Genomic DNA, 130,823 nt, shown 5'->3' with positions numbered 1-130,823 from the left:
TCAAGCATGGTGGTGGTAGTGTGATGGTTTGGGGATGCTTTGCTGCTTCAGGGCCAGAGAAACCTGGATTCAGGACCAGAAAAATCCTAAAGGAGAACACCCGGTCATCAGTCCATGAGTTAAAGCTCAAGCGCAACTGGATTATGCAGCAAGACAATGATCCAAAGCATAGAAGCAATTCCACCTCTGAATGGCTAAAAGCTAAATTAAAGTTTTGGAGTGGCCTAGTCAAAGTCCTAACATGATCCCGATTGAGATGCAGTGGAAGGACCTTAAACGGGCAGTACATGCTCGAAAACCCTCCAGTGTGGCTGAGCTAAAGCAGTTCTGCAAAGAGAGGGCCAAAATTCCACCAAAGCGTTGTGAAAAACTGATCTCCAATTATTGGAAGCATTTGGTTGCAGTTATTGCTGCTAAAGGTGGCATAACAAGCTATTAAGTATAAAGGGGCAATCAGTTTTTCCACACAGACCCAGTTGGTGTTGGATAACGTTTTTGCTTCAATAAATAACATTATCATTTAAAAACTGTATTATGTGTTTACTCAGATTGCCTTTGTTTTATGTTAGATTTTTTTTTAAAATGTGTAAACACACACACACACACACATACATTATATAAATAATCTGCAGATTACCAGCAATCCTTATCTCCATTAAGATTTTTTTTACCTCACACAAAATAAGAAAAAAACCCAAAAAACTTAAGGTTGAAAATAGAGAATATAATTTAATTACAAAAAGAGCCCAAAATTATGTCCAGTCAAATGCAATTACAAAAAGGGGACAAATATCAATAGAAAGGCACACTTTAGGAATCATTCAAATTATGTACATTAAATACTGTATTAATACAGTGACTCTTCATGCATAACAAACTGACAGTAATCAATATTTCAATAAATGCATAAACTCTCCACATCTTATCTAAAGGTCTAAGAAACCCATATGATCAATGTGCTTCATTAAACAATAACACCACTTACATTAAGCTGGAAAGTGAGAATGCTGTGGTTGATCCATTTACTCTCAGATGGCTTGCTGCTTTGACAGCACATTCAAAAGCTAGCCACTTTTAAACAATGCAAGAAAAGATTCATTCAAAGATCACATTATGTGTTATAAAGCTTTTCTTCCAACACTAGCTCAAAAATCACACCCATGTAGAAAACAAAGGCTTGAAAAAGAGCAGTCTTTTAGTTCATCCTCACTTGCTTCATTTCTGTGAGTCCCATACAGGTAATACACAACCTGTCTCATATGTGATGAGTCTAATGAAAACTAAGTTAACAAGCCAAATTACTTTTGAATACAGAGATGAGCATGGATGACTATGCTTGGAACCTAAATAAACAGGCTAGGAATGTTTAGTATCTAAAAATATAACTCCTCTATTATTTGTCAAACAAACTTCAAAATGGAAGGATAGAGTTTGTGTGAGGAGTGTCAGTATGACTGTCAAAACACGACAGGCTGATGCAATTTAGCTTCAGCAAAACCCTGGATTTAAGTGACTTAACCATAAAAAATAAAAGTGCATCTATTATAGAAGCTGGTATTTGGCAAATATTTTATACACATTTAATTATATTTCCAGAATCCATATCTGAACATAAGACAATGAACAGAATTCATATATTAAATCAATACCCAGTACAGGTTATGCAGTAGCATAAGAAAGAAAGATAGATTTAAAGGGATGTTTCACCCAAAAAAAAAATCATCATTTACACACCCTCATGCCATCCCAGATGCATATTGCTTTTTTTCTGCAGAACAAAAACAACGATTATTAGAAGAATATCTCAGCTCTGTAGGTACATAAATTGCAAGTGAATGGTGACCAGACTTCATTAGTGCCAAAAATTACACAAAAGCAGCATAAAAGTAATCCATAAGACTCTATTGGTTAACTCAAAGTCTTCAGACGCGATATGATCAGTGTGGGTGAGAAACATATCAATATTTTGATTGGATCACTTTAGAAGACACTATTTTAACCACTGAAGTCTTATGGATTATTTTGATGCTGCCTTTATGTACTTTTTGGAGCTTCAAAGGTCTGGTCACCATTCACTTGCATTGTATGGATCAACAGAGCTGAGATATTCTTCTAAAAATCTTAATTTGTGTTCAGTAGAAGAAAGTCATACAAATCTGGGATGGCATGAGGATGGGAGGAGTTTCATTTTTGGGTGAACTATCCCTTTAACAGAATATATAAATGTATCTGAAACAAAACATTAAAAAAAAAAAAAAAAAAAAAAATCACATCAAACATAATTTGATGGTACATCTAAAAATAGTCAAAGTCCAAATTATATTAAAGTCTCATAAATTCATAAAAACAACTTTCAGCCCTTCAGTGTTTGTATTGGAAATGATGGGCAGTTGTTTACAATATTAATTATTACCATCAATTTACTTTGGCACAAAACACAGTTTTGATCCTTCAATAATTTCCCTCCGACACCAAAACATTTTTGGTCATACTAGTCCAAAAAATACTGGTCTAGTATAAACCTACACATTCTGCTTTATTCTTGGGAAAAAAGCATCCTAGGTCCTCCCACAGTTGTTGAAAATGACAACAAAATTATTTGACAACTGTTTTAGTGGAAATCATGGGATTGTCTTCATAACATTCTTTCTTTCTGGAAGTGTCAAACACCACCAGAGGTTCATCTGTAGAAACAAGCAAACAAGACAGCATATCAGACAAGACACTATTGTTGGTATTTCCAAAATGCAGCATCAGAACAATCTCAGTCCATGGTCTAAAGTTTATAAGAGACTACTTTGAATACTGAGAATTATTTAGGTATATGTTTGATGGTGACACCACAGAGGGATCTGATGGAACAATCTGTTGTTTGACTACCTTTTCAAGGATTTGGCCTCATAAACTGTGGTGTCTTCCTCATCGCTTTCCAGGTGTGCCATCTCCATTGTGTCATCATAGTTTGAAAGGAGCCCATATTTCTTCCTTTGAACACTTGTTTTCTTCAGACTTAAGTGAGGGAATATTTGAGGCAGGTTAAACAATCAACTGAACAACATCTCTACAGTTCAGTACCTCTGTAGTTAAAAATTACAAGTTTTTACAATTAAAACAATTTTAAATACAATTTTTATAGACAATTTACAATTATATGTAATCTAACTACACGATGATGACTAAGACTTTATAAATATTATGGTTTCATTTTCTGTTAATGCACGGAATCCTGTAAAGCTGCTTTGAAACAATGCGTTGTGAAAGCACTATTCAAATAAAAATTACTTGATTTTACAGATCAAATTATACATGAGTTTTTAAAAAAGTGCTTTAATAAAATTCTAAGCTTCACATTTCTACTTTTAATCCCTCCAAAAATTGGCCCCATTAACTTCCACTGTAAGTGCCTTACTGTAACCTCAGTTTCTGCTCTTTTTTGTTTATAAGGACGGACGAGTAGAAATTATTATTATTATTTATTTTTAATTATTATTAATTTACAACATTATGCCACAAAGGTAATGCCAAATTACAGAAAGGCTGCATCAAAACCTAGTGAGCTGCCGCCCAAAACATACTTTTTAGGAATATGGCTCTTTTCGAGCATTCGAATCATTGGAGAACCCAACAGTGCGCATGCGCACACCATGCCTAAATTTATGTTTAGGTATCTTCGACACACTAAAATCTAAACGACATAAAGGCTGTCTCAAAACATAGTGAGCAACAAACCTAGACTGCATATTTTGGAATAATAGGCACATTCCGAACGTAAGAATCGAATGGTTCGTTTAGAGTGTTCGAATCATTGACACGTTCCGAATGTTCGCGTGAATCCAACGTTCAAAAGCGCATGTGATGCCCAAAATGATGTCTAGGTAGATCACTCACTATGTTTTGGAGTTTTTAATACATTTCGCATCATATGAGATGTTTAGACTCACCGGACAGCTCTCACTAAGAAATAAAGGACTCCGATGGCCGTGATTCCGATCAGAACATACAGAGCTCTGTTAATCATCGCGCCGTCCAAACTGAACCTCTCGTCGGGGGATTTCCTTTTAGTGCTGCTGGTATTATTATTAGCCTCGTCAGGACTGATGCTGGAAATGTTCTTGGTTGTGAGTGATTTAGTGGTCTCGAGCTGGGGCTGATCGTTCGTGTCGTCGGCGAACGAGCTGGCCCACAAAGCCAGAAGCAGAAGGAACACTTTTAAATGTGTCATAGTTGCTTCAGTCCGCGATTTTAAAAGACGTGAAAACAAACTCAGACACTATATGAAGTATGATTTAGTGCCTGTGTACAGTTCCTGTTCCAGAGTGATGACGACAGCAGCACATGTGGTGTTACGACCAATTGTGTCCTGAAGGAAATCAACAACGAGATTATTTTTCCCACTGAGACCATGTCAACCCTACTAATTTAATGTCTTTAATTGGCGTAACATGGCGTAATTGTCAAGATCATAAGGCCAAATATAATTTTTTTTTACACTTATTCCCCATATTGAAAATATATTGAAATAAATAAACTGACAAACATTCATCATAAGATTGAAGTGGAACCTTATACTTGGTACACTACCTTCATTACTAAGAAATAAAATAAAGCAATACACTTTCAGAGTAATTCGAATTAAAGCCTTAAAGCAAATTACAAACACAAATCAGAGTCCCCACTTAATGCAAGGATGGATTGGAGAGAAATAATATCAAGGAGGAAAATAAGGATGGAGTGAAAGGGAATATAGGCCTATTAGATGGAGCGATCAATAACATATCACCAAGGTTAAAAACCTAAATTTAAGGGGACTGGGTAGCTCAGTGAGTATTGATGCGGACTACCACCCCTGGAGGTTCGAATCCAGGTTGTGCTGAGCCAGGACTCCTAAGCAACCAAATTGGCCTGGTTGCTAGGGAGGGTAGAGTCACATGGGGTAACCTTCTCGTGGTCACTATAATGTGGTTCTTGCTTATATTGGGACGTGTGGTGAGTTGTGCACGATGCTGCAGAGAATAGCATGAAGCCTCCACACGCACTATGTCTCCGCGGGAGCACGAGCCACGTAATAAGATGCGCAGATTGACGTGGAGGCAACTGAGATTCATCTTGCATTATGCATACCAAATTGAGGAGAAAAGGGGGAGAAAATAAAAAAAAAATAAAAACCTACATTTGGTACAGATGGGTACTGCTCAGAGAAGTAATCATATAATATTAAATGATGATAATTATTTCTGTTTGACAGAAATGTAGTTAATGATACTGCCCTACAAAGGCAAAACTCAAAATTAAGTTATGACTGAAGCAGGGCTCTTATGATCTGTCCAGTGACAGAGGAGTATGCTGAAATTCAAAGAAACTGTTGTGTGAAAATGCATTTAATACAAAATCCACATCAATATAATTCAAGCCATTTTTCTCAGTTTTAATGTTAGTTAATGAGTAGGCCTTCCCAACAAACATGCCCCTTTGGGACCCATGTGGCCCCACTGTGGGCAGAAAATGCCAGTACCGGCGTGAAATGTGGGGCACGTGTGGGCCCCACACTATGGGCCAAGGTGAGTCCCCAGTGGGCCAGCCTTAAAGTGTGGGATCAGTGTGGGCTGCCCACTCTAAGCAAAGTGGGCCCCCAGTGGGGGGAGAGCCCAGACCCAGCCCAAAGTGTGGGCATGTTGCGGGCTTACAATGGGCCCTACTAGGGGCCTACTCTGATTAACCCTAGGTTGTTTGGGCATACTGTGGGCACGGTATCTGGGCCACAGTACTCCCTGTGGGTCCTTAACAAATAATACAATTAGTTTGGTCTTACTTTGTACCTGCAGAATACCACAACATTACTATTAATGCATATGCAGAATAATTGCACTTGTTGAAAGTAGCAGTTATAAACTAACAGTCATATGTATGGGGCCTACTCCGCTTAACCCTAGGTTGTATGGGCATACTGTGGGCACAGTATCTGGGCCTCAGTACGCCCTGTGAGTGTGCTCAGTGGGTCCTTAACAAATAATAAAATAAGTTTGGTCTTAGTCTTACTTTGTACCTGCAGAATACCACAGCATATGCAGAATAATTGCACTTGTTGAAAGTAGCAGTTATAGACTAACAGTCATATGTTTCAAATATTGCATTTATTCACAGCCAGGAAAAAATGAAGAAAATATATATTTAAAATTGAGTACAAAACTGATCATGGATTAAATACTAAGTAAAATACATTTTAACAGAACAATAACCACTTAGAACCACATTAGAATACATTAAGTAGAAATCAATCCCCTCGGGGGCACCAGTGGATCTCTGCCATTTATCTTCTGGTCCTTCTGCTCCTTCCCCCATCCCTGTCTCTAGCATTGTGGAGCCACATTTTAATCCCAGCTTCCACTTCGGATCCTGTGGCCCGGTTACTTTTTGTCACAGCATCTAAGTGAGAAAGAAAACAATAATTGAAAAGTATATGTAAAAAATAAAAATAAAAAAATGGGGTAAATATGATCTATAATCAGTTTGATACCACTTACTGTGATATACTGATTTTATAAATACATATACGAGCCACAGCATTAGTTTACTGAATAAAAAAGGCTTGTATATGTATTTATAAAATCAGTATATCAAAGTTTTATTTTATTTTTTTGCCTTTATTGGACAGTTACAGTGAAGAGCAGTGTCAGAAATGAACTTGTCCATTAAGGGGCAATTATTTACCGCCTTAAATTGATTTCTAGGGGCATTTTTAATCTTTATCTGTTAACTGCGAACGATGACACATGATGTAGCATCTGGTGTTTTTGATTTGAAAATGTTTGAGAGGTAAGAATTTATTTGATTATTACGGTTTAGTGTTTATTGTATTATTTATATTATGGGTGATGTCTAGTTATGTAACCCTTCTACTGCGACTTTTGGGTGTGTTGAGGTTCTCCCAACTAAACATGATAAACAGTGTATAAATCGCGACACTTTTCGCGTTACAAATCTTAAGATGAAACCTAGTGAAGGTCAGTTTAATTTCAACAAACATTTAGAGTTTATAGTATGACTTGTAAAAACATTAGACATACGCACCTTCAATTTTTCCACAGGTAATGGTCAATGACCGATGGTCAGTTATAGTTTCCTAATATACAAAACTAATACAAATACAACCCTAACACTTAATAACTATTACTAACACTAACACATTAATGTTAATTAAAAAATATAGAGAGATGGATTACATCAGTCAGAAGAGAGAAAGATGTCAAATTTACAATCACTACCTCTGCAGCTGTATTAGAAACCTCTTTGCAGCAGTATTGATATATATATATATATATATATATAGATATATATATATATATATATATATATATATATATATATATATATATATAAATGTGTTAACTAGAATAGTAATATAACTTTACATTAATTAAAACATAAGTAAATCAAGTATAAAATCAAATGAAAAACATTTAAAAACATAAATTAAGTATAAAAAAAACATTTGTTAATTGTTTACAATCTCTGGACTGCCTGATTATGGTAATATTGTTTCAGGCTTGTGGAACTAACTGATCACAATTTGAATCATTAAATTGTGTATTGTGTGTTCCACTATAATTGTAAAATTAATACATTTTAAAATGTTATTAAAAATTATATGTTTGCAAATATTCTGCAAAATCACAGAATAAATGGCAGAGAAACATAAAAGCAGTAATTCTTTTTTTTCTTCTTTTTTTTTCTTACATTTAAGAGGGGGGTCTTCAAGGAAATAAAAGTTGGGAACCACTGCCCTAGAGCATCAGTAATCTTAAAACAAAGTTTTAACTGTCTTGTGTTTTTGACACAGGGGCTTACCCACAGAAAGCCCACATAGGGTCCCCAAAGGGCAAAACTGCTGTGGGCCCACGTGGGATTAGTGTGGGATTGCCCTGCCAACACTGTCCCGCAGTAAACCCACACTTGTCCATGGTGGGCCCACATGGGCATGTTTGCTGGGTATGGCGTTTGTACAGTATTAAAGAGTATTAATATTTATTTTAACATTGAAAATATATGTGTACATTTATATGGATGGAAATTAGGCTAATGCTATGTAAGCACCAAAGGTTATTTTCAATGCAAAAATAGAGTAGTTTAAAAAGCAGTGACAAACAGTACACAACAAACTATCACAGCACTATAAAAATATGTATATAAAAGAGACGTCATCAAGACCAAATTAACAACAGGGGAAACACAAGCATGTGTCCCGCAAATCAGTGTATCCAGCCATGATCACGTACAGTACTATCAGCCAATATTGGATGCGGGACCCTGCGCATTAGAGTGGGGAGCAAGACAAGATTTGATTGCTGAGTGCAGGTACTGGTGGGAGGATGTGTGCACGGGTGCAGGAGAAAGAACTCCCGCAAAATCTAAATATCTAAAAAATGAAATATACGTTCCTCAAAATGATTTAATGTATTTAAGGCACAGAGTGTTATTCGTCTATTGCGCAAGATCAACAATTTTTTATTTTTTTTATTAGTTATTAAAGAAAGGCCAACCAAAGGTCAGTCAGATATTTGGCAATGTTTGTGTTCACAAAACATGTTTTTTTTCTCACTCTCTCTCTTTAATTATTTTTATTGTTTTTTGGGTGGAAATTGTAAAAAAATAGTCTATGATTCCAGAGTGGGACAGAATCTTACAGGAGTGGGACTGAACATTTTAGCAGGTGGGACAAAATATGACTTAATTTTCTGCGGGACGGTATCCTGCGGGAGCGGGTCTGAAAAATCCATCACACAACCTCTACTTTATAATTATTGCATTTAAAACATGCAATGCACCAAAATAACTCTCTTGAGTCACTGCTTTCGGCCAATGACAAAAATAGAAAAACACTTCACATTTCTGGTGCAGTTTTGTGATTAGTTGGGGAGTACACAGCCCACTCCCACACTGCTTTTAATCAATGCACAAATTGGAGAAAAAAAATAAACATTTTTATTTAAAACCGTGTTTCCCAAATGTTTGATTTTTGGGCAGGACTCAAGTTTGGGTGGGCTCAACCCACCCCTGCCCATGCCTACATCCAGCCCCACTCTACTATGATGAACATGTTTTACATTTCTGAGTTTAAAGTCATTAAAAAATCTTTTCTAAAGGTTAAAGTAAAAAAATATCTAAGTGGTGTGACCATCTGGAGACAGTAAATTAATAATAATATAATTGTTTATATAATATAATAATCACATTTTGTTCGGCTCAAATGGAGTAAAACTGAGAAAACATATTGATATTTAAAAACATTTATAGTATTTTCCACAAAACAACAAATCAAAAAAATCAAGGTTAATATATATATATATATATATAGATAGATATACTCTGCAGGCCGAAAGTCTGATTTTGCTCTTATGAGAAGGAATTGGTACTTTTATTTATCAAAGTGTCATTTAACTGATCTCAAATTATAATCAGGACATTAATAACGTGAAAAATTACTATTACAATTTGGAAAAAAAAAAAATTCAGAACTTCTTAAACTACTTCAAAGAGTTCTCATCAAAAAATCCTCCACGTGCAGCAATGACAGCTTTGCAGATTCTTGGCATTCTAGCTGCCAGTTTGTCCAGATTCTCAGGTGACATTTCACCCCACACTTCCTGTAGCACTTGCCATTGATGTGGCTGTCTTGTCGAACACTTCTCACGCACCTTACAGTTTAGCTGATCCCACAAAAGCTCAATGGGGTTTAGATCCATAACACTCTTTTCCAATTATCTGTTGTCCAATGTCTGTTTTTATGTTTCAAAAGTGTATTTTTCTTTGCAATTCTTCCCATAAGGCCTGCACCCCAAGTCTTCTCTTAACTGTTGTACATGAAACTGGTGTTGAGTGGGTAGAATTCAATGAATCTGTCAGCTGAGGACATTTCTCAAACTAGAAACTCTGATGTACTTATTGTTTAGTTGTACATCAGGCCTTCCACATCTCTTTCTGTCCTTGTTAGAGCCAGTTGTCCTTTGTCTTTGAAGACTGAAGTGTACACCCTTGTATGAAATCTTCAGATTCTTTGGCAATCTTCATTCCTCAAAACAATGATTGACTGATGAGTTTCTAGAGAAAGGTGTTTCTTTTTTGCCATTTTGACCTAATATTGACCTTAAGACATGCCAGTGCAAGCATTTTTCTGTTGTAATCTTGGTGATTACGTCTTACAGCTCATGGAAATCAAAAATCCATTATCTATAATACAGAAATGTTGACCTTTTTTTGACCAATTTATGCTCTCAATACTGCTCCTTTTGCATGAATTACTGCATCAATGCAGCGTGGCATAGAGGCAATCAGCCTGTGGCACTGCTGAGATGTTATGGAAGCCCAGGTTGCTTTGATTACGGCCTTCAGCTCGTCTGTATTGTTGAGTCTGGTGTCTCTAATTTTCCTCTTAACAATACCCCAGAGATTATCTATGTGGTTCAGGTCAGACGAGTTGGCTGGCCAGTGAAGCACAGTAATACCATGGTCAACAAACAAGTTACTAGTAGTTTGGCACTGTGGGCAGGTGCCCAGTCCAGCTGGAAAAGGAAATCAGCATCTCCATAAAACTTGTCAGAAGACGGAAGCATGAAGTGCTCTAAAGTCTCCTGGTAAACAGCTGCATTGACTCTCGACTTGAGAAAACACAGTGGACCAAAACCATCAGATGACATGGCACCCCAAATCATCACTGACTGTGGAAACTTCACACTGGACTTCAGCAACATGGATTCTGCACTTCTCCAGTCTTCCGCAAGACTCTGGGATATTGATTTCCAGATTAAATGCAAAATGTACTTTCATCTAAAAAGAGGACTTTGGACCACTGGCCAATAATTATTTGCAGTAATTCGTTCAAAAGGAGCCAAGTATTGAGAGCATAAATGAACATTCTTTTCAGAAGGTTGAAATTTCTGTATTGTAAATTCTTTATTCTAATATTTTGAGATAATTTTTTATTTCCATGAGCTGTATATTAACCTGGATTAATTTTTTTGGGAAAATGCCATATTTTTCAAAAATCTTTGAAACCAACGTGGACACAAATATTACATTTCCACAAACTTCATACATTAGTTTGAAACTAGATTTTTAAAAGATTTATCACTTTCATCATCTCAGACTACCTTATACAGTGTCAACTATGTTTGTAGTCTACAGGTCATCATGTGACTTTAGCATAGTCACATGCTAAGCAGTAGTAACAACAGGTCCTTGTTTTCTGACACATGAACACCATGCAGTGACTTGAGTAAACAAATATTTATTGAAGGCAAAATACATAGTACAAAGTACAACTAGGAATGTCATGAAGTACGAAATAAAGAAGCTCAAAGCAGTGTAATCCATATTTTAACCACTTTCTTCTTGAACTATTTTCATGCATGCTGATGGTCTGTAGCCGTAATCAAAATATACATGTTCCCACGGATATAAAAACCAATAACTTTTAACATTGTGATACAAAAATAGTATTTACACCTCATGTTCACTATAAGAAAAACACTTCATAATCTAAGGCGGATGTTGTAAATTGAGGGTTTTTTTAAATGTTGTGCAGGAATGCATGAGGCTTTATCCAGCCACTGTAAAGAATGAAATTATTTCAAAAGATGGTCAGCTTTTTTTTCTTTAGTCACTTTTCCATTTTTAAAGTGACAAACATATTTGGATTTTATAGCACCTCCTATGTTTTTTAGGTTTCTCAACCTGGTTTTTAAAATTGGTCCCCTACATATAAGAAAATTATGTGAACAGAGGGGGAGGGGACAAACACAACCTTGTGAGACATTAAAAATTAAGGAAAAATAACTTGATCCTATCAATTATGGACACATTGCCAGGAATATGATATAAACACATTTATCATAGGCATGTTTTTTGTATATACTCTGGTCCAAATCAGTGCCATATTTGGACTGTAAGTTCCTGCGTGCCCCTAACAGGCCTTTCATAAAACACATTTTAAAAGCTGCAGCAGAATGTCTCTAAGATGGACTGCAAAGTGTCTGCCAGGACATTGTTTATTTAAAAAGGCACTTTTTTAGATTTCAAAAACAAATTCTCTATTGGGACAATAAAGGCCAAAACGTATTATTTACAAAAGGTCACAGAAGGCAATTACGTTTGATTTAAGACTTATGAGCATTTATCCTAATGTGATGTGCACAATCACACAGAGAGTTCTCTGCCAAGGGACCGACATTGCCCCTCCGAGTGTCAATGCCACTCTTTACCACCACGAAAAAAAAAAATGTACATGCCTTTTGTCATTTGAGACTAAAAGGTGACAGGATTACCCTTTTGAAGTTTAACAGAGGAAAGGCTTTGGTTTCAAGCTGTAGTGTACACACAGGAACATGAAAACAAAAAATACATGGGGCTTTAAGTAGAATAGCTTAAATAATCTGCTATATCACAAATAATAACAAGAAGCCCAACACTAAACATCTACACAAAGAACAGGACAAACAGTAAACAGACAGTGGTTAATGATCCACTGACAAAAACCAACATGCAATGTCCCAAAGTCTAAAAACAATGCAAATCCAGGCATTACTTCACTACTGGGTTTATACACATACGATTGCATACATTTGAAGTAATGCTTGTAAACATTCTCTGTCTAAAGATACAGTAAAAATGCTAAAGCTGGAGAATATGAAAGGTACACCCAACTGGGAGATACATTATGCAGATGTGCAGAGTTTAAGGCCTGTACCATAAGCCTGATGCAATTATCCAAGTCTCCTGGGAGCAAGAATGTTTGCCTGAGGGCACGAAATTGATTGTAAACTACAGATTTGCCAACATTAGTGGCAGATGTTTGATTGAGGTTCTGGAAATTTGGAGCAGTAAGGCACAAATGGTACATTATGGAATCAAAGGCCTATAGTGTTTTCCCTCTGCATCTACATAAAATCAGTTTAAGGCTTTCAGAAAACTGAAAACAAAAAAAGATGGATTGACACCTACAGTTATGAAAACAAATGAACTTGTGAACTAGACTAATAATACAACTGTTCTAAAACCTCAAGTAAAATATTAAAACATGTAAATATTAAAACAAAAACTAAAGACTAAAATACCTTTTAAATAAAAAGTTTGCAATGATGGAAGTGAGCTTTGTGGATAAGACACATTAAGGTGTATAAGTGACTGGCCACTCCAGCCCCAGTTTTCTCAAATGGTGGATTTGGAAAAGGAAACCCTGAGATGGTGGTTCTCTCCGAGGTCATGGTTGTGGAACTGAATAAGAGACTCGATTGCTTCCTCCACTGAACCCATCTGAATCAGGGCCATCTTGCGATCCTTCCTGGAAGTTGATCGATTAGGATTTAGCATGTTAGTTAGCATCTTAGTATTTCTGCAAAAATGTTTACCTAAAGTACTAAAGAAAGTCTATAAACAGTATGATAACGGTGAAGGAAAACACACTTACTGAAAGAACTTGAAGTTCTTGACCAGAGCACCATTGCTAGCAAAGAGAATCTTGAGCTCATCCTCAACAATGGAAGGTCTTAAACGGAGGTATAAGTTAGAGGTGAGATATGATAATTATTTTTTAAATAATAAAAAGCTTATGAAACAAGGAGCTGGGGTTTGTAAAAACTCACGGTATGTTAGACAAATGAAGTGTGGAGGAGGGAGGAAAGATGTTAGAATAGTTTTTGGAGCCTGGCTTCTTGAAGCGATGGAGAGGAGAGTTGCTGTAGTCTTTGGTGAGACCCTGGTCCTCATGCCCTTCCCGTGGCATCTGGACAGCTGTGTGTTTGGACAGGGTAACACGCAGGGGCCTGCCATATAACTTCTGCCCATTCAGATGGCTCATCGCTGAAATACAAAGCATATAAAAAATATACACACTGAAAACCTCTTTATTGAAGATATAAAGGACATCTCATTTCACTCATTAGTTCCAAATCAAATGAATCTGCACATTATGGTAAATGCCCTAGGCAGTATACTTAAAGAGCAACATGCAGGTTGAATTTATAACTGAATTAATACTTTATATTGTCTGCAGAGGTCTTTTAAAAACACATATGTAGAAATTACTAATGAAATCTCATTTGATGTAGAGATTTTGATGAAAATGTGCTAGGCTCTGGAATACGCCTTTCCCGCTATCAACGCGTCATATGACGTAGGGCTGAGGCAAACAAAAGAGCTCATGGTCAGCTCTCATTGTGGGTGTTGATGTAGTTAGAGCAGTACAGAAAGTTTTAGAGAAGCCATAATGGTAAATTATTGTGTTTGTGCTGGTTGCACGAATTCCAGCCTGTCAGGACATCGTGTCCATCATTTTCCTTCTAGAAAAAACAAGGCTTTTCGGTCTTGAGTGCGTTTTGTGCAGGTGAAGAGAGCAGACTTCACTGCCGCGTCTGTTACCACACACTCGGTCGTTTGTGGCGCACATTTCACTCCGGAGAATTATCGACCTGGAGATTTGTTGGAGTCTCGGATGGGATTTCGGAGTAAGGACCACGTGAGGCTGATTACTGATGCTGTCAAGTCCATTGAAATGGAATCAAGTCCACCGTCAAAGTGTACACCGGATTTTGGCGCGGGCTGGACTGGAGGACAAAGTGCTAACGTTAGCAGACATTTTGTGCAACGAAAACGAGGACTTAGCAGAGTAAGTCTTACTTTTAATTATTTTAACTCTTAATTTGCTCATAATTATAGGCCTGTGGGCCATCATAGGCATGTTCGCCCACACCGAGAACTCGGTTTCTTCATTCAGCATCCATTGTAACCTGAGCTTGAACTTGACCAGACTCCTCAGCCCATCGTCACTTCCGGTTAGTGCTTTATAGACGCTGAAGTTATTTTATCACAATTTATCTCAAAATATCGTTAATGGCTAAATATATATTACTCCAGTTCAGAAAATCTAGTTGTTTTATCATCAACATACACTATGCTATATAGGGGTGTCCAACCTGCATGTTGCTCTTTAACACTGAAATAGGGAGCGGTTTTAGAAAGGCCCAGAGTAAATTTGAAGTATGCTAAAGCTGAAGTATGTATCTTTTTCTGTTAAAATACTTTCTTCAATCCCAGCTTAATATGCAGAGTCAACTCATAAGTAACCATTCATAGGTGCATTTTCTCGAAAACTGTAAACACCCAGCCCAACATCAATTTACAAAAGTGGAAAGAATTAAATATTTCTAGAGGGGAGAGTAGTGGGGAAATCCCATGCACAATAAACTATACCATGTATACACAAATGTAAAATAATCCCTCACGTTCGTATATATGCTCTCGTACATTGGGGGAAATCCCAGAGTGAAGAGTAAGAGGGAAACCACACAATTGCAGTGCAATTCCACAGCAAGTCACGATGCAAAGTTAAGAAAACATACACAACAACTCATCGTGAATATCTGGAAATTAAGCGAAGCCATGGGGAATAAAAAAAAAAAACTCCTCGGATTTCATGTTTATTTACAAAATAATTGTTACATGCTTACTGACCGAGCCGCATGTATTTGGAGTAAAGAGTATGCTGCTTATACAGTGTTTGTCAACCAGAACGCTGTTTTCTCTTAATAAACCGCTTTCTCATGTACATTTAAATGTAGTCATCGTGTCACGCTATAAAAATTTCTGTTTGCTTTGAGGAACTCGCTTAGATCTGCCCCAACAATGTTCCTCAACCAATGGCATGAGTTGAGGGCGGGACTATCTGACTAATGGAGCAACTGCAGGTGAGAAGCCTATTCAAAGACATTATAATTATAGTTTATTTTTGCAATATCATTCAGTGGCACAGATACTACATGCTTGCCTGCTCCTTGAGTATGGGTGCTTTCACAGTTGGTTTGATTGCTTGGACTGTTTGTTTCCTTCCCCTCCCCCCACTGGTCTCTGTTCACATCATTTTTGGGTCTGAACCGCAGTCGATAACGTTAACAACGTGAGTACAAACGGCAGTGGTTTACTACTGTGACTAGGCAACAACTCAAGAAGACTTCAGCTTCACTGTGTTTTTGAAGTATTCATTTCTTGGATTTACCACCAAAACTTTACATGCACAAAATGACAATAATGTTTGTCAGCCAGGGATGCATCGAATATGCAATGTGATTAATATTAGCGTTTGTCTGCCGCAAGATGTGAAGACTGTGAGCTGCTCTCTGAAGGTGATTTATTTGGACACAAGCTGGTATGAGAAATGCATTAAAATTGCAATCGGGAGCTTGGTTCACATGAATCACCTGTTCAAGTGGACTCGGGTGTGGTTTGAAAGTGCGCACCAGAGTTTGAAAAACAGCGTTCATACCACCCAAACTTTGTAATCATTCGAACTCTGGTGTGCACGAAAAGTGCTAGTGTGAAAGCACCCCATGATTCTAAGCATTTAATTGTCATTTTAAGGCTGTTTACCAAGCTGGGCCTGCGTCCCATCAGACATCTGTATGAGAGCGTTCTCCTTCTTGTTGAACATGATTTTCACTCTCATTACGTCCCCATATACACCTAAAAACAGGAAAGGTCATGTCAGCTACACAAGAAGCATGTTACAATCAAATCACACTCTTATCAAAACTAGCCAGAGCGCTATAAAAACTTATGTTCACAATCAAGATACTCTTTTATAAATCACACCATCACATGCTTTTCAGAGTACACTACAAAAAGTGCCACTATAAAATCCTAATTTCAACTAATGTCTGTTTGGGGGTGGGGACTGTTGCACTAACTGTTTTTTGTTAAAACATTTATTTTTTAAAGAAAAGACTGCACTGCACAGAAAATATATTCTTAGTGAAGAGTAGAGTTAAAGGGGAGTTTCAGAAGGAGTTTGAATATTTATTTTTTATTAGATCTTTTGAGTATGGAAACAGAATATCTGAGGCAGCCTGATTGAGATCATAAAAAGAACTGAAAGAAAGTTTTAGAGGGGGATGAAAATGTTGCTTATCCAAAAAACAAAAGGATGAGCTTCTAAAATAGCAGGAGTCTTGACTATTAACCAAGTATTTTAAACAGCATTTCTCCAAATGACATGCAATAAAAGGTAAAGAGGAACAGTTTTCAAAAGCATGCAGCATTTTACAAGGTGACAATTTGTTTTGTAAGGTCATATAAAACTGCAGCCTTGCATCTATTTTTCAAGGATATGTTGTTTTTTAAAGTGAAGGCTGCAGTTTTCCATGACATGTTTTCATCTCAACACACCAAATACTGCAGAAAACAAGCAAGGCACTCAAAAGAATTGGGCCTCACCAATGCCGTGAGGAAATCAAAACAAATTAAACAGAGAACAAATGAGTGACAAATAAAGATGCTAAAGGATGACATACCGAAGAGAATAAAGAGGCAGTGGGGCGTAACTCTCTTTAAAGGACAGCAGAGGGGGGCAGCGGAGGAGGAAGAGACAGGTAAAGATCGGAGGCAGAGTGGAGGTTCAACATATCCGAGGCAGCGAGGCAGTTCCACGGGAAATGGCAAAAAACGATGGTTGGATCATGAAGATGGTTAATGGTTTGAGCATAGAGAGAGGGTAGGGAGAGGGGTGGGGGGGAGAGGAAGAGATGTTTGTATGTTTGATTTAATGTTTGTGTGCGATTGTGGGATAATGTTGGATTGTGTAATTGTTTGACCAGATCAGTAGGGAGATACATATGGTGCGTGCAGCCAGTTGGCAAAGGAGAACAAGGTTTCAAAAACAAAAAAAGAGGAATGGGGAATGGGGGAGGGAAAGAAATTGGAGAAAAAAAGGGAGGTAAAAAACAAGGTCAGTATACATAAAGAAATACAAAGTAAATATAGTGCTGAAGTTAACAAAGAAACTTCACCAGCAACATAATATTCTAGCAATTAGTTACTGTAGTAAACAAATAATGTATTAATTTTCAACATGAATAAGTCTGTTCAATACTAAACATGTGTAAATGCATTTTCCATTGGTCTGTTAAAAAAAGGAAAAAAATAAATAAATGAACGAAAAATTACACTACTAGACCCCCTCCCCATTTTTTTAAGGTTAACACTTTTAAAGGTTCATTGTATTGAAAAGAGCAGCCAGGGCATTCTGCTACACATATTTTGTGTTCCAAGGACGAGATAACGACTTAATGGTGTGTAAATTATAGAATTATAACCATTCCTTTATAATTGGCAGTTTTAAAAATCATGAAATTTACAAATAAATCAACATAAAAAAAATATTATTTTTACCGTCAGTGCAACAGACCTTCAGAAAATACAATTTCACAATTTTACTCTTGTATAATTTTTGAAAGGATGAGTGAAACATGAAGTAAAGCAGCAAAATATTCAAATGGAAGCAACACAAAAAAACAGAATAAAGCTCAACTGAATGGCATCTGTTTATGTGAAACTGGGGGATGTTAGAGAAAGAAATAATAAAACTGAGTACTGGAAGAAGGGCGAGGACACTTGCGCTAAATGATGAACAGCCCCTGTTAATGGAAACACTAAGTAACAGCCTTTTGTCCCCTGCACACTTCATTTACTGAATGACAATCACAAACTCAAAGATACAAACTAGATGTATGAATTTTAAGCACTTTTGGATAATTATAAACAGCAGCGTTTTCCCTATATGTATTCAGCAGTGGTGCACCATGTGTCCACACTGTGAGCAGTAGTTATGTTTTGTTTGTGAACAAATCAGTCTTTTTGAACAAATCTTAAAAGTGAATGAATCGTTCTTGTTCACATCCATACACTGACTCCCATTTCTTTTCCTTTCGAAGCTAATTAGCTCTAGTTTGAAGCACGAGACTGCTCTGATGGCTTTTCGTGCCTCTAAAGACTGACTACAGCGTGAGTGAAAAGCATTCGTGCGGGCTGTGAAGGAGCATAACATTAACTTTACCCACTAATCGAATATGCCCCCTTCACTGAAAGAGCAAGGATCAGGATCTGTTGACCAACTGAAGGAGAGGTGGTGGTATGCCGTTAGTTTACATCTCATTCAACAAGGAAAGAAAATAGCTGGATGAATTAGGAATAAGATGACATTACAATAGTCATTGAATTTCTTATTTTAAGGCTAATATTGTTGTCTTCGTATATTCATCCACAACAGTTCACAAAATGTTAGCTATGCTTTGTTGTCATTTGTGGGGAAAACGCTTATGGTGTTTAAACACTCTGCTGAAAGACACAGAGAAACTTCATCTAGAGTTAATTAACTCCTTAATGCTAGCTGAAATGATGTAAATGATGAAGTAAAAAATACATATAAACACCAACTATGCAACAGAGTGGAAACCATTAAATTTGTACATCTTATAGTGTCATTGGGGGCTGAGAACCCCCAAAGATTGTAATCACCAGTGGTTTATATTATATATTTGCATTTACTACAAATATTACACATCATTTTCAGCATTGAGGCATTTTGTTATTTGACAGTTTTTACAACAGCTATTCCAGAGCCCTTCAAGTGTCAAAAGCTCCCAGTAAATAAACACACACATGACAAGGTGAACATGAATAACCCATATAATGATTCTAGGGTTGTTTTAAGCTATTCCTGCCCCTAAACGCTTCAATACGGGTCTGGTATTGTGGGCTCGTGGACATGCGTACATTAGCACTGCTGCTGAAAACAATTCTAGGGAAAACACTGGAAATATGCAAGAACACAATACATTTAAAACTAACATTTTAAATCCTTGGCACAGGAAGGGTAGGTGTAAATCAAGGATAAAATGTTTTCCTGTTATCATAGCGTAACACCTGGGATGTCTTTAACAGTACATGTCCTTTGAAGGACCTAAAGGCACAATATTGACTTCTGCCATAAATGTTGTATTTTCTTTTTTCTTTTTTTTTTAACATCAGCTAACTCCAAAACCCCCTTTATCCAAGATGTTTAGGTAGACACCGACAACTTATTGCATCAGAGATGAATAAGATGTGAGAAGTGCTAACCTCAGGGTTCAGGTTGCTGACCAGCATGACGCAATGGCTGCCAGGGAAGGCAGGGAAGCCCATTCTGCTGGCAGCTGCAGCAGCCGCTGCTGCTCCAGGGATGGCTAATGAGGCCAGGGCTCCTGGAACCCCAGACAGGGTGTACCCTAAAAGAAAGAGTAATTCTTCTGTTGCACATTAAAGTACATAAGAATTCAAAAATATATGCAAAAGACAAGATGTCGTTTACAGATGTGAGCAGCATAATGCTGTACCTGCAGCCTGCTGGATAGCAAAAGCCGGTGGAAAGGCGTGAGCTCCCGGATATGGTGCAGCAGAGATGATCCCGGGAGTAGCTGCAAATTATTAGGTGAGGAAAGTTAATTCATACACTTTGAGGTGTAGTTACAGCTAAAATAGGCAGACTGTGTCTGTACTTACCAAAGGCAGCCATGGGGTGATGCTCAACAGAGGGCTGGCTGTCCCCCGTGGGCAGGTCTGGCCGTGTGTAGTCGCGACTCTTGTCGTTATTGTACTTTACATTTAAGCTGGTTAGTTTGGAGAAACTGATACGCAGAGTGCAGCAGCCATTGTAGATGTTTTGTCCATCCAGGGCCTAAGGAAGAAAAAAAAGAGCTCCATGAAATCACTTTGACAGCGTGAATCAAAGAAAACAAATAGGTAGGAAGGAGTCTAGTTTGTGTAAGCCAGCATAAAATTACTATTAACAGATGGTGCCACTCACCAGCTTGGCATGCTGTGCAGTGAGACCATCCGCAAACTGCAGGAGAGTTTGAAACTGATTGTTTTTGGTGAAGGTGATCAACTTCAACACTGTGCCAAACTTGGAGAAGATCTGTTGAGGAACAATTCCACATATTTTAATATGAAACAACCATAATCCTTAATGCACCGCCAAGAGTTAAATGTATCAAGAGCAGGAGTACTAGAGGAACTTTATACCTGGTGAAGAACATCGAGGGTCACTGGGTAGAAGAGGTTTTCAACAATGACTCTCAGGACAGGGCTGGGACCGCTCATACCGGATGGGTCAACACCAGCTATGGACATCCCACCTGACTGGACAGCATTCACTGCCTGCAGTGCTGCCTGTGCCCTCTGTAGTCACAGAAATAGACAGGAGATTATAAGAAGGGTGCCACTTTCCTGCTTGTTTCAAGAAGGAAAAATTGTAAATGATAGATTACATTCCTATAAAGGACTGTTTGAACAAGTGATATGTGATTTGTCAGCGGAATATTCCAAACAAAACATCACGTAATTGTCATTAGCTACATTTCTGTGTTTACTCAAAACAGAACGACAGAGCAAAGCAAATTAAAACAATCCTCCAAATGAGCACTGATGGGCTGCAGCTGTGGAATTTGCTGCTAAAGGACTTTAGCAGCATATAAACTATGTTTAGAGAGTTGTGAAAGAAAATGTGTGGTGTGGAAAATGCAGCCACAAAGAAAATAAGATGCACAGCAAAGAGCAAACCAGACTCTCCATTCGTACAATCAAAAAGTGAGCAGCTGCTCCAAATAAATCATCATTATGAAATTCTGCAGTCTTTATTTACGTAAAAACTATTTACAAATGATTCACTCTTTCAGTAATGAAAAGGCACACACAGCAGTGTACATGACATATGTGCTGGAGAGAAAGCGGCTCTTTTTTATTTTAAGCACATACCACTTGGTTTGGGGAGTTGTCTGTTTTCAGCTCTTTGTGGTTAGAGTACTGCATGTAGATGGGATGATTTCTGATGACTGGCGTTACGGAGGAGTAGTAAGTAACCATTGTCTGTGCTGCCTCTTCTGTGTTCATTTCCAAGAAAGCCTAAGCAAAAAAGAAAATTTGCAATTTGCCTTTAGTTGAGGAAAAATATTTGCTACAACCGGACTGCTACAAACCAAAGCCTAATAAGCTGCCTCACTGTTTACTCTCTACATTGGCAGCTACCTTCTAAGGCATCTTAACAGAAATGTAACTTTCTAAATGATTGAATTGAAACACTCTTCATGGCAAGCAACTTTGTTAATGGTCACTCATGCATGCCACACAAATAGTGTTCCTTGGTACTCTAATAAGCACAAAATAATACATAAAGTACAGAAATGTTGTGTGAAGTAGTGCATTTTTCTTAGATTAAACCATTTTAATACTATGGCCAAAACAAGGTAGCAAGATCATCATGAGCACACTTATGATGTTGCCTATGTAGGCACCTTACTCTGTATTTCAAAACAGCTAATGTTTTTTTAAGTTCAGGCAGAGCTTTAAAGATTTCATAAATGCAAACTCCTAGTGTTTAGCAGATGAATATGTTATTTCCAATCATTTTACGATTACAAGCCAATGCTGAGTTTTATGAAAAGAGAGGGAATAGTACCTGGTTCTTTCCCTTCAGCATGAGCAGATTGGTGACTTTGCCAAACGGAAGGCCCAGGGAGATGACCTCAGCTTCGTTGATGTCATTGGGGAGCTTACGGACATGTATAACTCGGGACGGAATGCTGGGACTTCTAATGTCCCCTTTGAACTTCTTGCTGTCGTTGCCAATGGCTGTGAGGAGAGCAGATGATCAGGCCACATTGCTGGGACAAAACTCTAAACATCTAATAAGGAAAACAAAGTGTAAAGAGCGTATACCTGCTGAGCTCATGATATAAGGGCCGCTGGAAACACAGGAGAACAGCTCGTCAGATCCTCTCTGGAAAAAAATAAAAGCTCTAGATCAAAATGTGTCTAATACCATTTTATTTTTTACTTTGCAAACCTAAAAACCGACAGTATAAACAAAGTTATTTGAAACTGGGTGGCAGATGGATAGTGAACAAAGTTTTAATACTCAGATATGAACACAAACAGATTTAAATACTATCCTACTTTTATCGTGATTGCTAACAAGAGGCACATAAATATAGCATGATGTCCAAATAAGGACAAGTTTAAAACAGCAAAAACTGAATGCAGGAAATGGACAATGTGACAACTTCCAGCCTTCTTGTGCAAACAGTACAGCCTTAGGGGCGGGTGGGGTCAGAGATCAGCCACTAAAGACACCCTCCACCCTCACCAGAATCCCGTAATGAAACAAGAGATCTCAGTAGACTGTGGGGAGAGGGTTGGCATTACATTTACGGGTCGCCGATTGAGAGGAATAAGTGGCCTGACTGAATCTAGCATTTCCTCTGTTACATACTTTCCTCTACTAAGAAAGCATGTTCATGTGAAAGATGACAATGTGAATACAACTAAACCTCTGGAAATGTACCATTTTCAAAGTTTATATACTGTATATTATTTGCATTAACTGGCCTACTTTATGATATACGTCTTTATATTGTATTTTTCTTTTTAACTGCTCTTATCTTTTTTTTGTAACACTTTACATTAAGGCTGTACTCAATCTTTTTAGCCATAAATACCCCCACAGCACCATCAGTAAAGCTTGAGTACCCCTTCATCAACACAAAACCAAAGATGTGTACTTGTGGCTAAATATTATTTAAATACATATTAAGGAATATAATTTTTATACAGTAGAAAAATCTTTTATGATATTTATTCAACAACAACTTAAAGCAACACCAGGCAAAATGAGCTATGAAATTCGAAATTAGAACAGACTAAAGCTGTTTTTTAATAACATCATACAGGACAGGTGATCTTCTAACTTGGTAAATTGAGAAATATTCTTTTTTTTAAATGTATCATTAGTTTTTAATTATTTTGGTAGACAGTATATGAATGTTTAAACAATAGACATGTAAGCCAAACTACACCGTTAGGCCAGCATGTTTATTGTTTACATGCACAATTAGTTCAACTTACAAGTATTTACATTGATATCTGGATTTGTGGAACAAATGCTAAATCTTTAAGAAAACAACGAGTTCCATGTTTTGTTTTGGTCAAGTGAATATTATAATGAAATGTTTCTTTTTTTTTCTGACCAACAACTAACTGTAAAGAAGGGAAAGGGATTTAAAAGAGACATTCTCAATGACAAATGGATTGTGTGGATATTGTCTCTGGACAAATATTGCACAGAATGAGCCAAACCAAACAACACACAGTGAAAGGATCTCAGTGCTTAACATTTCATATTAAAAGATTGATATTGGGATTTTAAGAATGGATTTTGAGATCCTTCAAATAAAGATTGTGATTAATTAGGAAATATATATATATATATATAATTTTTATTGCAAGTTATGTTTTGTTTTGTAAATTCAACATGGCAAAATTCAATTCTTTCACTTGTTATCTAGCATTCAATTAATCTTAATGTTCATTTCTACATATACCAATACATTTTTTACATTAAAAGTTGTATCCAATTACATTGCAATATGAGCTAACAAAAGTCAATTATAGTGTTTTGATAAATTAACCAAGATTAATAATTGCTTTGAAATACCATTATTCATGATACCGTACCCATTTTTGTTTTATTAAACCTTAATAAAAGTGTTAGCCTGACTTGCAATGAACCCAGAATATCCCTTTAAGCAAAGATGACACATTTGTCAAATGAAGAGGTAATAACAGCCCATGTTTAATTTTGTTTAGACAATCAAAAAGTAGGTTTTATTATATTGCCTTTTTTTTTTCCAGAGTTGCCTTTAAGTTCAGAGATTCCAAACATTACAATATGGTTAAAGTATGTAACAGAAAGTAGGATGCATAAAGACAAACTATATTCTCATTGTCTGCTTTTGCCATAAGACAAGAACTAGAGTAAAATCAGCATATTCCGCAGAACCTCCTGGAGCCCACGTAACCATACACAGGCCTGCCCACCATATATTAAAATTCTTTGGCTAAACAACTCAATGAGAACCACATGTAATCCACCAGGGGGTGCCTTCACAACAGGCATCTGGTAAGACATCTTAACACACTAAGCTAGGCTATATAAGAAACAAAGGTTTTTGTAGGGTTACTACAAAACTAAACATGATCTCAGAAACAACTACACGCTTTTAACAGATTGTTACTTACAGAGATCTACACAATTGCCTGTTAACAGCAAAGTGTTCTAGCAAAATGGCCAAAAAATTGTCAACAAGCTTGCAACGTTTTTAATAATAGCTCAACAGGAAAGTAATTTGTAAGACTTGGTTATATCCATTTCTTCAAAAGCAATATGATAGGTGTGGGTGAGAAACACACTATAAATCTCCACTTTCACATATGAAAGTCACATGTCTAGCATGTTTAGTTTCACTTTCATATCTGAAAGTGAAGATTTATAGTAAAAGAAAAGACTAAAATATTAATCTTTTTCTTACTCACACCCCATTATATCGCTTTTGAAGATATGGATTTAACCACTGGAGGCTTAATGCTTTTTGGACCTTTAGATTTATGGCCACCATTCACTTGCATTGTATGGACCAACAAAGCGGAGATATTTTTCTAAAAATCTTTGTGTTCTGCAGAATATAGTCATACCCATCTGGGATGGGATGAGGGTGAGTAAATGAGTGAATTTTTGGGTGAACTATTCCTTTAAGTTTTATTGAGTGTGGCAAGATGGGATGGGACCGAGTTAAATAGATTAGAAAAGTTGAGAAGAGGAGGAGGGGCGAAGACCATAACAAGAAAAATGGGCCATTACCCCGGCAGCTCTGATTGTAATGCACTCACCATGGAGATCTTGTGTCTGTGCTGCAGGTAACTGAAACCCAACCCAGAACTGAATACACAGGACCTATTATCATTACACGCCCAGGTGTATCTTTCACCCACAATTCCTGTTCAGGCTAGTGCAGTTTACCACACTTACCATACAGGTTATATGCATAGGTCCAAATCTCAGTTTTATGTTGCCTCATTCAAAAATAGGAACCACTGAACGGTAATGGTCAATGTACAGACTATATATACACAAATAACTACCTGGCTTTGCAACCAGACTACTCAATATGTCAAAACATGTTATTAGTTAATTGTAACATGTTGGGAGTAGACGGTATTGTCAGCTTGCCTTAATCAGCATCTGTGGCACACAAAGCTCACAAGATACTAAAAGCGAGAAAGACTGATAGCACCAAGCAAACCCCGTGTGACCCATTAGCACCTCCCCCAGCCATCTTCCCTGTGATCAGCACTGCTGAACAAACACAAGAGCTACATGTGTGTGCTGAGTGATGAGGCAAACATATTTGCATTTGATGAATAGACTTCATTCATCTGGTCATATCAACAGCCAAAACCAATCTCTGAGGAATGTCTCTGAAATGGGTCAACTCATTTAGCCAAGGTAGAAATCTCAATAAAAGAACAGAAAGCTTGTCACCTCTGTTTTCTGTTCACACTACAAGCACACCAATTTAAAGCTCATCTATAACACCAGAAAAAACAATTACCAAGTTAAAAGACAACATCAAATCAAAATTGACCCACGATACCTCTTTAAATAAATGTTTTGGTCTTCAGTGCACATAATTTATCAAAATATAAATAATTTTACCTAAAAAAAAAAAAATACAACAACTGTTCTTTTCTGCTGAAGTCACCACACTAATAGCGTAGCATTCTATTAATGCACCCAAAAAAATCCAGGAAGATAAAATGAAGTTTGAATATCCTGTATCCTTAGGCATAGCACTGAAACCTTGCAAATGCCCTATGAAAAAACAAAAGCCATGAGAGAACAAAGGAAAGTCACTTACAACAGTTTCTATGAAACCTCTCTTGTATAAATGTTCACTTCCAACCTCTTTAATTAGCATTGAACTTTGAAAAAGGGACCTACTCTGTACTATCGTAATACTCAGACAGCTAAATGCAAGTTTTATGTAAGCTACATATGTTACAGCATGATCTGAAACATGCAAGCTAGTAACCTAAATGAACCTCATGAATCAGCCTTTTGTTCCACATCCTACGGGTCCCTCCTCACTACCCACATACCACAGGAAATAATCTTTAATGAGAGAATGAGCAGGAATGTTCAAATTGAAGCCTTGTGAAGGCTGAACTGGCACGATCAACAGAAATTATTATGAACCATAAATAGTTTAGAAACTCAATGATATCAGGCATTTCGAATGCCTTTCAGGCAAAACAATAATGTTATGTTCATATAAAAGCTGAGAAAGCACACTGTGCAATGACACTATTAAAAGTGCCTGTTCTTGCAAATCCTTTATTTTCTTTTAAATGATTCACCCGTCACCAGGAAGAATCAAATCTGTAAAGAGATAACACAAGGTGTGGAAGTAACAAAGGCCTTATGAATTCTCTCAACATAGAGTCATTGCACACAAACAAGAAAATGAAGAGATTTCATTTACTTAACCAAGACAAGCTGTGACGTATATGTGCAGTCAGTTGTACAGCAAGTTAAGGCCTGTGTATACTTTGTTTCTGGTACCCGGTCGACCGCATTGCCTTTAAAAGAATACTCTTTTGACAGAAATCGAATAAGAATGCATTTAACGCAGAGAAGGGCTGCCTGCATAGATCAAATCTGGGCCGTGCAGATCAGTAATGCGGAAAACCGAAGTATAATTGTGCCTTTGGTGGTTTAGTTTGGAGACTTCTTAAAGCAACATTCTTACCTTTGTACCAACTGCAATATCGTGAACAACGCTGTAAATGAAAGAACACAGAGAAGGAAAAAAAAAATCAGAAGTGGGAAGACAAACAAAATACACAGCATAAAGTAGAAATTGGAAACAGAGCAAGGACTTTAAAACCTTCACCATTCCAACATATTGCATTTGTTTAAAGCTGAAATATGTTACTTTCTCTGTGTTAAAATACATTCTCCTATACCAGCTTAAAATGCAGAAACTATTTTAAAAAATAATTGAAAACTTTATAGCAACTCTGAGACGCTACAAAAAATCCTGTCTGTGTTTGGAGTGACCCACCCCAACAACACTACTCAACCAATGGAGTGAGTTGGGGGTGGGACTATCTCTATTTGACCAATGGCAAATAGAGCTGTTCAGCCATGACATCAATTTTTAGATGAACCTGGAAGATAATTCAACAAGGGTTCCCTCTGGATCTTTATAATGGGGTTTTTAAACTTTTGTAAAATAAGGTCTGTGGTAAACATTTTTGGAAGAAATGTGGACGTTTTGTTCTACAACATAAATTACAATCTTTCATACCCCAAACATGAATTTTGAAGACGCCATTCGATTTGTAAAAAAAAAAAAGTATGTAATTCAAAATTCATGTTTGAGGTATGTAAGTCAAAGAACAAAACATCCAAGTATCATCAACAAAAGTTTCCCACAGACCTCATTTTCCTCACAAGTTCAAAAACCCCATTATAAAAACCCATTGGAAAATCCAGCTGTTTTGAAAACATTGTTTATTTTTGCAAATCCATTCCGTAGCCGCTAAGGTCGCAGAAATCACATATACTTCAGCTTTAATATATGCCTAATGAAACGAAAGATAGAGAAATAAAGCCTTTAATGCAAAGAACATACCTATGCAATTTCAGAATACAATCTGGACCTTTTCTGTCTTATGCCAATTAAAATGATCATCCTTTAACTAAATATAAACCTTGACGTACTATCCATTTAACTAGTGCTAATGGGTTGAATATTTCATTTGGCTCATGCTGAAAATAAGTTTTTCCTATAAAAGGAATAATCACAGAGTAGTCTGAACCTAGACTGCATTATCTAGTTTGTTCCCACAGATCTCATTTAGAGCAAGAAATATGAGTGGTATTTTGGGTCAGTCAATGGTTGACGATTAACCCCCACATCCTGTTTCACATGAACTCACAGTAACTGCCGTGTCACAATCCCTTCTCTGGCTCATTTTATCTTAAAAGTACTAATATGAACACATCTTTAGTGTTTAAAAGAAGCTTTAAGTGTAAAACAATGAATAGCTAACTGTGGCAATAATAAGTCAGGTTACATTTTCACTAAGAGAGGAAACAACTGAATTCAAATAGAGCTCAAACAAAGGGGTCTTAAAAACAGGGGTCATGTTTTCGCAATACCTGAGGTGGTTAACTCCCTTCGTTTCTATGTAACATATTGCAGTGCGTCTGCCTGGTTCATCCAGGTTTAATCAAACAGACTTTTACCATGAAAACAATAGTTTGTCAACAACAATATTTTTAATAATTTTCATAAAAAACTAAAAACTACAATGATTAATGACAAATTTAAATTAAATAAAATTACTGTTTTCCAGTAACAACAACTAGTAACTTTTGTATTTTGATTGAAACGATGGTTCCTATGGGGTGTGCTAAGAGACAGTACGCTAATATTTATCTGGATCAAATAGTCAAATAATAGAGTAATCTATGGTGAGGTCACAGAAGCAAGAGACTTAAGTAGAAATTTATAAAGTCACCCATACTAGAAATGTTACCCAACTGTAGAATTTCAGGTAGACTTACTCTAATTCTGCGTAACTTGATCCCAAAGGAAACAATTCAGTCTCTAGGCGGCTGCACAGGGAAAAAGATGTCAATGCCATCACATAATCAAACTATTCAACCATTCATTTACACACACACACACACACACACACACACACACACACACACACACACACACAGATATATATAATTTTTATTTTTTTTACTAAATTGCCTATTAGACAGAATAATGTTAGTTTGCATCTTTTTCGATGATCGTCTCCCCCTAATTATATGTTTCAAAGAAAGTTGCTGTTAACTTTTTTCTATCACTTTACATTTAATCATCACATATACGATGCAACAAGTCATCTAGGTTGAATTTTTAGTAGTTGGTGGGAAACGTTAAATCATCGGCAACTACCTCATTTTTTGCAAATACACGGACACCAATACATGCATCAAACTACAAGCAAACATTCAAACTTGGAGAAATACACAAATAAAAACGTGCCAAACAAAACAGCCCATACCAGTGGAAACTACATGTTTATTTAATCGTAACGTGATGAAAACGCTGGCTGACGATGACCAATCCAACAAAAACTTGCATTACGGTTGTTAAGCTTAAAGTTGTATTAGTGTGGTTGTGACGGATGGATACCGCCAGAATAGTCTATCTTATTTTCCATTCATAATAATATAGCATCACTTACCCGTCCATTGCACACCGAGGAACAACAAGCTCTGATCCTCAACTTTGATGCTTAGCTGAGTTTTCTTAAAGCGCGACAAAATGGCGGAGTTCGTTGAGCGGAGCCTCAGCGATGTGTTCAGTGATTGGTCAACTGTAGAAAACAGTTTGAGTCTGAGAAACGAGGTGGCTTGTGATTGGATAAGACGAGTTGAAAACGAAGGGCGGGTACAAATGAGGTGGGAGAATTGTGTGTTCGTCATCATAGTATTGTTCAGAAGAAAGGAAGTAAATTAATCTGCGAATACAATTATTCTTTGTAAATTATACCATACAGCGCTTATGAATTTACGAAACATTATCTTTTTGTTCATTTAAGGGGTTGAATGTGTTAATTTGTCAGTATTTTAATAACTTTATTTGATAAAATACATTGTAGGTCCCACCAATTATTTGAACCCAATGTGGAAGTCAGCCATTCTTACATTGTCCTTAATCAAGAGTGTCTACATAGTCCAAGGAGATGATGTCCTCGATGGTTAGATTATGGGCATAACAGCAGAATGAAAGCTAATATAGCTGGTCACACATTAATATTTCATGTTGCAGAGATCCATTATGACTGATGACTGACTTGATTAGGCTACTGCTACAACATGTAAAAAGATGTTAGTGCAATACATTTAGGCTTATTGCAGCTTCACAGATTATAGGCCCAAGTAAGCCTTTATGGTAAGGATGAACTTCATCAAGAGCATTTTCAGACAAAAGAACTCTTCAGTACTTTGACTGTGGTGTAGGTTCAGCAGGGGTGTAAAAAGTCCTCAATTGAAAGTATGGATACTGAGTGAACATTTTACTCAATTAAATGTCCAAGTATCTAGCCAAAAACAAACTTGAGTGAAAGTAAAAAGTATTCACATTAAATTGAATTTAAGGATTAAAAAATTAAAACGTATTTTTTTTCCCTTGCTATGAAATCAAGAGAGGAGATTGTGTGAGAGAGGGTGTTGTTAAATTTTATTGGTTTGTTAAGTCCACTTTTTACTGTCTTAGGCAAGGATTAGGGTAGAGAGGTCAGTTTTGTTGATGTAAATCTTGATAGAACGTTAACCTTAATAACCTCAGCTATTTGGAAGAGCATTTCACTCGCTTTTAGTGCCAGTGGACATTTCACTTCGGAACTGATCTGAGATGTGTAATGAACCACATGATTTTATATTACAAGAACATTGCCACAGTCAATCAGTGTTTGTTGCATGGGAGAAAGCACCCATGACCGATGTCAGAGCATTTAGCCCCTTGAGACATAGAGAAAGATAAAAGAATACATAAAAATAAGCTTTGAAGAAAGTTTTTGGTTCAATCGGTTTTGTTAATTGTATTTTGAGGTTTGCTACCAAACCTTGCTGGTAAGCAATTCAGCAAATAGGGAGTAGAAATTCATAGATATGATTTAAATATGAAGGCAATGGTAGAAATAAAAGGCATGTGCACATTTAATTACAAAAGCCTTTTGTTTTATATATACGTCTATATATTGACCTCTGGAAAAAATTAAGAGACTACTGCAAAATTATCAGTTTCTCTGGATTTTCTATTTATAGGTATGTGTTTGTAAAATAAACATTTATGGTTTTATTCTATTAAGGAAGCAAGTTTTCTTCTAGGATAACCTTGAACATAGCTTGATTCATTCGTCCTTAACGAAGATTAACGTCCTTGCTGAAGCAGCCCTAGATCATCGAGCCTCCTCCTTGTCGTCTAATGGTTAGACGGAGACCTGGTGTGGCCTTCAAGCCACATTGTCTCACACCCACTGTGAAATTTGGTGGAGGATCAGTGATGATGTCGGGGTGCAAAAACCCTTCCATGACCAGCCAAATCTCCAGACCTGAACCCCATTGAAAACCTCTGGAATGTGATCAAGAGGAAGATGTATGGCCACAAGCCATCAAAAAAGTTGAGCTGCTTGAATTTTTGCATCAGGAGTGGGTTAAAGTCACGCCAAGATGCATGAATGTCAAGATGAAAGAAAATGATCTGCAAAAATGTAATGAGTACTTTTCAATTTAATAAAATTCTAAGAGTAAAACATTTAAAAAACATTCTTTGGAAATGTAATTATGTAAAAGTACAAGTATTCAGTTTAAATTCCACTCAAGTGAAGTACAAATCCCCCAAAATAGTACTTAAGATTTATACTTAAGTATTTTTACTCAATTACTTTACACCCCTGAGTAACAGCCTCCTGATCAGAGCCTTATTTTAGTTGGATTGCTGACAGTTAGATTTAGGCCACTCTGCATTCAAATGCTCCATGATCTCCTTTGGTCTCTTGTGACCACCTTGCTGAGGGGAGTTTTTAACTAGTTTTCATTGATCAACTCAAACCAGGAAAATACAAATATTTAGAATCCAAATGAAACAGAATGACCTAAATAGAGTATGAAGTACTTTATATAGTGAGTAAAGTAACAATAAATGTATTCTTGCATGTTTCCTTTTATAAAAAATCATAGTAATAGACCATCTGGCAGTAACCCTAAAAGGTTTTCAAGTGTCTTGTTCAGAAGGATGATCAGACAAGGAGTGCTTTGGAATCAGGTATCATCATCATCAATAATTACCTGTTTGCGACACTCAGGAAATTACTTTTTCCCTGTGCCTTGGGAGACACACCTGCTTAAAGATAAATAATAGATTGGGGGTAGCAACAGAAACTGAGACTCATTGTCTCCAAGATACCCAACAAAATGGATCATATGATCTGGCCAGGTAAATAATAGGCCAGAGCAGAGACTGAACAATCAGTCAGGCTTTAAACAAGCAAATTATACAGCTGTCAGTGTTAGAGAATTAACCCTAACTATAAGGTTTTCTGAAATGTGACTAAAAAACCTTTGGTCACTTAAGGGACCCTATTTTCAGAGCACTAGTGCTAAGCACAGCGCTATGTCATTATTCATACATGCAAAGTCAATGGGGATAGCCATAAAGTTTTGGTATTTTTGTGCAAGCATTCGTTAAGTCCAGGTGCAAGTTGGTTTGGCAATATTACACGCAACGCGCTAACGGGCTGGGTAAAGCGCAATTATATTCTGAGGTTTTTCTCTGGCACCGTCTCCGTCCTATTATAAAGTCTATTCCCTGTCAAGCACCAGTGATGGAACAAAGATAGCACATTCATAAGAAGTTGGCAGTGAAAATGGACTGTATGCAATGAATTAGAAAAATAGAAATATGGACTTGTGTTCTTTTTTGCGTTAACTAACCTTGAATGTCAAGCATATTAATATGACAGTGGCACACTCCTTTTATACACATGAAAAATGTGGTTCTCATCTGGATTTGGATTTACGCTCCCTTAAATGATAGAGAATCAGGTTACTTTATTTATACCCGTAAGTAGATTTGGTTTGCAGTGAGTTCATACTTTTGACACATTTTTTTTTACAAAAACAGCACAAAGAGTGTATGACATCAAACATATAAAACAACATGAATGTAAGTATTATGAATTATTTTCATCTACTGACACACAAATCATGGCTAGCATTAACAGTGATTGTATCAGAACGCACTTCACTTCTACCGGTCAATTTTGAAAAATTAAATTTATTGAAACACAAAACAATTTAACTAAAAATATCTCTAAATTCCAATTAAACTTCAGCCAAAACAAAAATATATTCAAAATAACGAAGTGGTCAAAAAATCATACCAAATTAAAACATTTTACTCTCTTGAAAATCACTCTTAAGACAACAGGTGGAAAAATACCAGTAGAAATTAGATCATAATTACAATTGTAAATATAAACATAATTATAATAATAAAAAAATAAACCATGACCTAAAGATAGTTTGACAAAAATCTCATAAATTTTGTTTATAAAACAGCTATAACAGTGATAGCCATTTGCATCTGACCACCTCCACAACAATACATAAACGGCTAATTTACCTTTAATCTTTTCCATAGCCAGCCCAGTAGCGGTGAGCAGTGAAATGGCAAGAAGACGGAGCAGGTCAGTCAAGAGCAGAGAGCCAATCATAACAGTGGGCATTTACTGTCCAGTCTTAAAGGAGAAGCAGTACCAAAACTGAGCGTTTCTGACAGAGGGTCAGAATGAGGGTGTAAAATGATCATGTGTTACAAATATATGTTTTTGTTTTTTTGTCCATAAAACTTATAATTATATTATAAGTGAACCTCAAGGAACATATTAAAATAATCATAAAAATGGCATGTCATGACCCCTTTAAATAGATGAGGCCATTTTGTGAAGCTTGCTCTTGTTTCAGATGAAGTGACACCATGTGGACGTTTTTGGATATTACAGGTAGAAGACCTCTTGTCTGTAAAGGATCATTCATTTATTCATTGTTTATAACAATTTCTTCCAATTTGTTTTTCTTTCTGCATGGTTCTGCAAGCTTGTATGAGCTTTAATTAAGCCTGTTGACTTTATTGTTATTACATTGCCTATGTTACCATCATTTATATAGAGTTTTTTCATGTTTTAGACTTCAGATAAAATATCTAATATGCAATATATTTAGAGTAAAATTTCAGATACATTTTTGTGAGTTTATACTGATTGTGATTTGATTCACAACTCCCTGCTGATAAAACTGATGGTGTCTGTTTCACTGAAAGTTCTGTTATGTTTACACCTGTGATGCAGTAATGTCACACACAAAAACCTGGAATAGGTTTTGCATTTAGAATAATGCAACCAGTTAGCAGTACAAATGAATACCTGCTTTCTACATCTGAGGAAAGTGGTCCAAACGTGAAAATAAACTGCAGAAAAACTCCTTTATTGGCCTTTATTATTGTACTTGAATCTTATGCTTTAGTTAATGAAAAAATACAATATGAAGTATGTTAATTCTCTTAAATCCCATGTCTCAGACCTCTGGCACTGAAAAAGAAAACGCAGCTGTTATTCTGTTTACTCCGCAATCCTTTACATTTAAACTTTTTAAAATATATACATTTAGAAAGTTGAGCCCAATTGATTTAGAGAGAGACTGAATGGAAAACATGATCTGACTAGAAACGGCTAAAAGAACATTTGTTTCTGGTCTGTTGAATGGCAGATTTACTAACAGGATTGGGATTGGACCGATGTAGCTAATGGCACCAGAGAGGAGGAAGCAGAAGCCATTTTGCCAGCTGAGAGTCAGTGGGTAAATGGAGATGAAGAAGACATTAGACAGGAGATCAGTCACAGGCAAAACCAGCTGAAGCAGCCCAAAGACACAGCAGAGGACTCTCATAAAGTAATATAAAGTTAATTCTGGCCTCATACGGTTTGTGGTAAGATGAAACTCATTGTAAGTAAATTCCACATCCTATAGACCTTGCATGCTATTGTTTTAAATGCTGGTTCACAGCATGGGTTGATGGTGTGTGGGAATTACCACTAGGCTGATTAACTGACTTATTCAGCAAGATAACTTTTGTCAACCAGCTTCACCACAAAGACCATGTTGGTCCAAATTTAGCTTGTGAACAACATGGTTACGCTGGTTACAAGCTAAACTAGAGCTAGCCAGCACAAACCAACCTGGACCAGCACAGAAATGTATGCATGACTAAGCTGATCTTTTAAATGGGGATGAGTGAAAATTATTAGAAATAAGACATTTCATACAAATTGCATGGGTTTGTTTTGTTTCCATATTACCGATATTGCGATATTACCATATTGATTCTTGGACAGCATCGCTCGCAGTGTTGGTATGGGAACACAGGCAAACATCATAATCACTCTGGCTGTTTGAAGTGACATATCTCAATGTTGAATTATGCTAGACAACATAATGATGTATAGCTATGACTCTGTTAACATGTTTTTAATTTTTAATTTTATTTATGAATGCATCAAAATTTCTTAATTACATTTTTGGAGGATATTCTTTTTCTGAAACATTAAAAGTACTGTAAGTAATGTTAAACATATTGCTAGGATCCACTGAATTAAACGGCCTCCATCCAGGGGCAGACTGGGACTAAAAAGTGGCCTTGGACATTCTGGCCAAGTGCAGCCCACCAAACCTGGCCCGCAACACACAACATCATAACACACCTGACTCATTGATTAGATTTTCCATCTCAATTTCAAATTTTTGTGTTGAAAAAACTTATTTTCCCAGCATACAGATGTTAGGTTAAAATGTACATAAAAGTACAAGGGACAGTGTGTATTTTAGGTGCTGTGACAAGCAAGTTTTTAAAGATCTTAACCACCTTTCAACTTTTTTTAGAAGTGCAAATAAACTACAATAATAATAATAAACTTAGTTCATATGAGGTTGTGGAAACAACAACTATAATAATATATTATATATGTATATATAGCTATACTAGGTAATAAAATGTTGTTTAAAATAGTTATATGAAGAAAGTGTCACACAGCAGGACACTTACAATTTCATGTCAATTACTCACATAACTGTGTAAATGTTTATTTAAAAAAAAAACAATGAAAACTAAGTTGGCCAGAATATGTACATATGCAAATATAAACAAATAAAAATATATGTAAAACAAAATAAAAATTCCTCTTAAAGTGTAGATCTTTGCAGATATTTTTCAGATTAGAAGAATGATGAAGTGAAAGTGAAAGTGGAGATTTATAGTTAAAAAGGATTTAAATATTGATCTGTTTCTCACCCAAACCTATTATATATCTTCTAAATTTGTCACTGGAGTCAAATGGATTATTGTTATGCTGTATTTATGTGCTTTATGGACCTTTAAAATACGGGCCACCATTCACTTGCAGTATAGTGAACTGCAGAACTGAGATATTCTTCTAAAAATCTTTGTTTGTGTTCAGCAGAAGAAAGAAAGTCATACACATCTGGGATGGCATGAGGGTGAGTAAATGATGAGAGAATTTTCATTTTTGGGTGAAATATCCCTTTAAAGAGTGCGACCCAGCCTCCCGACTTACTGTATGTTTGCTGTTTACAAAGTGTAGGTTAGAGTTCTGAGGACACCTATTTCTGTAATATCTGTCAGATAGTAGTGACATTTTATACATTGCATTTAAAAATAAAATTGAGCACCTTTAAATGACCTCTATAATGACCTCAAAAACATAATTCTATTCAGAAAACTCACCCAGGAAGTAGACCCAGCTGGCCAATGCCATTATAGCCATTCCGGTGCAATTTGACACAATGCCCAGAAGAGTGAGCGCTGTGTCCCACATCACACTAAACATAGTCAGGACCCCTAAGAAGATACTGAGGTACATGGCACTGGTGGCAGCCCTGCCATATCCTGCCCACACAGACTCCCATCTCAGTGGAGGCTTCAGTACATACAACTGGAGCAAGTTTTCTGCCGCAACCATGCCCACCATAAATACCATCATGGAACCCATCTGCATACCAATGGAGTCTCTGTTCATTTCATTCACACTCTCAGATTGTGGCAGATTGTGTTAATTCACTTTCAGTATCGGAGCATTTCGAGTCAGAGAGGAGAAACACAGTGTACAGTAATGCCAACACACTGACCACAACTGCTGTCACAAGAATAACGTATGGTCCAACCTGGTAAAGATATTCAGACAGGAGACCTCCCATGACCCCAGCAACACCAAAACAAAAGTCCACAATGTTCAGTTTAAGAGTACGTTTGCCCTGCTCTGACATTTGTGCCGCCAGAGCAGCCACTCTGGCCCAAAACATTGGCCCACCTCCACTCAGACCATAAAGCAAAGAACCAAAGTACAGAAACTCCAAAAGAACCTTAATGTACATGGAGATGACAAAGCAAAAACATGCCCAGAACAGTACCCATTTGAGAGGTAATCAGGAACATTTTAGGGCCATGGTGATCATCAATACGGCTCGGGGGTAGAATGGACAATCTGGCTGCCACAGAGGATAAAACACTTTGAATAAGAAGAAAGCGTGATGATAATGCATGTGCACGATCACTGTCTCCAGCTGTTATCTCCATTGATTGTACACAGTCTGTGTGAGGGCCATCTCAAAGAGGGAAGTGCCCAGTTTATTGATGTTAACCACTGGCTCCACTAAAGTCAGAATGGTCTCCATTTTACCGGCAGACAGTAAGCTTGTGTTTTGAGGTTGTGATTTAGTTCCACCTTTAAGACTGATAATAAACAGTATTAAGAAAGATAGGCCCATATGTAATCTACATTGCTTTTGTACTCTGAATTTGAGACCTTTTGAGGGTCTGGGACCTTCGGGCCAACTTATATGATTTTATTTTTAAAGCTGAATGACAATACCACAGTTATACCACATATCCAAAGGTAACAGATCTAAATAAAGGGGAGATTTTGTTGTGACGAGGAAATAATTTAGTAACTATAAGGTACTGAGTCAAAAGTATAATTGCACCAATGAATTGTTTTATTTAGCAGTGGTTTTGTATGTTGGTTTTAAACTCCTAATTAAAAAATAGTTGATCAAATGAACACAGAACCTCACTTTTACATTAAAGCCAGATACTATATCTTGAAGGTTTATTTAAACCGAAAGGTTGAACTGTGCTCTCAGGGTAAGGGTATTTATTACATTTCAGTTCGGGACAGGTTGTCACCTGTGATATGTTGTACTGTACGCATTAAAGGTGCACTCAGTAACTTGTGTCTATGTGTTATCTTGGAATTACACTGACAGTGGATTGGGTGCAGCATCATTTAAAATCAATAGTTTTCAGTTTCAGATGCCATTATATAAATATTGTATTCACAATCAGCCATGATTACTTTAAGAGAAAGTGTCAAATAACAGGACGGTTACTGAGATTAAGTGAGTAGTATTCGGCTGGTCATGTGATTCTAACATGGTAGCCCCCATGTGCAGACCCTCTCCATGTAGAATAAATCAGATTTTTACAAGATTATTTATCTGACTAAAGTCTTCATTTTATCTTGAGTGGTCATGATTTCCTACATATATTGCAAAATTTAAATTCACGTCTTTAGGATTAAACTTTTTTAATGAGGAAAAAATTACTGAGTGCACCTTTAATTTCATTAATTAATGGTTTATTATTTTTCTATGTTACCTTTTTCTTTTCAACTAAAATACTTTTTGCGGAATAGTTTCGTAAATAGCTTTTCAAAGCGTTTCATAGTCTTACCACTACATAGCCATAACAATAACAATTATATATATATTCTTTAACACATTTTAATTACATATAGTTGGAATATAATAATTAACATTTCAAACATTTACCTATACAGAAATTGATATTCAAAAAAATACCCACCCTGAGAAATATGTGTAAAAAATTATGAGTAAAATAATGAGTAAGAAATTGTGACAACTTGCCCCAGTCTCACACCCAATTAAAAAAAGTTTATACCCATACAAGCTAAATTATGCTATTGTCACCAATATAAGCTTCTCAGGGGTGAAATCTTTCTTAATCTTAAATTAATCCAAACCTTAGATTCAAATTATTATTAATAAATGAAAGATGTCATCTAACTCAGTAGTTCTCTACCTTTTTGACTCCAAGGTCCCCCATTGTCTGATAAAATATTTGAAGCCCCCAATGTAGGCTATTCAATATTCATATTATAAGATAAAGACATATATATATATATATATATATATATGTATATATATATATATATATATATATATATATATATATATACGATATTTACTCAAATACTTCTACTGTAATGATGATAGTGCTTGTTTTTCAAAGTTTTTAATGTAAGAAACTTCTAGCGTAAATATATTAAAACAATTAATCGTGATCAATTTTGTGATTCCAGAAATGTCTAGAACTGTATGTTCTTCATTAAAATCAGGCTATTAAAAGGAGTTATAACTTTTTTCTTTTTTGCATTTTCAGTAAGTTTAATTATGATAATTGTATAAAAATCATAATAATCTACCTTATTTTAAAATAAATGTAAGAGATCTTGAGGCCTTCCTGGAAGTGTGCTGAGGCCTCCTAGTGGGTCCTGACACTCTGATTGCTACCGCTTGTAAATCTTTGCAAAGAGAGCTGTGTTTACCATGAGACTGGTGTTGAGAATAAGACACCCCTTATATAAATGTAGCCTTTCTTGGCAGAAAATTATTATTATTTTCACCTCTTACTGCACAAAACAGCACCGGATAATAGGGGTTTTGAGTCATTTCTTGCATAAGTGGCATTTTTTAAAGGGGTCATGAAATACTCTTTTTTTTTTTTTAAAGAGTTTGATTATCTTCCCAGAGGTCCACTAACAACGTTAGTAACGTTGTTTTTTTTAATAATTAAAACAGTCATAATTTAGTAATATATGATAATTTTCCACCCTGTTTTTGGCCCTCTGTCTGAAACGCTCAGTTTTGGTCTAAGCACCTCCTTAATACTTCAACGTGAACACCTACTGTTATGATTGGCTAGCATTGTGCAGTCCCAGCTCAACACTAAGAAAACTAAATGTCAGGTTGCATCCAAATATATTAAACTGTTAATTTCAAGCACAACTGTTAACATCCTGTCCACACCGGATGTGAGAGAAGCGTCAAAAGCAATAGAATCCATTACGATCAATAATGCTATCTACCATAGCACATTGCTCCGACTGTAAACAGATGTCCTGTTCCATTTTGTGCTGCATGCAGTGGTGCTACTTCTACAGCCAACAACACAAATAAATGGTTTAGAAAGTTTGCATTGACATGCCCAGTGTAAACAGGATGTCAGCACCATAAACTATCACACAGTCATGACATATGAAATATTCATGAAGGAAATTATTTATTCATGGTTTTTGTGATAACGTAAAAGTGTTTTTAACTGCCCTATCCTTTAAAAACAATTCCTTTGCAAAGCTTGAATCGTATAATGACTAGTATGATATGAGCCGAACATGTAATTGACTCTCTTCGCTGAAGTAGACACATACACATCCAGTTTCCAGTATCATTACATCATGTTTTCATACACCGACATTTAAATAAACTAATAGCACAGATAGGTGAAAGAACGCAAGGCAGCAGCTGAATGACAGAGAGCTTCTCCTCTTCAGAGATGTACAGTAACTTGACACTGCATCTTTTAAAAGCAGCCCGAGATATGTATAAAGCAGTCAAAGACGTCTGTCTGTGAATGTTTATGTAGAAAAACATAAACCTGTGTAAGTCCACTTTGGATGAATCTCACATGACAGACCCCATCTCTCTTCTCTTCAACTGTTTGATAGACTGAGCATCAGTGGGAGGGGCTAAGGGTCCAATGATGGAAAAATAGGGTCGCATATGCAGATGTATTTTGTCCTTGTGATGCCACAAGTTCCACAAATTCCAATCAAGACATTGTTACAGCTTGGTTTACATAAATGCTCTTTTTCTATGAAGGAGGAAGATTTCAGTTCTGAAACTTACAGTATGTTTTTATAGTACAATGACCTCTTATATATCAAAAGGTCAAAATAAATTGTATCCCTTTAAATCAAAATAAAAAAAGAATCCTCAGATAGTGCAAATTTCAGATAGTTAGCTACAATATGTTGCAGGTGGATATCTAATATTTGAATCATTAATGATGTTTTGGCACTGAATTACCAAACAAATGTTTTGTGAAAAACAAGTTAACTAAATAACACTGCGTATACCATGTGTTAATGGTATTTATTAGGGCGCTGTTGTGTCATTGTCGTGTACATGTTTAGAAGAAAAAGTATTGGAATCAGAACATCAGAGAACACCAAGTACTTGTGTGCATTAAAGGGAAAGTAAAATCTTAGCCAACAAGACAGTCAACTGTATTGCACATAATCTTTGCTGCTTAAAAAGCTATATGATGATTTTGTGGACCTATTTTAACCCAACAAATCACATAATTTACAAAACTGTAAAAGAAACTTTTTGTCTAAATGAAATCAGATATTAATTTCCACTATTGTTAATTAATAATCAATTAATATCAAACATTTTATAAGCCCTTTAATCACATGAATTAGTGTACAAGTTGCATTTTTGGAAAACATACCAGAATCTTGATACATAGAAGACAATTTAGACCATAGTATAAAATAAATCTTGTGAGTGGTGGTGACATAACTATCTTTTTGTAATTTTTCAAGATAAATTCCTGTCATCAAATTTGCAATACTGTAAAAGTCACAACTTCATTGAATCATAAGTGTTCTTCTATTGATATTTTTAATGTTAGACATGAAGGCTTAAAAATCTACTTTGATACATTGAGATCAATACAGATGAACAGGCTCTGTGACTCTACTTAAAAAATAAAAAAGCAGGTTGGCCTGTCCATTTAGCACTGGGCATTTGGAGATCAGTGACTTTAATAATCTGCAGTACAAAATAATATTTTATTTTCAAGTGACAGATTTATATTGATTTAAAAACTACCATACTATGTATTTATGTGTATCTGTATGTGTTTTGTTTTAAGAATAAATTATGTGTTTATTTCCTTTCATTCTCATTTTAACTGAGATTTTATTTAAAATGTTAGCACTGGGCGGAGAAATGTAATGATATTTACGTTTTTGCATGTCTTTGACAGACTACCAGAGCATCCCTACAGAAGCGAATGCATACAATTCACCCTAAGCAGGCAAGATGCTATCCATACCTAGTTTCACCACATCAGTCATTTCTGAGCAGCCAACTAAACTGTAAGAAAGATGGCAACAATGTTCCATGTTCATGAATGTTTCTTTGGCTTTGGCTTTTGCTTTTGTTTATTTATAGAGTGAGATGAACTAAAGTGTGGTGTGCCTGTAAGTACTATATGAAATTTAAACCAGCCCATCAAGTCGATCTTGTCACAATGATTTCATCAGCAGTGCTGGATGAGCATTGTGTGCATTCTGTCATCTTGGTGCTAATTCATTTGCTCTCTTGGTTGGTGTACATGCCAGCCTCCCACTGCAGGGCTCGATTGTTTTTATGCCTTATTACACGAGTGGCTTCTACGACCTGTTGTGAAGTAACACAGCATGATAAAACTGTAACTGTTTCAAAATCCAATAGAGGGCACTAGACCTAAAGAAAAACAAAATCTCACCTCGTTATTTATGGCATCAATGGGTTGGATCCCGGCGTACTGTAAAACAATGAAGAAAGAATGAATTACAAAGAGAAAAAAATCTGTCAGTACAGAATTTCTAGCATGTTGTCTCCCTACATACATGTAACAACATTATGACATAAATCATCTCAGGTTACACATGTAACCTAGGTTCCCTGAGATGAAGGGAACGAGACATTGCCATAAGTACTATGGGGAAAGTCTTTCTAAATGACCTTGTTGATACCCTTATTCAATCACGCCAATCTTCTGATTGGCAGTGGTGTCTGAGCCCCGCCCCTTTAGGTGTGCAGTTGGCCTATTTAAGCAGGCGCTAAGTCACCATTTCTTCCGAATTTTCTGACTGAGGCACAAGAGTGAGTCACTTGTATTATGAAACTATGTAGTAGTAGTGTGACCAGTAGTTCAACAGCATATAATTAGGTGGCTGTATTGATTATAGATGGAAGCCCACCTGTAAAAAGGGCTTGGGCTCACCAGCTTGAAAGTAAGAAGTGCTCTACACAGAGAGGACTTGTGAACAGGTTATAAAACCACTCACTGTGCATAACATATGCATAGATTGCACTTCATCTGAATTAAATGGTGGGGAAATGAAGGCTTGTGAATAAACCACCTGAGCCTGTTGATAAGGCACATAGCCGGTTTTAGGTTTTAGGTTTTAGGTTTATAGGTTTAATAATGGCTTTTGACAGATCTGGACCAAACTCCAGGCATGAGCTGTCAGTCAACAGCTCTTGCATGTCAACCACCTGTTTAAATGAGGCCAAAGCCAATAGGAGTGCAGACTTTAAGGAAAGCACCCGCTGCTCAACAGATTCCAGTGGCTCGAACGGGGAGTTTGTGAGTGCCTTCAGCACCAGATTCAAGTCCCAAGTTGGCACCATAGCAGGGCGAGGGGGGTTCTAACACCTCGCTCCCCTAAGGAACTTTATGACTAGATTATGTCTGCCTATCGAAGAGCCAGCGTCCAGGGCGTGGTATGCTGAGATATTCGCCTTATAAACCTTGAGCGTTGACCAGGTAAGACCAGCGTCCAGCCACTCTTGAAGGAATGTCAAAATCACAGCTATAGGGCAATTCACCATCTTTTTACCACGTGAATAGCACCCATTTGCAAACACGTGCCATTTAAATGCATAGAGGCATCTCGTGGACTGTGCTCTAGCCTGTAAAATGGTTTTCATCTCCAACTGAGCCATATCTGGCTTGTCCACATCGTGCATTGTGCTTGAGAGAGAAGGTTTCTCCTCAGCGGAATTTCCCACGGTGTGCCGTCTAGTATTTCTATCATCTCCGGAAACCAGGACTGATTGGGCCATTTTCCCAAGTCCTCTCAGGCTTTGATGATAACCGAACGAAGGAGGCACACCGGGGAAATCGCATACTTAATTTCCTCCAGACATTTGTGAGCCAGCGTGTCCACGCCCAGCTGGGCTTGGGACATGGAGAACCAGAGGGGACAGTCGGCGTTCTCTGGAGACGAATATGTTGACTTCCACTGCCTGGCGTGACAACAGATCCGCTCTGAAATTCAGCTGGCCTGGGACACGTGTCGCACGCAACGAGAGGAGATGACACCCACTCCATTCTAGGCGGCGTGTTATCATGCTCATTAATTGTGGCGATAGGAGTTCGCCCTGGTAATTTATGTACGCCACAACGATTGTGCTGTCCGAATGAATCAGAACAATGTCAGAATGAAAAGCTCTCAAAGCTGGAAAGAAAGCTAGTAGTTCTAGGCAGTTGATGTGCCACGCCTGTTCAGGTGCTGAATGTCAGGTATCCATCACACACCACACCCCAACCTGTGTTGGATACATCTGTGGTCACCACTTTTATTCTGAAAATTTTACCCAGCATAACATCCTGTTGGCAGAAGGCTGGCGCAGTCCATGGTGCTTGAGCAGCAAGTCACAACAGTGCACATGCGCCTGACGCTCCAGGGGTCATGTTGAACGTGCTGCTTGAGTCAGTACTGGAGAGGTCTCATGTGTAACAGACATAACAGTATGACAGCAGATGCTGCAGCCATAAACCCAACATTCTCTGAAATGACTTCGATGGAAATATTTTCCCCATTCTGAACTGAGACAGCAGGTGTGCGCGCGCATGCTTACGGAGTCGAGACAAACCGCTAAAAAGGAGATTTGCTTGCTGGGGAAAAGTGTGCTTTTCACCCAGTTGACAATCAGACCCATATTTTTCAGATGGCAAAGCAGCAAATCTATGTGTGCGTTTAGCAGTGCCTCTGATTGGGCTAGTAATAGCCAATCTTCGAGGTAATTCAAAACACGCACACCATTAATTTTCAATGGGGCAAGCACAGCATCGATACACTTTGTGAATGTGCAGGGAGCCAGAGACAGACCGAAAGGAAGGACTTTGAATTGATACGTAGTCCCATCGAATGCAAATCTCAAAATCTATCGGCATCTATCATCGGAGTGAGAAAATAATGGCCGTAAACCCTGCTTTGTGTGTCACAGTTTAGGACAGTCTCTATCGCGTTTTTGATGGGGAGTTTGTGAATCGCCGCACGCAACACTACCGCATCTTGTGGTCGGACTATAGATTGCAAAATGCCAGTGAAGCGAAGTAGCTGACTGAATTGTATAACCATGCTCGATCATATTTAACACCCAGTCTGACATGCCCATGAGGGCTTCAAAAGCATAAGCGCAGCAAGACAGCGGGCTTATTGATTCACTCGCAATAGGAGATAGAGCGTCACTCACCATAGGGAAGCAGTTGAGCATAGTGTGTGGGTTTTATGAACGTGAGGACGAAGAGGAATTGGTAATTTTTTGATTGTTTGAGCGTCCCGTGTTTGTACAATAGGCACTTTTTTCTCTTTTGTGAAAACAATCTCTGTTAAACACTGCAAAATTTTGAACAATGTCCTGTTCCCGATGAACAGTAATGGGGAAGTGGGGAGAAACACTGTGTGCTTCAGTTCAAGTCTTCTTTGGCCCATGAATAATGGCGAGCTCTGGACTCCTCTTCATGGGGCTGGGTATGTCAGGAACATTTCTGCTGCCCGGCTGGAGTTTTCCATCGGTGCGTTTTTTGTACTGAGACAGCGGGTGCTTACGCTTGGGCCACGGTTTGCGTGGCTTCACAGTTGGCTCAGCAGTAGCTTTCGGCTGCTCTGGGGTAGCGAGAAATTGATTCTTTGTCGGGCGCCGACCGGAATTAGATCAGGAGCATGCCAGGAAAGGGAAAGTGCTACTTCTCTTTGGCAGAACATTTTTAAATCGCTTGAGGATGCTTTTGCACCACAATGAAGCACTCTAAGAAGCCAAGAGACTGTTGAGCAACACCATTGTGTCGAGGAGGGTGGCTTTTTCTGTGTCACATATTCTCTGAGTTAACCGAATATGCTGGTTCAGAACCACCAGGCTGCTCATCACTTTGACTATGGCCTGAGCAGTTGCTTTCGTGGCTCACAGTGCCAAATCTGTAGCAATGCGGAGCTCTTTGAACAGCTCTGGATCAGAGCCTTGCTCATCCATTTGTTTGATGAGCTTATATTGAAAAACCTGGAATACCGACATGCTGTGGGTTGCTGAACCAGTTTGGCACACTGCTGTATAAGCTCTTCCGGCCAGTGTGCACATCAGTCGACACAGCTTGGAGGGGTGGCCATGGCGGGATTTCCATCCTGTGGTAGTATTTTGGCAGAGGTGAGCTGCGACCGCCTGTTTCACTGGGGGAATGTTTGAGTAGGTTTTTTCCTCAATGTGAGGACTTTAGTGAGGATGGCAGCATCTCCGACATGAGTGTGCAAAAAGTGCACATGCCATGTCTTTGTGAGCTCTGCATGGACCTTAGGGAAGAATGGTGCACTCCTACAGACCATGGTCTGTTGACGATGCCTGTTTGCAAAAACCATTCATCCAGGTGAGAATTTTCTGGCTCTTCTGGAGGGAACCACTCAAGATCGAGCTCTTCAACCAAGCAAAGAAGCTCCTTGTCCGTGGAGTGTGAACATTCTTCACCCTCGCTATGGGAAGAGAAGGCAAAATCCTCCGTGAACAACTTGCCTGAAGCTGCAAGTGACAAGCATCATCATCAGAGCCGTCAAATGTAATGAGGCCATGCGCTCCAATAGAGGGTCGGATATATATATATATATATATATATATATATATATATAAAACAAGATACATATAACTCCAGATGGAGCTCTGTGGTAAGCAGCGGAAAGCCTCTCGGTGCAGGCGCTGAGCACAGGTGACAAGTTTTTCCTGTTCGTGTCTTGCTGAGAAGTTCTGTCCGCTGTAAGTGTATATCGATGGTGAAGGTTCTGAGATGAAGATGAAGTTAGTCTTGAAGGAAGAAAATTCTGAAGGAATGGTGACTGAGTGCCCACTTAGATAGGCCAACTGCATGCCTAAACGGTTGGCGTGGTTTAATAAGGGTTTCAACAAGGTAGTCTAGAAGGACTTCCCCATAGTGCTTACAGCAATGTCGAGGGAACGGAATCGATAGGGAACTTGAAATAATCTTCATTTATAGTGCCTAAGCTTAAAGCTGAAGTGTATAGTTTTTTAAATATTATAATACTTTCATTCCAACTTAAACAGAGATAGCTTTTAGCAAGACATTCTAAGGTTGATTTCCCTCAAAAGTGTAAACAATGTGGCCATGTAGCTCTATGAAAACATTGTCTGTTTTAGTTTGCTGACCGGCTTGTCATCGCAACATTAGCTCAACCAATGATAAATGGAAGATTAGGAGAGGGTTCAGGAATTTTTTTTGGAAAACAGTGATTATTTTTGTGATTCCATAAGAGTTGTGCAGTAGAATTTACACACTTCAGCTTTGAAAGTTTAATTATTTCAAACTTCTAAGTGAAACATGGTGTTAAATTTGAAATAGATTTAGTTCACTCACTGCGCTTTCCTCTAGTTTCAGTTTAACCCGTCTGTCTTCAAAATCTTTCATCAATGTCTCCGTCAAACCTTTCTGAGTGAGAGGCGAGGGTACTTCAGCAAGTGGGCTTAAGGGCTTGATGGGGGTTACACAGGAAGGAGTAGGGGGCATGGGCTTTGAGCTGCCCCATGGCTGGGGTGTCATTATGGACACCGAGGGTAGTCTGGAACTGAGCCGTGATGAGAACAACGGTGGAGTTTTATCTGGAGAGATAAACAGTATAAAACAAAGAGATTATGATTCATTCACTTCTGCCAGTCATAAAACTATTTTGCTGCACTTTGTGATATGCAATGAATTATGTTCAATTAATACTTGACAAGTAAACATGGAGCTTGTAGACTTGTGATACCTGTAGTGTAAACCCTACATCAGAATACTATTGCATGTTTTTCACAAAGTATATCGGAGCACACTATTTGTCGGTTGAACTGTAGTTTTAACTTTACTAAGGTTAACTGTAGTGATATAGTGCGCTGTGACCTGACATTCATTCTCAGTTTATATGTACACTAATATTGGACCACCAGCAAGAATTAAATTTGAAAACCAAAAATAACATGCATGCATTTGATTGTCTTAAATGCAATCTTTAACTTTAAAGTGCTTTTACATCCATATAGTAAATGATTAATCATTCTTCAGTGAAGCATAATGCCATGTCACGGACAAAGTTCAGAAACGAATTAAGTTGGCAATTCTTTCGCATTCCTTGGTGCTGATGATATCCATAAACATTGAACACAAAAGTTAACCAGTTATCTGTGAACACAAGGAAGTTATGAAATGCATGTTCCCAATACACTATAAAGAAGGAAAGACAGTTTTCTGGCAACAGCCTGTGTGCTGGCCCCCCTTGCTTATGTTTAACTCCATAATGTTTTGAGTGTAATGAGAATATTTATACCTGCCATGGATATTTGGGAGACAGTGGAAGTGTCCAGATTACAGGAATAAGAATATCTTGAATCCATCTTCTTTTTTTCTGGAAGTACAGAATTATCTTCCAGCATGTACTTCTGTAAAGTTTGTGTTGAGGAAAGCGTTTCCTCACTAGTGGTTGGTAGGGACCTGGATTCAACAGAAGTTAGCACTGGAGTCATGGGTGCTGAGATGGGTACTGAGAAAGACTGGCTACTTGACTCTCTCAGCTCCTGGAGCTCCTGTTCTCGCCTAAGGTCTTCTTCGATTTCTTGGCGGATGCTGTCTGGGGCATTCTGCATTTGGGGACTCCAACTGGTGCGTTCAAGGTGAGACCTCCATGTAGGTGTATAAAACGTTTTTTTGGGTTCCAGTGGGAACAGAATATTTGGAGAGGATAATCTGTCCTTCTCTGACATGCTGTTGCCATTTTGCACAATACAGGATGGCACTTTATTTGTTCTTAGATAACTATTTTGTGTCTCAAATACATTTTCTCTAAAAACCCTTACTTTAGAATGGATATTTTCATCAGGATTTGCAGTAATATGGACTTTTACATCTTGGTTTTCAGTTGTGCTGCTCTCTTTGTAGTTTCTCTGAAAAATAGATTTGTCTGGATGTCGATGGGGGCAGCAAGGTGAAAGAACTTCCTCTGACTCAGGAAGGTCAACGTCATCTATTAGTACAGGTTTCTCTGCAGTCCATATGTCCACCACAGAGACATCTCTTTGCTGTAGATCATTTGTGGGACTCTCTCTGGGAATTGTCCTTAAAGATGTGATTGGAACTTCTGGTTGTGACTCAGATGTAATCAGCTCGTCTTGTGCTTCACCTTGATGCTCTTGGTTATGAAGGCTTGAAACCTTTTGGCTCTGTTGTCGTTTCTCAAGGTCAAGCTCTCTCTGAATGAGGAAACTCACCTTGTTTGATTCTTTGGTTTTTGGAGGCTTCAGCTGTGGAGATGACTTGAACAGAATTGGCTTGGTCTTGATCTCCACTATCTCAGAATGATCTTTATGTAAGATACCCCTTAATCGTCGTAGGTTCTCTTCTCGTTCTTGTGCAATTCTGATTTCCCTTTCAATGGGAGTCTCCCCTGCATTAGGCACTGACAAGCTACCCATATCTGAAATGATGGGATCATTTGAAATGCTTCCATCACTTGCATAACCTCCATTTCGGTCACCAAGGCCAGAGGAAGCAACTTCTATGGCACCACTCTGAACTCCATCTTCTGGATACGCATTAATAATTACAGTTGGCTTTTCTGCCTCTTGTCTCAGTCGGACTTGATTCTCCTTAGGGCTTTCCTCTTTACTTATTTGTTTTGATGTGAAGATGCTGGCCATTGAGGATAGAGTTCTTCCTCTTGGTTTGGGGGAGTAAGGGATTGGCTGTGCACTCTGTAGGAATGGGTTCTGCTTTGATTGCTCCATCATTAGAAACTGCTTACGTGCAGCATTAAAGTCAATTTGCTCATTATCTATGGCACCAGGCTCAGCACTGGCCTGTTGAGCATTTGAACTTGTAGGATTATAACATAGACTAAACCCATCCAGAAGTCTTTGGGGAGTGTTACTAAGGTGCAGATTTTCTAAGGCACTCCACTGTTTTTTGAGGGCAGGGTTTTTCCTTGGAGCCTGACTCCGAATTATCTCCATTCTGTCTGTATTTTCCTCAACATCTTTATGCACTGTGATGGGATCTTCAACTATGTAAGGGGAATCTCCATTAGCTTCTTGAAATAGTCTTCCAGGTCTTGATTCCTCTGCGTACGTTTGCAGCTTAAAGGAATTTTTTTCCTTCAATGTGTTCAGTTTGGCCAGTCTCTCAGGAGAAACCATGTAGGCCTCATTCATCTCTGCCTCTAGGCTGGTTGGGTCATCTACAAAGGAATAGAACCCAACATGAGAGCCTGTGCTGCTTGGGGTTCCAGGGCTACTGAGATTGCTGGGGCTGCTGGGCCTCCAGTCATCACTTTCACTTCCATCCTCAGACACTGCAACCTGCCGGGCCTGAACCACCACATCTGGAGTGTTTTCACCACTCCCTGATGAGAGCATCACAGTGGGTTGCATACCTGTTATGGATATGCTGTTGAATCTGAAACTGAGAGAGTCACTGTCTCGACTGCTGCTCAATGTGTCCTCTGGTGATTTTGGTTGGCCAGTAGGGCTCAGTATGGAGCGCAAATCTGACTGCTCTAGCTTAGGGGAGAAGGGCTTTATCACCCAGCGCTTTTGATTGCTGGTCATTGGGACTCTGGGTGATAAATGGTCCTGGGCTGGCCTGGGGAGTGGAGGTCTTAGAGAATGATGGGAATAAATCACAGCGTGCTCCTCTCCTGAGAGGTGTGAACATGCATTATATGTGTTGTCTTTCACAATCGATGACTGCCTCTGGGAGGGGGAAAAAAGAGAGAATATAAACAGATTTTCTACTGGACCACATGCAGAATATTAGATTTTCAACATTTACAGTATTGTGTTTAATGCCTTAGTGAAGCCAATTAAATATTTTCAGTATAAAACACACAAGGTTTTAAATTTCTGAGCATCAAAGGCTAGACAGAACACCTTTAAAATGTATAATATAAATAACATTTATCAATATTTCTAATTATCTTTGATTTAAATATAAAACTACAGGTAGTTACAGACAAAGCATTCTTGACTGATCATCCTGTCCTTAACTATGGTAGCGTAACTTTATTTTAACTGTGGTAGTTTTATAATGACCATAGAAACTACAAATGAATCACCCTTTGTTGCATTACAGATATTTACTATGTTAACCATAGTTTTCACCAAAATACCATAGTTACAACAGACGTCAATAAGTTAATATGGGATATCCTTCAGACAGTGTAAAAAGATTTCAAGATCATTCTGTCAATTCATTATAAATTAAAGGGGACCTATTATGCAAAATTCACTTTTACATGGTGCTTGAACGTAAATGTGAGTCGGCAGTGTGTGTACACAACCACCCTGTTAAAAGTCCACCCACTCCTCTTTCTTATATTTCTATTAATCAAAATCAGTGTGTCAAAATGAATGGTTTCGTTTCTGCTCTAACGCAACGTCATGTTAGAGCAGGCCTCGCCCACAACTGGTGACGGACTCCACCCTTTTTTATCATAGATCATCCCCAGAGTGATCTACACATAGTCTGCCATTATTTTCCACGCTGGAGCAGATACAGTTAGAAGAATAATGTCTCAGCTTTGTAAGTGCCATAAGTGTTCTGTTGTTGGCTGTAAAAGTGAACATAAGTCATAAGACTCCCGGCATCAGAGCCACTGAAGACACAGAGGACAAGTTTTGTTTTTGAAGGAAATGTGCCCCAAAACATACAAAAATGTGTGTATGTTTGTGCAAATCCTTTTACACTGGACTGCTTTGTGAATGAGTGTCAATATAAAGCAGGAATTTAAAAAAGGTATTTACAACATGGTATAATAAATGATCCGTGGGGTATTTTGAGCTGAAACTTCACAGACACATTCTGGGGACACCTGAGACTTATATTACATCTTGTAAAAAGGGGCATAAAAGTCTCCTTTAATTAACACTAATACAATAAATACTAATTGGCATTTATTTTTGTTGATGAGAGGTGGCTAATACCAAGTTAAAACAATTGCACTGTAGTAACTATGGTATTTACGCAAAAAAATATATTTACTGGGGGCCTGGGTAGCTCAGCACGTATTGATGCAGACTACAACCCTGGAGTCGTAAGTTTAAATCCAGGTTGTGCTGAATGACTCCAGCCAGTTCTCCTAAGCACCCAAAATTGGCCCGGTTGCTAGGGAGGGTAGAGTCACGTGGGGTAACCTTCTTGTGATCATGATTAGTGGTTCTCTCTCTCAATGGGGCATTTGGTAAGTTGTGCGTGGATCGCGGAGAGTAGCATGAGCCTCCACATGCTGGTAGTCTCCACGGTGTCATGCACAATGAGCCACGTGATAAAATGTGCGGATTGACATTCTCAGAAGCGGAGGCAGTTGAGACTCATCCTCTGTCACCCGGATTGAGGTGAGTAACCATGCCACCACGAGGACCTATGAAGTAGTGGGAATTGGACATTCCAAATTGGGTAGAAAAGGGGATAAAAAAATTATAAATTGTCTTCATCATTTTGAGGGTTACCAATGTTAGATCAGTGAAATTCTGTTTTTTAAAAAGCAAACAATTATATTTGTTCTGAAAAATAATAAAGTCAACTGATAGAATTGTAATAAAATCAATTGTCAATAATGAAAATGATGAAAAAACATATTGTCCTCCATAATAAAACATTTGCTTGATATTAGAAAATGATGGTAGCATCATAGACTTTATATTCCACTAAAACAAATTCTATTTTCAGTTACATTAAGATTGAATAACTTTTCTGATGACCGATTAATATAAAAAGAAATTAATATAAAATATTTGAAGAGCCAAAGGCTTTCTTCAAATGATGATTAGACAGCTTTAAATAGTTGCCACTCACTTCCTATTCAAAGAGAGATAGTCAAAACTCCCGTTATAAAAATTATTTATCACTGTAGAAAAAAAACCTTTCTCTGGGCTTGATACCGCATCAAGTACATAAGACTGTCAACCCCTTTGACAAGCTTACGTAGTTGTGAGGGAGTTTTGCTCATAGGCTTACTGCCATTCGGTGTCCATGTGTGACATGGTGAACTGTGAACCCCTGATAAAGTCACAACAGGCCAGTTTCCTGGAACTGCCGCTCTGCCTATGCTGATTGGCTCAGACTGTTAACAGGGTCTTCCAAAAACACTACTACAGCTTTAATGAAGTATAACGACTTCAGCCAATTTTATGATATATACTCCTAATGTAGTAAACTTGAAAAAACAGACTAAGTACAATAATGTAAAACCATATTCCCTCTCATTTTTTTCCCTCTTTCTTTCACTTTCTTTCTGACAAAATTGCTCAATTAAATAATTGTCGTTAGACAGTTAAAAGTTAGATTCAACCTGACACAACCTTTATCATCAGTGACAATAAAATAAACTCCATAGAAAAAAACAATTGTGTTATAAAAGCATTTATATTATTACAATACAACATTTGATGTTTTCATAGTTCTGATATTATCTTAAATCTTTCCAAATTAACAAATAGCATGAGCAATTTATTCTATATGTATTCTAATTGAACAAGATTTTCAAGTATATCTTCAGATGAAAATAATTGACCAAACACTGACCTCAGACACCAGTAGAGGAGCGAGAGCCTGTAGTGTTGCCTATGAAGTCACTACTGTGTTTACTGCACTAACTCTCAGAAAGACAAAGTTCAGCTAACATCACATTGTGACGAGGAGGAGGGTGGGGCTGGGCCGTAAGTGTGCATGACCGGCCCCCAATCGGGCTTATCAGACGAGGAGAGGGATAAAGACGAGTCAGATGCAGCAGTTCGAGAGAGAGCTCCACATGCAGCTGCCCCGTGTATGAGTTTTCATTAAATAATACTTCAATGGTTCATCCGGTTCCGCCTCCTCCTTTCCCATTTTAACCCCCCTGTTACACACATATGCATTCATAGACACACCACAGCGAGACTGAAGGAGTGCAAAAGACAGATAGATCGAGGATGAAAAATAAGCCCCACAAAGAAAGGGTAACTGAGGCTTGGATTAAAATATATGTATACACACCCTCATATAACATCAAATCCAGTTTTGAAAGAATAGGCACTTGGCAAAGTTCGTTACTGAAACATTTCTACTCAGAATTAAAACATTTTAAATTGTGTGTATCAACATTTATTATATAATTAAATGCAATAAAAGTCTTGTTGCCTGCAGACATGATGCTCTGATTTTTCATTGAGAGATTATCTTACTTTCCAAACAACATTAATTGAAGTGAGGATTATAACAGTGCACCTAGAATTAATGTTTAAACTCAACATGTGATGTGAGAAGTGCAAAGAGCTGATGAAGAATTTCTGGGGTCAGAGTAGCTCAATAAAAGTAAAGAATGTGACTACTTTATTAGATTATAGCCCAGCATCTACAAAACACTTTGACAGAGAGTTCATCCCCCTTTGTCCACAAAAGTTTCTGAAAAAAAAAAAATGCCAATCCTGACATCTAGTGGACATAAACTATATATATATAAAATGATATTTTGATTTATCTTAAGTTTAATACCTAACTCAAACCTAAACATAAAAATAAAGTCTAACTCCTTACCCAAACCCTAAACCTAACCATGACTTTAATAGGAAAATAACTTTTGTGTACCACAGAAAAAATGAAGTAGGGCAGAGTATTTGAGGTTAGTGACATAAATCAGTCATTTGTATTGCATAAATAAATATGGAATGAGTAACCACATTTTTTCCACAAAAGTTTTATTCCTTAAAATAAAGTGTTGGATAGGAGGCAAGGTAAAATTTGATGCCTGTACTGCCATTTATTATAATGAGTTGTCATGAGACTGTTAAAAAAAACTTTGACACAGCATTGGCTGTTTCTGTCTTTTTATTTTTTTTTTTTTTTCTGCAGAATTGTATGTTTTCAAGAGCATCCATCCAAGTGAAAGGCTTGTTCTTAATTTTTTGATTAAAATAATTATTTTTGCCGTCATAACATGCAATCAGTTTGAGTATGTACACGCACGGAGCACTTTATTAGGAACAACTGTACTCTACTAATTCATGTGATTATGTAATCACCAACTGTGATCAAAATGCTATCTCAGTGATTTCGACCTTGGCATGATTGTTGGTGCCAGACGGGCTGGTTTGATTTCTTTAACTGCTGGGGCCGGTTGCACCATCTATACGTAAATTACAACTTAGCCTTGTTGTGGCATAAATGGGCACTGTCACAATTTATGCACTACTAAATATTTAAGCGGTGAACCATTAAACCTAGGTAGAACATAACCCTAAGAATAAACAAAATATTTACGGAAGCCTTAGACAAGGAGTATATGATTGGAATAAAAAAGCAGACTAATTTAATGACATCAATAAGCTCATGCAATGCATGACAGGCTTCAATCCTTTAGACATATATTATAATATTGACATTTACACTCGTTTACATTTACAAGAGAGAGAACATTTAAAAAAAAAAAAATATATATATATATATATATAAACTTCTTGGCAGCTGTTCAGCATGAAACCGATCTAACGGTGGTGCGTCGCCTGGTGTCAAGTTTCAAAACACTTGACTGAACTGTTTCTCATTATCTTAAAAATATTTTGATCCGATGGCTTATGCTTAAATGTTTAAAATTTGACTTGTAGACAACAATATAATTATGCCACCATATTAATTTATTTGATTACAAAACTAAAATGTAATAAAATAAAATAAAAACGTTTTTGAAATTGAGGACCAAATAATAAAGAAAAGAAGCCAATAAGTGCCCAACATAGATGGGAACTCCTTCAATACTGTTTAAAATAGGTACCTCAAGAAGTTGGTTGAGAAAATGTCAAGAGTAGCCTACAGGTGCATCTCAGAAAATTAGAATATCGTGGAAAAGTTCGTAATTTAATTCAAAAAGGGAAACTTTCATATATTCTTGATTCATTAAACATAAAGTGAAATATTTGAAGCCTTTTTCTGTTGTAATCTTGGTGATTACGTCTTACAGCTCATGGAAATCAAAAATCCAGTCTCTCAAAATATAATAAAATATAATAAAGAATCTATAATACAGAAATGTCTGCTGTAAGGGGGTTAAGATGGGCAAGGAGGAGGCGAGAACCGGTTTGTCAATATCAATAATAATTTAATGGAAACTTAAACTTAAACCAAAAGCACAAACATAAACACACACACACACACACACACACACACACACACACACACACACACACACACACACACACACACACACACACACACACACACGACGGACATGCCCGTAATTCTCTCTCTCTTGAACCGTCGTCACCGGCCGCCTTTATCCCTCGCGCCCCATCAGGCTGATTGGGGACTGGGCGCGCGACATTCTAGCCCGGCCCCGCCCCCTTCAGCTCCACATCTGCCTTCTGAAAATTATGTTAATTTATGCAGTCAATACTGTTCCTTTTGCATGAATTACTGCATCAATGCGGCGTGGCATAGAGGCAATCAGCCTGTGGCACTGCTGAGATGTTATGGAAGCCCAGGTTGCTTTGATAGCGGCCTTCAGCTCGTCTGTATTGTTGAGTCTGGTGTCTCTAATTTTCCTCTTAACAATACCCCAGAGATTATCTATGTGGTTCAGGTCAGGCGAGTTGGCTGGCCAGTGAAGCACAGTAATACCATGGTCAGCAAACCAGTTACTAGTAGTTTGGCACTGTGGGCAGGTGCCCAGTCCAGCTGGAAAAGGAAATCAGCATCTCCATAAAACTTGTCAGAAGACGGAAGCATGAAGTGCTCTAAAGTCTCCTGGTAAACAGCTGCATTGACTCTCGACTTGAGAAAACACAGTGGACCAACACCATCAGATGACATGGCACCCCAAATCATCACTGACTGTGGAAACTTCACACTGGACTTCAGCAACATGGATTCTGCACTTCTCCAGTCTTCCGCAAGACTCTGGGATATTGATTTCCAGATTAAATGCAAAATGTACTTTCATCTAAAAAGAGGACTTTGGACCACTGGCCAATAATTATTTGCAGTAATTCGTTCAAAAGGAGCCAAGTATTGAGAGCATAAATGAACATTCTTTTCAGATGGTCAACATTTCTGTATTATAAATTCTTTATTCTAATATTTTGAGATACTGGATTTTTGATATCCATGAGCTGTAACTGTAACTTTTCCACGATATAATTTTTTTTTGAGATGCACCTGTACATGTCTGCAAATTCTAGGCAAAGCGTGACTACTTTGAAGATGCTAAAATATAACACAGTTTTGATTTATTTTGGATTTTGTTTAGTCACAACATAAATCCCATAGTTCCATTTATGTTATTCCATAGTTTTGATGACTTTACTATTATTCTAAAAGGTGAAGAAAAAAAATTATAATAAACTTTCAAAACTTTTGACCGGTAGTGTATATAGGATATTAAAATGAATAAATGTCTGTCTTTTGAGCCTGTTGTATCAGTGTATATTTATCACCCCTTATTTATTTTAGATACAGATCATATATATATATATATTCATATGGCAAACATACTATTTATCAAATCTACTTTTGTTACATATTGTATTTTAATTGGGATATAATTTATTACAGCTGATAGTTACATTAATAAACAGGGTCAAACTGAAATTCACAACTTTATAACACATCTGTGCAGAAAGTTGAAGGGTGCTTATTGGATTAATTTAGGTAAATGTCATATTATGCAACTATGCATTATTTTACGGAGAGTTTACAACCTGCTAGCTAAGTCTTGCCTTAAGAACATGTGGTGCAACCAAATTAAGCACTGACTTAGTAACTAGTAGTTATGATATTGTAACTTAGTAACTAGTAGTTACTAACCCTTTGGTGTGAACTTTACTTCCCAACTTATGTGAGATCTTACGCACAGCTGGTGCAACCCAACCCTGATCTCCTGGGATTTTCACGCACAACAGTCTCTAGAGTTTACTCAGAATGGTGCCAAAAACAAAAAACATCCAGTGAACAGCAGTTCTGCAGACGGAAATGCCTTGTTGATAAGAGAGGTCAACAGAGAAATGCCAAACTGGTTCGAGCTGACAGAAAGGCTACAGTAACCCAGATATCCATTCTGTACAATTGTGGTGAGCAGAATAGCATCTCAGAATGCACAACACGTCAAACTTTGAAGCGGATGGGCTAAAACAGCAGAAGAGCACGTTGGGCACTTTATTAGGACCAAGTGCTCAGAGTGTGAATTTGTACAGGTAATCTTACCTTAAAATCATGATCCATGCTGTTGCACAGCACCTGCCATGGAGGAGTGTACCTGAACATGCTTGAACTGTGTGCGTCTGAGCTGGTTAATGCCGCAGGACTGCTTGCCTGTTTGTTTGAGTTTCACAGGACGACATTAGCAATCAATCAGTTCAATCCAATCTGAGGAAGAGGAAGTGTAAATTAAAAAGGAAAGAGTGAAATGAAGTATGTACCATATAAAAGTAATATGATCACATATGCACAATCAATAATTTTATTAGATTACAAAACAACTAAACAATAGAGGCATATTATCAGCTATTGCTAAAATACAGTATCAAATGTTACATTGATTGGTTTGAAACTCAAAGTCAGATATTGTTTAGGGACTCACCTCATCCTCAGAACCCTCATGCAAGGAGAGAATTGAATTGTATCTAAAAGCGATGAAATGTATGGTGAAAGTTGGGCCCAGCCCACCTCTTCAGTACAGCAGCAGGTGACAGCCTGATTCAGCCCATATCAGTCAGACCTGACACAAATTCCTGACCTACCACCCATAAAAGTTGTGTTTTGGGCTCAGTTGAACTGTTTAAGCTCCACCTACAATATGGCTGTGTGTGTTATTTACAGTTTAAGGCCTAAACATGTGGTTCAAGAGGTTTCAGCTTCAGAGGCAAAAGCCCAAAGTGTATCTGTGGTGACTCATGTTTTGTTCAAGCCAAAGTTTTAGTGCGTGAATGTGTAGGTGTGTTAGTGTGCTGAAAGCAGGGATACAATGCTGTAATGCAGCTACCATCAGCAACTTCAGGACAAAAGCTAAGAATGGCCCTTTACTATCCCATAATGCACCCCATAGTTGCAATGTAGCCTGCTCATTTAGTCATTTACAATGGCAGTGACAATACTGCAATAGCTCTCAGATTAGTTCTAAATGGTAGCCAGAGCCAGCCTGTCCTACAGGCAAAACAGGCGACCACCTAGGGCCATTGTATGTCTGGGGGATCGGTGAAGGCCCAATATCATGCAAAGTAAACAAACAAGTCACTGTATTAAAAAACATTGTTGAATTTTTATTTTTTAATTCTCTGACATCCAATGGTTTCTATATTGAACACTCATAGAAGAGAATGATCAACGCATGGACCTGATCATTTAACATACATATCACAATGATGGTGAAAACTAAAAACAACATATTAAGTATAAAATGAGCTCTGAAATCACTAAAAGGCAAATAACTTAAACAAATTAAATAACAGCAGTATATCTAAAATCGGCAAGATGTAAAGCTAATCAGTACACACTAATCAGCATAATTTATTCATAACGCAACACATTGCTGGTAAATAGAGCACGGCTTCTTTTCACAGTATTATTATACACAGATTGCACACCTTGCTGAATAATATGCAAGCCTGTCAGAAATGAAGGAAATATTGCTTGGTGGCTATTTGAGGCTTAGTTTGTGTAAAGGACAGCAGAAACAGCGCTAGTCAAACTATTACGGCTTTTCACGTTTTCTCAAGAATAATCTACTGGGGAAGGAATTCAGATAGGCCTACTTTCGATATAAAGACGCAAAAAACAAATGAGTGAACATATAAGAAATTAATCTGTAAATAACCAAACCTTCCAATCTGCAAAGATCTCAGCTCTCTTAGAGGAATGTTTTTATTCTTTACATTTGTTTACAAATGTATATTTTGAGGTGTTGTGTTTATAGACCCTGTTTAAAATTGTATTGCTGTAATGACCTGATTTTCCCTGATGTTTTAACTTCTATTCACTTCCGCACACATTCCGGCCAAATTGTTTTCATTGATTTTGCTGCTCTAAATTAACATGTACACATATGTGGGTAGTTGAAATGGAATTCCAAGCATTGTCAGCAGTGTTCTACACTATTAAAACTATCCAAATCTATTTTAAACAGCATTTTCTTAAATTGTGTAACTTTAACACTTATGGTTGTATATGTTAATATTAGTTAACATGAACCAACAATGAACAATACTTAATAAGCTTAGTTAATGTTCATTTCAACATATACTAGTCCATTCTTAACATAAAAAATGGTATAAGTTAGCATTAGTTAATACAATATGAACTAACATGAACAAACAACAAATAATTGTATTTTTTTAATTGACATTAGCCAGGATTAATAAATGCTTTAAAATGTTATTGGAGAATATGTTGTTAATGATACCTAATACAAACCTTATTGTAAAATGTTACCCAGTAATGATCATACTTGCCTTTTCCATGACCTCATATTAATTGAGACACTGTTTTATTTGTACTTCTAGAAAAAGGTTGAAAGTTGATCAAAATAAGGTGATAAAATTGAGTCGTCGTCACAGCACCTAAAATACACATATTCCCTTATGCATGCATGTATTTTAACCTAATATCTTCATGTTGGGGAAGAAAACAACAACTATTGGACATGCTATTTGTCATCTACCTAGCTATACAATATAGTGCTTCTTTCTGAGTGATTTCTATTAAAATAAATCTGCTCATCGCATTGCAGTGGTTTTCACACCAGGGGCCCCATTTTCATAATTTCGCCTAGGGTCCCACAAACCCACGGGTTCCCCTGACAGCAGCAGTGGTGTTTCTAAGGTCTCATCAGTTTTTACCTAAAATAATTCAATAAAAACTTTTTTTATTATTAACAATCAGTAACAATTTACAATACGGTTCCATTTGTTAACATTCAGTAAATGCAGAGCCGGCCCAAGGCATATACAAACTAAGCGACTGCTTAGGGACCCTGTGGCCACCAGGGGGCCCCCAAGAGCACATTTTTGTGATACATTATCTCAAAGGACAATGGTAATTATACAAAAACGCAATATTAGATTTATAGTGTGCAAATAATCAAACATTGACAATACTCAATCGTATTGGCGGCACCGATGGGCCCCCAAATCAAATTCTGTTTAGGGCCTCATAAAGGCTTGGGTCGGCCCTGAGTAAATGCATTAGTTATCATGTATTATCTCTCCTCTCTTTCCTCCACAAATGCCTCAATATTTTGACTCTCTATGGCATGATACAGACTCTATGCAAGACCATAAACACTAGATTGATTTAATGCATAGTAGCATTCCATAATGTGTCAGTACATGTCGCATTCTCAGCATCGCCACAAGGGGCGCTATAGTGCGCATCAGTGCCCACCCATTTTTTTAGCTGCCTTGTCTCCTGAAGTATTAATCCCATACATTTCTTCGTTAGGAATTTCATAAAATCCTTCATGAAAGAGTGCTAAGCCATGATCTAAACCAACCAGCTTCGAGGTGAATCACAACATGACAAATTTTGATTTGTAACAAAACGATCATTTGAAAATCGGAAATAAGACAAAGGTACAAGACTGTGTATTTACTGTCTTTCATGAGGGCATATCTTAAAAGTCTGATTTAAAAGCATTGCATATTACATAATCTAATTAAAAATTACAGAAAATAACACAAGCTGTTGATTTAAAGTTATTGATAAGTATAGAAACAATTAATATTTTTTAGATTTATTGCAAATATATGCCTAATTGCCTTATTTACAAATATATGAGTAGTTTGAGAGTGTAGGCAGAGGACTCAATTGTGTCATTCACAGTGTGTTATAGGAGTGGGTAGTCACTGCAGCACTTGTTTGGCATGCTTGGTGGTCTGCAATTCTCTAATTGATGGAGCATTTCTCTTCAGGATAATGAGTATGATAGTTCTTTACCAGAATTCCATTATTAAACACGATTTAAACTGAAGCATATTTCATCAGTTAACATCATCAGAGTTCATAGTCTGTATTTAAAGGTTAGGTAACCATATAAGACCTGTTCTATTCTACATGGGGAGGGTCCACTCATGGGGGCTATTATGTTACAATCATTGTATTACACTCTAAAAAAAGATGGTTCTTCAAAGGTTCTTTACTGTCCTTAATAGTTCTATCTAAAACCATATCTTCTTGAAGAACCCTTTTGTGCTGAAAGGGTTCTTTGCGTTGGGCAGTAGGGGTTCTTTATTCCCACCCTTTTGGTTTTTGAATATACTGTATCTGTCAATAAAATATTTCAAAGCCACCTCGTCATTGGTTGACTGACAGCACTGGAGTCCTGGCAGCTCAACCAACAGCTACACAGACTGTCACCACAGGTACACTTGATATATATGTAACGGGATTGCCAGCTGTAGCCTTTAGCCTCATTGTTAGAGCACCTGCCTCCCACGCTGGAGACCTAGGTTCGAGTCTCGTACGGATTGGGTAGAATAAAAGTGTCACATATATACATCCAATTTTAGCATAAAAGGGTTCTTCAGGAAGATATTGTTCTAGATAGAACTATTAAGGTCAGTAAAGAACCTATGAAGAACCATCTTTGAGTGTAGTATTTGGCTGGTCATATGATTCTAACATAGTAGCCCCCATTAGGGAACCTCCCGTGTAGAATAAAACAGCTCTTATAAGGTTACCTAACCTTTCAAGACAGACAATGAACTGAGGATGTTAACTGATGAAATACTGAAAACTGAAAACTTTCCTGCTAAAACTACTTATGGTTGAAATGTTTCAGCGACATATAAATATATATAACTCAGCAAAAAAGGAAACGTCCCTTTTTCAGGACACTGTATTTTAAAGATAATTTAGTAAAAATACAAATAACTTTACAGATCTTTATTGTAAAGGGTTTCAACAATGTTTTCCATGCTTGTTCAATGAACCATAAACAATTAATGAACATTCACCTTTGGAACGGTCATTAAGACACTAACAGCTTACAGACAATAGGCAATTAAGGTCACAGTTATAAAAATGTATGACACTAAAGAGACCATTCTACTGACTCTGAAAAACACCAAAAGAAAGATGCCCAGGGTCCCTACTCATCTGCGTTGAATGTGCCTTAGGCATGCTGCATAGAGACTTGAGGACTGCAGATGTTGCCAGGGCAGTACATTGCAATGTTACTGTGAGACGCCTAAGACAGCGCTACAGCAAGACAGGAAGGACAGCTGATCGTCCTCGCAGTGGCAGACTACGTGTAATAACACCTGCAGATGATCGTACATCTGAATATCACACCTCAGGGACAGGTACAGGATGGCAACAACAACTGCCCGAGTTACACCAGGAATACACAATCCCTCCATCAGTGTTCAGACTGTCTGTAATGGGCTGAGAGAGGCTGGACTGAGGGCTTGTAGGCCAGCTGTAAGGCAGGTCCTTACCAGACATCACCGGCAACAACGTCGTCCTACGGGCGATGACAATTCATGAAGATGGAACCAAGAGCTCATGACATCTGTTTTTCTCTCTCTGCAGGGAATGAGACTGATGGGCCAACTTTAGTGCTTATGATAACCTAAATAATAATCACAGAATGAATGAAACTATGCCTGTTATCAGACAACAGGTTTTGTCACTGCTTGATAAAGGCTGATTTCAGGTATCATCCCACCCGGTGTATGATTAATTGTCTGCTCTGGTAACAGCATATGCCTGCCTAAAATCTATTTTTTAGATTATGTGTGTTTTAAGTACTTTTATCTCTCTTTTTTATATCTATTTTTGCCAATCATTTACACAATGTAATTTCATTGTGTCATACATTTACAGTTAAAACGCAGCTACACTATGTCTTCCAGCTGTGTTTGGTGAGGATACTTCTCTACGCTTCTCCACTAAGCATGTGAGTGATAAAGACTGAATATGTGATCATATAGAATTTTGGAATGTTTCAATTATTTACTTGGGTTTATGCATACAATTTTTGCCCAGTCACAAAATAAATAAATAAAATAAAAACACACTTATTTTCACATTGTGAAGGGCTCACATACATTGTCCACATATACTAAAACACTTAATCTGAACTTAATTGTGTATTTCTATTCAGACAGACGCTGTTGGATCCCACAACCTCTTTACCTGCAGAGTGATTTATGCATTTTGAATTATTTAATCACAATATTATATGAATCTATTCAACTAATAATTGCTATAAAAGGATTGTTAAGACTTTTTTTCTTCTGCAGAACACAAAAAAATATTTTTAGAAGTATATTTCAGCTCTGTAGGTCCATGCAAGTGAACAGTGACCAGGCCTTTGAACCCCCAAAAAGGAGATGAAGTCAGCATGAAAGTAATCCATACGACTTCAGTGGTTTAATCAATATCTTCTGAAGCGATCCAGTTTGTTTTGGGTCAGAACAGATAAAAATATAACTCCCTTTTCACCGTACACCTTGCCATTGTAGTATCTTTGCACAATCATAATTTCAAGCTCGATTACACTTCCTGGTGCTTGGCACATGCACAGAGCGCTAGATGGCGCTATAGGAATAGTAATTGAGCTTGAAATCATGATTGCCAAGGAGACTGCTGTCAAGATGTACTGTAAAAAAGGAGATATATTTTGGTCTGTTCTCACCCAAAACCAACTGGATCACTTCAGAAGACATTGATGAAGCCACTGGAGTCTAATGGATTATTTTTATGCTTACTTTATTTCCTATTTGGAGTTTCAAAAACCTGGTCACCATTTACTTGCATTGCATGGAAATACAGATCTGAGATATTCTACTAAAAATCTTTGTTTGTGTTCAGCAGGACAGAGAAAGTCATACACATTGGGATGGCATGAGGGTGAGTAAATGATGAGAGAATTTTCATTTTTGGGTGAAACTCTTTTAGAGAAAATGGTGTGCACCCAATCACAGCCTGTTAGAACATATCTGATCTTTAACATGCATTTATGTATAGCAGAATTTCTGACCAAAGAGATTTCACTGTGGACGAGGCTACCTAGCATGGCAGCCAAGTGGAACCCAAGTAATGTTCTGTCGCTTTTATTGCGGTCACATCTAGTTAGGACACGTTTTCACACAGCTAAATCAAGTTTTTATTATACATTATGTGTTTACATGTCAACATTTCAGATTTGTGCATACCCTAAGAAGCACTGTTAAAAAAAGACAAGACAGAGGCAGTGGTAAAGCACATCACATTTTAATATCTCGTTCCAACTCTATCTACAGCTCTTTCAGGTTGATAAGAAAGCAGACCTTCACAACGTACAGACAACAGTGGCAGTAAGAGCAAATACACACACATTCATTATAACCAACAGAGGACCATTTGGACAGGTAGAAAGAGACCCTGTCTGGGCTGCCCTTTATATCTCATTGCTCATTAGAACCAGGTTAGATGGTCTTACATTTTCTCTGCTATCATGCCTTTGAACTTTATCATTATAGTAGTTTGTCAGCAATGGTTAGAGGTTTAAGCACAGGGACATTATCTAACATTGAAATGAATATGTATATGTAGAATTGTTATTTATGTACCTATAAAAGCATGCATGTGTACAAAAGAGATACGCCAGGCCCATGGCCAGACGACAAGGCATTCAGGGGTGAAAAATTCGTCAGAACTGGAATGTTAGTACTGACAGCAAGTTGTTGTGGCAAAGGTGTAACAATGAAACTCACAGTGACGCAAAGATTGGGCATTAATGGAGATGGTCCAGAAGCACAGTTCTGGAACAAGTGTTTAGTTGCCTTTATATTTTATCAGTTGAGCATTGTGGGAAAACGTTTGGATTTAGTAGATGCTTTTATTTAAAGCAATTTACAGTTCATTCACGGTATGCATTTTATCAGTTTGTGTGTTCCCTGGGATTGAAACCCATAACCTTGGCATTGCTAGTGCCACGTTCTACCAGTTGAGCTACACAAGTCAACTGCTGTGCACTCAGTAAAAGTGTCCATATTCTCATGTGTGTGTGTGCATGTGTACGAACATGATGAAACTTATGACAAATAATAAAAAAAAAAGAGTTTACTAACTGCATTCATGCTGATTTCTTTTGGCTCCTCAAGTCTGGGGTTTCAGCCTTTGCACACACACCGATCTCCACAGCGCTCATCTTCATTGTTAGGGCAGTTAAACAGACATCATTACAACTAATGAGATATGAAAGATATATGACACATATTAACAGACATAAATCATGAATGCAACCACGAAGACACACTTGAAAACACAAAAACACACACACACTCCATCTAGAACACCCCTGCACCAGCTAGCAGTGCCAGTGAACTAAGCACTACATCATTTCATTCCCCTAATATTAGTTTAGCAAACTGCAACAATTTCCCAAATCTAAATAAAAATGTATGAAGCAAGTAATTTATAAGTAAGGTGCAAAAAGGGTTTAAAAAGGGTTTACACTCCCAAATGTAATCTAATGTATTTAAAATTATTAGCATTTCCATCTATGATGGAATATTTGGCATAACCTATTGAAATGTTTCCGGTACCCCTCCACACTTCCAGCCATTTCCTTGATGCCGAAACAACCAAGGAAAGGTGGATATTGTCCTTACTGTCCATTCTGTCTCAGGAATTGAGAGCTTTGCTTATTCTGACACAAGTTTACACACATGAGGGATCTTGTATAGGATTGGCCGTTTTCTTGTGATGTCACTTGTTAGGAATGAGCTGTCATTCACCCTGTTTTAGAGGGGGGCTGATGGCAGTGTGGACTAGCATACAATCTAAATCTATCCTAGACACAACCAACTTGATACTAAAACACAGCTGAATGTCAGATAATGTGCAGGGCTGTTCAAGTACTAGAAATATTCTTGAGATACAAAGATTAAAGATATAATTTCATGTATAATCATGAGAACACTAAAAATGATCCAATGCATGTTTATATCATACAGTAATGAGAAAGTAACTGAGAAAACAACTCAATCTCTTCTCTGCATCTCTACTACCAACAAATAGAGCACTTCAGGTGGGACTAATATATGATAAAACAGTGTTTTAGGTCACTTACACTCTAAAGAAATCTCTTGACGAAGCATTTTACTGCTAGAAATGCATAAGATAATTAAGGGTGCTGAAAGAGCCAGGTAAGTTTGAAATCAAGTGGAAATACAGCGAATTGGGTGTCTGAAATCACTACTGGACCCGTCTGTCTGAAATTCACATTGGTCAAAGAATGGCTAATTACAAATCCTTGTGTTTTTCCTCTCTGTCCTTATGATTTACCATCCCCATTGAAATCAATGGATTTGCAGCATTCTCTGACACAACGTAAACTCTTAATGTGTAGGCCCCCTCAGTCATTTACACAGAGGTAAAATTACAAACTCACATGCTCTTGGCTGGACCAACCAAACTAAGAATGACTACCAAAAAGCAAAATATCAGAGCTTACTGAGATCTCCTCAGCTCACCTGTCCTACATTTCAAAATGAAAGAGCGCAGTCTACTTGACTCATGGCAGAGCAAAGGAAAATGTATTTTCCTTTCAAGAGGAAACAAAACAGGGTGTGTATGACTACATGGTGTTTATGTGTGTTTGTGTGTGTGTTTGGTAGTAAAAAAAATGGGGGCATTCTGGTCAAAGAAAGCACTCGTAAAACCTTTCTCATGTCCACATTAGAAGTAAAAAGGTATTTGTGGAACAATTTGTGGAACAAACACAGAAGCACTCACATTTACAATGTTTAAAACTTTTTCATCAAATCTAAGCAAATGCAAAGTGTGCTCTGAAAATCCCACAAATTTTATTCCTAGCTTTGGAAAACCAGAACAAAGTAATAGCGTATTGAGTAATAAATGGAGCACAATGCATAAAGTTGTGGTTAATCTTCAATGTTTTCTTTTCTTGAGAAATTGAAAATACTTGTGTAGATCATGCAACATATCATGCTTTTGCAAAAATTCTGGGTTTTTAACAAGTTAACTCAAAATAAATTAAACAGTTTTTCAAAAATAAATGGATAATATACATGTTATATAGAGATATTTGAGTCCTCCATATGGAAAGGTAAAAAAAAATTATAACATGTGAAGTGAATGCTGAATACAGAGACTTGTTGGACGTTGATCATTTCAGTTCGGTTAAAGGGTAGCGAGAATAAGGTCTTTCATTTTTTGATTTTCTCAGAGAAGTGTGGCTACGGTGCCACTAATGTGACATGATTCATATCAGCCACAATGAATCCAGAAAAAAATACATGAAACTAAAATGAGTTTAGAGAGTATCAAGGGGAAAAGATAAAACAGCTAAAAATCAAAAAGAAACAACAGCTTTCTATCAAAAGACACTGAACGTTTATTATTCTCGGCCTTGCTATTGTTCTCTCTATATGTTGTTGCATTTCATCGTCAAGTTCATGTTTGGAAGGGTTTGTTAGGGTTCACATAATAGTGCAGCATTTGCAGGGTTGTTTCTCCTTGCTCTTGACCTCAGCAGTGCTGGCTTCTGGCTGCCCTGACTTGCCTGCTACCTCTTCAACTTTCGGTGGCTCTGCTGGACTGCCATTAGGGGGTGCCAGCTCCTCCTTGGTGTCAGTGGCGCTGTTTTTGGCATCTCCATCCTCGATTACCACCACCTCTGCCTTCACAGTTGTACTCTCCATTCCCAAAACCTTCTTTGTCTCATCCTCATCCTCCACACTCTGGTAGCCCATGAAAACCATGGTTACCGGGTTCTCTGCACTGGCCCCACCCATTTCTGTCTGATGGGCTGCAGGATTTGCCTCCACACCTGTGATCTCTTTTATGGAATGGGAGCTAGCTGCGGCTGGGACTGTGTCTTTTTCCACCTTCTCCATCCTCTCAGTTTCCTCAGCTTTCCCTCTCTCCAGGCGGGGCGTGGTCTTACTGCTCTTACTCATCGTCACCTCATCAGCTTTGTGGAGGAGCTCATCCACCTCTGAAGAGCTGAGCTGGTGAATGCCATTGATTACTGCCCCATCCACAGTACGTACCTCATGCACCACTAAATAAAGGAAAAGAGAAGACAAAGAGATTCAAGATATAATCAGTCAAAGGCCTGAAACATACTCGACACTTGAGAATGCAAGCACTTCTAGCTATGTTTTACGTGTCGCTGCATTTCGAAACATGTCATATTGCAATTCATAATACAATGCTAGTGCACGTTCCATTGTCAGGATTGCTGCAAGGGGCACTATAGTGGACTTTAGAGTAAAATGTCTTCTGTTGTTAAATGTCTTTTAGGTCAATACCGTCATGGTGGAGCAACATAAATAGAAACTTGCTGAGCAAGTTAGATAAACCTGATTAAAGGGATTTTTACCCAAAAATGAAAATCTCTCATTATTTACTTATTCTCATGCTATCCCAGATGTATATGACTTTCATTCCTCTGTTTAACACAAACAAAGATTTTTAGAAGAATATCTCAGCTCTGTAGGTCCATACAATGCAAGTGTATGGTGATCAGGCCTTTGAAGCTATAGGGGCTTTTCGGAGGAACAGGCAGGATTTTTCTGATTGGAAAGTGGACGAGATATTGTAGTTGACCGCAAACGGCCTTCCATAAAGTAAATCCAACACTACATCTAATTTAAAGACATCAAGGTAGTGTGAAGTTCATGAAATTGGCTGACAAATAGCTAGCTGGTTGTTTAGACTCACTTAAATATTAATGATGGAGATGGTAATTATGATAGCTAACAAGCCAACATGATAACACGGGAATTTGGCATACTTTTTCCGAAAGTTTAGGTACCCTAGGATCGGCAACATTATGCCGACTCACTTATGTGCCCTATCTCCCATCTGACATATTTGGAATGGCTCAACAATAATCCCTTTCCTCTGTGGCACGACTGTTAATGCATTGTGTCAGTTGCATGGGAGACCACAGTTCAATCCCCATTCAAATGAGTAAGTAATGACGTTTGTATAAACAATGAACAGCGTGATAAGGAGGTTGCATTTTTATCTCTAACATTGCATTTTGTCTCTACTAATGGTTAGGGTTATATTTGGGTTATTGTTGGGGTGTAGATTAAATAAAATAAGCATTTCTCTTCACTGTTTTACACCTTGTTCAGCTGAAAACAATTATTTTAAAACTGGCTTCTGGTGACCTCCTGGATATAAATGTATGTCACACTTGTTTATATGCTCGGAAACACTTACCGCTTTACCCTCTGGAGGCAGTGTTTTCAAATTTGGTCAACGTATACCGATGTCAGCTAAAGAAAAATCGCCACACACATGTCGAATTTTATGTAAGAACAGGCTGAACAAGCAGGGTTGTTTGTGAATGTTCATAATGGCTTTTTTAACGGTTTTAACAATTTTTTATTTTATTTATTTTTTTATTGCATTTTAATCTTCTTCTTAGCCTATTATTTGATTTGTATTGATAAAGATTAATACATTTGACACAAAATTGGAAATTAAATGCAAATTAACTTTATTTTCGAGATGATAGCATGATGCCTCTTGCAGAAATTAAAATGCAACATACTGAGGTCCTGTGACAACAATGTAGTTTTAACTAGACTTGCTTCCATATGTATGTCTATAATTGTTCTTTTTTTTCTACTTCTTGTATTACTGAAAATTATTATTTTTTAGGTGCTTTTAAGTTTTTTAATCCATCAATAATTAATTGTAATTAATTATCAATTTAAAAAATTTCTGTGAATCACCGAATGAGATTTACACAATTACAATCGCTGGTCACAAAACATCTTGGACATTGTTTACACCTGTATTTAGCGTTGATCACTTGTGATCGGATCACCCATAACGCATCTTAATACCAGGTGTAAACAACATCTTAAAAATATAGTGTTAGGGCAAACCCCTGAAGCAAACATTTTGAGAACATTTCTACAGGTTTGCCACAAATAAACCTTTTTTGCAAGGAAAGGTTTAGTGACTGAATTAAAAAAGACGGCTAGTAAAACTACCCATTGACAAAAAGCATGGAAAGCATACTGTGCACATTTAGTGACTACTATTAGCACTGTCAAGTCTTTGAGGGTTGTTTGTCAAGTACACTTCACTTGCTAGAAGTGCCCACTTGACAGAAAAGGGATCAAACACTGGGGAAGTATGGCAAGCTAAGCAAACAGCATAGAAAGCAAGCAAGGTGCCCACTGATGTTAGTATTAGCAGGTTAGCTGCATTACAAATAGGTGGCAGGTATTAGTGACACAAGTATTTATATTACAAGTCTTAATCATCTGTAGACCTTTGGAAAATATATTTAATATGTGCTACAATTATCAGTTTAATTGTGTAATAGCACATTATAACGGGGAATTGTGAAAAGCAGAGCTAGGGGCTGCTAAAACAGCTTAACAGCAGCATGCTCACAACTAGCAGTCTACTGAGTTGAAGGGTGACCAATAGCGAGACACAGGCTCAATTCAATGTCAGCTGCAGGGTGGTCAAATGAGAGTTGCTGGTAATCCTGCATCTAAAGCCATGCTAGTGTGAAGTTTTTCCTTTACGAGAAGTGACCAGTGTATTTTATAACTGACAAGAGTAGATTAGCAAGCTAATAAAACTTTAGTTTAAGGCCGGTTTCACACCACATGTGAAAGCAGTGCGTAAGCAGCGCATATTTTTATCAGCGACAATATTAGCAGGTTACAGCAGTCACACTGTACGAGTGTCACAGTAGTGAATGTGAGATGACAGTTTCAGCACTGAGCCTATTATTGTTATTTTAGTTCCACACTCAGTGACAGGTACACAAAAACATTTTTGTTCAGTAAAACTGTAGAATTCAGATGATTTAAGCAGTTTCTAGCCACACTTTGGTTTCCCTTCTGTTTAAATTAATCACCATTTGCATGCTGCACTGAAAAAAATTACTTGTAAGATGTACTTTTTTGCACAGTTTTTCTAGGTAAATCTTAATGGTATGAAAATAAGTAAAATCTACTTTATGACATAATATTAATTAAAACATTTTAGTAAATTCCGTAACTTTTCTAACAAATATGATATCCATGAAACTTAAATAAACTTAGTAGAATTTAAATAAATGTCTTAAAAGAACATGTAATGTACACGTACTTAAAAAATATGTTTAATCATGTAAAATATGTTTAATCATGTACTACATGACATACGGAATCCTCCCACCAGAAAACTTAATGCATGCTATGTTGTTTATGAGACAACATCAGCCTGCATTTCCGGAGATAGGAACGAGACATAGAGCTGTGCACACAAACCTCAACACTTGGTGCACAAAACAAAATGACGATGACACTCAACAGAAAATGTTTTTTGATCAGGAACAGTTAATTCTGAGTAGAAAATTTAAGACTGCACAAAACAAGAATTTACCAAAAGTAAAAAAAATAAACAATAAAAATTATGTAAATAAACTTGCAAACAGTGAAACCATGCTCATTAATTATTCAATTCTAGTGCATGCAGGTAACACCAGTTTCGAAAGGTTAAGTAAAAGTTATTCAAATTAGCAAATAAATATGACAAGATTTTCTACTTTAATATTGATACATGTGGTAAAATTAACAAACCTAAGGTGTGCGTTTACTTAAAAGTTTTAATAACAAACAATCATAAATAATAACTTATAAGTTAGAGCATTCATTGTTACATGTTGACTGTAGAATTTACCTAATATTTTTAAGTTCATGCTTTAACTAACTTATTCAATATAGAAAGTACTTAATCTTTTTAGAGTACTTAAACATTTTTTTTCAGTGATGTAATGTAAATTACCTCACCTCATGTAAATTAGAGTTCATGACGATCAAGTTATATTAAGTAATTATGTATTAATTCTCAATGGCTAATAATTTTATAACTTATGGCCTTTATTATATATTATTATATCAGAAAATATAAACACTTTATTTTCTTTAAAGAGCTTCAGCTTCAATGTGAAAGCTCATCACAAGACCGCTGCTGCAGCATTGTGTACGCACTGCTTAGAAGGGTGATGTGAAACAGGCATAATTATTTACCTGTAAGTTGTGCAGGTTTGTTCAGCATTTTTTAAATTTTATATATTTACCATTCTTTCATAAATAAAAGACAAAATCAAGCTGTCATATTCTCATCAGTCATTATGTTTTTGATTTAAAGTTGTACACTTCTCGTAAAGCAGGCATATCTGGCAAAGCAATGCACGCCTGGTCTATCACCAGCCACCTTTCTGTTCATCCTCATAGACCTTGAACCCCTGCTGTGAGAAGTCTTTGGGGAGCAGAGTGTTAGTTGACAGGACTTTGGTCTTGCCCGTCACCAGGTCCTTTTCAACTGTGATCTCTACGGAGTACATCGCTGCGGTGCCAATGAAAGAACACATTATCATCCTGCAATGTTTGCTGTCTCACTCTCACAACAACTAATCTCTCTAACACACACACGCCACACACACACACACACACACACACACACACACACACACATGTTGTGTTTCCATGTTTTATGGGGACTTTCCATAGACATAATGGTTTTTATACTGTACAAACTCTATATTCTATCCCCTAAACCTAAACCTAACCCTACCCCTAAACCTCACAGAAAACATTCTGCATTTTTACATTTTCAAAAAACATAAATTAGTATGATTTATAAGCTGTTTTCCTCATGGGGACCAACAAAATGTCCCCACAAGGTCAAAAATTTCGGGTTTTACTATCCTTATGGGGACATTTGGTCCCCACAAAGTGATAAATACACGCACACACACACACACACACACACACACACTGCTTGGGCCAGTTGCTTTCTAAATTCAAAAACATCTTTATATCGTTAGCTAAAATTTACATTATTATTGACTGTGATAATCACAAATGGAAAAACAGACAGCTTTCCACATGATGCTGCTTGAGTTCTGGTGTGATATCCAAAAGCTGAAAAATTGGAGACTTGCAGTGCCGTTCAAAAGTCTTTTTGGTATATTTTAATAATACTTTTTTATTTCATTACAAATTATATGATCAGGTTAACAATTTAAGTGAAAAGGTAAAGACAGTTTTCATTTGTGCTGGCATGGATCCCACAAGTTTGTGTAAAACCTAATGATCCATGTTATCCAGTATGACTTGAGAATGTTCCATAGAGCATCTGGTGTGCTTCAATGTAAGCAAGAAAATCTGTCCTTTTGCATAAAGGAGTTCACATGGTCAATGTCACAAATTTGTGTTATTTTACTTGTGGTAAGAATCTTATATATTTCATATTTGTTTTTTACGTAATAACGTTTCTTTGTTCAAAATTGTTCAAAATCTTAAAACTTTAAAATTCTCAGATTCAGATTTTTAATGTGAACTCTACTGGCACTGCATAATTTATGCTTTTGTAGATCAAAACCAGAACATTATTATTTTACAATTCTTTAGAACCTGTTTTATAATTAGATTTTTGTTGCATTATTAATTATATCATGAAAACATGTATAAAAGCCATAGTATCTTTGCAAGAGGCAGTGCTGCCATGGCAACCTGAAATTATCTGAAAGAGCCGTCAGTACCATTTCTAAAAATAACCATTTCTATTAGATGTTACTCTGCTTTTCAACTTGATATATGAGTGAGGGATGATCTTGTGTATATGCCAGCCACACATGAAGACACACACACATGGAAACACACATTAACTGGGAAAACAGAGAGAGTTAGAAGACAAAATTAGATGAATTCACAATAGTATTAGTAACAGAACAGTTTGAAATCCAGAAGATTTTATTTACATAACTTGTGATGTAGAAATCTAGTTGTATAAATCAGTACAGAACACACACACATCCTTCCCTTGCAAACTGAATGGGCCCACAGTTACACCTGTTCGTTACGAAACACACACCCTCAAAAACTGAAAATACATTTTCTGCACACGTATCTATCTAAAGAGCAGAGTTTAGACATTAACATTTAAAAAAAGCCTTTTCTGGTAGGTCTTTGGGTTTTAAAGGGATAGTTCACCCAAAAATGAAAATTCTCTCATCATTTACTCACTCTCATGCCATCCCAGATGTGTATGACTTTCTTTCTTCTGCTGAACACAAACAAAGATTTTTAGAAGATTATTTCAGCTCTGTTGGTCCTCACAATGCAAGTGAATGGGTACCAAAATTTTGAAGCTCCAAACAGATATAAAGCCAGTAAAAAAGTAATCCATAAGACTCCACTGATTAAAACCATATGTGTTGGTTTTAATTGGTTTCAAGTTGGTTTCAATGTGTACTGGTCGGCGCTACTATTGTCCTGTTTATTTTAGTAATTTATGTACTCTCCGTACTTTTTGCACACGTTTGCACGTGCACTTTATGTAGGAATGTTATTTAGTCTGTGTAGTCTCATGTGGTTCTGTGATTGTCCTATGTTGTTTTATGTAGCATCATGGTCCTGGAGGAACGTTGTTTCGTTTCGCTGTGTACTGTACTAACTGTATATGGTTGAACGACAATAAAACCACTTGACTTGACATATCTTCAGAAGCAACATGATGTGTGGGGGACAAACAGATCATTATTTAAGTCGTTTTTTACTATCAATCTTCACTTTCTTCTTCTTTTTTTTGCCGATTGGCATTCTTCATGCATATCTCCACCTACTGGCCAGGGAGGAGAATTTACATTTAAAAATGACTTAAATATTTATCTGTCTCTTACCCACACCTATCATTTCGCTTCTGACGATATTGATTAAATCACTGGATTACGTTTATGCTGCCTTAATGTGCATTTTAGAGCTTAAAAATGTATGTACCCATTCACTTGAATAGTGAGGACATATAGAGCCGAGATATTCTTTGTTTGTGTTCTGCAGAAGGTAAAGAATGTCATCCAAATCTGGAATGGAGAATTAACATTTTTGAGTGAAATATCCCTTTAAGATCTTTCAAGTGTTTTCAGTAATGAGGATAATACAATGAGATGTGTGAATTGGAGAAGGAAGGTGTTCTTAAAAATCTCCCTGAAAGAATATGGATATCTAAAGTGGTACATAGCCATAGACAGGCACAATTTAAAATGTACTAATCTCTTACTCTATTCCCCAGGGTAGCTGTAGTGGCCATGAATGTATTTGGACACTTAAGGTTGGACTTCAAAATGTTTAAATGTCTTTGCATTAGATAACAAAAAATCAAACCAACTGGCATCTGCAAACAATGCTCAGAACCAACTTGGATTTTCTTTTTTGCACTTTTAACCAACTGGTACCCAACTCATTTTAGTGAATGTAGGAAATGAGTTCCCCTAAAGTTCACTCAAATGCCCTATCGAAGTAACCATATGTGTTGTTCATTATATTACCAATCGACATGTTCCACTAATGTTTGAAAACCAGACAGTGTCTAATATGCTCATTTTGAACAGCATATCTATTTTACAATTTAAAAACAAACTTCAAAATTATTTTTGTGAAGAAGCAATCATTCTCAGCAATCTCTCAGAATTCCAAGAAACGATGCAACAAGTAAGCATCTTAACTGCTAAATAAAATCAAATTAATTTTAAAGATGTTATCTAACAATACCCAATTTAGATTGTCAAGTTTAGGTGTACAAATAGCTTGAAGGGTGTATGATCTCTGTCTGAGTCAAAGCCGGACCGGCACTCACCTGCTCTCATCATGTCAAAGTCACCTCCAGATTTCTCCAAACGAGGGCTGACGTGAACTTTGACCTCTAATGAGGGTCATGAAATGAGATTGTATAGAAGAGAGAAGGACAAAGAATGATAAAGGCGAATAAGAAGCAAAAGAGAGGAAAAGAGAAACAAGAGAGAGGGCAGATGGGAAGGAGAAAGTACTACACACAAGACTGACTACAACGTCCAATGTACCAATGGATATATCATATGATAAATGCAAAATATATGCAAGGATCTACCTGATCTGAACATATTTTTGCATTGTGTTAATTGCTGTAGAGATTCTTCACCATGTCAAAATAAAAACAAGAAAGACCCCAGACAGTTAAATCATAACAGTGGAAGCTCTGCAGATCTAAGCATGGAACTGAAAGCAAAATAAAACTTTGCTGCCTACAATAACTCCAGATAGCCACTGCTGAAACACTAAAAAAAAGGACTGATAAGTCAAGTCAGAGATGACAACCAAATCCAGTTAATATGAGTACATAAATAGATTTGTCATTCAAGTGCTCTTGATCTGCCATGAACCTGATGGGTCCAATAGTGAAATAAAAATAAAGTGACTAAATAACATGAAATTAGACAGAAGGAAAATACTAATGACAAAATGTTACTTGTTAAAAGACTCCTAATATTGTAGGCATTTTTGCTGTCAGAGATAAGGATTTTACCTTTCACAGAGTCTGTCACAATCTGCAAAAAAAAAGAGGGAGAGAGAGAGAAAGAGAGAGAGAGAGAGAGAGAGAGAGAGGGGGTTGACAAAGAAAAGGGGAGAGAATGGAATATAGAGAGGGAAAAAATAGTTATTCATATTTCATCTGATTCATCCAAGCTATACATTTGTATTAAGAAGGGAATGGCTTTTCTATGGTGAAATAATAATGTAATAATACCTTTATGACAAAAAAAAAGTACTGCTTTCACAAACATTGAATATGCCTGCAGAAAGACTCCAGACATTCGTGAAATTTAGTCCATAAAGATTTACATTACATTTGCATATCACTGATGCAGTACTTTTATGGAATATACTGTATAATTCCAATGACCAGTAATCCTGATTACAAAACCCCCTCTGCAGAAACTTGAAGCACTAAAGGTCTACAGCCAATGGACAGTGACAAACAATGTACTTTAGTGAAGCTGGATATTGACCAACACAGAAAAGTACTATCTGAGTAAATAATTAATGTTGAGGCAGCGTCTGAAGTCTTTGACATTGCTAAGGAATCCGCTCAAAAAGTGGCACAGTAATGAATTCAGTAAGGGCAAAGTCTGTCAGTCCCAATTGTTTAGTGCATGCTGCTTAAGTGAGACTGATTTCAGTTCTCCAAGGCAATCTGCACTGTTACGATGAGATCCATTGCTTCCCTTAATCAAGATGGCCTTTGTGTAGCCAGACATGAGACTGCCCCCCATTGTGCCATGCGCTAAAGGCTTAAATAGCAGCCTCTGGATCCCTTGCTGCCCAGCCTGGTGTGAAGTTTGTGTGTGCGTGCTTTAAGGATTGCTGTTAAATGTGTCAAAGTGCAAAATTCACCTTTTCTACAATGATGGTGTTGACTTCCTGTGCCGTGTCTGAAAGGTTTTCTTGTGTAGATGTTGCAGACACACCTGTCTCCAATTCTTCCAGCTCTCGTTCCAGTCTGTGGTTGAGAGAGAGGCAGAGAGATTATTTTTTTTCTCTCCCTGAAATCCACATATGATGTTATTAAAGTTTATTGCACCAAAAACAGCCGTGACCTAGTTAATAACAAGAAATATTTTTATTTTTTTTAGCATTTTCTGCCCTCAGCAGTGTGTTGCCAAATGATGAGATAATTTCAGATTTCAACAGAGCAGATATACACTCACTGAGCACTTTATTAGGAACACTATAGTACTAATAAAATGCCTGACGTGGTTTTCTGCTGTTGTAGCCCATCCACCTAAAGGTTCGACATGTTGTACATCCTGAGATGGTATTCTGCTCACCATAATTGTACAGAGTGGTTATCTGAGTTACTGTAGCCTTTCTGTCAGCTCGAAGCAGCCTGGCCATTCTCCGTTTGACCTCTCTCATCAACAAAGCATTTCCGTCTTCAGAACTGCCGCTCACTGGATGTTTTTTGTTTTTGGCACCATTCTGAGTAAACTCTAGAGACTGTTGTGCGTGAAAATCCCAGGAGATCAGCAGTTACAGAAATACTCAAACCAGCCAGTCTGGCACCATCAATCATGTCACGGTCAAAATCACTGAGATCAAATTTTTTCCCCAATTCTGATGGTTGATGTGAACACTAACTGAAACTCCTGACACATATCTGCATGATTTTATGCACTGCTGTGATGCTGCCGCTGAATAACCAAATGGTACTGTGGACTGCGCAACTGTCCACAGCTTTTGGAAATCAGATCACAAATGGTATGTAATGCCGGTAAAAATAAAATGTCATTCTATTTTTTCAAAGAATTTTCATTTTGGGGTAAACTGTCCCTCAAGTTTTCTCATCTATGCATCGCTCGACCTGCCCGCATTGCATCGCCAGTGGTCGCTGTCGCTGATGCTGGAAATCACCAACTGAATGACATTAGGTCGCTATGTTGCTGGAGATCGCTTTATACATTTATAAAATCATTTGATAAATTATTGGTCAAGAGCATAACAGGTGTTGATGGACTGTTTAAATAGTTATACATAGCTCTTAAACCCAGCAAAGTGACTTTCTTACCTAAGAATAGTCTCCTCAAGGCCTCTGGTCTTGGCTTCATCCTCATGCAGCTGTTTCATGGTCTCATCTTCTTCCGGTCCTGTAGCGGGCGCACCGTCTAGCAGCCATCTTTCCCTCAGTGACTTTGACTTAAAAAATAAATAAACCTTATTACTTATACAATTTTAGCAGTATACAATACAAACGCTGTGCACAGTATACACATTTTCTGTATGCATGGAATGCCTTCTATATTTGCCAAAATGTGCTACATCCTACAATACAACACTCTCGATATTGAACAACATCAATCATTTCCTTTTGCAAGAGGAATTTATTTTTACCACTTGCCTAATTAAACAGTGAAAACAACACAGTGAAGTCATCTGACAACAATGTCATACCACTGTGTGAAACATGTATAGTTGCATATTTTATACTGTGTAACATACAATTTTAATTTAACATATTAATTTAAATTTAACATTTTCATTCCAAATACATCTAATAAATTAGTTCATACCTTAAAGATATCATACATGTAAGCTAACAATATTAGGGACATGATCATTTATACAATTTAGCATTATTGCCTCACTCAAAGTGAACCATACATCAGTGTGTCATAGTGAATCATGCCTCCCAAAAGATCTTCATTTTTTGTTATCTCCAGCTTTTGGAGATCTCCCATGAAAGAATGGATCTTTATTAAACAAATACTGCACAGCCCTACCTATGGCTGAATTATTCAGTTGATTTGCAGTCAGATCTAAGTGTTGAACTGACATAGCTCTAAGCTCATAGCTCTGATCATACCCTCTTCCTCTGTCTCTTAATGGCTAATGTTTTCTTATTGGTAGCATTCAAATCTTTGCAACATGAAAATGTGTTTGCTATTCACATGCCATACAAGTTTGTACAATTGTAGTCAGAAGTTTAAATATACTTAGGTTGAAGTCATTAAAACTCATTTTTTAACCACTCCACAGATTTAATATTTTCAAACTATAGATTTGGCAAGTCGTTTAGGACATCTACTTTGTGCAACATGAGTAATTCGTCCAACAATTATTTACAGACAGATTGTTTCACTTTTAATTGACTATATCACAATTCCAGTGGGTCAGAAGTTTACATACACCAAGTCAACTTTGCCTTTAAGCAGCTTGGAAAATTCCACAAAATGATGTCAAGCCTTTAGACAATTCGCTTCTGAAAGGAGGCGTACTGAATTGGAGGTGTACCTGTGGATATATTTTAACGCCTACCATCAAACTCAGTGCCTCTTTGCTTGACATCATGGGAAAATCAAAAGAAATCAGCCAAGACCTCAGAAAAAAAATTGTGGACCTCCTCAATTCTGGTTCATCCTTGGGAGCAATTTCCAAATGCCTGAAGGTACCACGTTCATCTGTACAAACAATAGTATGCAAGTATAAACACCATGGGACCATGCAGCTATCATACCGCTCAGGAAGGAGATGCTCAGGTCTCCAAGAGATGAACGTAGTTTGGTGAGAAAAGTGCAAATCAATCACAGAACAACAGCAAAGGACCTTGTGAAGATGCTGGAGGAAACAAATAGACAAGTATCTATATCCTCAGTTAAAAACGAGTCCTATTTCGACATAACCTGAAAGGCTGATAAGCAAGGAAGAAGGCCACTGCTCCAAAACTGCCATAAAAAAAAACAGACTACAGTTTTCAAGTGTATAAAGATCTTACTATTTGGTGAAAGGTCATCTGGTCTAATGTAACAGAAATTGAACTCTTTAGCCAAAATGGCCATTGTTATGTTTGGAGAAAAAAGGGTGAGGCTTGCAAGCCGAAGATCACCATCCCAACCGTGAAGTGTGGGGGTGGCAGAATCATGTTGTGGGGTGCTTTGCTGCAGACTTGTGCACTTCACAAAATAGATGGCATTATGAGGAATGAAAATTATGTGGATATATTGAAGCAACATCTCAAGACATCAGCCAGGAAAATAAAGCTTGGTCTCAAATGGGTCTTCCAAAAGGACAATGACCCCCAAGAATACCTCCAAAATTGTGGCAATATGGCTTAAGGACAACAAAGTCAAGGTATTGGAGTGGCAATTACAAAGCCCTAACTTCAATTCAATATCACATTTGTGGGCAGAACTGAAAAAGTGGTTGCGAGCAAGGAGGCCTACAAACCTGACTCAGTTACACCAGTTCTGTCTGGAGGAATGTACCACAATTCCAGAAACTTATTGTGAGAAGCTTGTGGAAGGGTCCCCAAAATGTTTGATCCAAGTTAAACAATTTAAAGGCAATGCTACTAAATACTAACAAATCATATGTAAACTTCTGGTTTTGAAATTTGAAAGAAATAAAAGCTGAAATAAATAATTTTCTCTACTATTATTCTGACATTTCACATGCTAAAAATAAATTAGTGATTCTAACTGACCTAAGTCAGGGAATGTTTTCTACGATTAAATGTCAGGAAATGTGAAAAACTGTATGTAAACTTCTGACTTCAACTGTATATGGACTACCTTGTGCCCATCCTATTACCAGCAGCCATTAAGAGATTGTTGCTGAGCACTTTTACTCTAAACTACAGGGTGCTGAAGATTTACCAGGCAGGACAGCAATAGAGATATACAAACCATTTACGGTAGCTCATTACCACACAAACTAAAAAAAAAAAGGTCACATCATGTGAGCATACTTTAACAGTTATCTAAAGAGTGATTTGGCACTATGACACTTATTAAAGGAATAGTTCACCCAAAAATGAAAATTCTCACATCATTTACTTATATGCAGGTGTGTAAGAATTCACTCAGTATGGATACTGAGTGAATATTTTACTTAATTAAAAGTACAAGTATCTAGCCAAAAAACAACTGAAATTTTAAAAGTATTCACATTAAATTTAATTTAAGTATTAAAACAATTAAAAAGTAACTTTTTTCCTTACTGTGAAATCAAGAGAGGAGATTGTGTGAGAGAGAATATTGTTAAATTTGATTGGTTTGTCAAGTCCACTATTTACTGTCTTAGGTTTAAGGTTTAGGGTAGAATGGTCGGTTTTGTTTATGTAAATCTTGATAGGACATTAACCTACTAAATCTGTTTGGGAAAACATTTCACTCACTTTTAGCGCCCCCAGCTGGACATTTAACTGTAAAGCATTTCATTGTAAACCTGCAGCCAAACGTGATACACACGGCATACATTTTGAATTGCTACATTTTCATGTTCATGTTCATGTAAATTCTATGAGCCTGGGTTTCATAAACATTTTGCCATAGTCACAGTGTTTGTTGAATGGGAGAAAGCACCCACAATACGATGTCAATGCACTCAGCCCCTTGAGACATGGAGAAAGATAAAAAAAGATCCCAAAAAAAACATCTAAATAAGCTTTGAAGAAAGTTAGTAATGTTGTTGATTTTGTGACTTTTTTCTGAGGTTTGCTACCAAAACTTGCTGGTGAGCAAATAGGGAGAAATTCATAGATATGATTTTAATATGAAGGCAAGGGTAGAAATAAATGACATTAATTACAAAAGCCTGTTGTTTCATATATATATATATATATATATACTGTATTTATTTTTACATGTATGATAATTTTTGATGTCATAACTGTCCAATCTCTAGAAGTAGCAGGTGATTAGAAAAAAGTTTAGGAAAAAAGTCTCTACTGGTGCTCCCGGCCACGAAGGCCGTTCCCCAGTCCCTACCAGTGCTCATGGCCACAGAGGCCATTAGCCAGTTGTCGCTGCCAGCACTACCGGCCATGGAGGCTGTTCACCTGTTGCTGCCAGCATTCACAGCCACAGACGCCATTCCCCTGCCGCGGCCAGCATCCTCGCCTGCCACGGTCAATGAGCCAGTGCCCACACCTGCCACGGTCAACAAGCCAGCTCCCATGTCTCCATCCTCCCCTGACCCTTGAGCCGTTTCCTCCTGACCCCTACCGGATCCTGCCTCTGCCCTGAGGCTGTCCCCCACCGGACCCTACCACCTTTCCTTAAACACCCTCGCAAGTTTCCCTCCCCTCTTATCCTTTCTGCTATATTTTCTGTTCTGTATTAGTGCTCGTTCTGTTTGTCTTGTCAGGGGGGGGGGGGTTGCACCATCCGGAGCATGGTGTCTGGACACTCATGCTCCATGTCTGTCTTTGTTTAAGTGCATGGCTTCAGGTTTGTATTTCTCTGCCGTGCGCTCTTCGGTCGGTCTTGTGTCTCATGTCTGGTGCATGGGGTCTGGATCCTGACCCTTCTGTCCGGTTCGGTTTCGGGATCCAGACACTCGTGTTCCTTGTCTTGTATTGTGTGATTGCATTATGCTTTACACCTTGGGGGATGCACTCGTGCCAATAATCTGTTCTGTCTCCCTTGACCATGGACGTGCATTCAGCTTGCATTGCGCTGCGCACCCAGGTCGCGAGCTGTCTTCACATTGTGCTGAGGTTTGATCACTTCGGTCTGAGGTTTCGGGTTTGTGTCTGACCAAACTCTCGGAGAGGTGTCCTGTCCTTTTTTTGTCGCCTGTTGCATGCATTGAGTGGCGTTTGCCTTGCGATGTACGCTCAGGCTTTGTTTAGTGTGGGAATGCATGGCATCGCTTTGTTTGGCATTGCTACGCATTCTCTCAGCTTGTCTGTTTGTTGGCATGAGCTTATATTGCCTTCTTGTCTTGCGATGTGCACTCATACCATTTGGGTGTTTTGTTGTCTTGTGAGAGCACGTGGCTTTGTTTTGTTTCTGCTTTGCCTCATGTCTCTCTGTCTTGCATCAAACCCTGCCTCCTTGTTTGAGTATTAGTTAATTTGCCTCACCTGTCCCCTGTTAACCTGCTTGATTTCTCTCCCTATTTTAGTCACCTTGTGTGTGCTGTCCAGTGCCAGTTCTTCTTGTGTTATCCAGTCGGTCTTGTGTGTTTCCAGTTGGTCTTGTTTGGTCTTGGTCGTTTATGTCAGTCCCGTTAATTTCTGGTTCCTGATTTGGTCTGGTCAGTCCTGTTTCCCCAGCCTGGATTAACTTTTTTCCCCTACAGAGTAGTTCATACTTTTGGGTGTTTTGGTTTGTTTTTTATTTATTTTTGTATAAATAAATTCCTTTTTTTTTCAACTCTGCGCTTTGGTCCTGTGTCTCTGTCATTTTCTGCATCATCGTGACAAGGACGCAGTGCAAAGACATAACATAAACTAACAATAGAATCAACAACAATAATAATACTGGCACAGCTCCATCATCCCATCACCTTCCTTTTATGTTTGGACTTTTAGTTTGACACCTATTGAGACTTATGTTGAAGTTGTTTCCCTTAGACTATACTTCCCATGATGCACTGCCCTCATCACACTCATCTGTTTCAACTTTTGATTTTAAAAAGTTATTACTATATGTTGAAATTTACATGAAACAAGATTAATAAATGCTTTAAAAGTATTGTTCATAGTTAGTTCATGCTAACTTGATATTGATAACTTGAACTTGATATTCTAAAATGTTATCAAATGGAATTCTTATTGCAAAGTGTCACCACATTTTTAATACTACTATACAATATTAATATACACATTAATCAATGACACAATCGTAACTGATTATTTTATTTAATTGAATCTCACAAAAACATGTCCAGCACATTTCACCCTAAAATAAAAAAATTAAATAAAAATTATATTTTGCAAAATGAAAATGCATATTTATAGGAATATTTTAATGCTTATTTTTATTTTCATACACCCAGACATTTGACTTTTGAGGAGATATGTAATCCTTATTATCCTCAATGGTGATTCTCATAAAATTATCACACAAAAAAGTTATAATAAAACAAAAATACATTTAAATATTTTTGTAAAATTATTGTAAAACAATACGAATCAGTATAAATTAGAGTTACTAACACAATGTATAAATACTTGTATTTATTTATTAATTTTTTCTTCTTCACAATTTGTCACTTGTCCTTCACAAGGACAAGTGACAAAACAAAACATCACAATACGCAACAGGCAAATCACAAAGACAAAGGGGAGAAATAGAAACAAAGACTTTTCATATTTAATCAAAATGTGCTGCATACAACAGGATATACATAGCTTAGCAGAGTAACACGAAGTAAGGAGGTTATGACAAAAATGACCATTTATTCATGCAATATTCTAAATACTTTTATGCAAAAAATTAAAGCATAGATAGTATAAATACAATACGGTATAAATACTTAATAATATACTGTAAATAAAATAAAAGTTTTTTTGCATTACAGTAATGAGAATTAGATTATATGCATTAGTGGCTGGAAAATCTGTTGTTCAGATAATCACTGACGTGCGGTCTGGGTAGGCAAACTAGGCACTGCCTACCCTGCCAAAATTCAAAAATAAAATGTTTATTAAATAATAAACTTGAATTTGTATTTTTACTTTTTATTCTTGTGATTTATATATGCAATATGTGTGTTATTCCAATTGTTTAGACATTATGATGACAAATGTAGCAGTTACGCATAATCAACTAAAAACATATGGTAGAATAAGCAGTGCTTTTACGGTCCATTCATTGCAGACGACAAGCGGAAAACCCATGTTACGCATGCGACTTCGATCCTGTATTCTTTAACATGTACGGCAAAAGCACAAATCTGCTGTGCCTTTTGACGTAAATATGTTATGCCCGTGAATCATCTCCGTTACGTATCAGACATGGACCAATTAAAATCGAGATATTCCTGGACATTTGCGTAGCTAACGTCATTACACCACAGCTAGCGTACATGCCTAATCCCCGCCAAATTCAAAATCAAAATGACAGCACCGGCCGTAATCACGGAATTAAGAAATTTTATAACCAAATATGAGTTAATTGCAAGAGGGAGGTCTACGCCAGCCTTAGATGGACTAGCACAGCAAAAGGGCCCAAAAATGATCCGATCATTTCAAACTGATTGGTATGTAAGAAAAGATTGGCTGTGTGGCTGTGCTAACAATCAGCGGCTGTACTGCTATCCCTGCCTGCTTTTTTCAACCAGTCAGACTGTTTGGACTTCAGCAGGATATTGTGATTTGAACAACCTGCCAGCAGCTTTAACCAAGCATGAAAAGTCGTCAGCTCACATCCAGTGTCAAATTACACTGAAAACCTTTGGAAAATCTCGGATCAACCTTGCACTTGACGAGCAAAGGAAGCTGAATATAACCTACCACAATGAAAAGGTAAAGGAAAACCGAGAGGTTTTGAAGGATCTGATAAATGCGTAACATTCACTGTTTACGCGCTTGTGTGTGTGCGTGTGTGTGTGCGCGTGTGTGTGAGAGAGAGAGAGAGAGAACACGATATACATCCTGATTTGTACATTTCTTGATATGCTGCGCTTGTGCGTAACGTTCACTGTTTACGCGTTGTGTGTGTGTGTGTGAGAGAGAGAGAGAGAGAGAGAGAGAGAGTACACGATATACATCCTGATTTGCACATTTCTTGATATGCCGCACTTGTGCGTAACGTTCACTGTTATTACGTATAGCTTAAACAATAAATCAGGTAATCTGGCTTTCATAACTCAGTGCCTAGCCTCTTTAAGACATCACCGCACGTCACTGCAGATAATATATATATATATATATATATATATATATATATATACACATAACTGTAAATATTTTAAATTTGCTCCAGCAAGTGCCCCCAAAAACACACTCAGAAATGCATTTAGTGCACACCGAAAGACTGAGAATTATGGAAGTGAGTTGTATGAATTGATGGCTTTCTTGCCCATCTAAGGTACTGAACAAGCCTTTCAAGATGGCCATATTGTTCCATTAGAAGTCAAATACATTTATGTGCTAACACAGCATTTACATTTTGATTTGGATTCATGCATACCACTTTCATGGTCTTTCCAGCAAAATGAAGGCTACTTCTTTTTTATAAATAATCAAATCACTAAGAGTAACCCAATCATCCTTTGACAGGCAGGTTATTCTTGCCTTCCCTATTTCATTCTCAATCATTCTGCACCTCACTGTCTTTCGTTTCTTTGTTTTCTTTCATCTCCCTTTTCATTTTTGCCTGAACTGCCACCTCCCACTCCCTGGAGACCTACTGTATGAGAGTGTACTGACCACACACACATCCCCACTGACACAATGCAATAAAAAATAGAGGATAAAGATTAGAAGCTCCCTGTGGCTGAGCCATTGTATTACAAAGTAAAATGGATCCAGCTTTTTGCACTACAGATACAAAAAATACTTTTGTTGCCACTTAAAATCTAAAAGTCTTTGACTGTGTTTGGAATTAAATACTACAGTAGCATACTGCTTTCTGCATACTGTACAATACAGACTGTATACTACTATTTGTAAATAGTATGTGAAACAGTATGCAATATATGCAATGAAAACCAGTTCAAACAGTTGTTCGCTACACTGCAGTCACATGACCTCATCACGTGGCAAGTATAACTAAGCAAATGGAGTCAAAAAATCATCTTGGAAATAAATATTGTATTGTTGGCAAACATAGTATGGAATAAATATGGTGTCTTGGCATATTGAGTCCAAGTTTGTGTAAAAATGTCTTACCTTTTGGCAGTCTAATCAAATAATGAGTCAAGAAAAAGATTAAAAAAAAGTGTGGCTGCTATAACTTCTGGTTCGTCAGTTACTAGGGATTTTATAAAATACTGATATATCGATTATTGATTGGCACGTTATTTTATTGATATGCTGTTTTTTTGAGGCATCAATATGTTAACATTAGCCGACATATAAAAAGCCACATTTTTGTGCTTTCAAATGACATAATAGCTTTGGGAAACCACAAGGGGGAGAAATAACATTTATTGAAGCCAGTTGCCAGTAGGAGAGGCCCAGTTGCAGTCCAAACTAGGTTGTGGTGGATCACTATACACACACAAAAAGTGACAGAGGTTTTTGTACTTTTTCAAAAATTACCCATTGGACATTCCAAATTGAAAAAGGGGAATTTTATTTTATTTTTTTTATAAAAAAACAAAACAAAACATTGGGGCCTGGGTAGCTTAGCGAGTATTGACACTGACAACCACCCCTGGAGTCGCGAGTTCAAATCCAGTGTGTGGTGAGTGACTCCAGCCAGGTCTCCTAAGCAACCAAATTCGTTCTCATTGGGGCGTGTGGTAAGTTTTGAGTGGATCACGGATGGTAGCATGAGCCTTCACATGCTGGGAGTCTCCACTGTGTCACAAGCCACATGATAAGAGGTGCGGATTGACCGTCTCAGAAGTGGAGGCAACTGAGACTTGGCTTCAGCCACCCGGATTGAGGTGAGTAACCGTGCCACCACGAGGACCTACTAAGTAGTGGGAATTGGGCATTCCAAATTAGGGAGAAAAGGGGATAAAAAATAAAACAAATAAATTAAAAATAAAGTGACGTTGATGAGTTTGCAGGTAAGTTTATGAAACTGTTGTAACTGCGCAAACTAAACAATTAGAAATGACGTTTATTAAGAAATGTATCTGTGTGTAGCCTTGAGGTTTCATTCAAGCTGTCAAACCACAAAAAGACATACTTGAAACTGAAAATACACCGTGTAGGCTATATGAAAGATACATATACACAATGTCATCCAGTGATGGCTAGTGTAAATAATCTTTGTTCTTTGATAATGATTTGGGTTGAATTTAATGGAAAAACAAGCATTCAGTGGCACAGCAGAATGTGCAGCCTCCGCAGTCATAGCTCATCATCTGTCAGTGGCGGTGCACATATTGTACTAAAACATAATGGTTTAGAATTTTAAAACGCACCCTGTCAACTGGTGTTAACTCCTTTAACTGACCCCGCTGCTCACACTTTACCACAGTTATGCTGAGAAATATGCTTGAAAAGAACAAAAATATTGTGTATTGGGCAGCCTTATTTATATTTGAAAAAAATATATCGGTAATCATCGGGAAAACCTTCTGATTATGCATGCGTGAAAAAGTCATCAATCCCAAGTCTTATAGTTACACTAGAAATGGAAGGTCAAGTTGAGTGCATTGCAGTATACAGTATTACATACAGTGTGCCCTGTCTTGGAAAATGTAGTATAGGTCATGCAGGTATTTCATGCATACAGGAAAATTGCATACTGTGCACAGTATACATACTATACTGCAGAAATAGCCATGCTAGAGTATGCTAGAATGGTACTATGCTATTCCAAACAAAGCGTATTTTGTGCCTTTTGGGATCTAAATCATGTCATAACCCATCCCACTAACCCACTTATCAAACTGCATTTAACCAATCAGCATTATTATCATCCTGTACTGAACACAGGGATGCCATGCATCCTTTAATCAGTAGACAAACTGATGAACTAATCAAAACAAGGCAAGTTTTGGAGCAAAAACTCTTCAGTGTACTGTACACATTCTGACAGAAAGTGATAAAATGAATCCTGAAGTCTAATATATATCATACATAAACTTTAGCAAGAATTGGCAAGAGGCCTAAAACTCGACCCTCATGTGGTTTGAATTGTTCTGTATTTCAGCAGAACACTATGGCAATTATCTTAAATGGACAAAAGCTTGCTCGTATATCAGAGAGCATATGTTTTCAGGACTGTCAGAGGCCCCTCCATACTTTAGAGATATACTGCCCACTATTCACTGACCATTCATCTCTCTCTCTCTCACTTTCTCTCTCTCTCTCTCTCTCTGCATTTTGCTGACTCTGAATGAGAGCTCCATAGAAACTGCTAATGAGGAGAGTTTTTGGATCTTATCTCTGGCCAAAACAGCAAAGTCTCTTGCTGCCACAGCTGCTATGTAAATTTTAGGAGCCCAAAGGCAGAAAAATTCCTGCCAATTTCAACTTTCACAATATTTAAAAGACCACATTGTTTTATTGATAAAGGCAGTACAGAGAAGGCAAAAATTATTTGGGTAGAGGGAGATTGCCAATGGGATTGGGACATGATGAAATCCAGTTTTAAACCTGTCTCCCATGTGAGCACCAAGGCTCATTGCCATGTAATATGCACCAGTGGTGTTGCAAGATGGGTTCTTTGGGAGTTCAAGCCCCTAATGTTTTGTTACTTATCTTTTTTGAATTTTCACACATATTTCACTTCATAAATAGTGAAATATGTGTATTTTATATATATATATATATATATATATATATATATATATACACTCACCTAAAGGATTATTAGGAACACCATACTAATAATGTGTTTGACCCCTTTTGCCTTCAGAACTGCCTTAATTCTACGTGGCATTGATTCAACAAGGTGCTGAAAGCATTCTTTAGAAATGTTGGCCCATATTGATAGGATAGCATCTTGCAGTTGATGGAGATTTGTGGGATGCACATCCAGGGCACGAAGCTCCTGTTCCACCACATCCCAAAGATGCTCTATTGGGTTTAGATCTGGTGACTGTGGGGGCCATTTTAGTACAGTGAACTCATTGTCATGTTCAAGAAACCAATTTGAAATGATTCGAGCTTTGTGACATGGTGCATTATCCTGCTGGAAGTAGCCATCAGAGGATGGGTACATGGTGGCCATAAAAGGATGGACATGGTCAGAAACAATGCTCAGGTAGGCCGTGGCATTTAAACGATGCCCAATTGGCACTAAGGGGCCTAAAGTGTGCCAAGATAACATCCCCCACACCATTACACCACCACCACCAGCCTGCACAGTGGTAACAAGGCATGATGGATCCATGTTCTCATTCTGTTTATGCCAAATCTACAGAAATCGAGACTCATCAGACCAGGCAACATTTTTCCAGTCTTCAACTGTCCAATTTTGGTGAGCTCTTGCAAATTGTAGCCTCTGTTTCCTATTTGTAGTGGAGATGAGTGGTATCCGGTGGGGTCTTCTGCTGTTGTAGCCCATCCGCCTCAAGGTTGTGCATGTTGTGGCTTCACAAATGCTTTGCTGCATACCTCAGTTGTAACGAGTGGTTATTTCAGGCAAAGTTGCTCTTCTATCAGCTTGAATCAGTCGGCCCATTCTCCTCTGACCTCTAGCATCAACAAGGCATTTTCGCCCACAGGACTGCCGCATACTGGATGTTTTTCCTTTTCACACCATTCTTTGTAAACCCTAGAAATGGTTGTGCGTGAAAATCCCAGTAACTGAGCAGATTGTGAAATACTCAGACCGGCCCGTCTGGCACCAACAACCATGCCACGCTCAAAATTGCTTAAATCACCTTTCTTTTCCATTCTGACATTCAGTTTGGAGTTCAGGAGATTGTCTTGACCAGGACCACGCCCCTAAATGCATTGAAGCAACTGCCATGTGATTGGTTGATTAGATAATTGCATTAATGAGAAATTGAACAGGTGTTCCTAATAATCCTTTAGGTGAGTATATGTATATATATATATATATATATATATATATATATATATATATATTTTTTTTTAATAGCTAATGTTTTTATTTTGTGGAAATTAATCAATGAAGCTTGCATTGTATGTACGTGTCCGCCTTTCAATATTTCGATACTAACACAACTGTAAATATATGCATACCTCCCTTACAATTTTTTTTTTTGTTCTGGCAAACTAGCCGCAAACTTGCCCCAAATTTGTCACTCATTATCAAATGCAAATTTTTATTGTAATGTCAGATTCATGAAGGAGTCGAATCTTTAGAAAAATTATTTTGATTCAGACAAATTGTTTCGCAAAGTGGTCTGAATGTTTCTTTTGCTAATCTCAGAGAGAAATATTAGTTCACACAAGTTATTTTTAGGAATTAAATACTAGCGTACTGCCTTCTGCATTTAGTGCACAACAAACATTTCGAACAGAAGCAACATCATTGCATAACTTCAATACATTGCATGTTTAATTTAGCGAGTGCCATCCAGTTATCGACCTGGAAATAAAACGTTTATTTTGCGTATTTTATTGAATTTTTGTGTAAAAATGTCCAAGCTTTTGCAGAAGTAAACAATCACAATTGATTTTACTTCTGGTTACTATGTCATACTGGATATGGAAGGTCAAGCACATTACATTGTGGTGCTCCACACTTTGTGCTCTGTTCTTTACTGCACATTTTATACAGCAAAAAATTACATACAATTTAAAGTATACATACAGCAGACATAGAGCTAGTATGCTAATGTGCAATTTTGAACATAGCTAGAGACATTAGAATGTTATCTCTGTTCTAAAATATTTCATAAACTGAAATTGTGTGTGTGTGTGTGTGTGTGTGTGTGTGTGTGTGTGTGTGTGTGTGTGTGTGTGTGTGTGTGTGTGTGTGTGTGTGTGTGTGTGTTGTAGAGGCCCATTCACAATCATGAACACCTGACCTGGGGGCCACAGAGACAATACAGCATATATTTAGCAGAGTGAAGCTTTTCCCTCTTCACACAAACAGGATGTCCTATCAACCCCCCATGGCAGATTCTCCTTCTTGTGTCTGAATGGTGTTCTTGGCCAAAACTGCATCCTTTCATACAGAGGTGTCCAAAAGCCTTCAAGTCACAGAGGTCTGGTCAACACAACAGTGTTATACAGACACAATCCAAAAACCCACAATCCCAGAAAACGTTCATTACTTAATTGAGTTACTCAACTGATATTTAGATGCTCACCGCCAAGAGATCATACCACTTTACTAACAAAAACACAAAGCTCACAACTGACTAAACACTCATTATAGAACAGATAAATCCAGTCCTAAATGCTGATTGATCAATAAAGCATTTCAAATGTGCTAAAATGCACAATTATGTAACAGCTATGACATGAAAAAACGGTGTACTTAGCTGCCAAGTATATCATTGCACAGCACCCAATTATTAAACTTAATTTACATGTCAGGGACTGAATCTAATAGCGAAAGGATGACACTTAACGAATTTGTCAAATAATGTCCCATTTATTGAAATGATCTGAGACTGTAATATTTGTGACTTTATTGCTTAGTTAAATAATTGACCTAATTATTTCATTTTCATTTCATTATGTTTCATTCACTTACATTTTCCATACTGCACAAGCATGGCTTTGAACTTAACATGGCTCCTGTATACTATGCAGAAATTATAATGAGTGAAGTAGAGGGACATTTATGAATTTTCAATGCTTATATTCAAATGAGGAAATAAACTGCAGTCATGCCCAATCATTAGGCCCTATGATGTTTGTGTCTTACCTTGAGATGTTGGAGCTGTCGTCTGTCATCCTCTAGTTGTCTCTTCTTATTCTCAATTTCTGTCTGTCTTTTCCTCTTTTCCTGAGAAAAAAGAAATACGATTGTAGCTCATATTTTATAGCATTGACATTTTATTCTGAAAGGTCCCACAAAGCACAAGGTTCCTAAAATGAGTTGCCATTTACATTCAAGGTTTCACCTGAAAATTATAATTCTGTCATCATTTACTCAGCTGCACATTGTTCCAAACCTGTAAGACTTTATTTATTCTGTGAAATGCAAAACAAGGGGTATATTAGCCTCAGTCACCATTCACTTTCATTGCATCTTATTCTGTACATCCAAATTAAATGGTGACTGAGGCTGCCTAACATCATGACCTAGTCATTCTGCCTAACATCTCAATTTATGTTCCATGGAAGAAAAAAACGAATACGGGTTTGGAACAAAAGTCATGCGGGTTTAGAAGGGTGAGCAAATGATTACAGGATTTTCATGTTGGTGGAACTATCCCTTTAACACTTACATTAAAGGGATAGTTCACCCAAAAATGTATAATTTACTCACCATCATGCCATCCCAGATATGTATGACTTTCTTACTTCTGCGGAACACAAATACAGATTACAAAATATATATTTTTCAGCTCTGGAGCTTCATATAATGCAAGTGAATGGAGACCAGACCTTTCAAGCTCCAAAATGTCACATAAAGGTATCATAAAAGTAATCCATATGAATCCAGTGGTAAAATCAATGTCTTCAGAAGCGAAATAATAGGTGTGGGTGAATATACACTCACCTAAATGATTATTAGGAACACCTGTTCAATTTCTCATTAATGCAATTATCTAATCAACCAATCACATGGCAGTTGCTTCAATGCATTTAGGGGTGTGGTCCTGGTCAAAACAATCTCCTGAACTCCAAACTGAATGTCAGAATGGGAAAGAAATGTGATTTAAGCAATTTTGAGCGTGGCATGGTTGTTGGTGCCAGACGGGCCGGTCTGAGTATTTCACAATCTGCTCAGTTACTGGGATTTTCACGCACAACCATTTCTAAAGTTTACAAAGAATGGTGTGAAAAGGGAAAAACATCCAGTATGCGGCAGTCCTGTGGGCGAAAATGCCTTGTTGATGCTAGAGGTCAGAGGAGAATGGGCCGACTGATTCAAGCTGATAGAAGAGCAACTTTGCCTGAAATAACCACTCGTTACAACCGAGGTATGCAGCAAAGCATTTGTGAAGCCACAACACGCACAACCTTGAGGCGGATGGGTACAACAGCAGAAGACCCCACCGGGTACCACTCATCTCCACTACAAATAGGAAAAAGAGGCTACAATTTGCAAGAGCTCACCAAAATTGGACAGTTGAAGACTGGAAAAATGTTGCCTGGTCTGATGAGTCTCGATTTCTGTTGAGACATTCAGATGGTAGAGTCAGAATTTGGCGTAAACAGAATGAGAACATGGATCCATCATGCCTTGTTACCACTGTGCAGGCTGGTGGTGGTGGTGTAATGGTGTGGGGGATGTTTTCTTGGCACACTTTAGGCCCCTTAGTTCCAATTGGGCATCGTTTAAATGCCACGGCCTACCTGAGCATTGTTTCTGACCATGTCCATCCCTTTATGGCCACCATGTACCCATCCTCTGATGGCTACTTTCAGCAGGATATACACCATGTCACAAAGCTTGAATCATTTCAAATTGGTTTCTTGAACATGACAATGAGTTCACTGTACTAAAATGGCCCCCACAGTCACCAGATCTCAACCCAATAGAGCATCTTTGGGATGTGGTGGAACGGGAGCTTCGTGCCCTGGATGTGCATCCCACAAATCTCCATCAACTGCAAGAAGCTATCCTATCAATATGGGCAACATTTCTAAAGAATGCTTTCAGCACCTTGTTGAATCAATGTCACGTAGAATTAAGGCAGTTCTGAAGGCGAAAGGGGGTCAAACACAGTATTAGTATGGTGTTCCTAATAATCCTTTAGGTGAGTGTATATAGGTGAATATTTAAGTACTTTTTTCTTTAAATCTACACTTTCACCTTCACATTCTGAAAGTAAAAGATAAAGTAGAGATTTCTAGTAAAAAAGGAATGAAATATTTATCTATTTCTCACCCAAACTGATTGCATCGCTTCAGAATACATATATAAAAACTTCTGGAGTCTTATGAATTACTTTTAGGCTGCTTATATGTGATTTGTGGAGCTTGAAATGTCTGGTCACCATTCACTTGCATTGAATGAAGCTATAGAGCTTAGATATTCTTCTAAATATCTTAGTTTTTGTTCTGCAGTAGAAAAAAGTCATACACGTCGGGATGGCATGAGGGTGAGTAAATGATGAGAGAACTATCTCTTTAACATGCAGACACTTTAATCAATGATGACTATTCATGAAATCAACAGGCATTCTTATGTATATTTTAGGTTGGGAATCAACACTCAAGAGACAAACTCACTAGTGTTCAGTTTCTACGTTGTGATAATAAGTGTTAACAAAATTCACATGTGAGAAAAATGAGCTGAGAGGCATATGTTCGTTAATCGGCTAGCAAGGTTAAAATCCATGAACGAGAGTACATGTGTGATTGTGTACCCATTTGAGTGTAATGGCTAAAAAAGGGTGCATACTGTAGATTAACAGACTGAAATGAGGTATGTTACACAGACTACAAGACTGGATAAAGCTGTGCAAGCCCTTAAGGCTGGGTTGTTTATGAGTGAGAGTATTACTTTTGTTGGGGAGTGTGGAAACATAAAATATGGCATCAAAGGACCAAAATCCTTTGCCAATACAAAGCACCAGATTCAGAAGTTGAAATGAGACTGTATGCATTTTTATGAACAAGGATGTCAAAAAGCCAGAAAATGTTAACACACATTAATCTAGTTCAAAGGATTCCCCATATTTGTCAATTATGTTTATTAGTAGTTAGAACAGTGAAAATACAGACAGACGTGATCAATCTAAATAGCTTACTTATAGCTGTGTCTGCGTATTAAAGTGGATATAAGGTATTTTAACATCTGTGCTTGATTCTTTTTCAACTTTAGCATCTTAGACCAACATTTTAGACACATTGATAAATCAAACGCTTTTGAGTTTTGATGCATTTGTTAAAATCCCTGACCTAGTTTGTGATTTGTGAAATGGGTTCAGTAGGTGGGTTTAGGAGTGCCTGTGGAACATGTGGTGTGAGAATCTGACTTACTGCAATAGCCTGGAGCCGCTCCTGCTGTGAGAATGGTTCTGACATCCTGCGAGACAGAGAAAGAGAGAGGACATATAAGGGTTGCAGATGGAACAATCAAACAGAGGAAAGATTTGTTTCTTGCTCTGGCTTCTGGACTTTCTTAGTTATTTCAGTGAACTGAGAGGTCTGTAAAATTACATATAGTTACTAATGCTGCCTTCAAGTCATCTCAGAATAATGGTATTTACGAGATGAGATTACATGAATGGAACAACCAAAATGACCTATATCATTCTCTATGGCAGCATCAAAATGTTCTACACTTATGCTGCTTTTATGCACCTATATGTACAAGTTGGGCATTCATTATTACGACATGTCACACATTCAAAAGAAACGTATGCAGTGAACAACTGCTAAAGCTCTTTTTATTGTACCGGTGTTTAAGCATAAGTGACTATATCTGCACCACATTTACACAACCAATAAGATTTATTAATGTATAATATTTAACAAAATGTGCATGAAACTGTCACGTTTATGTGTTTTGCTCTTGTTTCATGTCTTTTATTTTCTAGTTTAGTTCCTGTTCTGGTCATGTGGTCCCTAGTTCTGTGATTCCTGTTTCCCTCCATGTTCATGTGTCTTGTTTTCATTGGTGTATTGTCTTGTTACTCATTATCAGTTCTAGTTTGTCATTGGTTTAAGTTTATTAGTCTTGTTATCTTGTTTATAGTTCTGTCCGTTCATTGGTTGTTTTGTTACTCGTGTCTGTGTATTTAAGCCCTCATGTTTGCCATTGTCTCTTGTCTGGTATTGTATGATTGTAACTTTGTTGTTTTGTTCAAGTCATGTCAAGTTTAGTTTAGTTTAGTCAAGTTCACGGTTGTTTTGTTTCACGTTTTTAGTCAGGGGTTTTGGAAATAAACTGCACTTGGGTTCATCACTTTACCATCGTCTCTTCATCTGCCTTCGTATGAAGAGACGATGGTAAAGTGATGAAACCTAGTGCAGTTTATTTCCAAAACATGATATCTAAAAACCTCTCTATAAATCTCACTATTTTCTTAAAATCTGAAAAAGATGGAAATATGACCTTAGACCTAGACAGAACTGTGGACTGCAATCTGTTAAATGTCTCGATGACTGCCAAGATACAGGCTAGTGTGGTGATTTTCCACAAAGAAAGATGGGAAACGTTTGAAAAACTGAGGTGCTTTCTGAGAATTCTATCATGCTGAGTTTGATTGAGCAAGACAAGGAAATATTCAGCATTGGGCTGAAACTGCCAAAATTCCTCATTCAGTTTGTGCAACTGATTCCACGAAGTACATAAAATAGCTGAAGAGCTGTGTCATTTTATGTTGACCACAGCTTCTATGGCTGTGAGTGAAAGATTGATGTAGTTGTGAAGGTTTCACAATTGCCAGTGTGAAGGTTTTCCCTAATGACAAATGAAATATGTTTTCCGATCAGGAACATCCAAACTCACACTATTTCTTGTGAACACATACAAAATTCCTTGCTGCATCAGCTAATGGCCTATCCCTAAAGGTCTTCCAGACTGTAAGATGGGACCCTTGCTGTTAGCCCTGTCTGCTGCAGGATGCAACTGTGGTGTCGGCCCCTAATGGGAGGGTATGAAAGCTGAGGTGATATGCCGTTAGGGAAAAGAAGAATGTGAAGGCTGTTCACCAACCCCAGCACAGTTGTCCCCCCACCCCCACACGAGTAAAACATGCCACCTGTACAAACAGCCTGTCAGACGAGTGACACAGCAGCTGAGAGAGAGAGAGAGAGAGAGAGAGAGAGAGAGAGAGGCAGATAATGTAGTTAGTGTATGATGTAGAAATTGGCACACAATACAGCAACACTAGGAGACTGAGGAAGTGAAATATTACTATTTGAAAGCTGATGTCATAATTCTGACAAAAATGTATTTGTTAAAAATGCTTATGATATTTAAATATAGTATCTGCATATGTTCTCACTCAAAAGCCAATTTGTTCTGTATAGTGAATTTACAGTATATCTAGATTATGGTTCAAACCATCATAATAATTAGTGGTATTTGTTAAGGCTTTTTTTAAAGCCCTTAACTCCAAGTATTGAACTTGGTGCTTGATGAATGGTACCTTAAGTACGGTTGAGGAGGAGTGTGCATCAACTTTTCTAAGTGATTTTTGCCAAGCAGACGGTGAAACTGGCAAAAAGGATCTCATAGACTTACACTGAAGGAGAGACCTGAGCCATATTAAAGGGATAGTTCACACAAAAATGTTTATGTTTTCATAATTTACTCACCCTCATGCCATCCCAGATGTGATTGAATTTCTTTCTTCTGCAGAACATGAATTAAGATGTTTAAAGAATATTTCAGCTCTGTTGGTCCTCACAATGCAAGTGAATGGTGACCAGAACACTGAAGGTCCAAAAAGGTACATAAAGGCAGCATAAAAGTAATCCATATGACTCCATATATTCAGAAGCAATATGATAGGTGAGGGTGTGAAACACATCAGTATTTAAGTAATTTGTTACTATAAATCTCCACCTTTCATCAGCCCCAACCAGTAGGTGGCTAAATGTGGAAGTGAATGTGTATATTACATACAGTACAGTAATTATTGTAATTGATATTAATTGCATTGTGAGGACCAACAGAACTAAGATATTCTTAAAAAATCTTTGTTTGTGTTCTGCAGAGGAAAAAGTCATACACATCTGCAATGGCATGAGAGTGAGTAATAGGGCACTATCCCTTTAAAGGACCAGAATGTTACACAGACTTGGAGGAGAGCTTTTTTGACCAGTCACCTATTGAAACAACCCAGAATACCCTGGAAATTGTGTAGCTTTGTGTTTAACACTTTAGTAACCGCATAGCAATGTCCTGGTAACCAGCCACAGCACCCTTGAATCATGGCAGTAAGTTTTGCAGGGGCAAGCACCTCTAAAATCTCTTTCAGAAATAAAAAAAAGATCTAGTTGAAACATTTTTTTATTAAGTGTTGGCCAAGGTCTTGATGTGGACACATTTTATCATTTATGCAGCAGTTGCATGTGATTTTAGATGCAAGAGCGCATGTCTTTTGCACAAATCAGACCTGCTTTCTCAGCAGAATTCACCTCCACATCCAGACAGACTGACACAGCAAAAACACTGCAGTCCTCCAGCAACCCCATAACACACTCCAGCATTAAGCAAAACAAATGAAGAGATTTATTTGCACATAAAAATATATAATGTTCATGCATTTTTTAAATAACAAAATTAAAAACAGTTTGATGTAAATCATCCTACTCTATATAATTAGTCAGTGTTCAACCTGGGGGTCCTATTAAGACCTACTGTGCCCCTTTTTATAAGATGTAATATAAGTCTCAGGTGTCCCCAGAATATATCTATGAAGGTTCAGCTCAAAACAGCCCACAGATCATTTACTGTACCATGTTGTAAATGTCTCTTTTTGGGTGGAATCAAAAACATGTGTTTTTCGGGTATGTCTCTTTAAATGCAAATGAGCTGCTGCTCCCCGCCCCCTTTCAGGAAGAGGGCTGTGTCTTTGCAGCTCGTGGACAGCGTAAAAAAAAAAAAAAGCCTGCTCTCTGCCTCACTTTACTTCAGGTGGATTTTTCGGCAATTATGCGGCAACATTGGCAAAAAATAGTTATTGATATTTAATAAAAAAATTACATAGTATTGCTATGCTAGCTAATGTTTATTTAGCAAGTTTCACAGAAACTGCCAAAAAACATTTGTATAAAAAGAAGAGGCTCACCGATGACGGTCACTACAGCATACTACATATACTATAGTAAAAAATCAGAACCAATATGACTGACAGCGTAAATACCAATAGACGTATATGTATGAACCAGAGTCAGACACTGATGAAGGAGAGACTCCGGCAGAAGTCACAACTGTGAGAATGAACCAAGACGTTTCTTAATGGTTCATTGACACTACACAGCTGTGGTGAGTCAGTCTGGCAACCAACATCCCTCGTGGTACTGATATGTTGTGCAGATGTGCTGGCCTTTACAAGTAAACATTCCACTTTTAGTGCAACTCTCTTATGTTCACAGAAAACATACAGAGCTTTCAAAAAGACAATCACCTTACTGTATTGTGCACAATAAAGGTGCGGTTATGAATTATACAGACAGTAAGCTAAAAATAACGACATAGCTCTGGTCTCCATGAATACAATCAGAGACAATGGTAACTTTAGCTGCATTAGCCGTGGGATCAGCTAACAAGCACATTCGGAAAGGTGATTTGCAAACATTCACAAAACATAAAGTGCGATACTTACATCTTCGGGATATAAACCTGGACAATCATTCACAAAGCAGTCTGGTGTAAAATTATTTGCACAATAGATACAAACAGATTTGTATGTTTTGGGGCACATATGTTTTCCTTCAAAAGGTCCACAGTGTGTCTTCAGTGGCGCTGATGCCGGGAGTACATGAAGACTCTTATGTTCACTTTTACAGCCAACAACAGAACACTTATGATGCTTATGAAGCTGAGACATTATTCTTTTCACTGTAGCATGCAGCATGGAAAAAAATGGCGGGCTGTGTGTAGATCACTCAGGGGAGGATCTATGATAAAAGGGTGGAGTCCGTCACCAGTTGTGGGTGAGGCCTGCTCTAACGTGACGTCACTTTAGAGCAGAAATGAAAACCATTCATTGTTTTTGATTAATAGAAATATAAGAAAAGGAGTGGGTGGACTTTTAACACTGTAGGGTGGTTGTGTACACACACTGCTGACTCACATTTATGTACAAACACCATGTAAAAGTGAATTTTGCATAATAGATCCACTTTAAAACTAGAATACCAGAAACATAAAAATAGATTATTTTTTTCAAATTATTTCAGATTGATATCCATCCCAGTTTTCATAAATAACCAAATTTACCAAAACACGGCCAATGGACCCTGTTTTCTAAAGGAATTCACAGAAAAGAAAATGCAATAGAGGAATTATCTGAATTGTGGTCATCTTTAATTATGTGAGTAACAAAACTGTTACTAGAGGTTAATTAATATACATGCAATTAATGTGCACATAGATTTGCTGGTATCTAAAACGACATGTTCGCTAACTATCAAACCGTTGTAAAGTTATTACATAGATGGTATGTGAAGAAATATATTTGTCCATTTACTGTATTATGCTGTGCCCATTATGAGCGGCCCTCCCTCGATATCTTTAAAAACGCAAGCCATGCTGATAAACTATAGTGATAACAGAGAAAACAAATCATTAAGGCATATGATAATCCCCTTTTATAAGCCAGGTCTTATTTATAGCTCTACTATACACTGAGCATCTCAAATTAAAATTTTAAAACTTATAGTCTATTATTGGGTCCAACATTTAACTCTTGTCTTACAACTCAAAATATGGAAATTACTTATTTTAATCAAGATATCAAATTATTCTTGAGCTCTGACTCAATTAAAACACCATATCGTGGAATGCATATTTTATTAACCATACACCCTATTCCAAACTCCAAACCTAAACCTGAAGCTGTTAGGCACCTAAAAGTGGTGTCACGAAGAAGCGTAAGAAGATGTAATCGCCGTCAAACTTCAGGAGAAACAGCAACGTTGAATGTGCACATCAAGAACACATGTGTGAGGAGGTCAGGAGATACCTGCATTTGTATAACGCAAGTCTAAAGGACTGTAAAGACATCTTTGTGTGTCTAAACTACTCAGGAGAAATAGTCCGGTATTTCATAGCAGTTATAGAGCATATGCACCAACCGACTGTGTATGCTTGCACAGTCATATGAAGTATACTTTGACAGGCTTTCATTCGACTGTATGCTGGCGCTCAGCATTCACATCAAAATCGAAGGATACTTTGGGCTTAAACATAAGTGGAGTAAAAATGCAATAGAGGGATTATGCAACCTCTGAATTGTGGTCATCTTTAATTATGTGAATAAGATTCCTTCCTGGTTCTCACGCAGGACCAGAATCAATCAAAATTTCTCCTGTGTCTCTGAGGCTTTTGACGCAATCAGTACTGCATAAGGAAAAGGTAAACATATTTGAATTGATGCAAATACAGTATGTCTGATTGGAGATGGTGCTGTTCAGTAACTCAGCAGATGATGTCGGTAGCAACATGTCAACTTACCCAGTGATCATGCTCAGTGGCATGCACAGAAGGGGGGCAGCAGGGTTGTGAGTCACTGCCCCTTTCATTCACAAACCTAAAGGGGGCTCTGACTGAGACATGGATCGGCACAGACAACACTGCAACTTTCTAAGCACTCTCTACCGACTTCACTTTCACCCACACCCCTTGTCTGTCTAGGCGGGCTGGGGAAACTGGTTTTCAAATCATGAAAATTCACTCCTCTCACATCTCTCTGCAATAATATTTGTTTCAAATATCATGTCATTACAGCCCCTAATCCTGCTAACATTCACGTTTTGGTCATCTATTGTCCTCCAGTTCAACTAAGCTACTTCATTGACGAGCTAGATGTATTTCTGTGCTCATTCCATTAGGATGGCACTTCACTGGCAGTACTTGGGGATCTTGACAAACCTCAAGTGGCTGACTTTCTAGCTCTTTTCATCTCATTTGACTACAATATTGCACACTCCTGCAACACACTGAGCAGGAAAACAAGTTGATCTTATACTTACCTGTAATTGTATCTCCAATAATCCTCTTGTCACTCCTCTACATATCACTGACCACTTAATCCAGTTCTCTGTCACTCTCCCTTCTTCTTTACCTCTCACTCCACCTATGGTTTCCTTCCGCCTACAACAATTTTTCTTCGCTTGATGAAAAAGAAACTACAAATTCTCCTTTCTTAACATTAGCTTCTTGCCATAAATGTTTATGTCCTCTTTCATGCCACATCCTCAAGCCCCTGGCTGTCAGAGAAACTTTGTGAACACTTTACTGAGCTCAGGGCTGCAGAGAGGTAGTGGTGCAAGTCAAAGACCCTGCTGACCAGAGCAAGTATCATGCGCACACATCATCAAATCATCACTTACAACTGGAATGTTTCCCAACACAACAGGCTTGAGTAACCCCACTGCTCAAAAAACCAACACATAACCCAACAGTAGTCAATAAATAAAGACAGGTCCTCTCCTACATTTCCTAGCTAAAACTCATGAGAGGGTTGTATTTAACCAACTTGACAGACGTCTGGCTCAAGACAAGGACACTCGAAGGAGACTGCCATCTTGTCAGTAGCCGAACCCTGTGACTGGTGAGAGCTAACTCCAAATCATCTGTCCTCGTACTCCTTGACTTGTTTGCTTGTGACACAGTGAACCACCAGATTCTCCTGTCCACTTTCTCTGATCTGGACATCACAAGAACTGCACTTGGATGGTTTGAGACACCTCTCATCTCCAAGGTCACCTGGAGAGGAGAGGTGTCTGGTCACACCAGCTGACCACTGGTGTTCCTCAGGGATCAGTGATTGGAACCCTCCTCTTCTTGATCTACATGACATCACTCTGACCGATAATTAAGATAATTAAGTGATATGCAGATGATACGCAGCTCTGCCTGTTGCTCCAGCCTGATGGCCCCTTGGTCTACGCTCGTATCTGCCTGCCTCTTGGAGATCTCGGCCTGAATGACATCACCTTCAGCTAAACCTGGCTCCTTGTGATCCCAGATAACCCGTCTTTTGACCACAACCTCACTATTCATCTTGGTTCAACTACACTAATGCCAACCAGGACAGCTCAGAACCTGGGAGTAGTGGTCGATGACCGGCTTAACTTCATTGCCCACATCTCATCAACCGCCCGGTCTTGCAGGTTTGTGCTTTTCAACATCAGGAAAATCAGACCTTTCCTGTCTGAACTCCTGGACAAGCTCTGATCAGTTCAAGTCTGGACTACTGTAATGCTCTGATGGCTGGCCTCCGCAGCTAGCAAGATTAAGCCACTACAGATGGTCCAGAATGCAGCAGTGCATCTGGTCTTCAATCAGCCAAAGAGGGCTCACGTCACCCCACTATTGATTTCACTCCACTGGTTACTTGTATCTGCCCGTATCAAATTCAAGACTTTGCTCTGGCCTTTAGGACAGCCTGTGGTACAGCAACCTCTCACCTCAATTCACTCATCCAGGTCTATGTTCCAACTCGCTCTATGCGGTTAATGAATGAGCACCGCCTGGTGGTCACTTTCACTTTCTCTGATCCTGTGTGGTGAAATAAGCTTCCAGACTCCACACAATCTGCTGAAACCCTCTCAACATTCAAGAGCAAGCTGAAAACACATCTGATCCGAGAGCACTTAACCAATCCACACAAAATGCACTTACTTTATATTTAACAATATTTAACTATAATTGAAATAAAAAAAAAGTTTTTTCTTTCTATCTTCTCGCTTCTATAGTACTCCAGCCACTTTGAGAACTTGATGATAGTCAAGTGCGATACTGAAGATATTTTTGACTTTTCTACAACGAATTTGTCCCTCATTTTTAAAATCTTGTAATAATCACACAATAACAGTAATAATGTGTTATTATAAGATTTCTTTGTAAATTGTGGAAGAATGAAAGAAAATTAGGCAAAGGTGCCTTGACAGCATTCGCTACAGCAGATCGGGGCCAATTCCAATTGAAAGTGATCATCCTTATGCCCCACTTAGTCCAAATTGCCGAGCCCTTAAAGTGGGAACTCTGAAGGGAACATTGCATTACTGTATGAACGTACCGTATGAACATACCATTCGCTAACAGTCTTGTGTATGGGCCCTTGGGGAAAAGATTTATCTTCTCACTTTCATTTAAAACAGGGCCTCCCCATCCCGCAGCAGTGCCCTTCAAGAGAGCAAAAATGCAGTTTGGATTTCACCCTGGAACATCGAAGTGGCGTTGCCTCAGACAAGTAAAAGGTCAGATAAAAAGTCCACAATATGTTGTTTTGTATGCAGATAACCATGGATAATTATTCAGAACCATGGTATTACTATCTTGACATCATCATTGTACCGTGGTTTCACCACATTATTGGTGTAAGGTCCTAAATATTAATGCTAGAATACAGTACAAATTACATTGTATTAATACAAATAATCTATAACATTAACACGCCACTGATCATGTTAGATTAACAGAAGTGTTAGTTCTTCGTTGTATCAATCCCAAAACTATTGACAGCCTTGTAAATATTTTATGTTTTAAATGTTTTTTAATGAATTTTGAATCAATTTATCATAAAATAAGTGTTTGCTTGATTTGAGAAATTTTGTGTACATCTCATTTGTCATCATTAAAGTGCATAATTTCTTCTGTTGCAGCACTAGATTAAAGGTTATTGGTTCAGCATTATCAAGCATAAAATTACAAAATATTGCAATGCTCACAGGCAGTCAGCCCCTCACATTGATGATTTAATTCTCTCTTTTTAAAGGCTTTATACAGCTGCAGATGCTGTGTGGTTAAGGCTAAGTCATCTGCAAAATAAGGGTCATATGTCAGGCAAATTTTTCTCTCCATCACATGCTTATCAGCCACTGCTAGCACAAACAACAGCAGTATCTCAGAGCGGATCCAGTCAGCAGAACTCATACGCCAGCCCATTCGATTTCCTTTTACTTGCTTAACGCTTTAAGTTGTCAACAGTATGTCCAAATTGTCATGTAATATAATGTAAGAGCATATCAATGCATGGCACAGATTTGTCAAATATGTTCTACAGCATAAAGTGAATCAATGATTGATGCAAAGACATTGCTTCAAAAAGTGTTTCACATTTTGAATGTGATGACATGTAATGGTGTGTGTGTGCGTGTGTGTGCGTGGTACATAAGCCACACTTGATAATATTTTAATTTTATAAAATTAGAGGCAGAAGATAACAATAAATAAAACCAAGTGGCACCTGGAGACAAATGAAACTAGAGCTTTTGTCAGAATTAACCTTTAACCAACTGGTCTAAAGGTCATTTTATTGATGAAGTCAGTTCACCTTAAGATCCCAATAAAATCCAAACAATACCCATTTCCATCATTTTTTTATCCATCCAAAAACATGGCAGCATATTTTGCTGGGAATAATACCAAAATGGTCCATTTTATGGTTAAAATATCCATTCTGTTAGGGTAAATCCCCCGAATCCTCATCTAATAATAAATATCTGTTCTCAGCCTCAAGGTTTCCTAACATTCCATATGTTATGAATGCAAAATAAAAACAAATCTGAATATACTTAAACCCTTAGTAGATAATGTCCCAAATACACCTCTGGAAATGATTAGCTAAACATTACAAATTTTAAAATAAATGAATGAATTCATTAAATAAGTACAAAATGTACAGATCGCAAATCAATAAGTTCTCTTGGCCCAACCTCCCAAAGATTTCTGGCTATGCTACTTGTCCAGATACAGTATTTTTTGTCATAATTTTGACTTATATTGTTTTATAACTTACAACCTGAAAACATATTTTCGTTTAAATGTTTTGTTTGAAAAGAGTGCTATCTTTCTTTAAACAATTGGCCTTTAGTTTTGATATTTTGTTATCTAATGCAACATTATTAAGTGTGACTTAAGTGCTCAAATACTTTTTGAGGCCACTATAGGCTGTAATTGCATTAAAAGTTTTGCAAAGAGGTTAAATAATTTTACGCCTATAAAAAAAAATTATCTTACGCCAGAAATTTCTGAGCCTTGTAAGATCCTTCAAATGAATAGTGTACAGAGCTCTTGCAAATGTAGGAGAAAAAAAGGGCATTTTGGTAATTTTTTTCCAAATCTTGGACTAAAATTATTCTGTCAATAGTGACTCACCATTGAATGTGGTTGATCAGGTCTAATCTGTCTCCAGGAAACAATTTCTCCCATTCCTGTAGCTCAAATAATAAAGCATGGAGCTAGCGATGCCAAGTTCATGGTTTAAATTTTCAGGAAACACACATACAGAACTTAAAATATGTATACCTTGAATCGCTTAAGTCGCTTCGGATAAAAGTGTCTACCAAATACATAAATGTAAATATGAAAAATCCTTCAGATTGTGTTACGATTGTTAAATCAGGTAAGATCGTTCCAGTCCTACACCATAACATCTGAGTTTGGTACTCTTGGCCGGCAACAATATGAAGCTTCTGATTATTCGGATACAACAACCATACAACATCGTAAAAAACATCCTGTAAAATTTATGGTAAAAAACTGGTAGTTGTAGTAGACAGAAATTCACCATATTAAAAATACTGTAACCATGCATCAGGCTTTACAGGATGTAATTTTTATGCCTGTATATTTTACAGTGCATTACTGTTTATAATAATAAATGGCATGATCTTAATACTGTAACCTCCTCAAACTGTAAAAATCTGCTGCTATAATATATTGTTACTCACTGTATTAATTACAGAAAGGAACATGATGACATGAAGCACATCAACTGAAGTTTTTCCCAGAGCAACGACCAATAAACATGTAGAGACACAAACTCTAAACACCATCAGAGTAAATCAAGTGAAATTAATATAATGCAATACACATTAATTAAACTACATCAGATATAACAGAACACCACAATGTAGATAAGTGATATTAAAAATAAGAAGAAACAACTATTCCCATCAAATATAATGAAATGTGAGGGGCCAACCAGGACTCCAGACTGCGACTAAAATGGTCACAAATGCGACCAAAAATAATTGATTGCGACTATAATTTAAAATCTAGTCACCATTGGAGACAGTCGGGTTATGTGCGTTCATATGCCGTTTCATCAGATTTCAACTTGTGAGTTATTGAAAACATCTTAGAGTGCACACAATCTGTGTGTCTCGAGCTGCTTTTCACCCGTTCTATTTCTGATGAGCTCGCTGCACCGCACGCACAACACACTCAGTGCTAGAGAGTCATCACCAAATTGCTCTTTTGAACCAGATATTTTTCATGAATCACCCGAAAAGAACTGAGGGTTTGAAGTTAGGAGCTCAGGTTAGCTCAAGGAGATTTCTCAGCAAATCAGCTGTAAGTGAGCTCACAACTGGGAGTGCAAACATTTCAAAATAAGAGTCCCTTGTGTATTTCGGCCTTATTTATAATTAAAAGTCTTGTATCATATATATATATATATATATATATATATATATATATATATACATATATATATGAGATAACACTTTTGGCACTGTGGGCAATTGAGGAACTTGTTCAAAACTATTACACAAGGTGCAAACATTCATTGATGCTCAAGAAGACAACAAACAACTATATGCATACTATATTTTATGTACACATCTGTCATGTAGATTCTGAATAGCAGTAATAAATAAAACAAATATTTTATCTCTTATATTTGTATAAATTATGAAAGGGGTGTGAACATTTATGAGACAAAAGGAAATGCAAATTTATCTTCTCAACTATATACTGTATACTGTTTATTCAATCTCAGATTAATGTGTAATCAGCTGTCTTTTCTTCTGCTTTCTATCTTGTTTCTGAACAGCAATCTAAATCAAGCAATTCGGTGATTTGGTGACTAATAACAGCCAGTTGGCTCCTTAATGTTTCAGTTTAGGAGCCAATGGCTCGTAGGTCATTTTTTTTGTCTGGAGTCCTGTCACGCAAGGAATTCTGGGAATGCCCCATTATTGTTTTATCATAATTTTAACAATAATTTACCATAAAAAGTACATTTTCTCTCTTGTTAACATAATATAAATTTTATAGTTAGTTATATGATAAAATCATACTTTTTACATCTATAAAATTGTTTTTTATTTGTATTGTCCGTTTAAATATATTATACATTTTTTACAGTATATTTTAAGGTAAGTACCCGTTAACCAATTATAATTTTTTTACTGTAGCATTTTTAGTGTTTTACTATTTAAATAACAGACATTTTTACAATGAAGTACTTTATTGTTTCCTCTGCTATTTCAGATTCTTTTTGTGGTTAATCAAGTCTTTAGCAAATTTGACACTCACCATTTGTTTAAAAACAGCCAAGGGAAAAGAAGGAATTCCAAGCATCTCCTTCATCCTACCATGATAGAGAACTAAAACAGATGTTTTTCCACTCAATGTGCTTCATGCTTCATCTCAGCTTACACAGTCTGAACACAGTCTTCTAACAGTTTAAGTGGTTAGATCAAGTCAGGAACATTTTCTTATACACACAGCCTTAAATCATCTCTGTTTTAAGGTTGTGTGGATAAGAAAAAATTCCTCCTGCTGTGAAAAAACACATACCAGACAGCAGCTTTACGACCCATGACATCGTTAGCGTCCCCCAAACAGAGACACATTAAGAATACTATCATATTAAATTTGATATCATACCATATCAAATTTAGGCTAAGGTATGATCTACTTGGAGAAAAGTGTCACCTACTTCCTGTCAGTACTCACGTTAAAATCTGATCGACATCAAAAAGAGTCTCAAAAGTAAGCTTCAAATGCCACCCAAAAATGAACAAGGAACCTGAGAGTTTGTTGAGAGGTTGCTAGATTGTTCTAGGTGGTTGCTGAAACCCATGTCCAAGTCTTTATTAATTCCTGGTCCCTAGGTATGACCTGAATGATGGGCCTTATTTACACAATTTGAGGTATCACTCATGTCTGTAGCACAAAAGGTATTCAAATGCCTTAACAAGAAATCTAATCTCTCTTTCTGTCTTTCTTTCTTCCTGGTATACATCAATAGCAGAAATACCCAAATCAGTCTTTTGACCCATACTCCTATAATGAAATTACAAAACTAATAACCATAATTTAGCAAAACACACTTAAATGTCAAGGTTGAGTAGTTAAGTACACTGAGATTATTGGTTTAAACCTTTATTCTGCTGCTTGTGGGATGAGAGGAGAAGAGAAGACCTGTCTTAGAATCATCTATCCCAGGTTGCCGTAGGTGAGTAATGATGTATTTTGAGCCAAGTCAGTGGACTAGCAGGTCTTGCTGCTAAGGAAATTGCATGCTTGGCCTGAGGCATGGGCCTAGATTATATAGACTCTGATTTATAGTGTAAATCTGTTCATACCTTTGGGCTTAACAGATATAGATTGTGGCATCCAATAGTCTAACAAATAGAATCGTCATAGCAGAGTAATCATGTCTGGTTAGAGGGTCACAGACACAGCTGAGCAATAGGGGGACAGATTCTGCCATGAAAGTTCTTTATGCAATTTACCTAAGCTTCAATGTGTTTTCAAGTATATGAGTCACATAGACTTGAAGAACTTAACATTATATGAAATGTGTAATTAAATTGCCTTGACATGCACCCCATTACTATTGCTATTTTTGTGACTACTTGCACCTAGGTGTAAATAACACATGCTACACAGCACACCTGCTCCACTGCACCCCAATAGTCTACCAAAAAACTGCATTGTACATTTCGCTTCAGTGGCATAACATCGGTGAGGCTATGCCTTTTCGACATTGTGCATTTCCTGTCTCCTCTCTTAATATTTTTTGATACTACTTATAATAACACATTATGGAGGAACGACCCACCACTCCCTGTCTTCATCGTCACTCCGCCTCTTAGGGCCGTCCTTCAGTCAGGCCAACAAAGGGAGCTGGGCAGGAGAAGAGGTGCGTAATTAATAAGCCTCATTGGGGCAGCGGATGACGAGGCACACCTAAACTGGATGGAGTTAGATGCAACGAGACAGATGCGCACCAGATTACAGACCCCCGTCATCACATCTAATTCAAGTTGGAGCATGTGTAGTGTCCAACAGGGATGGATGCCGAGCCGCCTTCCCCTCACTCTCCCTACGTGTGGCCGCCATACCCCGTCCATGCCCTGGATCCTCCTCCGGACACTCCACATACTACACAACACCACCTTTCACCACAAGGATGCCAGATTCCTCTTTCGTCTTTGTAATAAAGTTCAAGATGGGCAAGGAGGAAGCTGGGACTGGCTTGACAAACAAGTAAGACACTTTAATGTGACACTTTTCAGTGGACATAAACACTACAAAACAGCTACTTTTCAGCAGCTCCAATACATATTGCTTTTCAGCATTACACTAACGACACTGACACACAGACAGACAGCTTTGTGTGTGTCTCTCTCTCGTCTGCCGCTGCCTCCTCTCCTCAAATACTCTCGCCACCCCTCATTGGAAAAAGAGACTGGTGTGACACACAGATGGTGCTCATTCATCACTCATCTTCCCAGCCTCGCTCTGCCCAGTCACTGCTTGGCCCCGCCCTGCTCGCCACATACCTCTATCACCAAACTCAAGTCAGGGAATTCTCCAGCCTGTCACATACTCCCCCCTCCCCATTTCTAGGGATGGAGCATTGATGCGTCGTGATGGTCTACGGATCCGACCCGCACGTGCCTGGGAGTGGGAACAGGACGAGGGAGGGTAGAAGTGGAGAATAGAGAGAGAGAGAGAAGAAAGCAGAGAGGACAGAGAGATGGGCTCAACAGACCTGGACACGCCATCGACTGGCCCTCAGCTCGCTGTCTTGCTTCCGTCTGTGATGCCGGGCGATGGCACTGGACCCCTCAGCTGTCCCTTTCAGTTGCCGTTTGACGCAGAGTTCCAACAGATCGAGCACTCCTTCGGCATCATAATCCTCAGTCAGCGGCGAGTACTCCTTGACGGTGCATCCTTCCTCCTTCCCAGGTTTCAGCACCAGTGTAATTAAGTTCACAAGATGGGCAAGGAAGAAGCTGGGACTCCTAAACACATAAGACACTTTAATGTGTCACTTTCAGTGGTCTTTAACACTACAGCAAAGCTGTTTTTCAGCAGCTCCAACACATATTTCTTTTCAGCATTACACTAACGAAACCGACACACAGACAGACAGCTTCATGTGTCTCTCATCTGTCGCTGGCTCCTCTCCTCAAATACTCCTGCCACCTCTCACTGGAACGTGAGACTGGTGTAAGGTATTACATACATCATTTAGAGATGTGGACGGGATCAGTTATGTAGGGTATTTTGCACGCATTCTACCACCATTATATGTAAGGATATTTGGTATGCTAAATTTAGAAGGGAATTTAGGGTCTTGAAATATGTGAGCTATGAACTAAATTAAGCTGTCCTAATTGTACCTCATTAGGTAATGAAATGTATAATGGAATTAGTCACGTTCGACAACCATTATAAATGAGATAAATGACAAATAACTAGATTACTTGTCTTAATAGATTACAACGTCAATGTCTCAACATTGAAAATTGTAATACAACATTTTGTTGTATCAGCTCACAATTTCTACTGTAAGGAATTAGCTTTAATAAGTGAATTATGATTAATTCACTTATTGGAGTGATATTATCTTATTGAAAATAATATAACATGTATTTAGGTAAAGCTTTGAAGCGAAATCTTTTAGAAACAGGGATGAGATTATTTATCAAAATATACCACAGTTACGTCGTCTTTGAACACAGACAAACTTTATTACTATTCTAAACATAAATCTAATCTAACACATATACACATAAGACAGGTTGGTGAAAAGAGTGACAGAATGTGAAATGAATGATCATAGTGAAAATTAACTTTATGTAGTCTGTTGACAATATCTTAAGAATCATTTATCCTTTTATGAGTCTACATCGATTTGCTATCGGATTACCCAAATTATTTCATTAATACACCAGGATTTTGAACACTATATTGGAGATGTACTTGCTTGTCTTTGTTTCCTTGCATTCTTTGTGTTGCTTAGTTCTTGGCCGAAAGTTCGATCCATCAATGTTTTAATCTTTTGTATGATCGAATTTATTGTCTGTATGAATGATGATTTTAGCTGTGAAGTGAGGCCTTCTCATGGGTTTGTGAAGCATAGACAGTGATGAGCTTTCTCGGGATGTCGAGTCCCGAGCTCCCTTGGAACTCACATGCCATGGACCTTGTTCCAACGAGATCCCGAGAAGACCACGAGGGAAGAGTCAGAGCGAAGTCTGAGCAGTCAGGAGAGGCCGGACGAGAGACGACAACAGAAGAGAAGAGAAGGAAGAGACAAGAGAGCGTGTTCTTCCTGTTCGGAAATATTTGAACTGAAATTGGCCGCATCCCCAAAGGTGTCCTGCGCCAGAAGTGACTTTTCAGAGTCACATGATCGACTGGGCTGTCCTTTCCGACAGTTGATTTTATGGTTCTTTGTTCCAGCCTTACAAATTTCCCGCTCAAAAATAGTGTATATTTAATTTTGAACTTTATATCTTGCAACTGGTACAAGAGACATGATATTCGTTGTCATCAGCTTTCTCTATGCAACCAAACAAATGTTTGCATACCGCATTTTTTTATGGATATTGTATGTGTAGGTAACAAAACATGAAAATCCCTGGTTACAAAATCATATTGGTTTTACACATCATTGCATTTTATCAAGTTAAGCCTTATAGTTACCATTCTTAGTAGAATGAGATGAACCATACAGAATTAAAGATTATATTTATCAATTATAGGTGATTGCACATCGCTACACACATTTTAAAGAGGTCCATCAGTCTATAATCATTAATTTTGTCAGGTATAAACATTACCACAGTTCAAAGCGATTTTCAGAATTATCTAGCCAGGCTATATTAAGATGAAATGTCTTAAGAGTTGTGCAAATCTGATGGTCCTTGTAACCTTACAAAAGAGAAGTCTGCTTTAACTCTGTGTAGAAGATCAGGAGGTCAGGTTGCGGAGGGGCCTTTCTGACCAATGAGGACGCCTGGGCCATTTGATTTATGACGGTGAAGAATTCCAGGACTGCAAAGGTTGAAAACTCTAGATTCAAGTCATATTGTTTCAATTCTTCTGCATGTATATCTGGTGTGGCACACAGATGGTGCTCATTTATCAATCATCTTCCAGGCCTTGCTCTGCCCAGACGCCCCTTGGCCCTGCCCTACTCGCCAGTCTTTTGGACACTTTCCTCCTTGGACACTATATTCAAATTTTTTACATTTTATGTTTATTATTATTTCTAATATACACCTCTCCAAGGCTTGACGCCACACCCACTTGCAAATCGTGTCTGTTCCATACTCACACCTTTACATACATAAAGATTTATATAAATGTAGTTTTACTATAGTAATATTGTAGTAGCCATCATAGATTTTATGCATTTAACAATGCTGTTACTACAGTAATATTGTGTTGATACAGTAACCATGTTTAATTTTGTGGCTACTATGATTTTACTACAAAATACCATGGTGATACTATGGTTACTGTAGTTAACCCATGGTTCATTTTTTTATAGGGAGGTTAGAGTTAGGTAAAGGGTTGGTTTTGTGTGTCTGTGGGACTTTAAATAAACACAATAAACACACTGCAGTGATGCGTCTTTACTGTTAGTATTTAATTGGTTGTGCAAATAGTATCTGGCACTCTCTGCACCGGGGTGCAAATAGCATCAACCATTTAAAACCCCTAACCCTAAATATTACATTTTGGCATGAGATGTGCAATTACTTTTATAATAATACTTAAAAATTTTATCTGGTGGACAATTAAACCGGCAAAGAGAATCTTACACTAGAGAAGGGACCAAAGCCATATATAGGGACCAGGATATAAATAATATTTTTCTTTTTTGCTTTTTTTTTTTTACAGTTTTATTATCTTTTGTTTTAGTCATCATTTTGATCTTTTAATGAAATTGTCCTGTAAATTTGGCCAATACTTTATTGTTATATTCATTCATTTTTGTACATTCTACTTGGATTAAAATGGCATATAATTTTAGTTAACAAAAATAACATATTTTAGTTGACCATAAAGTGCAAAATGACAAAAACATTTTTACTGATCACTACATCGAACACAGAAAAGCAAAACATAAATACGCAGAATCAACATTTATCTCCCACTACCTCCCCTCCTACTCTCCATCTCCAACACCACCCTGACCCTCAACAAACACCACTGTGGTCATGCATGAGTACATACACACAAAATAAAAATAAATAAATATATAATAACACACATTAACAACTACCCCTGTCTCTCCAATGTTCCACCCCGAGAACCCTCCAAGAATGCCAAATATCTGCCCCATTTCCCAACAAACAAATCCAAATTCCCCAGTCTTCTGTATGACCCTTCTTCGAAAGCCGCCACCGTCCCCATCTCCGAGCAATGCTCCTGAAATGGGGGGTGTTCCAGCCAACTTCCAACCCCTTAAAGGGTAATTAAACACCTGCTCAGAGTCTGACTCCACCCACTAGAAATATTTGAAAATGCTGGAAAAGTGGGCAGACCCCGGCGGGGATAGAGGGAACGAACCAAGTGCGGTGCTGAGCGGGGGCACCTGAGACTCGTAGTGACGGATTAATTGACAGCTGCTGTCAGACTCTATGTTATTATTATTCCTCACACGGTCGCAAGACGACATGTACATGAATCTGGCATGGTGAGCTGGAACTTGCTTACGTCAGCTGTCACCGCTTACGTCACGAGTACCGCAAACAGCCAATAGGAAAATGCAACTGCAGTAGCCACCGTTCAACCTGAAGAGGGCAGCACTCAGACGTTTTTACACCATATATTGTAGAATTAAAACACTTTATACACAAATGTCAAAAAAATTACTTGAATCAATGACCAGTACTAATAAAGCCCCATGCTTACAGATCATTAACTAAAAAAAGTTGGTTTAGGGTTTAGTTACCCTTTAAAATCACTTGTCTGATGATCAGAAAACTGAAAACATGGGCGTGTCTTTAAGACTAAGCTTACACAATCTAGAGGGGGTCCAATAGAATCTATGTAAAATCTTGAATTGCACAAGGCAAACCTTGCATCTCTACATACAGACATTTTTTTAGAATCCTAACCCACACTCCTTCCTCCAATACCAAGCTAAAATCTAACTCCCATAATCTCTTGATAGAAGTTAAAGCTCTGTCCCCCAGACTCTGAATTAGCAGGCAGTTATACACTGATTCCTCATGACCATTTCCAAAAGCAGTAATCACCACTCTTAGATACCCTATCTGCAGCTTTAAGGGGGTGTATGCTACTCCCAAAAACAATAGAGAGCAGGTGGCGCAGTTGTAAATAACTATAGATCTGAGAATCCCAACATGTTGAACCAAATTTTCAAAAGATCTCAACACTCCACTCTCATATAGGTCACAGAGTGTAGTAACCCCCTCACAATCCACTCTGACCAGCAGAAAGGGGACTTATTAATACATAATTTAGGGTTACGCAATATGCTTGAGGCAACATTTAAATAAATGTCTGATTTAAACACTGTGGACTAGTGTTGTCACGGTACCAAAATTTCAGTAGTCGATACCAATACCAGTGAAATTTCACGGTACTCGACACCATTTTCGGTACCAAAGCAAAAACAGGTTACTAAACAACACTCTTTTAATAACAAAGTCTACAAAACATTAGCAGCAGAACTAAGAACAAAAATATGCCATTTAGCAACACTTTAATTTAAATATATTATTTTTTAGTGCAAAGTGCTCTCTTATTAATAATGCTGCATTTTGCCATTTTTCTTCATGATAAGAAATGCATATGGACATATATATATATAGATATTATGATTAAATAAGTTCTAATCTAGCTGCATTAAGCGTGCACGCTCGAGGGATGAGCGTCACCGAGGCAGAGTCTCTCTCAGCCGGGTGTGTTTCAATCTCTCCCCCTTAGATTGAGACATTCACGCAACTTCTAGAAGAGGCACCGACCACACAGAGAAATGCCAGTTTCTGAGTTTATAGTTATTAACATGATCTGCTTCTGTATTATTTGAACTTTAATAAAGCTATAACGCATTACATATAACTGCATTTAAGATGTAATGCCGGGATGTATCCTTCAAAGAGCTCCGCCTCCGCTCATTCCACAACGGTACATGCTTCTGAATTTACTTTTTTTTAATCATTCTGTCTTTATGTAGATCCCAAAGTATTTAATCAATACTTTGGGATCTACGTAAAATAAACTGTGAAAGTTTAGAGTGCATCTGGACTGATCTGTGTAATTCGTCCTCTTTCAGGCATGAACTGCTGCTCTCACGCGTCATCGTTACAGTTTATTGTGATTTCATGTTACGTTAAATGAGATCAAACGACTATTAAACAACGAACATTTTTCTCGTCAATTTTGTATTTTCGACGATGTCGATAATGTCGACTAAACGTTTCAGCCCTAATACAAATGATAATATGCTTTTAAACTAATCTGCTTTAGTTGCTTGAATAAATCCAGGTGTCTGTCTTTCATGTGCTTTATTAAGTTTGATGTGTTTCGTCCTTTCTTCAGAAAATTGCGAAAGCAGCGTTTACAAATAGGTTTTTGCTGATCTATGATGTTTCCCTAACCTATGAATTTCCAAACCTGGCTTTTTCCACTTTTCTTTTCGACAAGATTCAGTTGAGACTCAGCAGCTTTGCTTGTCCTCATCTTTTGCATGTTGTGAGCATTCGAAACTTCCCGACTCTGCATGGGTAGATCCGGTACTCGGTACCTCCAGAAATTCTGGTATCGTAAATCATTTTTTGTTTGAGTACCGACTTGGTACCGGAGTACCTTGTATTTTTGACAACACTACTATGGACTTTTGTCCATAACAAGTGCAAATGCGAAATAAAGGGTTATAACTTAACTTCTCTGATTAGTTTGATAGAAAGGCTTTGCAATGGCATAATAGGGGCAAGAATTTCCTGTTCAATACAAAACCAGGGAGGGGCTCTCTCAGGTTGAAGCTACCAATGAGCCAAATGTCTGAGACCGAATGCATAATAATAAAACATAATCTTGGGTAGGCCTATTCCACATTTGTCAATCAGCCTATGTTACTTATTAAAATGTGTTATAGGATGTTTATCATTCCAAATGAAGGACTTCGCTATGCTATCAAATTGCTTGAAATAAGAGAGGGGGACATCTACAGGGAGCGATGGTAGCAGGTAGTTACATTTTTTAATACAATTCATTTGAATAACATTAGCATTCCCAATCATAGATAAATGTAATGAAGCCCACATCACTCGAAAAACCCTTTTAGTATGGTATCAAAATTGACAACATCAGACAAATTTGCTGGGAATAAAATGCCCAAATACTTAACGCCCTGTTTGGGCCACTGGAATGCACCTGGCTGGAAAGCCATTACTGGGCAGTACGTAGTCAGAGCCAAAGCTTCGGATTTAGACCAGTTGACTCTGTATCCTGAAAATTTAGAAAAGGAATAAATAAATTTGTGGAGGCAAGGCATAGATCTGGTATCGTAGATGAATAATAAAATATCATCTGCGTAAAGCAAAAGCTTATGCACCACACCTCCCACCACCACCCCTGGAAAATCATCTTCGCTTCTTATTCCGGCTGCTAATGGTTCCAGGGCAAGACTAAACAATAATGGGAAAAGAGGGCAAACCTGGCGAGTGCCCCTATCCAAAGTAAACATTGTGTAAACAATCTGAACTTAATAATTAGTTTGTACCGCCGCTACCAGGTGTCTATAAAGTAACTTAATGCATCCAATAAAAGTATTCCAGAACCCTTATATTTCCCAAATCTTAAAACAATAATCTCATTCTACCATATCAAAAGCCTTGTCAGCATCAAGTGAGATGGTAGCGACCGGAGGCAGATCATTCACCAGTGACCACATGATATTGATGAAATGCCTGAAGTTATCAGAAGAGCTGCAGCCCTGAATAAACCCTACCTGATCTATAAGTATAAGAGATATCATAATTTTACTTAATCACACACTTTACCTTTACTCCTTGCCTAACCATCGCGTTACACGAGATCTTTATCGGATGATCTCAGAAATTTGCTGATGGCACACTGCGTGAATGTTTGTAGCTTGCTAGCCTGCTTGCATTGCTTATTCTTATTTTGATACGTTCATCGTTTTAAGCTATGCCATTTTACCACGTGTTTTGGGTTTTCTCTCTTTTCTACTGTCTCATCTGTGTGTGTTATACCGCGCACACCTATATCCCTTGTTTTTTTTCTTTTCTTTTTTCTGCTTTTTCCACTTGTCTACGTCTCGTGTCTCGACTGCATGCATTAATTTTCTTCACTATGATTTACATGGATTATTGCATTAACCTCAATCATCTGCTGATTAGGAACCACATCGATCTCAAATCATCGCTGCTCAAGAACACCCATAACAACAACAACAACAACAACAAAAAGTCATGGCATCCACTCGTGTTATTTCTTCCTGCATTACATGCCATATGTTTACTATAGCTTCTTCCGTCAGCAGTGAGGGATTTGCATGTGATTAATGTAAGGAATTAGTCAAGCTGACAGGAAAGTTTAATGAGCTAGAGACACGCATCCAAATGCTAGTGGAGGTGAGTGAGAAATAGAAGCCTGTAGATACTGTTTTGGATGCGGGAAGTACAGAAACCAACACACACACTTTCACTCACCTAAAGGATTATTAGGAACACCTGTTCAATTTCTCATTAATGCAATTATCTAATCAACCAATCACATGGCAGTTGCTTCAATGCATTTAGGGGTGTGGTCCTGGTCAAGACAATCTCCTGAACTCCAAACTGAATGTCAGAATGGGAAAGAAAGGTGATTTAAGCAATTTTGAGCGTGGCATGGTTGTTGGTGCCAGACGGGCGGTCTGAGTATTTCACAATCTGCTCAGTTACTGGGATTTTCACGCACAACCATTTCTAGGGTTTACAAAGAATGGTGTGAAAAGGAAAAACATCCAGTATGCGGCAGTCCTGTGGGCTAAAAATGCCTTGTTGATGCTAGAGGTCAGAGGAGAATGGGCCGACTGATTCAAGCTGATAGAAGAGCAACTTTGACTGAAATAACCAATCGTTACAACCGAGGTATGCAGCAAAGCATTTGTGAAGCCACAACACGCACAACCTTGAGGCGGATGGGCTACAACAGCAGAAGACCCCACCGGTACCACTCATCTCCACTACAAATAGGAAAAAGAGGCTACAATTTGCAAGAGCTAACCAAAATTGGACAGTTGAAGACTGGAAAAATGTTGCCTGGTCTGATGAGTCTCGATTTCTGTTGAGACATTCAGATGGTAGTCAGAATTTGGCGTAAACAGAATGAGAACATGGATCCATCATGCCTTGTTACCACTGTGCAGGCTGGTGGTGGTGGTGTAATGGTGTGGGGGATGTTTTCTTGGCACACTTTAGGCCCCTTAGTGACAATTGGGCATCGTTTAAATGCCACGGCCTACCTGAGCATTGTTTCTGACCATGTCCATCCCTTTATGGCCACCATGTACCCATCCTCTGATGGCTACTTCCAGCAGGATAATGCATCATGTCACAAAGCTCTGAATCATTTCAAATTGGTTTCTTGAACATGACAATGAGTTCACTGTACTAAAATGGCCCCCACAGTCACCAGATCTCAACCCAATAGAGCATCTTTGGGATGTGGTGGAACGGGAGCTTCGTGCCCTGGATGTGCATCCCACAAATCTCCATCAACTGCAAGATGCTATCCTACCAATATGGGCCAACATTTCTAAAGAATGCTTTCAGCACCTTGTTGAATCAATGCCATGTAGAATTAAGGCAGTTCTGAAGGCGAAAGGGGGTCAAACACAGTATTAGTATGTGTTCCTAATAATCCTTTAGGTGAGTGTTGGTTCCAGCTCTAATCAGATCAAATTTACAGTTGCTGGTGTAGATTTTCTAAAATTGTTATTCATGTCGGCACTAATGTTGTCTGGCTTCGCCAGTTGGAGATCACTAGAGATAATGTTAAAGAGGTGTGTGAACTTGCAAATATGCTCGGACCCCTTCCCTGCTCATCGTGGTAATGAGTTTTATTAGTAGATTAGTGTCTCTGAATGGCTGGATGTCTGAGTGGTATCTGGAGAATAGCATAGGATTTATAGACAAATAGAAGAGTTTTTGGGGTAGACATGACCTGCTAAAGAGAGACGGACTCCATCCCTCCAGGGAAGGTGCTGCTCCTATCTCTAGTAATTTGGCTCATAGTCTTAATAATGACATAGTATTTGACTAACTGGGGCCAAGGTCAGGAAGCAGTCACACTGGTTAATCAGAACACCTGGGCCTTACTCTGGTTTCCTTGGTGAATTTGCATATTTTATATCTGATCTGGTAGTTAATGTAGATAGAGCTTTAAATGTTGGTGATTTCAACATTCACAGAGATAATGAAAATTACCATTTTAGTTGACAGGATCAACTCATTGCCATAATCATATGCTAGATTTAATTCTGTCATATGGAGGTGATACTATAATTCTAACGCAGAGTGATGACATCTCAGTTCATTACCTTGTCTCTTGTTTTTTGCGATCAGCTAATGTCACTCAATCTACACCATGCTATCGTTCAGGTAGAACTATTCTCTCAACCACTAAAGATAGCTTCACTAATAATCTTCCAGAATTGTCTCACATACTCAGTAAGCCAAAAAGCTTAGAAGAACTTGATGAAATAACAGAAAATATAAATACAGTCTTCTCTAGCACTCTTGATAGTGTCGACCCTTCGATTAAAGAAAATTAAAGAAAAAAGCCTTGCACCATGGGACAATGATCATACTCATGCTTTTAAGAGAGCAGCTTGGAAAATAGAACGCAAGTGGAAGAATACACAATTAAAGGTATTTTACAGTGCATGGAAGGACAGTGTCTGTAGCTACAGACAGACAGACACTAAAAGGTTCCAGGTCAGTATATTTGAGCAAACTCATAGAAAATAACCACAACAATTCTAGGTGTTTATTCATTACTGTGGCTAAATTGGTTAAGAATAAAGCATCGACTGAACCAGATATTCTATCGCAGTAAAATAGTACAGAACCTCATGAATTTCTTTACTGGTAAAAAGGATATAATTATATATGATAAAAGGTCCTATTTATCAGACTGCTACCACTTTTTAAGTGTAAACAAGGAATTGTCAAATCAAACAAAAGTTAAGTATGGAGTGGCACAGGAATCAGTTTTAGGGCCCCTGCTTTTCTCCTTATACATGCTTTCCCTGGGTGATATTATCAGGAATCATGGTGCTAAAAACTTCTAAAAAATAAGCAGCTAAAATATAATTTGATTCTCGATGGATGTACTGTTAAGTCTTCTTCTTCTGCAAAGAACAGGTTTTAACCAATCTGTCCTTTGAAAATCAAATTTCCAATGTTTGTACAACAGCATTCTTCCACCTGAGCAACATTGCTAAATTACAACACACGCTCTCTGTTGCTGATGCCGAAAATTTTTTCATGCGTTCATGACCTCAAGACTAGATTATTGTAATGCATTACTGGAAGGATTTCCAGCAAGTTCAATTAATAAAATTCAATTGGTTCAAAATACAGCTGCCAGAGTGCTGACTAGAAACATGAAATATGATCATATAGCCCAGTGTTATCATCATTACATTGACTACCTGATACATTTTGTATTAATTTAAAAAGTATGTTAACTACATATAAAGCTTTGAATGGTCTAGCTCCACAGTACTTAAGTGAATTTCTGACAAGTTATATTCCGTCATGTTCATTGTAATCATAAAATTCTGGCTTGTTAATAATTAAATGCTCTTCAGGATGAACTGCGATGCACCTCATCCTTTTATCTCTGCATGCATCACCTTTGTCTATTGATGGACTACACTCTTGAAATGGAATACATAGACTATAATTTAATTGCCAACAAAAGCCTTCATCAGCCAACTAACAAAGGACAATGCATCTATGTGAATGTCTACAGTTAATCCAGGATGGACTTCAAAGATATAAGTCATTAATCTTAAAGTTCATGAAAAGAAATATATATATTCTTTTATTTTTAAAACACTGGATCTTAACTCTTGCTTAATTTACAAATTTAAAACCATGACTTGCACTGCACACTGCAAACAAATAACTAATATTGGCATTATAGTCATGTTGTTTAGCCAGAGGGGAACTGGCTCCCACAGTGAGCCTGGTTTTTCCATTAACCAATATCATATGGAGTTTTGTGTTCCTTACCACATGATGCAGAAAAACTCCTTTCACACTGTTTGCAAATAACAAAACGACAGGAAGTGAAGAGTAGAGGATATATTAATTTTAATGTACAGATCATTAGGTGAGAAGGGTAAAGCTTTGCTTTATGATTTGCATTAGTTCTCTCCACTTTCTTTCGTCTTCTGTCTTTGAGAACCCCTGACCAAGCAGTTTCAGGCTCTTCATTAGAGCTCAGACACTCAGTCTGATGAAACATTTAAAGCTTCCCTGCAATCCTAAGAACATATGGCAGAAATCAGAACTTCATAAGCAAGAAGAAAGGGCGACAGAGGGCAAATTGTACACGTGCTGTGTTTCAAAGCAACATCCTCAGGAAGTGATGTGCCCATCAACCCTGGGTTGCTATTCCAGCATTCTCATGGAATGATTGGGACAATAATACTCCAAATTGGCTCACAGTAACACTAAAATGAAAGAAAATGTACACAAATGAACAGCTTTATCATACTCATTAAAAATAATAATTGGCTAGTTAAAGGTAAATTATCTCATTTCAGCATCACTAGTGTCACCAAATGAAAAAAAAACAATAGAGCAACAGTCTGGTTCCGGAAGTAAAAATCCCATAAATTTTGTTCCATTAATTTTAAACATTTGAAGACAAATATACCGTGAGCTCCGAGGTTGCTGATGGATGGTGTATGCTTCCTTCTTCATAACTGGACTGAATCAGAGCTGATTTTACTCGGTGATTTAAACTGGGATTGGTTATCACAAAAGTCTGATCCATTCAAGAGTATTTGTGACTCTCTTTGTTTGGATCAATTGATAAATTTACCCACCCGATTAAATCATAAAGATCTGGTTAAATCTACACTACTTGATGTTATTTTAACTAATGCTCCTCATAGATTCTCTGCAGTTGGAGTTTTTTGTAATGATGTTAGTGATCACTGTCCAATAGTATGTGTAAGAAATTGCAGGATTCCAAAGAGTAAACCACGTTTTATTTTGAAACGACAATTTAAACATTTTAACGATCAAGCCTTTTTGCAAGATATTTATAACAGTGATTTATATGTTGTTTCACAGATACCCGATGTCGATATAGCATGGGAGTATTTTAAATGTACTTTTTTGACTATATGTGACAAACATGCACCTTTTAAAAGGTTTAGAGTAAGAAGTAGAGATAATCCCTGGTTTAATGAGTCAATATCTTTACTTATAAAAAAAAGAGATGAGGCATGGGCTAAAGCAAAGAAAACAAATAATAATATGGACTGGGTAAATTATAGGACAATAAGAAATAATTGTACAAAATTGGTAAAAAAATCTAAATGTAATTATTACATAAAAATGATGAATGAAAATTTGAACAATCCGACTAATTTCTGGAAGTTGACTAAATCTGTTTGTGGTAAAAAAAACCTCCACCAGTCTGCCGGATTGTTTGAAATTAAATGAGAGTGTAATCCAGGACAAAGAAAATATTGTAAAAGCCTTTAATAGCCATTTTATCTCTGCTGATTTAATATCAGATTTTGGTAATTTAAAGGAACATAACATAGAAGGCAATGTGGAAAACGTTTCATGTCATTCCCAGCGGTTCACTCTTACTCCTATTTTAGCTACACAAGTTTATAAAGCCTTATCAAACTTGGATTGCAAAAAATCAGCGGGGTCTGATAAAATAGAGCCTTATTTTTTAAAAATTTCTGCAGATCTTATAACAGAGCCCATCACTTCTATTTTAAATTTAAGTTTAAATTCTAATGTTATTCCCGTGCATGGAAATCAGCTATGATTCTACCTTTGTTAAAAGGTGGTGATCCATCAGAGATGAATAACTATCGTCCAATTTCAAGGTTGTCGGTGATGGCAAAAGTATTTGAATCTTTTGTAAATGATCAAGTAAAACAGTTTTTAACTGAAAATAAAATTTTGAATGAATTCCAATCAGGCTTTAGATCAGGTCACAGTACTATAACAGCAGCCATGCTGGTTACAAATGATATTATTGAATGTTTGGATAGTAAACAGCATTGTGCAGCCTTATTTGTAGATCTCTCCAAAGCATTTGATTCTGTAGATCATAAACTTTTGTTGCAGAGACTTAGTTGTGTGGGTTTTAGTGAAACAGCTCTAAATTGGTTTAAAAACTACTTATCAGAAAGAACTCAGTGTGTCTCAGTTGAAAATTTTACTTCAGCAGAACAAACAATTAAAAAGGTGTCCCACAGGGCTCTGTTTTAGCACCAATTTTATTTTCTATTTATATCAATGATCTAGGTTATGGGATAACTCCAGCTAGAATTCATCTATATGCTGATGACACAATCATTTATACAGTAGCACACTCTCTGAATCAAGCCATAGAGCTTCTGCAAGATTCTTTTCGGTCTTTGCAACTGTCATTGTCAAGTTTGAAACTGGTTTTAAACACGTAAAAAACTAATTATATGCTTTTCACCCGTTGTTCCATCAACACAGATCGCTCGATTTTAAGTTTACAGGGGACTGTATAGAAAGAGTAAATTGTTATAAATACTTAGGCATATGGTTGGATGAAAAATTAGGTTTTAATGTACATATTGAAAATCTCTTGAAAAAGCTTAGACCAAAACTGGGTTTCCTCTTTCGTTTAAAGAAATGTTTTCCTTTTGAAGCAAGAAAGAGAATTATTCAAAGCTGTTTCCTATCAGTATTGGATTACGGTGATGTGATTTATATGCATGCAGGTTCATCGTCGCTAAAAAGATTGGATTGTGTTTACCATGCTGCCTTACGCTTTGTGACAAGTGCCTCCTCACGCACTCATCATTGTACTTTATATGAATTGGTGGGTTGGACTTCTTTGTTTCAAAGGAGAAAAATACACATGTTGATGTTTATTGCTAAGGCATTGTTAGGCAAATTACCAATTTATATCTGTCGTTTATTATCTTATTGTATTTGTAATTATAGCACTAGATCTAGTGCAAAACTGCTTTTAAAGGTTCCTAGAGTACATTCAGAGCTTGGTAAAACTGCCTTTTCTTCCTATGCCCCCTGGTTATGGAATGAGCTGCAGAGTATAATAATGATACAAACTCTCCCCTCTTTAAACGGTTTTAAAAATCTCTTATTGACCAATTTAAAGGAAACGTGTGCATGTTTTGTAAAGTAACTTTTGTTGCCATTTTATGAGTGCTGGGTTACATTCTATGTACGATTTTTTGTTTGTATTGTATATGTGAAACTTTTTGTGCTGCCATTTTGGCCAGGACTCCCTGGAAGAAGAGATGTTTATCTCAATGGGACTATCCTGGTAAAATAAAGGAAATTGCTTCTGCTGAATCCATCAGTTTTTTGTCTTTTTGTTAGATTTTTTAAATATGGTTTCGCTTTAAATCAAAGTTTGTAATGTTGTAATTCATTTCTGAGATGGTTGGTTTGGTTCATGGCTGAGAACCCTTTAATGAAGGATTTAATGAAAACCCTTTGGGAAAAAAATTATGAAAAAAATACTTTCGGAAGTAAGACGGTTGAAAAAGTGGGCAGGGTACTAGTCTGATAGTCCTGCCTCAAAATCATGCCATTGGTTAAGCCAGTGATGCTGTGTCAGGCTGGTTGGGATGCTCAAACAAACAGATTATTGTTTTAATAGTGCCACAGAGCCATCATGTTTTTTTCACTTCTGGTGAAATCAATCTATGAATGACTTAATTATATTTGTCTCTGCATATTACCTGGGACCAAGGGTCAAGATATTATAACACAAATAAAATGATACATTTCACCCTTTAAACTCCAAAAAGAAACTCAAAACAATTGGTTTCTCCATAAAAGTATAACCACATATTTTAGAGCTTAAAGCTGCCCAGATCATGTTCCAGGGAGGTTATATTCATTGTGCCAATAAAATAGCAGCTAATTTCATCCTCCCCTGAATGGAGTGGTCATTTATGGGATTTCAGACAGACCCCTGCGAGTCACTAATGGAGAGGCATGTGTCATCTGATATGGGCAGGGCCTTTCATTCAGATTCCAGGAGCAACTCTCAGTCCATACCTCATCTCTCTCTCTCTCTCTCTTTGAGATGTAGTACATTACAGTAATTAAGTCTGCCAGCAGTTGTCTCTGCACTTCTAGCTAAGGCCCTACCCATGATGCATCTCTCCTCCTTATCACTGCCAAAGTTCTCATCCATCTATCTAATCATTTCTTACATTTAAGTGCAACAAATACAGTACGTAGTTTCAAAAGGGTCTACGGTAACACTTTACAATAAGGTTCCATTTATTAACATTAGTAAAATTAAATTATGCATCAATTGTAAAGAAGAATGTGAGAAAATAGAAGACAAAAAAGAATGTTTGAGGAATATCAGTAGAGTATTGCATAGTACGTTCTGTGAAAATATACCAAACTCAGCTCAAAGATTAATAAGGGGAAAGGCTTCTTTATATTTAGACATACAAACAACTGCACTTAGAGTCAAAGCCACAAAGGAGAAACCTATTTCTGTCAGCATGGGGGATAATGAGCGCATGTGAGGTGGATGCTGCTCACCGATGGATGATACAGTTATTTGCTGTACATTAGAAATTACACGCACCCCCGCAAAAAATACACCAAAATAAGGCCTAAAATATAGTTATAGGCCTATACCAATAGTAATGTGTATAATGATCAAGATTAGCAAAATCAATAGAAACCATAGGATGATAAATAATAGGCTAGCTTCGTAATAAGATGATCAAATCGGCCCAAGCTCTGGTGGACAAACGGAAAGAAAACTTTATATGTTGCTCATTTGTAGGCCAAGCGCGTTTCCGACTGCCCCACAATAGTCTAATTATAGTGATCTATACACTTAACTCTCTATATCCCAACACATTTAAACAGCCTACACAAACTCTTTTCATATATAGGCCTATATATATATATATATATATATGTATATATATATATATATATATATATATATATATATATATATATATATTTTTTATTATTATTATTTATTTATTTTTCATAAACAATTCAACCTTTTTCAAACGAACCATTACAAATATGCCATATAGTAAACAGAGCATACAAGCAAACATGCGCTGTTGTCTATGTATATAAATTGCAATAACAGAAGAGCAGAGCTTGGGATCAGTTTGCAGGTGTGGCTCCGTTCACTCATTATAAGGGCCAGCTGTCCACTAGCCTGCGCTGGCGTTAAATGACAAATAGTGGAAATACTTACTCCATAGTGCCCAAATGCGTTTCCCTCAAATTTCGAGTTTATTGTCCTTGGTGATTGTTCTTTTTTTTTTTTTTTTTTTTTTTTTTTTCGAATGCGCAGCACCACCAGTTTCAGTCCTATGTCCTCTCCCTGTGTGTGTGCAGTGAGTCCGGGAGCTGCTGCTGTTGGCGTCCCTCCCCTGATTCTGCTGTGCGGGAAAGCGTCTCTCTCTCTCTCTCTCTCTCTCTCTCTCTCTCTCTCTCTCTCTCTCTCTCTCTCTCTCTCTCTCTCTCTTTCTCAAGCCTTATTATGAGACAACCGCAAACCTTAGGCGTTAAATACAGTCCAGATCGGCGTCAAAAAGCTAGAAAGATACACCACAATTCAAACCCCGACTGACAGTATCTGTTTTTTGAGATTGCACAGTTTAGCATATGCGCGCAGAATGATGCTGTTTTTTGTATTTAGACGAGATTGGGCCCAGTCTGATAATGAAAGGGGCGATTTGTCGCCATCTCATGTATGTACATGATACTACAATGAATGTGGCTTAAAGTGATAGCTCACACAAAAAATGAAAAATTCTCATCATTTACTTACCCTCATGCCATACCAAATGTGCATGACACAAACGAAGATTTTTAGAAGAATATATCAGCTCTGTAGGTCCATACAGTGCAAGTGAAATGGTGGCCAGAACTTTGAAAGTCCAAAAAGCAAATAAAAACAGCATGAGGTTGAGTGAATTATGAGAACATTAAATTTTTTTGGTGAGCTATCCCTTTAAAGATTCCATGAAATCAAAATGAAAGTTTTGCTGCTTTTTCTTTTATTATTATTATTTTTGTTAAATAATTCCATGCATTAGACGTAAATTTCAAACAGATACTCCAGAGAATATTTCTCAGAGTAGTTTATTTTTGAAAGTCAGTCTCTATATACCTAAACAAATAGCCTGCTTAGACATTTTGTAATACAACATGCCCCACAATATGGGGTTAGTCACAATTGAGCCCGCCGTTAAACCAGTTTTGTAAGGTACTGAAATATCAATCCATTTTTTAGGCCAAAAATATTGTAAATATTGTAATTGACAATATACAATTGTAAACTTGTATAAAATTTGGGACATTTAAAATATTTGTGACAACCTGATCCTACCTGACATTTATGTAGACCCTTGTAATAGTTAAAACTTTCTATTAAAATCTTGCATAATTTATGCCAGTGTTCATTTTTTACCAAACTGGTATTACAAAAAATATAATGATGATATTGAAATTTTGGTTTACAGGATAGAATTTACACACACATTTGTGTCATTTTAATTTGACTTTTAA

General features: G+C 37.5%; 4 protein-coding genes across 7 annotated transcripts; all 4 read right to left on the bottom strand.

The window, feature by feature from the left end:
• Positions 1–711: 711 nt before the first annotated feature.
• On the bottom strand, positions 712–4,342 carry LOC127626155 (protein FAM174C-like). Its single transcript, XM_052101738.1, has 3 exons — positions 3,942–4,342; positions 2,881–3,009; positions 712–2,684 (listed from the first exon to the last, which is right to left on the bottom strand). The coding sequence occupies exons 1-3, from the start codon at positions 4,220–4,222 to the stop codon at positions 2,681–2,683; spliced, it is 414 nt and encodes a 137-aa protein (XP_051957698.1). The 5' UTR covers positions 4,223–4,342; the 3' UTR covers positions 712–2,680.
• A 6,928-nt stretch (positions 4,343–11,270) lies between these two features.
• On the bottom strand, positions 11,271–30,094 carry ptbp1b (polypyrimidine tract binding protein 1b). The gene is made up of 16 exons (XM_052101417.1): positions 30,001–30,094; positions 29,324–29,374; positions 27,498–27,528; positions 22,573–22,633; positions 22,313–22,485; positions 21,613–21,759; positions 20,881–21,036; positions 20,663–20,773; positions 20,359–20,533; positions 20,193–20,273; positions 19,939–20,084; positions 17,334–17,367; positions 16,414–16,506; positions 13,635–13,851; positions 13,460–13,537; positions 11,271–13,333 (listed from the first exon to the last, which is right to left on the bottom strand). The coding sequence occupies exons 1-16, from the start codon at positions 30,006–30,008 to the stop codon at positions 13,201–13,203; spliced, it is 1,695 nt and encodes a 564-aa protein (XP_051957377.1). The 5' UTR covers positions 30,009–30,094; the 3' UTR covers positions 11,271–13,200.
• A 10,704-nt stretch (positions 30,095–40,798) lies between these two features.
• On the bottom strand, positions 40,799–59,298 carry misp (mitotic spindle positioning). Of its 2 annotated transcripts, XM_052101730.1 has the most exons (6): positions 59,167–59,298; positions 58,791–58,952; positions 48,898–51,313; positions 47,952–48,193; positions 43,029–43,067; positions 40,799–42,940 (listed from the first exon to the last, which is right to left on the bottom strand). In XM_052101730.1, the coding sequence occupies exons 2-6, from the start codon at positions 58,848–58,850 to the stop codon at positions 42,851–42,853; spliced, it is 2,847 nt and encodes a 948-aa protein (XP_051957690.1). In that variant the 5' UTR covers positions 58,851–58,952; positions 59,167–59,298; the 3' UTR covers positions 40,799–42,850. The 2 variants fall into 2 exon arrangements, with proteins under 2 accessions (XP_051957690.1, XP_051957692.1); XM_052101732.1 differs by lacking the exons at positions 58,791–58,952; positions 59,167–59,298 and adding an exon at positions 54,144–54,200.
• Positions 59,299–65,538: 6,240 nt separating this feature from the next.
• Positions 65,539–129,852, bottom strand: palm1a (paralemmin 1a). 3 transcript variants are annotated; one of them, XM_052101254.1, is made up of 9 exons: positions 129,505–129,852; positions 97,317–97,362; positions 94,084–94,164; positions 79,947–80,074; positions 78,776–78,881; positions 77,907–77,928; positions 77,202–77,267; positions 73,779–73,910; positions 65,539–69,597 (listed from the first exon to the last, which is right to left on the bottom strand). In XM_052101254.1, the coding sequence occupies exons 1-9, from the start codon at positions 129,507–129,509 to the stop codon at positions 69,014–69,016; spliced, it is 1,170 nt and encodes a 389-aa protein (XP_051957214.1). In that variant the 5' UTR covers positions 129,510–129,852; the 3' UTR covers positions 65,539–69,013. The 3 variants fall into 3 exon arrangements, with proteins under 3 accessions (XP_051957214.1, XP_051957215.1, XP_051957216.1); XM_052101255.1 differs by lacking the exon at positions 73,779–73,910 and having other exon boundaries at positions 65,540–69,597; positions 129,505–129,848; XM_052101256.1 differs by lacking the exons at positions 73,779–73,910; positions 77,202–77,267 and having other exon boundaries at positions 65,543–69,597; positions 129,505–129,843.
• Between the last annotated feature and the right edge of the window lie 971 nt (positions 129,853–130,823).

The sequence above is a fragment of the Xyrauchen texanus genome, chromosome 32, assembly GCF_025860055.1.
Source record: "Xyrauchen texanus isolate HMW12.3.18 chromosome 32, RBS_HiC_50CHRs, whole genome shotgun sequence".
NCBI lineage: Eukaryota > Metazoa > Chordata > Actinopteri > Cypriniformes > Catostomidae > Xyrauchen > Xyrauchen texanus.
This window is presented reverse-complemented; position numbering and strand designations above follow the sequence as displayed.

What these genes read in the sequence shown, in the direction of transcription:
- LOC127626155 (XM_052101738.1), bottom strand. Translation starts at nt 4,222, where the DNA reads ATGACACATTTAAAAGTGTTCCTTCTGCTTCTGGCTTTGTGGGCCAGC. An exon ending in TTCTTAGTGAGAGCTGTCCG is followed by an intron (nt 3,010 to 3,941) that starts GTGAGTCTAAAC and finishes CCCTCACTTAAG; the next exon opens with TCTGAAGAAAACAAGTGTTC.
- ptbp1b (XM_052101417.1), bottom strand. An exon ending in ATATTGCAGTTGGTACAAAG is followed by an intron (nt 22,634 to 27,497) that starts GTAAGAATGTTG and finishes ATTTTTTTCCAG; the next exon opens with AGAGGATCTGACGAGCTGTT. An exon ending in ACAACTCCCCAAACCAAGTG is followed by an intron (nt 21,037 to 21,612) that starts GTATGTGCTTAA and finishes CTGTGACTACAG; the next exon opens with AGGGCACAGGCAGCACTGCA.
- misp (XM_052101730.1), bottom strand. Translation starts at nt 58,850, where the DNA reads ATGTTCAGGTACACTCCTCCATGGCAGGTGCTGTGCAACAGCATGGAT. An exon ending in CTCCCAAATATCCATGGCAG is followed by an intron (nt 48,194 to 48,897) that starts GTATAAATATTC and finishes TTATCTCTCCAG; the next exon opens with ATAAAACTCCACCGTTGTTC. An exon ending in TGAAACTAGAGGAAAGCGCA is followed by an intron (nt 43,068 to 47,951) that starts GTGAGTGAACTA and finishes ATTGTTTTACAG; the next exon opens with TACGCCGGGATCCAACCCAT.
- palm1a (XM_052101254.1), bottom strand. An exon ending in CTTGAGGAGACTATTCTTAG is followed by an intron (nt 78,882 to 79,946) that starts GTAAGAAAGTCA and finishes TCTCAACCACAG; the next exon opens with ACTGGAACGAGAGCTGGAAG. An exon ending in TGTGACAGACTCTGTGAAAG is followed by an intron (nt 77,268 to 77,906) that starts GTAAAATCCTTA and finishes GACCCTCATTAG; the next exon opens with AGGTCAAAGTTCACGTCAGC.